The following is a 144,179-nucleotide window of genomic DNA, read 5'->3' on the forward strand; positions in this document are numbered from 1 at the left end:
GGCAACACAAACCATATACTTCAAAAGTGGAATGCGAACCACGAATGGACCCCAAACCTATGTGACCTTGTAGAGGGTCGCTGGGACTATTAGAAAATAGTGAGGGTTAGAAAAATAGCCCACCCCAAGACCCTGAAAAGTGAGTGCAAAGTGCACTAAAGTTCCCCAAAAGACAAAGAAGTCGTGATAGGGGAATTCTGCAGGAAAGACACAAGCCAGCAATGCAACAACGATGGATTTCCAGTCGAGGGTACCTGTGGAACAAGGGGACCAAGTCCAAAAGTCACAAGCAAGTCGGAGATGGGCAGATGCCCAGGAAATGCCAGCTGTGGGTGCAAAGAAGCTTCTACTGGACAGAAGAAGCTTAGGTTTCTGCAGGAACGACAAGGGCTAGAGAATTCCCCTTTGGAGGACGGATCCCACACGCCATGGAGAGTAGGGCAGAAGTGATTTCCTGCCGAAAGAACGCCAACAAGCCTTGCTAGCTGCAAATCATGCTGTTAGCGTTTTTGGATACTGATGTGGCCCAGGAGGGACCAGGATGTCGCAAATTGCGTCAGGAGACAGAGGGTACGTTGAGCAAGACAAGGAGCCCTCTCAGCAGCAGGTAGCTCCCGGAGAAGTGCCAGAAACAGGCACTACGAGGATGCATGAAACAGTGCTCACCCGAAGTTACACAAAGGAGTCCCACGTCGCCGGAGACCAACTTAGAAAGTCGTGCAATAAAAGTTAGAGTGCTGTGGACCCAGGCTTGGCTGTGCACAAAGGATTTCCGCCGGAAGTGCACAGGGGCCGGAGTAGCTGCCAAAGTCGCGGTTCCCAGCAATGCAGCCCAGCGAGGTGAGGCAAGGACTTACCTCCACCAAACTTGGACTGAAGAGTCACTGGACTGTGGGGGTCACTTGGACAGAGTCGCTGGATTCGAGGGACCTCGCTCGTCGTGCTGAGAGGAGACCCAAGGGACCGGTAATGCAGCTTTTTGGTGCCTGCGGTTGCAGGGGGAAGATTCCGTCGACCCACGGGAGATTTCTTCGGAGCTTCTGGTGCAGAGAGGAGGCAGACTACCCCCACAGCATGCACAAGCAGGAAAACAGTCGAGAAGGCGGCAGGATCAGCGTTACAGAGTTGCAGTAGTCGTCTTTGCTACTATGTTGCAGTTTTGCAGGCTTCCAGCGCGGTCAGCAGTCGATTCCTTATCAGAAGGTGAAGAGAGAGATGCAGAGGAACTCGGCTGAGCTCTTGCATTCGTTATCTAAAGTTTCCCCAGAGACAGAGACCCTAAATAGCCAGAAAAGAGGGTTTGGCTACCTAGGAGAGAGGATAGGCTAGCAACACCTGAAGGAGCCTATCACAAGGAGTCTCTGACGTCACCTGGTGGCACTGGCCACTCAGAGCAGTCCAGTGTGCCAGCAGCACCTCTGTTTCCAAGATGGCAGAGGTCTGGAGCACACTGGAGGAGCTCTGGACACCTCCCAGGGGAGGTGCAGGTCAGGGGAGTGGTCACTCCCCTTTCCTTTGTCCAGTTTCACGCCAGAGCAGGGCTAAGGGGTCCCCTGAACCGGTGTAGACTGGCTTATGCAGAATTGGGCACCTCTGTGCCCAACAAAGCATTTCCAGAGGCTGGGGGAGGCTACTCCTCCCCTGCCTTCACACCATTTTCCAAAGGGAGAGGGTGTAACACCCTCTCTCAGAGGAAGTCCTTTGTTCTGCCATCCTGGGCCAGGCCTGGCTGGACCCCAGGAGGGCAGATGCCTGTCTGAGGGGTTGGCAGCAGCAGCAGCAGTGAAACCCCAGGAAGGGCAGTTTGGCAGTACCAGGGTCTGTGCTACAGACCACTGGGATCATGGGATTGTGCCAACTATGCCAGGAAGGCATAGAGGGGGCAATTCCATGATCATAGACATGTTACATGGCCATATTCGGAGTTACCATGGTGAAGCTACACATAGGTAGAATATAGGTGAAAACCAGAGTATTGGGGTTCCAGGAGATCCCTATGGGCTGCAGCATTTCTTTTGCCACCCATAGGGAGCTCTGACAATTCTTACACAGGCCTGCCACTGCAGCCTGAGTGAAATAACGTCCACGTTATTTCACAGCCATTTTACACTGCACTTAAGTAACTTATAAGTCACCTATATGTCTAACCTTTACCTGGTAAAGGTTAGGTGCAAAGTTACTTAGTGTGAGGGCACCCTGGCACTAGCCAAGGTGCCCCCACATTGTTCAGGGCCAATTCCCTGAACTTTGTAAGTGCGGGGACACCATTACACGCGTGCACTACATATAGGTCACTACCTATATGTAGCTTCACAATGGTAACTCCGAATATGGCCATGTAACATGTCTATGATCATGGAATTGCCCCCTCTATGCCATCCTGGCATAGGTGGCACAATCCCATGATCCCAGTGGTCTGTAGCACAGACCCTGGTACTGCCAAACTGCCTTTCCTGGGGTTTCACTGCAGCTGCTGCTGCTGCCAACCCCTCAGACAGGTTTCTGCCCCCCTGGGGTCAAGCCAGCTCACTACAAACCAGTCCAGCCTCCTACAGTGGGTACCAAGGGGTACTTACACCTTGCACCAGGCCCAGGTTTCCTTTATTAGTGTATAGGATGTCTAGCAGCTTAGGCTGATAGATAATGGTAGCTTAGCAGAGCAGCCTAGGCTGAACTAGGAGACGTGTGAAGCTACTACAGTACCACAAGTGTCACTTGCACAATATCATAAGAAAACACAATACACAGTTATACTAAAAATAAAGGTACTTTATTTTTATGACAATATGCCAAAGTATCTCAGTGAGTACCCTCAGTATGAGGATAGCAAATATACACAAGTTATATGTACACAATACCAAAAATATGCAGTATAGTCTTAGAAAACAGTGCAAACAATGTATAGTTACAATAGGATGCAATGGGGACACATAGGGATAGGGGCAACACAAACCATATACTCCAAAAGTGGAATGCGAACCACGAATGGACCCCAAACCTATGTGACCTTGTAGAGGGTCGCTGGGACTATTAGAAAATAGTGAGGGTTAGAAAAATAGCCCACCCCAAGACCCTGAAAAGTGAGTGCAAAGTGCACTAAAGATCCCCAAAAGACAAAGAAGTCGTGATAGGGGAATTCTGCAGGAAAGACACAAGCCAGCAATGCAACAAAGATGGATTTCCAGTCGAGGGTACCTGTGGAACAAGGGGACCAAGTCCAAAAGTCACAAGCAAGTCGGAGATGGGCAGATGCCCAGGAAATGCCAGCTGTGGGTGCAAAGAAGCTTCTACTGGACAGAAGAAGCTTAGGTTTCTGCAGGAACGACAAGGGCTAGAGACTTCCCCTTTGGAGGACGGATCCCTCACGCCATGGAGAGTAGGGCAGAAGTGTTTTCCTGCCGAAAGAACGCCAACAAGCCTTGCTAGCTGCAAATCATGCTGTTAGCATTTTTGGATACTGCTGTGGCCCAGGAGGGACCAGGATGTCGCAAATTGCGTCAGGAGACAGAGGGTACGTGGAGCAAGACAAGGAGCCCTCTCAGCAGCAGGTAGCACCCGGAGACGTGCCAGAAACAGGCACTACGAGGATGCATGAAACAGTGCTCACCCGAAGTTACACAAAGGAGTCCCACGTCGCCGGAGACCAACTTAGAAAGTCGTGCAATAAAAGTTAGAGTGCTGTGGACCCAGGCTTGGCTGGGCACAAAGGATTTCCGCCGGAAGTGCACAGAGGCCGGAGTAGCTGCAAAAGTCTTGGTACTCAGCAATGCAGTCTGGCGTGGGGAGGCAAGGACTTACCTCCACCAAACTTGGACTGAAGAGTCACTGGACTGTGGGAGTCACTTGGACAGAGTTGCTGGATTCAAGGGACCTCGCTCGTCATGCTGAGAGGAGACCCAAGGGACCGGTAATGCAGTTCTTTGGTGCCTGCGGTTGCAGGGGGAAGATTCCGTCGACCCACGGGAGATTTCTTCGGAGCTTCTAGTGCAGAGAGGAGGCAGACTACCCCCACAGCATGCACCACCAGGAAAACAGTCGAGAAGGCGGCAGGATCAGAGTTACAGAGTTGCAGTAGTCGTCTTAGCTACTTTGTTGCAGTTTTGCAGGCTTCCAGCGCGGTCAGCAGTCGATTCCTTGGCAGAAGGTGAAGAGAGAGATGCAGAGGAACTCTGATGAGCTCATGCATTCGTTATCTAAAGTTTCCCCAGAGACAGAGACCCTAAATAGCCAGAAAAGAGGGTTTGGCTACTTAGGAGAGAGGATAGGTTAGCAACACCTGAAGGAGCCTATCAGAAGGAGTCTCTGACGTCACCTGGTGGCACTGGCCACTCAGAGCAGTCCAGTGTGCCAGCAGCACCTCTGTTTCCAAGATGGCAGAGGTCTGGAGCACACTGGAGGAGCTCTGGACACCTCCCAGGGGAGGTGCAGGTCAGGGGAGTGGTCACTCCCATTTCCTTTGTCCAGTTTCGCGCCAGAGCAGGGCTAAGGGGTCCCTGAACCGGTGTAGACTGGCTTATGCAGAATTGGGCACATCTGTGCCCAAGAAAGCATTTCCAGAGCCTGGGGGAGGCTACTCCTCCCCTGCCTTCACACCATTTTCCAAAGGGAGAGGGTGTAACACCCTCTCTCAGAGGAAGTCCTTTGTTCTGCCATCATGGGACAATCCTGGCTTGACCCCAGGGGGGCAGAAGCCTGTCTGAGGGGTTGGCAGCAGCAGCAGCTGCAGTGAAACCCCAGAAAAGGCAGTTTGGCAGTTCCAGGGTCTGTGCTACAGACCACTGGGATCATCAAATTGTGCCAACAATGCCAGGATGGCATAGAGGGGGCAATTCCATGATCTTAGACATGTTACATGGCCATATTCGGAGTTACCATTGTGAAGTTACATATAGGTATTGACCTATATGTAGTGCACGCGTGTAATGGTGTCCCCGCACTCACAAAGTTCAGGGAATTGGCTCTGAACAATGTGGGGGCACCTTGGCTAGTGCCAGGGTGCCCTCACACTAAGTAACTTTGCACCTAACCTTTACCAGGTAAAGGTTAGACATATAGGTGACTTATAAGTTACTTAAGTGCAGTGTAAAATGGCTGTGAAATAACGTGGACGTTATTTCACTCAGGCTGCAGTGGCAGGCCTGTGTAAGAATTGTCAGAGCTCCCTATGGGTGGCAAAAGAAATGCTGCAGCCCATAGGGATCTCATCGAACCCCAATACCCTGGGTACCTCAGTACCATATACTAGGGAATTATAAGGGTGTTCCAGTAAGCCAATGTAAATTGGTAAATTGGTCACTAGCCTGTTAGTGACAATTTAGAAAGAAATGAGAGAGCATAACCACTGAGGTTCTGATTAGCAGAGCCTCAGTGAGACAGTTAGGCACCACACAGGGAACACATACATATTGGCCACAAACTTATGAGCACTGGGGTCCTGACTAGCAGTGTCCCAGTGACACATAACAAACAGACTGAAAACATAGGGTTTTCACTATGAGCACTGGGCCCTGGCTAGCAGGATCCCAGTGAGACAGTGAAAACACCCTGACATACACTCACAAACAGGCCAAAAGTGGGGGTAACAAGGCTAGAAAGAGGCTACTTTCTCACAGCCACTACAGGGGAAAATCCAAACTATTTTAGATTGGGTTCCCCCTACTACTCAGACTCAGGTGAGAGCCTTTTTAGGCCTCACTGGGTACTATAGGAAGTTCATAAAGAACTATGGCTCCATTGCAGCCCCTCTTAATGACCTCACTTCAAAGAAAATGCCTAAGAAGGTATTATGGACAGCAAACTGTCAGAAAGCTTTTAAGGAGCTGAAGCAGGCCATGTGCTCTGCACCTGTCCTGAAAAGCCCTTGTTACTCTAAAAAATTCTATGTCCAAACTGATGCATCTGAATTAGGAGTAGGGGCAGTCCTATCACAACTTAATTCTGAGGGCCAGGATCAACCTGTGGATTTTATTAGTAGGAGGTTGACCCCTAGAGAAAAGCGTTGGTCTGCCATAGAGAGGGAGGCCTTTGCTGTGGTCTGGGCACTGAAGAAGTTGAGGCCATACCTGTTTGGCACTCACTTCATTGTTCAAACAGACCACAAACCTCTACTTTGGCTAAAACAAATGAAATGTGAAAATCCTAAATTGTTGAGGTGGTCCATATCCCTACAGGGAATGGAATATACAGTGGAACATAGACCTGGGAGTACCCACTCCAATGCAGATGGACTCTCCAGATATTTCCTCTTAGACAATGAAGACCCATCAGGTAATGACTAGTCTTATTGTCCTTCGTTTGGGGGGGGGGGGGGAGTTGTGTAGGAAAGTACCATCTTGCCTGGCATGTTACCCCCATTTTTCACTGTATATATGTTGTTTTAGTTGTATGTGTCACTGGGACCCTGCCAGCCAGGGCCCCAGTGCTCATAAGTGTGCCTGAATGTGTTACCTGTGTTATGACTAACTGTGTCACTGAGGCTCTGCTATCCAGAACCTCAGTGGTTATGCTCTCTCATTTCTTTCCAAATTGTCACTAACAGGCTAGTGACCAATTTCACCAATTCACATTGGCATACTGGAACACCCTTATAATTCCCTAGTATATGGTACTGAGGTACCCAGGGTATTGGGGTTCCAGGAGATCCCTATGGGCTGCAGCATTTCTTTTGCCACCCATAGGGAGCTCTGACAATTCTTACACAGGCCTGCCACTGCAGCCTGAGTGAAATAACGTCCACGTTATTTCACAGCCATTTACCACTGCACTTAAGTAACTTATAAGTCACCTATATGTCTAACCTTTACCTGGTAAAGTTTAGGTGCAAAGTTACTTAGTGTGTGGGCACCCTGGCACTAGCCAAGGTGTCCCCACATTGTTCAGGGCAAATTCCCCGGACTTTGTGAGTGCGGGGACACCATTACACGCGTGCACTACACATAGGTCACTACCTATGTGTAGCTTTACAATGATAACTCCGAATATGGCCATGTAACATGTCTATGATCATGGAATTGCCCCCTCTATGCCATCCTGGCATAGTTGGCACAATCCCATGATCCCACGGGTCTGTAGCACAGACCCTGGTACTGCCAAACTGCCTTTTCAGGGGTTTCACTGCAGCTGCTGCTGCTGTCAATCCCTCAGACAGGTTTCTGCCCTCTTGGGGTCCAGCCAGGCTTGGCCCAGGATGGCAGAACAAAGGACTTCCTCATAGTGAAGGTGTTACACCCTCTCCCTTTGGAAAAAGGTGTTAAGGCAGGGGAGGAGTAGCCTCCCCCAGCCTCTGGAAATGCTTTCATGGGCACAGATGGTGCCCATTTCTGCATAAGCCAGTCTACACCGGTTCAGGGACCCCTCAGCCCTGCTCTGGCGCAAAACTGGACAAAGGAAAGGGGAGTGACAACTCCCCTGACCTGCACCTCCCCTGGGAGGTGCCCAGAGCTCCTCCAATGTGCTCCAGACCTCTGCCATCTTGGAAACAGAGGTGCTGCTGGCACACTGGACTGCTCTGAGTGGCCAGGGCCAGCAGGTGACGTCAGAGACTCCTTCTGATATGCTCCTTCAGGTGTTGCTAGCCTATCCTCTCTCCTAAGTAGCCAAACCCTATTTTCTGGCTATTTAGGGTCTCTGCTTTGGGGAATTCCTAAGATAATGAATGCAAGAGCTCATCAGAGTTCCTCTGCATCTCTCTCTTCACCTTCTGCCAAGGAATCGACTGCTGACCACGCTGGAAGCCTGCAAAACTGCAACAAAGTAGCAAAGACGACTACTGCAACTCTGTAACGCTGATCCTGCTGCCTTCTCGACTGTTTTCCTGGTGGTGCATGCTGTGGGGGTAGTCTGCCTCCTCTCTGCACTAGAAGCTCCGAAGAAATCTCCTGTGGGTCGACGGAATCTTCCCCCTGCTACCGCAGGCATCAAAGAACTGCATCACCGGTCCCCTGGGTCTCCTCTCAGCACGACGAGCGAGGTCCCTTGAATCCAGCAACTCTGTCCAAGTGACTACCACAGTCCAGTGACTCTTCAGTCCAAGTTTGGTGGAGGTAAGTCCTTGCCTCCCCATGCCAGACTGCATAGCTGGGAACCGAGTCTTTTGCAGATACTCCGGACTCTGTGCACTTCCGGCGGAAATCCTTTTTGCACAGCCAAACCTGGGTCCACGGCACACTAAACCTGCATTGCACGACTTTCTAAGTTGTCCTCCTGCGGCGGGGGACTCCTTTGTGCAACTTCGGGTGAGCACCGTTTCACTCCTCTTTGTAGTGCCTGTTCTGGCACTTCTGCGGGTGCTGCCTGCTTCTGAGAGGGCTCCTTGTCTTGCTGGGCACCCCCTCTGTCCCCTGACACAATTGGCGACATCCTTGTCCCTCCTGGGCCACAGCAGCATCCAAAAATCCTAACTGCACAATTTACAACTAGCAAGGCTTTTTGGCAGTCTTTCGGCAGGAAAACACTTCTGCACGACTCTTCATGATGTGGGACATTCATCCTCCAAAGGGGATGTTTCTAGCCCTTGTCGTTCCTGCAGAATCCCCAGCTTCTACTGCCTAGTAGCATCTTCTTTGCACCCACAACTGGCATTTCCTGGGCATCTGCCCATCTCCGACTTGCTTGTGACTTTTGGACTTGGTCCCCTTGTTCCACAGGTACCCTCGTTTGGAAATCCATTGTGGTTGCATTGCTGGTTTGTGTCTTTCATACAGAATTCCCATATCACGACTTCTATGTCCTTTGGGGAACTTTAGTGCACTTTGCACTCACTTTTCAGGGTCTTGGGGTGGGCTATTTTTCTAACCCTCACTGTTTTCTTACAGTCCCAGCGACCCTCTACAAGGTCACATAGGTTTGGGGTCCATTCGTGGTTCGCTTTCCACTTTTGGAGTATGTGGTTTGTGTTGCCCCTATCCCAATGTGTCACTATTGCATCCTATTGTAACTATACATTGTTTGCACTGTTTTCTAAGACTATACTGCATATTTTTGGTATTGTGTACATATATCTTGTGTATATTTGCTATTCTCATACTGAGGGTACTCACTGAACTACTTTGGCATATTGTCATAAAAATAAAGTACCTTTATTTTTAGTATATCTGTGTATTGTGTTTTCTTATGATATTGTGCAAGTGACACTAGTGGTACTGTAGGAGCTTCACTCGTCTCCTAGTTCAGCCTAAGCTGCTCTGCTAAGCTACCATTATCTATCAGCCCAAGCTGCTAGACACCCTATACACTAATAAGGGATACCTGGGCCTGGTGCAAGGTGTAAGTACCCGTGGGTACTCACTACAAGCCAGTCCAGCCTCCTACACCTTCGCAGGGAGAATTTGGAGTTCCGGATCCATGGTGTCGTCGTTCCTCGTGGGGTGTGTAGAGGTGAGCATTTTCCCTTTGAAATGGCTGTTTCCACCGTGTTTTTATCCGCGGTGAATCCGCCCCAGAAAAGGTGGCGGATTGGTAGGTTGTGATACTGTGGGCGGTACATTGTCTTCCGCCTGTCTGTTGGCGGTGACCGCCAAGCTGTTTGTCTGTACCGCCGTGGCGGTCGGAGTGTTAAAGTGGCTGTCTTTGTTGGCGGTTTCCGCCACGGTCATAATTCCAATTTTTTTCCCACCGGCCTGTTTGCAGTCTTACCGCCACTTTAACACCGTCCTCAAGGGTTGTAATGAACCCCTTAGTGTTTCCTTACACACCCAGCGACCCTGTACAAACTACACTAGGCCTTGGGTCCCTAAGTGGTACACATTCCACTTTCTTAGTATATGGTTTGTGTTGCCCCTAGGCCTATTGCATTCTATTGTATTCTACAGTGTCTGCACTACTTTTCTAACTGTTTACTTACCTGATTTTGGTTTGTGTGTATATTTTTAGTATTTTACTTACCTCCTAAGGGAGTATATCCTCTGAGATATTTCTGAGACATTGTCACTAAAATAAACTACCTTTATTTTTAGTAACTCTGAGTATTGTGATTCTTATGATATAGTGCTAAATGATATAAGTGATATAGTAGGAGCTTTGCATGTCTCCTAGTTCAGCCTAAGCTTCTCTGCTATAGCTAACTCTATCAGCCTAAGCTGCTAGAACACTATTGTAGGAAAGGACCATCTTGCCTGGCATGTTACCCCCATTTTTCAATGTATATATGTTGTTTTAGTTGTATGTGGCACTGGGACCCTGGTATCCAGGGCCCCAGTGCTCATAAGTGTGCCTGACTGTGTTACCTGTGTAGTGACTGTAGGAAAGTACCATCTTGCCTGGCATGTTACCCCCATTTTTCACTGTATATATGTTGTTTTAGTTGTATGTGTCACTGGGACCCTGGTAACCCAGGGCCCCAGTGCTCATAAGTGTGCCTGAATGTGTTACCTGTGTAGTGACTAACTGTCTCACTGAGGCTCTGCTAATCAGAACCTCAGTGGTTATGCTCTCTCATTTCTTTCCAAATTGTCACTGACAGGCTAGTGACCATTTTTACCAATTTACATTGGCTTACTGGAACACCCTTATAATTCCCTAGTATATGGTACTGAGGTACCCAGGGTATTGGGGTTCCAGGAGATCCCTATGGGCTGCAGCATTTCTTTTGCCACCCATAGGGAGCTCTGACAATTCTTACACAGGCCTGCCACTGCAGCCTGAGTGAAATAACGTCCACGTTATTTCACAGCCATTTTACACTGCACTTAAGTAACTTATAAGTCACCTATATGTCTAACCTTTACCTGGTAAAGGTTAGGTGCAAAGTTACTTAGTGTGAGGGCACCCTGGCACTAGCCAAGGTGCCCCCACATTGTTCAGAGCCAATTCACTGAACTTTGTGAGTGCGGGGACACCATTACACGCGTGCACTACATATAGGTCACTACCTATATGTAGCTTCACCATGGTAACTCCGAATATGGCCATGTAACATGTCTATGATCATGGAATTGCCCCCTCTATGCCATCCTGGCATTGTTGGTACAATTCCATGATCCCAGTGGTTTGTAGCACAGACCCTGGTACTGCCAGACTGCCCTTCCTGGGGTTTCTCTGCAGCTGCTGCTGCCAACCCCTCAGACAGGCAGCTGCCCTCCTGGGGTCCAGCCAGGCCTGGCCCAGGATGGCAGAACAAAGAACTTCCTCTGAGAGAGGGTGTGACACCCTCTCCCTTTGGAAAATGGTGTGAAGGCAGGGGAGGAGTAGCCTCCCCCAGCCTCTGGAAATGCTTTGTTGGGCACAGATGTGCCCAATTCTGCATAAGCCAGTCTACACCGGTTCAGGGACCCCTTAGCCCCTGCTCTGGCGCGAAACTGGACAAAGGAAAGGGGAGTGACCGCTCCCCTGACCTGCACCTCCCTTGGGAGGTGTCCAGAGCTCCTCCAGTGTGCTCCAGACCTCTGCCATCTTGGAAACAGAGGTGCTGCAGGCACACTGGACTGCTCTGAGTGGCCAGTGCCACCAGGTGACGTCAGAGACTCCTTGTGATAGGCTCCTTCAGGTGTTAGTAGCCTTTCCTCTCTCCTAGGTAGCCAAACCCTCTTTTCTGGCTATTTAGGGTCTCTGTCTCTGGGGAAACTTTAGATAACGAATGCATGAGCTCAGCCGAGTTCCTCTGCATCTCTCTCTTCACCTTCTGATAAGGAAACGACCGCTGACCGCGCTGGAAGCCTGCAAACCTGCAACATAGTAGCAAAGACGACTACTGCAACTCTGTAACGCTGATCCTGCCACCTTCTCGACTGTTTTCCTGGTGGTGCATGCTGTGGGGGTAGCCTGCCTCCTCTCTGCACCAGAAGCTCCGAAGAAATCTCCCGTGGGTCGACGGAATCTTCCCCCTGCAACCGCAGGCACCAAAAAGCTGCATTACCGGTCCCTTGGGTCTCCTCTCAGCATGACGAGCGAGGTCCCTCGAATCCAGCGACGCTGTCCAAGTGACCCCCACAGTCCAGTGACTCTTCAGCCCAAGTTTGGTGGAGGTAAGTCCTTGCCTCACCTCGCTGGGCTGCATTGCTGGGAACCGCGACTTTGCAGCTACTCCGGCCCCTGTGCACTTCCGGCGGAAATCCTTCATGCACAGCCAAGCCTGGGTCCACGGCACTCTAACCTGCATTGCACGACTTTCTAAGTTGGTCTCCGGCGACGTGGGACTCCTTTGTGCAACTTTGGCGAGCACTGTTTCACGCATCCTCGTAGTGCCTGTTTTTGGCACTTCTCTGGGAGCTACCTGCTTTAGTGAGGGATCTTTGTCTTGCTCTACGTCCCCTCTCTCTTCAGTTCCAATTTGCGACCTCCTGGTCCCTCCTGGGCCCCAGCAGCATCCAAAAATGCCAAACGCACGATTTGCGTGTAGCAAGGCTTGTTGGCATCCTTCCGGCGGGAAAACACTTCTGCACGACTCTCCAAGGCAAGAGGGATCCGTCCACCAAAGGGGAAGTCTCTAGCCCTTTTCGTTCCTGCAGAAACCTCAGCTTCTTCTGTCCAGTCGAAGCTTCTTTGCACCCGCAGCTGGCATTTCCTGGGCATCTGCCCATCTCCGACTTGCTTGTGACTTTTGGACTTGGTCCCCTTGTTCCACAGGTACCCTAGATTGGAAATCCACAGTTGTTGCATTGCTGGTTTGTGTCTTTCCTGCATTATTCCTCTAACACGACTACTTTGTCCTTAGGGGAACTTTGGTGCACTTTGCACTCACTTTTCAGGGTCTTGGGGAGGGTTATTTTTCTAACTCTCACTATTTTCTAATAGTCCCAGCGACCCTCTACAAGGTCACATAGGTTTGGGGTCCATTCGTGGTTCGCATTCCACTTTTGGAGTATATGGTTTGTGTTGCCCCTATCCCTATGTTTCCCCATTGCATCCTATTGTAACTATACATTGTTTGCACTGTTTTCTAAGACTATACTGCATATTTTTGCTATTGTGTATATATATCTTGTGTATATTTCCTATCCTCTCACTGAGGGTACACTCTAAGATACTTTGGCATATTGTCATAAAAATAAAGTACATTTATTTTTAGTATAACTGTGTATTGTGTTTTCTTATGATATTGTGCATATGACACTAAGTGGTACTGTAGTACCTTCACACGTCTCCTAGTTCAGCCTAAGCTGCTCTGCTAAGCTACCATTATCTATCAGCCTAAGCTGCTAGACACCCTATACACTAATAAGGGATAACTGGGCCTGGTGCAAGGTGTAAGTACCCCTTGGTACTCACTACAAGCCAGTCCAGCCTCCTACATTGGTTGTGCAGTGGTGGGATAAGTGCTTGAGACTACTTACCACTCTTGTTATTGTACTTTTCATAAGAGAAAAATATACAAAACAAGGTCAGTGTATATACACATAGCCAAAAAGTTTTGCATTTCCTCTTTTCACTCTTTTCTAAGTGCTGAAAAGTACTTCTAAACTTTCAAAAAGTTCTTAAAAGTTTAAAAAAAGTTTTTTCTGTCTTTCCAAAAAGTTCTGAAAACTTTTTTCTCTTTTCCTATCACTTTAACTCTCTCTAAAAATGTCTGGCACAGGAAAAATTGTTGAACTGTCCAAACTTGCATATGATCACCTTAGCTGGAAAGGAGCAAGGAGTCTCTGCATAGAGAGAGGTTTGAGTGTAGGGAAGAATCCTTCCTTAGAACTGTTAATTAATATGCTTAGAGTACAGGATAAGGCCATAAGTGCCCAATCTGTAGATAAAGTAGCTAATGGTTCTCAATCTGATCCAGGGACTCCCCCAGGAAAAGGTTCAGGAAAGAAACTTCTCAGCCTGCCCATTACTAGACAGTCTAGCATAGTTGGTACAGAGGTTGAATCACACCATACTAATGGTGTGCTCTCACATTATACTGGTAGCCAAGCTGTTAGGGTGCCCTCTGTAAGGGACAGGTCTCCTTCTGTTCATTCCCATCATACCTCTGTATCTAGAAATGTCCCTCCCACCCACCCTGATGACAGATTGTTAGAAAGGGAGCTCAATAGATTGAGAGTGGAACAAACCAGACTGAAGCTCAAGAAGCAACAGCTGGATTTGGATAGACAGTCTTTAGAAGTAGAGAGGGAAAGACAGAAGTTGGGTTTAGATACCCATGGTGGCAGCAGCAGTATTCCCCATAGTCATCCTGCAAAAGAGCATGATTCCAGGAATCTGCACAAGATAGTTCCCCCTTATAAGGAGGGGGATGACATTAACAAGTGGTTTGCTGCACTTGAGAGGGCCTGTGCTGTACAGGATGTCCCTCAAAAGCAGTGGGCTGCTATCCTATGGCTATCATTTAGTGGAAAAGGTAGGGATAGGCTCCTTACAGTGAAAGAAAATGATGCCAATAATTTCCAAGTTCTTAAGAATGCACTCCTGGATGGTTATGGCTTAACCACTGAACAGTACAGGATAAAGTTCAGAGAGACCAAAAAGGAGTCTTCACAAGACTGGGTTGATTTCATTGACCAGGCAGTGAAGGCCTTGGAGGGGTGGTTACATGGCAGTAAAGTTACTGATTATGACAGCCTGTATAACTTGATCCTGAGAGAGCATATTCTTAATAATTGTGTGTCTGATTTGTTGCACCAGTACTTGGTGGACTCTGATCTGACCTCTCCCCAAGAATTGGGAAAGAAGGCAGACAAATGGGTCAGAACAAGAGTGAACAGAAAAGTTCATACAGGGGGTGACAAAGATGGCAACAAAAAGAAGGATGGTAAGTCTTCTGACAAGGGTGGGGACAAATCTAAAAATGAGTCTTCATCAGGCCCACAAAAACACTCTGGTGGGGGTGGTGGGTCCAAATCCTCCTTTAATCAGAACAAGGAAAAGAAACCATGGTGCTATTTATGTAAAATAAAAGGCCATTGGACAACAGATCCCAGTTGTCCAAAGAAAGGCACCACAGCTCCTACCACTACAACCCCTACTGCTACACCTAGTGTCCCTACTAATAGCAGTGGTGGTGGGAGCAAACCTTCTAATAGCCAATCCAAGGGAGTAGCTGGGCTCACTTTTGGTAATTTAGTTGGGGTTGGTCTGATTAGGGAGACCACAGAGGCTACTTTAGTCTCTGAAGGGGCTATTGATTTAGCCACTTTGGTTGCTTGCCCCCATAACTTGGAGAAGTACAAGCAACTAACCCTAATAAATGGTGTTGAGGTCCAGGCCTACAGGGACACAGGTGCCAGTGTCACAATGGTGATTGAGAAACTGGTGCACCCTGAACAACACATACTTGGACACCAGTACCAAGTAACCGATGCTCACGACATAACACAAAGCCACCCCATGGCTGTTGTAAATCTCAACTGGGGGGGGGGTAACTGGTCCAAAGAAAGTTGTGGTAGCTTCAGATTTACCTGTAGACTGTCTATTAGGGAATGATTTGGAGACATCAGCTTGGTCAGATGTGGAGTTGGAGGCCCATGCAGCAATGCTGGGCATCCCAGGGCATATTTTTGCTTTGACAAGGGCTCAGGCCAAAAAGCAAAAAGGACAGGGAAGCTTGGATCCTGGAACAATGGACCAAGTGCTCCCTAAAGCTAGGGCTAGTAGAAGCAAACCACTTCCTACTATCCCTCCCTCTACAGTGGATTCTAATTCTGAGGAAGAAGAATTCCCTCCCTGTGCAGAACCTACACCAGAGGAGCTGGAAGCAGACACTGCTGAGCTTTTGGGTGAAGGGGGGCCTGCCAGGGAGGAGCTGAGTGTGGCACAGCAAACCTGTCCCACATTAGAGGGTCTCAGACAGCAAGCTGTCAAACAGGCTAATGGGGATGTCAGTGACTCTCACAGAGTTTACTGGGAGGACAACCTCTTGTACACTGAGCATAGGGATCCTAAACCTGGAGCTGCCAGGAGATTAGTGATTCCTCAGGAGTACAGAAAGTTCCTCCTAACACTGGCACATGACATTCCCTTAGCTGGGCACCTGGGTCAAATGAAAACTTGGGACAGATTGGTACCATTGTTTCATTGGCCTAGGATGTCTGAGGACACAAAGGAATTTTGTAAGTCCTGTGAAACCTGTCAAGCCAGTGGCAAGACAGGTGGCACTCCAAAGGCACCCCTTATCCCACTGCCTGTGGTTGGGGTTCCCTTTGAAAGGGTAGGGGTTGACATAGTTGGCCCCCTTGACCCTCCTACTGCTTCAGGCAATAGGTTTATCTTGGTGGTAGTGGACCATGCCACAAGATATCCTGAAGCTATTCCTTTAAGGACCACTACAGCACCTGCAGTGGCAAAGGCCCTCCTGGGAATATTTTCCAGGGTGGGCTTCCCAAAGGAAGTAGTATCAGACAGGGGAAGCAATTTCATGTCTGCATACTTAAAGGCCATGTGGAAGGAGTGTGGTGTAACTTACAAGTTCACAACACCCTATCATCCACAAACAAATGGACTGGTGGAGAGATTTAATAAAACTCTCAAAGGCATGATTATGGGTCTCCCTGAAAAACTCCGCAGGAGATGGGATATCCTTCTACCATGCCTCCTTTTTGCCTACAGGGAGGTACCCCAGAAAGGAGTGGGCTTCAGCCCCTTTGAACTTCTTTTTGGACACCCTGTTAGGGGTCCACTCACACTTGTAAAGGAGGGTTGGGAACAACCTTTAAAAGCTCCTAAGCAGGATATTGTGGACTATGTACTTGGCCTCAGATCAAGGATGGCTGAGTACATGAAAAAGGCCAGTAAAAACCTTCAGGCCAGCCAAGAGCTCCAGAAGCAATGGCATGATCAGAAGGCTGTTTTGGTTCAGTACCAACCAGGGCAGAAAGTGTGGGTCTTGGAGCCTGTGGCCCCAAGAGCACTCCAAGATAAATGGAGTGGACCCCACACAATTGTTGAAAAGAAGGGTGAAGTCACCTACTTGGTTGACTTAGGCACTGCCAGGAGTCCCCTTAGGGTGCTCCATGTCAACCGCCTGAAACCCTACTATGACAGGGCTGATCTCACCCTGCTCATGGCAACAGATGAGGGACAGGAAGAAAACAGTGATCCTCTACCTGATCTCTTCTCTTCCACAGAACAAGATGCTCTTGTGGAAGGTGTAGTTTTGGCTGATTGTCTTACTGCTGAGCAGAAAGATAATTGCATAAATCTGCTAGGACAATTATCACAACTCTTCTCCATTGTGCCAGGCACCACTTCTTGGTGTGAGCACACTATAGATACTGGAGACAGTTTACCTGTCAAAAGTAAGATCTATAGGCAGCCTGACCATGTCAGGGACTGCATAAAGCAAGAAGTTCAGAAAATGTTGGAACTAGGAGTAGTTGAGCACTCTGACAGTCCATGGGCTTCTCCTGTGGTACTGGTACCAAAACCCAATTCTAAAGATGGAAAGAAGGAAATGAGGTTTTGTGTAGACTATAGAGGTCTCAACTTGGTAACCAAAACTGATGCTCACCCTATACCCAGGGCAGATGAGCTCATAGATACACTGGCATCTGCCAAGTATCTAAGCACTTTTGATTTGACTGCAGGGTATTGGCAGATCAAATTGTCAGAAGATGCTAAACCTAAGACTGCATTTTCTACCATTGGAGGACATTACCAGTTTACTGTAATGCCTTTTGGTTTGAAAAATGCACCTGCCACTTTTCAGAGGTTGGTGAACACAGTCCTGCAAGGGCTGGAAGCTTTCAGTGCAGCATATTTGGACGATATAGCTGTCTTTAGCTCCAGCTGGGATGATCACCTGGTCCACCTTTGGAAAGTTTTAGAGGCCCTGCAAAAGGCAGGCCTCACTATCAAGGCTTCCAAGTGCCAGATAGGGCAGGGTAAGGTGGTTTATCTGGGACACCTTGTTGGTGGGGAACAGATTGCACCACTTCAGGGGAAAATCCAAACTATTATTGATTGGGTTCCCCCTACCACTCAGACTCAGGTGAGAGCCTTTCTAGGCCTCACTGGGTATTACAGGAGGTTCATTAAGAACTATGGCTCCATTGCAGCCCCTCTTAATGACCTCACATCCAAGAAAATGCCTAAAAAGGTATTATGGACAGCAAGCTGTCAGAAAGCTTTTGAGGAGCTGAAGCAGGCCATGTGCTCTGCACCTGTCCTGAAAAGCCCTTGTTACTCTAAAAAATTCTATGTCCAAACTGATGCATCTGAATTAGGAGTAGGGGCAGTCCTATCACAACTTAATTCTGAGGGCCAGGATCAACCTGTTGCTTTTATTAGTAGGAGGTTGACCCCTAGAGAAAAGCGTTGGTCTGCCATTGAGAGGGAGGCCTTTGCTGTGGTCTGGGCTCTGAAGAAGTTGAGGCCATACCTGTTTGGCACTCACTTCATTGTTCAGACAGACCACAAACCTCTACTTTGGCTAAAACAAATGAAAGGTGAAAATCCTAAATTGTTGAGGTGGTCCATATCCCTACATGGAATGGACTATACAGTGGAACATAGACCTGGGAGTAGCCACTCCAATGCAGATGGACTCTCCAGATATTTCCACTTAGACAATGAAGACTCATCAGGTAATGGCTAGTCTTATTGTCCTTCGTTTGGGGGGGGGGGTTGTGTAGGAAAGTACCATCTTGCCTGGCATGTTACCCCCATTTTTCACTGTATATATGTTGTTTTAGTTGTATGTGTCACTGGGACCCTGGTAACCCAGGGCCCCAGTGCTCATAAGTGTGCCTGAATGTGTTACCCGTGTAGTGACTAACTGTCTCACTGAGGCTCTGCTAATCAGAACCTCAGTGGTTATGCTCTCTCATTTCTTTCCAAATTGTCACTGACAGGCTAGTGACCATTTTTACCAATTTACATTGGCTTACTGGAACACCCTTATAATTCCCTAGTATATGGTACTGAGGTACCCAGGGTATTGGGGTTCCAGGAGATCCCTATGGGCTGCAGCATTTCTTTTGCCACCCATAGGGAGCTCTGACAATTCTTACACAGGCCTGCCACTGCAGCCTGAGTGAAATAACGTCCACGTTATTTCACAGCCATTTTACACTGCACTTAAGTAACTTATAAGTCACCTATATGTCTAACCTTTACCTGGTAAAGGTTAGGTGCAAAGTTACTTAGTGTGAGGGCACCCTGGCACTAGCCAAGGTGCCCCCACATTGTTCAGAGCCAATTCACTGAACTTTGTGAGTGCGGGGACACCATTACACGCGTGCACTACATATAGGTCACTACCTATATGTAGCTTCACCATGGTAACTCCGAATATGGCCATGTAACATGTCTATGATCATGGAATTGCCCCCTCTATGCCATCCTGGCATTGTTGGTACAATTCCATGATCCCAGTGGTCTGTAGCACAGACCCTGGTACTGCCAGACTGCCCTTCCTGGGGTTTCTCTGCAGCTGCGGCTGCTGCCAACCCCTCAGACAGGCAGCTGCCCTCCTGGGGTCCAGCCAGGCCTGGCCCAGGATGGCAGAACAAAGAACTTCCTCTGAGAGAGGGTGTGACACCCTCTCCCTTTGGAAAATGGTGTGAAGGCAGGGGAGGAGTAGCCTCCCCCAGCCTCTGGAAATGCTTTGTTGGGCACAGATGTGCCCAATTCTGCATAAGCCAGTCTACACCGGTTCAGGGACCCCTTAGCCCCTGCTCTGGCGCAAAACTGGACAAAGGAAAGAGGAGTGACCACTCCCCTGACCTGCACCTCCCCTGGGAGGTGTCCAGAGCTCCTCCAGTGTGCTCCAGACCTCTGCCATCTTGGAAACAGAGGTGCTGCTGGCACACTGGACTGCTCTGAGTGGCCAGTGCCACCAGGTGACGTCAGAGACTCCTTGTGATAGGCTCCTTCAGGTGTTAGTAGCCTTTCCTCTCTCCTAGGTAGCCAAACCCTCTTTTCTGGCTATTTAGGGTCTCTGTCTCTGGGGAAACTTTAGATAACGAATGCATGAGCTCAGCCGAGTTCCTCTGCATCTCTCTCTTCACCTTCTGATAAGGAAACGACCGCTGACCGCGCTGGAAGCCTGCAAACCTGCAACATAGTAGCAAAGACGACTACTGCAACTCTGTAACGCTGATCCTGCCGCCTTCTCGACTGTTTTCCTGCTTGTGCATGCTGTGGGGGTAGCCTGCCTCCTCTCTGCACCAGAAGCTCCGAAGAAATCTCCCGTGGGTCGACTGAATCTTCCCCCTGCAACCGCAGGCACCAAAAAGCTGCATTACCGGTCCCTTGGGTCTCCTCTCAGCACGACGAGCGAGGTCCCTCGAATCCAGCGACGCTGTCCAATTGACCCCCACAGTCCAGTGACTCTTCAGCCCAAGTTTGGTGGAGGTAAGTCCTTGCCTCACCTCGCTGGGCTGCATTGCTGGGAACCGCGACTTTGCAGCTACTCCGGCCCCTGTGCACTTCCGGCGGAAATCCTTTGTGCACAGCCAAGTCTGGGTCCACGGCACTCTAACCTGCATTGCACGACTTTCTAAGTTGGTCTCCGGCGACGTGGGACTCCTTTGTGCAACTTTGGCGAGCACTGTTTCACGCATCCTCGTAGTGCCTGTTTCTGGCACTTCTCTGGGAGCTACCTGCTTCAGTGAGGGCTCTTTGTCTTGCCCTACGTCCCCTCTCTCTTCAGGTCCAATTTGCGACCTCCTGGTTCCTCCTGGGCCCCAGCAGCGTCCAAAAACGCCAAACGCACGATTTGCAACTAGCAAGGCTTGTTGGCGTCCTTCCGGCGGGAAAACACTTCTGCTCGACTCTCCAAGGCGAGCTGGATTTGTCCACCAAAGGGGAAGTCTCTAGCCCTTTTCGTTCCTGCAGAAACCTCAGCTTCTTCTGTCCAGTCGAAGCTTCTTTGCACCCGCAGCTGGCATTTCCTGGGCATCTGCCCATCTCCGACTTGCTTGTGACTTTTGGACTTGGTCCCCTTGTTCCACAGGTACCCTAGATTGGAAATCCACAGTTTTTGCTTTGCTGGTTTGTGTCTTTCCTGCATTATTCCTCTAACACGACTACTTTGTCCTTAGGGGAACTTTGATGCACTTTGCACTCACTTTTCAGGGTCTTGGGGAGGGTTATTTTTCTAACTCTCACTATTTTCTAATAGTCCCAGCGACCCTCTACAAGGTCACATAGGTTTGGGGTCCATTCGTGGTTCGCATTCCACTTTTGGAGTATATGGTTTGTGTTGCCCCTATCCCTATGTTTCCCCATTGCATCCTATTGTAACTATACATTGTTTGCACTGTTTTCTAAGACTATACTGCATATTTTTGCTATTGTGTACATATATCTTGTGTATATTTCCTATCCTCTCACTGAGGGTACACTCTAAGATACTTTGGCATATTGTCATAAAAATAAAGTACCTTTATTTTTAGTATAACTGTGTATTGTGTTTTCTTATGATATTGTGCATATGACACTAAGTGGTACTGTAGTAGCTTCACACGTCTCCTAGTTCAGCCTAAGCTGCTCTGCTAAGCTACCATTATCTATCAGCCTAAGCTGCTAGACACCCTATACACTAATAAGGGATAACTGGGCCTGGTGCAAGGTGTAAGTACCCCTTGGTACTCACTACAAGCCAGTCCAGCCTCCTACAGTGACTAACTGTCTCACTGAGGCTCTGCTAATCAGAACCTCAGTGGTTATGCTCTCTCATTTCTTTCAAATTGTCACTAACAGGCTAGTGACCAATTTTACCAATTTACATTGGCTACTGGAACACCCTTATAATTCCCTAGTATATGGTACTGAGGTACCCAGGGTATTGGGGTTCCAGGAGTTCCCTATTGTAGGAAAGTACCATCTTGCCTGGCATGTTACCCCCATTTTTCACTGTATATATGTTGTTTTAGTTGTATGTGTCACTGGGACCCTGTTCTCCAGGGCCCCAGTGCTCATAAGTGTGCCTGAATGTGTTACCTGTGTAGTGACTAACTGTCTCACTGAGGCTCTGCTAACCAGAACCTCAGTGGTTATGCTCTCTCATTTCTTTCTAAATTGTCACTAACAGGCTAGTGACCAATTTTACCAATTTACATTGGCTTTCTGGAACACCCTTATAATTCCCTAGTATATGGTACTGAGGTACCCAGGGTATTGGGGTTCCAGGAGATCCCTATGGGCTGCAGCATTTCTTTTGCCACCCATAGGGAGCTCTGACAATTCTTACACAGGCCTGCCACTGCAGCCTGAGTGAAATAACGTCCACGTTATTTCACAGCCATTTTACACTGCACTTAAGTAACTTATAAGTCACCTATATGTCTAACCTTTACCTAGTAAAGGATAGGTGCAAATTTACTAAGTGTGAGGGCACCCTGGCACTAGCCAAGGTGCCCCCACATTGTTCAGAGCCAATTCCCTGAACTTTGTGAGTGCGGGGACACCATTACACGTGTGCACTACATATAGGTCACTACCTATATGTAGCTTCACAATGGTAACTCCGAATATGGCCATGTTTCATGTCTAAGATCATGGAATGGCCCCCTCTATGCCATCCTGGCATTATTGGGACAATTCCATGATCCCAGTGGTCTGTAGCACAGACCCTGGTACTGCCAAACTGCCTTTCCTGGGGTTTCACTGCAGCTGCTGCTGCTGCTGCCAACCCCTCAGACAGGTTTCTGCCCCCCTGGGGTCAAGCCAGGGTTGTCCCAGGATGGCAGAACAAAGGACTTCCTCTGAGAGAGGGTGTTACACCCTCTCCCTTTGGAAAATGGTGTGAAGGCAGGGGAGGGGTAGCCTCCCCCAGCCTCTGGAAATGCTTTCTTGGGCACAGATGTGCCCAATTCTGCATGAGCCAGTCTACACCGGTTCAGGGACCCCTTAGCCCCTGCTCTGGCGCGAAACTGGACAAAGGAAAGGGGAGTGACCACTCCCCTGACCTGCACCTCCCCTGGGAGGTGTCCAGAGCTCCTCCAGTGTGCTCCAGACCTCTGCCATCTTGGAAACAGAGGTGCTGCTGGCACACTGGACTGCTCTGAGTGGCCAGTGCCACCAGGTGACGTCAGAGACTCCTTCTGATAGGCTCCTTCAGGTGTTAGTAGCCTATCCTATCTCCTAAGTAGCCAAACCATCTTTTCTGGCTATTTAGGGTCTCTGTCTCTGGGGAAACTTTAGATAACGAATGCAAGAGCTCATCCGAGTTCCTCTGCATCTCTCTCTTCACCTTCTGATAAGGAATCGACTGCTGACCGCGCTGGAAGCCTGCAAACCTGCAACATAGTAGCAAAGACGACTACTGCAACTCTGTAACACTGATCCTGCCGCCTTCTCGACTGTTTTCCTGCTTGTGCATGCTGTGGGGGTAGCCTGCCTCCTCTCTGCACCAGAAGCTCCAAAGAAATCTCCCGTGGGTCGACGGAATCTTCCCTCTGCAACCGCAGGCACCAAAAAGCTGCATTACTGGTCCCTTGGGTCTCCTCTCAGCACGACGAGCGAGGTCCCTTGAATCCAGAATCTCTGTCCAAGTGACCCCCACAGTCCAGTGACTCTTCAGTCCAAGTTTGGTGGAGGTAAGTCTTTGCCTCCCCACTCCAGACTGCATTGTTGGTAACCGCGACTTTTGCAACTTCTCCGGCCCCTGTGCACTTCCGGTGGAAATCCTTTGTGCACAGCCAAGCCTGGGTCCACGGCACTCTAACCTGCATTGCACGACTTTCAAAGTTGGTCTCCGGCGACGTGGGACTCCTTTGTGCAACTTCGGCGAGCACCGTTTCACGCATCCTCGTAGTGCCTGTTTCTGGCACTTCTCCGGGTGCTACCTGCTTCAGAGAGGGCTCTTTGTCTTGCTCGACGTCCCCTCTCTCTGCTGGTCTAATTTGCGACATTCTGGTCCCTCCTGAGCCTCAGCAGCGTCCAAAAACGCTAACCGCAGGATTTGCAGCTAGCATGGCTTGTTGGCGTCCTTTTTGCGGGAAAACACTTCTGTACGACTTGCCAAGGCGATCGAAATCCGGCCACCAAAGGGGAAGTCTCTAGACCTTTTTGTTCCTGCAGAAACTGCAGCTTCTTCTGTCCAGTCGAAGCTTCTTTGCACCCGCAGCTGGCATTTCCTGGGCATCTGCCCATCTCCGACTTGCTTGTGACTTTTGGACTTGGTCCCCTTGTTCCACAGGTACCCTAGATTGGAAATCCACAGTTGTTGCATTTTTGGTTTGTGTCTTTCCTGCATTATTCCTCTATCACGACTTCTTTGTCTTTTGGGGAACTTTAGTGCACTTTGCACTCACTTTTCAGGGTCTTGGGGAGGGCTAATTTTCTAACTCTCACTATTTTCTAATAGTCCCAGCGACCCTCTACAAGGTCACATAGGTTTGGGGTCCATTCGTGGTTCGCATTCCACTTTTGGAGTATATGGTTTGTGTTGCCCCTATCCCTATGTGTCTCCATTGCATCCTATTGTAACTATACATTGTTTGCACTGTTTTCTAAGACTATACTGCATATTTTTAGTACTGTGTACATATAACTTGTGTATATTTGCTATCCTCACTCTGAGGGTACACTCTGAGATACTGTGACATATTGTCATAAAAATAAAGTACCTTTATTTTTAGTATAACTGTGTATTGTGTTTTCTTATGGTATTGTGCAAGGGACATTTGTGGTACTGTAGTAGCTTCACACGTCTCCTAGTTCAGCCTAAGCTGCTCTGCTAAGCTACCATTATCTATCAGCCTAAGCTGCTAGACACCCTATACACTAATAAGGGATAACTGGGCCTGGTGCAAGGTGTAAGTACCCCTTGGTACTCACTACAAGCCAGTCCAGCCTCCTACATTGGTTGTGCAGCGGTGGGATAAGTGCTTTGAGACTACTTACCACTCTTGTCATTGTACTTTTCATAAGAGAAAAATATACAAAACAAGTTCAGTTTGTGTACACATAGCTAAAAAGTTTTGCATTTCCTCTTTTCACTGTTTTCTAAGTGCTGAAAAGTACTTCTAAACTTTCAAAAAGTTCTTAAAAGTTTAAAAAGTTTTTTTCTGTCTTTCTCAAAAGTTCTGAAAACTTTTTTCTCTTTTTCTATCAATTTATCTCTCTCTAAAAATGTCTGGCACAGGCCAAACTACTGATCTGTCCAAACTTGCATATGATCACCTTAGCTGGAAAGGAGCAAGGAGTCTCTGCATAGAGAGAGGTTTGAGTGTAGGGAAGAATCCTTCCTTAGAACTGTTAATTAACATGCTTAGAGAACAGGATAAGGCCATAAGTGCCCCATCTGTTGAAAAAGTAGCTAATGGTTCTCAATCTGATCCAGGGACTCCCCCAGGAAAAGGTTCAGGAAAGAAACTTCTTAGCCTTCCCATTACTAGACAATCTAGCATAGATGGTAATGATGATGAGCCACACCATATAAATAGTGTTGTCTCACATCATAGCAAAAGCATTTATTCTCACCATACTGGTAGTAATGTTTCTGTAAACCAAGCTGTTAGGGTGGCTTCTGTAAGGGACAGGTCTCCTTCTGTTCATTCCCATCATAGCTCTGTTTCTAGAAATGTCCCTCCCACCAACCCTGATGACAGAATGTTAGAGAGGGAACTCAATAAATTGAGGGTGGAACAAACCAGACTGAAGCTTAAAAAGCAACAGCTGGATTTGGATAGACAGTCTTTTGAATTAGAGAAGGAAAGACAGAAGTTGGGTTTAGATACCCATGGTGGCAGCAGCAGTATTCCCCATAGTCATCCTGCAAAAGAGCATGATTCCAGGAATCTGCACAAGATAGTTCCCCCTTATAAGGAGGGGGATGACATTAACAAGTGGTTTGCTGCACTTGAGAGGGCCTGTGTTGTACAGGATGTCCCTCAAAGGCAGTGGGCTGCTATCCTATGGCTATCATTTAGTGGAAAAGGTAGGGATAGGCTCCTTACTGTGAAAGAAAATGATGCTAATAATTTCCAAGTTCTTAAGAATGCACTCCTGGATGGTTATGGCTTAACCACTGAACAGTACAGGATAAAGTTCAGAGAGACCAAAAAGGAGTTCTCACAAGACTGGGTTGATTTCATTGACCATTCAGTGAAGGCCTTGGAGGGGTGGTTACATGGCAGTAAAGTTACTGATTATGACAGCCTGTATAACTTAATCCTGAGAGAGCATATTCTTAATAATTGTGTGTCTGATTTGTTGCACCAGTACTTGGTGGACTCTGATCTGACCTCTCCCCAAGAATTGGGAAAGAAGGCAGACAAATGGGTCAGAACAAGAGTGAACAGAAAAGTTCATACAGGGGGTGACAAAGATGGCAACAAAAAGAAGGATGGTAAGTCTTCTGACAAGGGTGGGGACAAATCTAAAAATGAGTCTTCATCAGGCCCACAAAAACACTCTGGTGGGGGTGGTGGGTCCAAATCCTCCTTTAATCAGAACAAGGAAAATAAACCATGGTGCTATTTATGTAAAATAAAAGGCCATTGGACAACAGATCCCAGTTGTCCAAAGAAAGGCACCACTGCTCCTACCACTACAACCCCTACTGCTACACCTAGTGTCCCTACTAATAACAGTGGTGGTGGGAGCAAACCTACTAATAGCCAATCCAAGGGAGTAGCTGGGCTCACTTTTGGTAACTTAGTTGGGGTTGGTCTGATTAGGGAGACCACAGAGGCTACTTTAGTCTCTGAAGGGGCTATTGATTTAGCCACTTTGGTTGCTTGCCCCCATAACTTGGAGAAGTACAAGCAACTAACCCTAATAAATGGTGTTGAGGTCCAGGCCTACAGGGACACAGGTGCCAGTGTGACTATGGTCATAGAGAAACTGGTCCACCCTGAACAACACCTACTTGGTCACCAGTACCAAGTAACCGATGCTCACAACAACACACTTAGCCACCCCATGGCTGTTGTTAATCTCAACTGGGGGGGGGTTACTGGTCCAAAGAAAGTTGTGGTAGCTTCAGATTTACCTGTAGACTGTCTATTAGGGAATGATTTGGAGACATCAGCTTGGTCAGATGTGGAGTTGGAGGCCCATGCAGCAATGCTGGGCATCCCAGGGCATATTTTTGCTTTGACAAGGGCTCAGGCCAAAAAGCAAAAAGGACAGGGAAGCTTGGATCCTGGAACAATGGACCAAGTGCTCCCTAAAGCTAGGGCTAGTAGAAGCAAAACACTTCCTACTATCCCTCCCTCTACAGTGGATTCTACTTCTGAGGAAGAAGAATTCCCTCCCTGTGCAGAACCTACACCAGAGGAGCTGGAAGCAGACACTGCTGAGCTTTTGGGTGAAGGGGGGCCTGCCAGAGAGGAGCTGAGTGTGGCACAGCAAACCTGTCCCACATTAGAGGGTCTCAGACAGCAAGCTGTCAAACAGGCTAATGGGGATGTCAGTGACTCTCACAGAGTTTACTGGGAGGACAACCTTTTGTACACTGAGCATAGGGATCCTAAACCTGGAGCTGCCAGGAGATTAGTGATTCCTCAGGAGAACAGAAAGTTCCTCCTAACACTGGCACATGACATTCCCTTAGCTGGGCACCTAGGACAAATGAAAACTTGGGACAGGCTTGTTCCCCTGTTTCATTGGCCTAGGATGTCTGAGGACACAAAGGAATTTTGTAAGTCCTGTGAAACCTGTCAAGCCAGTGGCAAGACAGGTGGCACCCCAAAGCACCCCTTATTCCACTGCCTGTGGTTGGGGTTCCCTTTGAAAGGGTAGGGGTTGACATAGTTGCCCCCCTTGACCCTCCTACTGCTTCAGGCAATAGATTTATCTTGGTGGTAGTGGACCATGCCACAAGATATCCTGAAGCTATTCCTTTAAGGACCACTACAGCTCCTGCAGTGGCGAAGGCCCTCCTGGGAATATTTTCCAGGGTGGGCTTCCCAAAGGAAGTAGTATCAGACAGGGGAAGCAGTTTCATGTCTGCATACTTAAAGGCCATGTGGAAGGAGTGTGGTGTAACGTACAAGTTCACAACACCCTATCATCCACAAACAAATAGACTGGTGGAGAGATTTAATAAAACTCTCAAAGGCATGATTATGGGTCTCCCTGAAAAACTCCGCAGGAGATGGGATATCCTTCTACCATGCCTCCTTTTTGCCTACAGGGAGGTACCCCAGAAAGGAGTGGGCTTCAGCCCCTTTGAACTTCTTTTTGGACACCCTGTTATGGGTCCACTCACACTTGTAAAGGAGGGTTGGGAACAACCTTTAAAAGCTCCTAAGCAGGATATTGTGGATTATGTACTTGGCCTCAGATCAAGGATGGCTGAGTACATGAAAAAGGCCAGTAAAAACCTTCAGGCCAGCCAAGAGCTCCAGAAGCAATGGCATGATCAGAAGGCTGTTTTGGTTCAGTACCAACCAGGGCAGAAAGTGTGGGTCTTGAAGCCTGTGGCCCCAAGAGCACTCCAAGATAAATGGAGTGGTCCCCACACAATTGTTGAAAAGAAGGGAGAAGTCACCAATTTAGTTGACTTAGGCACTGCCAGGAGTCCCCTTAGGGTGCTCCATGTCAACCGCCTGAAACCCTACTATGACAGGGCTGATCTCACCCTGCTCATGGCAACTGATGAGGGACAGGAAGAAGACAGTGATCCTCTACCTGATCTCTTCTCTTCCACAGAACAAGATGCTCTTGTGGAAGGTGTAGTTTTGGCTGATTGTCTTACTGCTGAGCAGAAAGATAATTGCATAAATCTCCTAGATCAATTCTCTGAACTCTTCTCTACTGTGCCAGGTACCACTTCTTGGTGTGAGCACACTATAGATACTGGAGACAGTTTACCTGTCAAAAGTAAGATCTATAGGCAGCCTGACCATGTCAGGGACTGCATAAAGCAAGAGGTCCAGAAAATGTTAGAACTAGGAGTGGTTGAGCACTCTGACAGTCCATGGGCTTCTCCTGTGGTACTGGTACCAAAACCCCATTCCAAAGATGGAAAGAAGGAAATGCGGTTTTGTGTAGACTATAGAGGTCTCAACTTGGTAACCAAAACTGATGCTCACCCTATACCCAGGGCAGATGAGCTCATAGATACACTGGCATCTGCCAAGTATCTAAGCACTTTTGATTTGACTGCAGGGTATTGGCAGATCAAATTGTCAGAAGATGCTAAATCTAAGACTGCATTTTCTACCATTGGAGGACATTACCAGTTTACTGTAATGCCTTTTGGTTTGAAAAATGCACCTGCCACTTTTCAGAGGTTGGTGAACACAGTCCTGCAAGGGCTGGAAGCTTTCAGTGCAGCATATTTGGACGATATAGCTGTCTTTAGCTCCAGCTGGGATGATCACCTGGTCCACCTATGGAAAGTTTTGGAGGCTCTGCAAAAGGCAGGCCTCACTATCAAGGCTTCAAAGTGCCAGATAGGGCAGGGTAAGGTGGTTTATCTGGGACACCTTGTTGGTGGGGAACAGATTGCACCACTTCAGGGGAAAATCCAAACTATTATTGATTGGGTTCCCCCTACCACTCAGACTCAGGTGAGAGCCTTCCTAGGCCTCACTGGGTATTACAGGAGGTTCATTAAGAACTATGGCTCCATTGCAGCCCCTCTTAATTACCTCACATCCAAGAAAATGCCTAAAAAGGTATTATGGACAGCAAACTGTCAGAAAGCTTTTGAGGAGCTGAAGCAGGCCATGTGCTCTGCACCTGTCCTGAAAAGCCCTTGTTACTCTACAAAATTCTATGTCCAAACTGATGCATCTGAATTAGGAGTAGGGGCAGTCCTATCACAACTTAATTCTGAGGGCCAGGATCAACCTGTTGCTTTTATTAGTAGAAGGTTGACCCCTAGAGAAAAGCGTTGGTCTGCCATTGAGAGGGAGGCCTTTGCTGTGGTCTGGGCTCTGAAGAAGTTGAGGCCATACCTGTTTGGCACTCACTTCATTGTTCAGACAGACCACAAACCTCTACTTTGGCTAAAACAAATGAAAGGTGAAAATCCTAAATTGTTGAGGTGGTCCATATCCCTACAGGAAATGGACTATACAGTGGAACATAGACCCGGGAGTAGCCACTCCAATGCAGATGGACTCTCCAGATATTTCCACTTAGACAATGAAGACTCATCAGGTCATGGCTAGTCTTATTGTCCTTCGTTTGGGGGGGGGTTGTGTAGGAAAGTACCATCTTGCCTGGCATGTTACCCCCATTTTTCACTGTATATATGTTGTTTTAGTTGTATGTGTCACTGGGACCCTGGTAACCCAGGGCCCCAGTGCTCATAAGTGTGCCTGAATGTGTTACCTGTGTAGTGACTAACTGTCTCATTGAGGCTCTGCTAATCAGAACCTCAGTGGTTATGCTCTCTCATTTCTTTCCAAATTGTCACTAACAGGCTAGTGACCATTTTTACCAATTTACATTGGCTTACTGGAACACCCTTATAATTCCCTAGTATATGGTACTGAGGTACCCAGGGTATTGGGGTTCCAGGAGATCCCTATGGGCTGCAGCATTTCTTTTGCCACCCATAGGGAGCTCTGACAATTCTTACACAGGCCTGCCACTGCAGCCTGAGTGAAATAACGTCCACGTTATTTCACAGCCATTTTACACTGCACTTAAGTAACTTATAAGTCACCTATATGTCTAACCTTTACCTGGTAAAGGTTAGGTGCAAAGTTACTTAGTGTGAGGGCACCCTGGCACTAGCCAAGGTGCCCCCACATTGTTCAGAGCCAATTCCCTGAACTTTGTGAGTGCGGGGACACCATTACACGCGTGCACTACATATAGGTACCTACCTATATGTAGCTTCACAATGGTAACTCCGAATATGGCCATGTAACATGTCTATGATCATGGAATTGCCCCCTCTATGCCATCCTGACATAGTTGGCACAATCCCATGATCCCAGTGGTCTGTAGCACAGACCCTGGTACTGCCAAACTGCCCTTCCTGGGGTTTCACTGCAGCTGCTGCTGCTGCCAACCCCTCAGACAGGCAGCTGCCCTCCTGGGGTCCAGCCAGGCCTGGCCCAGGATGGCAGAACAAAGAACTTCCTCTGAGAGAGGGTGTGACACCCTCTCCCTTTGGAAAATGGTGTGAAGGCAGGGGAGGAGTAGCCTCCCCCAGCCTCTGGAAATGCTTTGTTGGGCACAGAGGTGCCCAATTCTGCATAAGCCAGTCTACACCGGTTCAGGGACCCCTTAGCCCCTGCTCTGGCGCGAAACTGGACAAAGGAAAGGGGAGTGACCACTCCCCTGACCTGCACCTCCCCTGGGATGTGTCCAGAGCTCCTCCAGTGTGCTCCAGACCTCTGCCATCTTGGAAACAGAGGTGCTGCTGGCACACTGGACTGCTCTGAGTGGCCAGTGCCACCAGGTGACGTCAGAGACTCCTGCTGATAGGCTCCTTCAGGTGTTAGTAGCCTATCCTCTCTCCTAGGTAGCCAAACCCTCTTTTCTGGCTATTTAGGGTCTCTGTCTCTGGGGAAACTTTAGATAACGAATGCATGAGCTCAGCCGAGTTCCTCTGCATCTCTCTCTTCACCTTCTGATAAGGAATCGACTGCTGACCGCGCTGGAAGCCTGCAAACCTGCAACATAGTAGCAAAGACGACTACTGCAACTCTGTAACGCTGATCCTGCCGCCTTCTCGACTGTTTTCCTGCTTGTGCAGGCTGTGGGGGTAGTCTGCCTCCTCTCTGCACCAGAAGCTCCGAAGAAATCTCCCGTGGGTCGACGGAATCTTCCCCCTGCAACCGCAGGCAACAAAAAGCTGCATTACCAGTCCCTTGGGTCTCCTCTCAGCATGACGAGCGAGGTCCCTCGAATCCAGCAACTCTGTCCAAGTGACCCACACAGTCCAGTGACTCTTCAGTCCAAGTTTGGTGGAGGTAAGTCCTTGCCTCACCTCGCTGGGCTGCATTGCTGGGAACCACGACTTTGCAGCTACTCCGGCCCCTGTGCACTTCCGGCGGAAATCCTTTGTGCACAGCCAAGCCTGGGTCCACGGCACTCTAACCTGCATTGCACGACTTTCTAAGTTGGTCTCCGGCGACGTGGGACTCCTTTGTGCAACTTCGGCGAGCACCATTTCACGCATCCTCGTAGTGCCTGTTTCTGGCACTTCTCTGGGAGCTACCTGCTTCAGTGAGGGCTCTTTGTTTTGCTCGACGTCCCCTCTCTCTTCAGGTCTAATTTGCTATCTCCTGATTCCTCCTGGGCCCCAGCAGCGTTCAAAAACGCCAAACGCACAATTTGCGACTAGCAAGGCTTGTTGGCATCCTTTCGGCAGGAAAACACTTCTGCACGACTCTCCTAGGCGAGTGGGATCTGTCCACCTAAGGGGAAGTCTCTAGCCCTTTTCGTTCCTGCAGAAACCTCAGCTTCTTCTGTCCAGTAGAAGCTTCTTTGCACCCGCAGCTGGCATTTCCTGGGCATCTGCCCATCTCCGACTTGCTTGTGACTTTTGGACTTGGTCCCCTTGTTCCACAGGTACCCTAGATTGGAAATCCACAGTTGTTGCATTGCTGGTTTGTGTCTTTCCTGCATTATTCCTCTAACACGACTTCTTTGTCCTTAGGGGAACTTTAGTGCACTTTGCACTCACTTTTCAGGGTCTTGGGGAGGGTTATTTTTCTAACTCTCACTATTTTCTAATAGTCCCAGCGACCCTCTACAAGGTCACATAGGTTTGGGGTCCATTCGTGGTTCGCATTCCACTTTTGGAGTATATGGTTTGTGTTGCCCCTATCCCTATGTTTCCCCATTGCATCCTATTGTAACTATACATTGTTTGCACTGTTTTCCAAGACTATACTGCATATTTTTGCTATTGTGTATATATATCTTGTGTATATTTCCTATCCTCTCACTGAGGGTACACTCTAAGATACTTTGGCATATTGTCATAAAAAATAAAGTACCTTTATTTTTAGTATAACTGTGTATTGTGTTTTCTTATGATATTGTGCATATGACACTAAGTGGTACTGTAGTAGCTTCACACGTCTCCTAGTTCAGCCTAAGCTGCTCTGCTAAGCTACCATTATCTATCAGCCTAAGCTGCTAGACACCCTATACACTAATAAGGGATAACTGGGCCTGGTGCAAGGTGCAAGTACCCCTTGGTACTCACTACAAGCCAGTCCAGCCTCCTACAGACGGTTATGGCTTAACCACTGAACAATACAGGATAAAGTTCAGAGAGACCAAAAAGGAGTCTTCACAAGACTGGGTTGATTTCATTGACCATTCAGTGAAGGCCTTGGAGGGGTGGTTAAATGGCAGTAAGGTTACTGACTTTGAAAGCCTGTATAACTTGATCCTGAGAGAGCATATTCTTAATAATTGTGTGTCTGATTTGTTGCACCAGTACTTGGTGGACTCTGATCTGACCTCTCCCCAAGAATTGGGAAAGAAGGCAGACAAATGGGTCAGAACAAGAGTGAACAGAAAAGTTCATACAGGGGGTGACAAAGATGGCAACAAAAAGAAGGATGGTAAGTCTTCAGACAAGGGTGGGGACAAATCTAAAAATGAGTCTTCATCAGGCCCACAAAAACACTCTGGTGGGGGTGGTGGGTCCAAATCCTCCTTTAATCAGAACAAGGAAAATAAACCATGGTGCTATTTTTGTAAAGTAAAAGGCCATTGGGCAACAGATTCCAGTTGTCCAAAGAAAAGCACCAAGCCTCCTACCACTACAACCCCTACTGCTACACCTAGTGTCCCTACTAATAGCAGTGGTGGTGGGAGCAAACCTACTAATAGCCAATCCAAGGGAGTAGCTGGGCTCACTTTTGGTAATTTAGTTGGGGTTGGCCTTGTTAGGGAGGCCACAGAGGCTGTGTTAGTCTCTGAGGGGGCTATTGATTTAGCCACCTTAGCTGCTTGTCCCCTTAATATGGATAAGTACAGGCAGCTACCCCTAATAAATGGTGTTGAGGTTCAGGCCTACAGGGACACTGGTGCCAGTGTGACTATGGTCATTGAGAAACTGGTCCACCCTGAACAACACCTACTTGGGTCAGCCTACGGCTGACCCAAGCGACCTGAAAAACTTCCGCCCCATCTCTCTTCTACCTTTCCCAGCCAAGGTAATAGAAAAGACCGTCAACAAACAGCTGACCACCTTCCTGGAAGACAACAACCTGCTCGACCCTTCACAAACCGGATTCCGAACCAACCACAGCACGGAAACCGCCCTCATCTCAGTCACAGACGACATCAGAACCCTGATGGACAACGGTGAAACAGTCGCCCTCATTCTCCTCGACCTCTCGGCTGCCTTTGACACCGTCTGTCACCGCACCCTAATCACCCGCCTACGCTCCACCGGGATCCAAGGCCAGGCCCTGGACTGGATCGCCTCCTTCCTCGCTAACCGCTCCCAAAGAGTTTACCTCCCTCCGTTTCGCTCAGAACCCACCAAGATCATCTGCGGCGTACCTCAAGGCTCATCGCTCAGCCCGACACTCTTCAATGTCTACATGAGCCCCCTCGCCGACATCGTACGCAAGCACGACATCATCATCACCTCCTACGCCGACGACACCCAACTTGTACTCTCCCTCACCAAGGACCCCGCCAGCGCCAAGACCAACCTACAAGAGGGTATGAAGGACGTCGCAGATTGGATGAGGCTCAGCCGCCTAAAGCTGAACTCTGAAAAAACGGAAGTCCTCATCCTCGGCAACACCCCGTCCGCCTGGGACGACTCCTGGTGGCCCACGGCCCTCGGCACCGCACCGACCCCCGCAGACCACGCCCGCAACCTCGGCTTCATCTTGGACCCTCTTCTCACCATGACCAAGCAAGTCAACGCCGTGTCCTCCGCCTGCTTCCTCACTCTCCGCATGCTCCGTAAGATCTTCCGCTGGATCCCCGCCGACACCAGAAAAACCGTGACCCACGCCCTCGTCACGAGCCGCCTGGACTACGGCAACACCCTCTACGCCGGGACCACAGCCAAACTCCAAAACCGCCTGCAACGCATCCAAAACGCCTTGGCCCGCCTCATCCTCGACGTACCCCGCAACAGCCACATCTCCGCACACCTGAGACACCTGCATTGGCTCCCAGTCAGCAAAAGGATCACCTTCCGTCTTCTCACCCACGCACACAAAGCCCTCCACAACAAGGGACCGGAATACCTCAACAGACGCCTCAGCTTCTACGTCCCCACCCGCCCCCTCCGCTCCGCTGGCCTCGCACTTGCTTCCGTCCCTCGCACCCGCCGCTCCACGGCGGGTGGGAGATCTTTCTCCTTCCTGGCGGCCAAGACCTGGAACTCCCTCCCCACCAGCCTCAGGACCACCCAGGACCACTCCGCTTTCCGGAGACTCCTAAAGACTTGGCTGTTCGAGCAGCGATAACCCCCCCTTACCCCCCTAGCGCCTTGAGACCCGCACGGGTGAGTAGCGCGCTTTATAAATGTTAATGATTTGATTTGATTTGATTTGACTTGGTAACCAGTACCAAGTAACCGATGCTCACAACAACATACTTAGCCACCCCATGGCTGTTGTTAATCTCAACTGGGGGGGGGGTTACTGGTCCAAAGAAAGTTGTGGTAGCCTCAGATTTACCTGTAGACTGTCTACTAGGAAATGATTTGGAGACATCAGCTTGGTCAGATGTGGAGTTGGAGGCCCATGCAGCAATGCTGGGCATTCCAGGGCATATTTTTGCTTTGACAAGGGCTCAGTCCAAGAAGCAAAAAGGACAGGGAAGCTTGGATCCTGGAACAATGGACCAAGTGCTCCCTAAAGCTAGGGCTAGTAGAAGCAAACCACTTCCTACTATCCCTCCCTCTACAGTGGATTCTAATTCTGAGGAAGAAGAATTCCCTCCCTGTGCAGAACCTACACCAGAGGAGCTTCAAGCAGACACTGCTGAACTTTTGGGTGAAGGGGGGCCTGCCAGAGAGGAGCTGAGTGTGGCACAGCAAACCTGTCCCACATTAGAGGGTCTGAGACAGCAAGCTGTCAAACAGGCTAATGGGGATGTCAGTGGCTCTCACAGAGTTTACTGGGAGGACAACCTCTTGTACACTGAGCATAGGGATCCTAAACCTGGAGCTGCCAGGAGATTAGTGATTCCTCAGGAGTACAGAAAGTTCCTCCTAACACTGGCACATGACATTCCCCTAGCTGGGCACCTAGGACAAATGAAAACTTGGGACAGGCTTGTTCCTTTGTTTCATTGGCCTAGGATGTCTGAGGACACAAAAGATTTTTGTAAGCCCTGGGAAACCTGTCAAGCCAGTGGCAAGACAGGTGGCACTCCAAAGGCACCCCTTATTCCACTGCCTGTGGTTGGGGTTCCCTTTCAAAGGGTAGGGGTTGACATAGTTGGCCCCCTTGACCCTCCTACTGCTTCAGGCAATAGATTCATCTTGGTGGTAGTGGACTCTGCCACAAGATATCCTGAAGCTATTCCATTAAGGACCACTACAGCTCCTGCAGTGGCAAAGGCCCTCCTGGTAATATTTTCCAGGGTGGGCTTCCCAAAGGAAGTAGTATCAGACAGGGGAAGCAATTTCATGTCTGCATACTTAAAGGCCATGTGGAAGGAGTGTGGGGTAACGTACAAGTTCACCTCACCCTATCATCCACAAACAAATGGACTGGTTGAGAGATTTAACAAAACTCTCAAAGGCATGATTATGGGTCTCCCTGAAAAACTCCGCAGGAGATGGGATATCCTTCTACCATGCCTCCTTTTTGCCTACAGGAAGGTACCCCAGAAAGGAGAGGGCTTTAGCCCCTTTGAACTTCTTTTTGGACACCCTGTTAGGGGTCCACTAACACTTGTAAAGGAGGGTTGGGAACAACGTTTAAAAGCTCCTAAACAGGATATTGTGGATTATGTACTTGGCCTCAGATCAAGGATGGCTGAGTATATGAAAAAGGCCAGTAAGAACCTTCAGGCCAGCCAAGAGCTCCAGAAGCAATGGCATGATCAGAAGGCTGTTTTGGTTCAGTACCAACCAGGGCAGAAAGTGTGGGTCTTGGAGCCTGTGGCCCCAAGAGCACTCCAAGACAAATGGAGTGGACCCCACACAATTGTTGAGAAAAAGGGTGAAGTCACCTACTTAGTTGACTTAGGCACTGCCAGGAGTCCCCTTAGGGTGCTCCATGTCAATCGCCTGAAACCCTACTATGACAGGGCGGATCTCACCCTGCTCATGGCAACTGATGAGGGACAGGAAGAAGAGAGTGACCCTCTCCCTGATTTCTTCTCTTCCACAGAACAAGATGCTCTAGTGGAAGGTGTCGTTTTAGCAGATTGTCTTACTGCTGAGCAGAAAGACCACTGCATAAATCTCCTGGGTCAGTTTTCTGAACTCTTCTCTACTGTGCCAGGTACCACTTCTTGGTGTGAGCACACTGTAGATACTGGAGACAGCTTGCCTGTCAAAAGTAAGATCTATAGGCAGCCTGACCATGTCAGAGACTGCATAAAGCAAGAGGTGCAGAAAATGTTAGAACTACGAGTGGAGGAGCACTCTGAAAGTCCATGGGCTTCTCCTGTGGTACTTGTACCAAAACCTCATTCCAAAGATGGAAAGAAGGAAATGCGGTTTTGTGTAGACTACAGAGGTCTCAACCAGGTAACCAAAACTGATGCTCACCCTATACCGAGGGCAGATGAGCTCATAGATACCCTGGCATCTGCCAAGTATCTAAGCACTTTTGACTTGACTGCAGGGTATTGGCAGATCAAATTGTCAGAAGAGGCTAAACCTAAGACTGCATTTTCCACCATTTGAGGACATTACCAGTTTACTGTAATGCCTTTTGGTTTGTAAAATGCATCTGCCACTTTTCAGAGGTTGGTGAATACAGTCCTACAAGAGCTGAAGGCTTTCAGTGCAGCATATTTGGACGATATAGCTGTCTTTAGCTCCAGCTGGGATGATCACCTGGTCCACCTATGGAAAGTTTTGGAGGCCCTGCAAAAGGCAGGCCTCACTATCAAGGCTTCAAAGTGCCAGATAGGGCAGGGTAAGGTGGTTTATCTGGGACACCTTGTTGGTGGGGAACAGATTGCACCACTACAGGGGAAAATCCAAACAATTATTGATTGGGTTCCCCCTACCACACAGACTCAGGTGAGAGCCTTCCTAGGCCTCACTGGGTATTACAGGAGGTTCATTAAGAACTATGGCTCCATTGCAGCCCCTCTTAATGACCTCACTTCCAAGAAGATGCCTAAAAAGGTATTATGGACAGCAAACTGTCAGAAAGCTTTTGAGGAGCTGAAGCAGGCCATGTGCTCTGCACCTGTCCTGAAAAGCCCTTGTTACTCTAAAAAATTCTATGTCCAAACTGATGCATCTGAATTAGGAGTAGGGGCAGTCCTATCACAACTTAATTCTGAGGGCCAGGATCAACCTGTTGCTTTTATTAGTAGGAGGTTGACCCCTAGAGAAAAGCGTTGGTCTGCCATTGAGAGGGAGGCCTTTGCTGTGGTCTGAGCACTGAAGAAGTTGAGGCAATACCTGTTTGGCACTCACTTCATTGTTCAGACAGACCACAAACCTCTACTTTGGCTAAAACAAATGAAAGGTGAAAATCCTAAATTGTTGAGGTGGTCCATATCCCTACAGGGAATGGACTATACAATGGAACATAGACCTGGGAGTAGCCACTCCAATGCAGATGGACTCTCCAGATATTTCCACTTAGACAATGAAGACTCATCAGGTCATGGCTAGTCTTATTGTCCTTCGTTTGGGGGGGGGGGTTGTGTAGGAAAGTACCATCTTGCATGGCATGTTACCCCCCATTTTTCACTGTATATATGTTGTTTAGTTGTATGTGTCACTGGGACCCTGTTCTCCAGGGCCCCAGTGCTCATAAGTGTGCCTGAATGTGTTACCTGTGTAGTGACTAACTGTCTCACTGAGGCTCTGCTTACCAGAACCTCAGTGGTTATGCTCTCTCATTTCTTTCTAAATTGTCACTAACAGGCTAGTGACCAATTTTACCAATTTACATTGGCTTTCTGGAACACCCTTATAATTCCCTAGTATATGGTACTGAGGTACCCAGGGTATTGGGGTTCCAGGAGATCCCTATGGGCTGCAGCATTTCTTTTGCCACCCATAGGGAGCTCTGACAATTCTTACACAGGCCTGCCACTGCAGCCTGAGTGAAATAACGTCCACGTTATTTCACAGCCATTTTACACTGCACTTAAGTAATTTATAAGTCACCTATATGTCTAACCTTTACCTAGTAAAGGTTAGGTGCAAAGTTACTAAGTGTGAGGGCACCCTGGCACTAGCCAAGGTGCCCCCACATTGTTCAGAGCCAATTCCCTGAACTTTGTGAGTGCGGGGACACCATTACACGCGTGCACTACATATAGGTCACTACCTATATGTAGCTTCACAATGGTAACTCCGAATATGGCCATGTAACATGTCTAAGATCATGGAATGGCCCCCTCTATGCCATCCTGGCATTATTGGGACAATTCCATGATCCCAGTGGTCTGTAGCACAGACCCTGGTACTGCCAAACTGCCTTTCCTGGGGTTTCACTGCAGCTGCTGCTGCTGCCAACCCCTCAGACAGGTTTCTGCCCCCCTGGGGTCAAGCCAGGCTTGTCCCAGGATGGCAGAACAAAGGACTTCCTCTGAGAGAGGGTGTTACACCCTCTCCCTTTGGAAAATGGTGTGAAGGCAGGGGAGGGGTAGCCTCCCCCAGCCTCTGGAAATGCTTTCTTGGGCACAGATGTGCCCAATTCTGCATAAGCCAGTCTAAACCGGTTCAGGGACCCCTTAGCCCCTGCTCTGGCGCGAAACTGGACAAAGGAAAGGGGAGTGACCACTCCCCTGACCTGCACCTCCCCTGGGAGGTGTCCAGAGCTCCTCCAGTGTGCTTCAGACCTCTGCCATCTTGGAAACAGAGGTGCTGCTGGCACACTGGACTGCTCTGAGTGGCCAGTGCCACCAGGTGACGTCAGAGACTCCTTCTGATAGTCTCCTTCAGGTGTTAGTAGCCTATCCTCTCTCCTAAGTAGCCAAACCCTCTTTTCTGGCTATTTAGGGTCTCTGTCTCTGGGGAAACTTTAGATAACGAATGCAAGAGCTCATCCGAGTTCCTCTGCATCTCTCTCTTCACCTTCTGATAAGGAATCGACTGCTGACCGCGCTGGAAGCCTGCAAACCTGCAACATAGTAGCAAAGACAACTACTGCAACTCTGTAACGCTGATCCTGCCGCCTTCTCGACTGTTTTCCTGCTTGTGCATGCTGTGGGGGTAGCCTGCCTCCTCTCTGCACCAGAAGCTCTGAAGAAATCTCCTGTGGGTCGACGGAATCTTCCCCCTGCAACCGCAGGCACCAAAAAGCTGCATTACCGGTCCCTTGGGTCTCCTCTCAGCACGACGAGCGAGGTCCCTTGAATCCAGCAACTCTGTCCAAGTGACTGCCACAGTCCAGTGACTCTTCAGTCCAAGTTTGGTGGAGGTAAGTCCTTGCCTCCCTCTGCAGACTGCATTGTTGGTAACCGCGACTTTTGCAACTTCTCCGGCTCCTGTGCACTTCCGGCGGAAATCCTTTGTGCACAGCCAAGCCTGGGTCCACAGCACTCTAACCTGCATTGCACGACTTTCTAAGTTGGTCTCCGGCGACGTGGGACTCCTTGTGCAACTTCGGCGAGCACCATTTCACGCATCATTGTAGTGCCTGTTTCTGGCACTTCTCCGGGTGCTACCTGCTTCAGAGAGGGCTCTTTGTCTTGCTCGACGTCTCGTCTCTTTCCTGGTCCAATTTGAGACCTCCTGGTCCCTCCTGGGCCTCAGCAGCGTCCAATAACGCTAACTGCACAATTTGCAGCTAGCAAGGCTTGTTGGCGTTCTTTCGGCGGCAGAACACTTCTGCACGACTCTCTAAGGCGAGACGGATCCGTCCACCAAAGGGGAAGTCTCTAGCCCTTTTCATTCCTGCAGAAACCGCAGCTTCTTCTGTCCAGTCGAAGCTTCTTCGCACCCGCAGCTGGCATTTCCTGGGCATCTGCCCATCTCCGACTTGCTTGTGACTTTTGTACTTGGTCCCCTTGTTCCACAGGTACCCTAGATTGGAAATCCACAGTTGTTGCATTGTTGGTTTGTGTCTTTCCTGCATTATTCCTCTATCACGACTTCTTTGTCTTTTGGGGAACTTTAGTGCACTTTGCACTCACTTTTCTCTGTCTTGGGGAGGGCTAATTTTCTAACTCTCACTATTTTCTAATAGTCCCAGCGACCCTCTACAAGGTCACATAGGTTTGGGGTCCATTCGTGGTTCGCATTCCACTTTTGGAGTATATGGTTTGTGTTGCCCCTATCCCTATGTGTCTCCATTGCATCCTATTGTAACTATACATTGTTTGCACTGTTTTCTAAGACTATACTTCATATTTTTAGTACTGTGTACATATAACTTGTGTATATTTGCTATCCTCACTCTGAGGGTACACTCTGAGATACTGTGACATATTGTCATAAAAATAAAGTACCTTTATTTTTAGTATAACTGTGTATTGTGTTTTCTTATGGTATTGTGCAAGTGACATTTGTGGTACTGTAGTAGCTTCACACGTCTCCTAGTTCAGCCTAAGCTGCTCTGATAAGCTACCATTATCTATCAGCCTAAGCTGCTAGACACCCTATACACTAATAAGGGATAACTGGGCCTGGTGCAAGGTGTAAGTACCCCTTGGTACTCACTACAAGCCAGTCCAGCCTCCTACACCTAGGGGCTGCAGCATTTATTTTGCCACTCATAGAGAGCTCTGACAATTCTTAAACAGGCCTGCCACTGCAGCCTGAGTGAAATAACGTCCACGTTATTTCACAGCCATTTTTCACTGCACTTAAGTAACTTATAAGTCACCTATATGTCTAACCTTTACCTGGTAAAGGTTAGGTGCAAAGTTACTTAGTGTGAGGGCACCCTGGCACTAGCCAAGGTGCCCCCACATTGTTCAGGGCCAATTCCCCGGACTTTGTGAGTGCGGGGACACCATTACACGCGTGCACTACATATAGGTCACTACCTATATGTAGCTTCACAATAGTAACTCCGAATATGGCCATGTAACATGTTTATGATCATGGAATTGCCCCCTCTATGCCATGCTGGCATAGTTGGCACAATCCCATGATCCCAGTGGTCTGTAGCACAGACGGAGGCTGGACTGGCTTGTAGTGAGTACCAAGGGGTACTTGCACCTTGCACCAGGCCCAGTTATCCCTTATTAGTGTATAGGGTGTCTAGCAGCTTAGGCTGATAGATAATGGTAGCTTAGCAGAGCAGCTTAGGCTGAACTAGGAGACGTGTGAAGCTACTACAGTATCACTTAGTGTCATATGCACAATATCATAAGAAAACACAATACACAGTTATACTAAAAATAAAGGTACTTTATTTTTATGACAATATGCCAAAGTATCTTAGAGTGTACCCTCAGTGAGAGGATAGGAAATATACACAAGATATATATACACAATAGCAAAAAATTTGCAGTATAGTCTTAGAAAACAGTGCAAACAATGTATAGTTACAATAGGATGCAATGGGGAAACAAAGGGATAGGGGCAACACAAACCATATACTCCAAAAGTGGAATGCGAACCACGAATGGACCCCAAACCTATGTGAGCTTGTAGAGGGTCGCTGGGACTATTAGAAAATAGTGAGAGTTAGAAAAATGACCCTCCCCAAGACCCTGAAAAGTGAGTGCAAAGTGCACTAAAGTTCCCCTAAGGACAAAGTAGTCGTGTTAGAGGAATAATGCAGGAAAGACACAAACCAGCAATGCAACAACTGTGGATTTCCAATCTGGGGTACCTGTGGAACAAGGGGACCAAGTCCAAAAGTCACAAGCAAGTCGGAGATGGGCAGATGCCCAGGAAATGCCAGCTGCGGGTGCAAAGAAGCTTCGACTGGACAGAAGAAGCTGAGGTTTCTGCAGGAACGAAAAGGGCTAGAGACTTCCTCTTTGGTGGACCGATCTCTCTCGCCTTGTAAAGTCGTGCAGAAGTATTTTCCCGCCGGAAGGACGCCAACAAGCCTTGCTACACGCAAATCATGCGTTTGGCGTTTTTGGACGCTGCTGGGGCCCAGGAGGGACCAGGAGGTCGCAAATTGGAACTGCAGAGAGAGGGGACGTCGTGCAAGACAATGAGCCCTCACTGAAGCAGGTAGCACCCGGAGAAGTGCAGAAACAGGCACTACGAGGATGCGTGAAACGGTGCTTGCCGAAGTTGCACAAAGGAGTCCCACGTCGCCGGAGACCAACTTAGAAAGTCGTGCAATGCAGGTTAGAGTGCCGTGGACCCAGGCTTGGCTGTGCACAAAGGATTTCCGCCGGAAGTGCACAGGGGCCGGAGTAGCTTGCAAAGTCGCGGTTCCCAGCAATGCAGCCCAGCGAGGTGAGGCAAGGACTTACCTCCACCAAACTTGGGCTGAAGAGTCACTGGACTGTGGGGGTCACTTGGACAGCGTCGCTGGATTCGAGGGACCTCGCTCGTCGTGCTGAGAGGAGACCCAAGGGACCGGTAATGCAGCTTTTTGGTGCCTGCGGTTGCAGGGGGAAGATTCCGTCGACCCATGGGAGATTTCTTCGGAGCTTCTGGTGCAGAGAGGAGGCAGGCTACCCCCACAGCATGCACAAGCAGGAAAACAGTCGAGAAGGCGGCAGGATCAGCGTTACAGAGTTGCAGTAGTAGTCTTTGCTACTATGTTGCAGGTTTGCAGGCTTCCAGCGCGGTCAGCGGTCGTTTCCTTATCAGAAGGTGAAGAGAGAGATGCAGAGGAACTCGGCTGAGCTCATGCATTCGTTATCTAAAGTTTCCCCAGAGACAGAGACCCTAAATAGCCAGAAAAGAGGGTTTGGCTACCTAGGAGAGAGGATAGGCTACTAACACCTGAAGGAGCCTATCAGCAGGAGTCTCTGACGTCACCTGGTGGCACTGGCCACTCAGAGCAGTCCAGTGTGCCAGCAGCACCTCTGTTTCCAAGATGGCAGAGGTCTGGAGCACACTGGAGGAGCTCTGGACACCTCCCAGGGGAGGTGCAGGTCAGGGGAGTGGTCACTCCCCTTTCCTTTGTCCAGTTTTGCGCCAGAGCAGGGGCTAAGGGGTCCCTGAACCGGTGTAGACTGGCTTATGCAGAATTGGGCACATCTGTGCCCAACAAAGCATTTCCAGAGGCTGGGGGAGGCTACTCCTCCCCTGCCTTCACACCATTTTCCAAAGGGAGAGGGTGTCACACCCTCTCTCAGAGGAAGTTCTTTGTTCTGCCATCCTGGGCCAGGCCTGGCTGGACCCCAGGAGGGCAGCTGCCTGTCTGAGGGGTTGGCAGCAGCAGCAGCTGCAGTGAAACCCCAGGAAGGGCAGTTTGGCAGTACCAGGGTCTGTGCTACAGACCACTGGGATCATGGGATTGTGCCAACTATGCCAGGATGGTATAGAGGGGGCAATTCCATGATCATAGACATGTTACATGGCCATATTCGGAGTTACCATGGTGAAGCTACATATAGGTAGTGACCTATATGTAGTGCACGCGTGTAATGGTGTCCCCGCACTCACAAAGTTCAGGGAATTGGCTCTGAACAATGTGGGGGCACCTTGGCTAGTGCCAGGGTGCCCTCACACTAAGTAACTTTGCACCTAACCTTTACCAGGTAAAGGTTAGACATATAGGTGACTTATAAGTTACTTAAGTGCAGTGTAAAATGGCTGTGAAATAACGTGGACGTTATTTCACTCAGGCTGCAGTGGCAGGCCTGTGTAAGAATTGTCAGAGCTCCCTATGGGTGGCAAAAGAAATGCTGCAGCCCATAGGGATCTCCTGGAACCCCAATACCCTGGGTACCTCAGTACCATATACTAGGGAATTATAAGGGTGTTCCAGTAAGCCAATGTAAATTGGTAAAATTGGTCACTAGCCTGTTAGTGACAATTTGAAAGTAATGAGAGAGCATAACCACTGAGGTTCTGGTTAGCAGAGCCTCAGTGAGACAGTTAGGCACCACACAGGGAACATATACATGCACACCTATGAGCACTGGGGCCCTGTGTGACAGGGTCCCAGTGACACATACATATAGGCCACAAACCTATGAGCACTGGGGTCCTGACCAGCAGGATCCCAGTGACACATAACAAACATACTGAAAACATAGTGTTTTCACTATGAGCACTGAGGCCTGGCTATCAGGATCTCAGTGAGACAGTGAAAACAGTGACAAACACCCTGACATACACTCACAAACAGGCCAAAAGTGGGGGTAACAAGGCTAGAAAGAGGCTACCTTCTCACACAACCCCCCCCCAAACGAAGGACAATAAGGCTAACCTTGGCCAGTTGAGACTTTATTGTCTAAGTGGTGAGAAGTAGAGAGTAGCTCTGCAATAGACTGGTTACTCCCTTCATCATCCACTATATGGTTACTTCCCTGTGGGGATGTAAACCACCCTGTTTGAAGTTTTTTAGCTAAGCAACAATGTGAAGATGTATTTTCAGAGTTTCTATCAGTAAGTTTTAGTTTAGAGCAGTGGGAATTGTCCACTGAACCTATTTGTAGTGATGGAAATGCCAGACAGGGATGCTGTCTCAGAAAAGCCAGAGCTGGGCAAAAACGTTGTCCATTTGGCTGGAAGAGAGAACAGGGATGCTGTTTCTCTTGAGTTGGAGCAGGGCAGGGATGCTGTCCTATGAGCTCCACACTAGGGCAGGGATGCTGTCCTAAGTGTTGTGAGGCAGTGCAGGGTTTCTGCACTAAAGTTTCTCTGGGAGGGTTGGAGGGATGCTCCATGTTAACCAAAATGGTGCTCTTTTTGTCACCAATGTTAGTTATCCCACAGAGAGGTACTTCTACCTCAGGGAGTCCAGCTTTGCCAGCTGATGATTCCCTTGGAACAGGTGCCACCCCAGGAGAGGTTTCTCCCACCACAGGAATGGTATCCTGAATGGTAGGGTGGTTAGGGGATACTGTGATACCCTTTTTACCTGTTGATGGAGAGGGATCCTGAGTTTTCAGGCCTTCTCTCCTTTGCTTTTTCATTTCAGTAGAAATGAGAGGGAACAATTTCTCAGGGATGCCCAGCATGGCTGCATGGGCATAAAACTCTACATCAGCCCAACCTGAGGCCTCTAGGTCATTACCTAAGAGACAATCTACAGGCAAGCTAGGTGATACCACCACATGCTTAGGGCCAGTAACTCCACCCCAACTAAACTGAATTATTGCTAAGGGAAGAAACTTAGTGGAGTTATGGACATCAATAATCTTATACTGTTGTCCAATGATGTGTTGATCAGGGTGCACTAGGTTTTCAGTCACCAAAGTGAAACTGGCACCTGTGTCCCTGTAGGCCAAGGCCTCAACACCATTTATTGAAACTGTCTGCCTGTACTTATCCATTGTAAGGGGACAAGCAGCCAGTGTGGCAAGGCCAGTGCCACTAGGTGTGACAGAAACTGTCTTGGGACTGATTACATCAGTTTCCACTATGGACCCATAAGTGAACCCAACTACACCCTTTGCTTGACTGTTGCCAGCAGTCCCACCACTAGTACCACTACTGCTAGGGGCACTAGAGCTTGATGTATTAGTGGTCGTAGGCTCAGGGGTTTACCTGGACAGGACTTATCCCCTGGCCTATGGCCTCTGTTTTTACACACAAAGCACCAAGGCTTTTTAATGTGTGCAGGTTGGGAAGAAGAGGAAGAATTTGTTTTATCCCCACCCTCTGAAGAGTGTTTAAGATTTGAAGTGGGATCTTTGGTTTTACCCTTATCCCCATGCTTATCTTGAGATTTTTCACCATCTTTCTTCTTATTGCCATCTTTGTCACCCCCTGTATGAACTTTTCTGTTCACCCTTGTTCTGACCCATTTGTCTGCCTTCTTTCCCAATTCTTGGGGAGAGGTCAGATCAGAGTCTACCAGGTACTGGTGCAACAAATCAGACACACAATTATTAAGTATATGCTCTCTCAGGATTGTGTTATACAGGCTTTCATAATCAGTAACTTTACTGCCATGTAACCACCCCTCCAAGGCCTTCACTGGATGGTCAATGAAATCAACCCAGTCTTGTGAAGACTCCTTTTTGGTCTCTCTGAACTTTATCCTGTACTGTTCAGTGGTTAAGCCATAACCATCCAGGAGTGCATTCTTAAGAACTGTAAAATTATTGGCATCACTTTCTTTCACAGTAAGGAGTCTATCCCTACCCTTTCCACTAAATGATAGCCATAGGATAGCAGCCCACTGCCTTTGAGGGACATCCTGTACAACACAGGCCCTCTCAAGTGCAGCAAACCACTTGTTAATGTCATCCCCCTCCTTATAAGGGGGGACTATCTTGTGCAGATTCCTGGAATCATGCTCTTTTGCAGGATGACTATGGGGAATACTGCTGCTGCCACCATGGGTATCTAAACCCAACTTCTGTCTTTTCTTCTCTAATTCAAAAGACTGTCTATCCAAATCCAGCTGTTGCTTTTTAAGCTTCAGTCTGGTTTGTTCCACCCTCAACTTATTGAGTTCCCTCTCTAACATTCTGTCATCAGGGTTGGTAGGAGGGACATTTCTAGAAACAGAGCTATGATGGGAATGAACAGAAGGAGACCTGTCCCTTACAGGAGCCACCCTAACAGCTTGGTTTACAGAAACATTACTACCAGTATGGTGAGAATATATGCTTTTGCTATGATGTGAGACAACACTATTTCTATGGTGTGGCTCATCATCATTACCATCTATGCTAGACTGTCTAGTAATGGGCAGGCTAGGAAGTTTCTTTCCTGAATCTTTTCCTGGGGGAGTCCCTGAATCAGATTGAGAACTATTAGGTACTTTTTCAACAGATGGGGCACCTATGGCCTTATCCTGTTCTCTAAGCATGTTAAGTAACAGTTCCAAGGAAGGATTCTTCCCTACACTCAAACCTCTCTCTATACAGAGACTCCTTGCTCTTTTCCAGCTAAGGTTGTCATATGCAAGTTTGGACAGATCAACACTTTGGCCTGTGCCAGACATTTTTTAGAGAGAGTTAAAGTGATAGAAAAAGAGAAAAAAGTTTTCAGAACTTTTTGGAAAGACAGAAAAAAACTTTTTAAACTTTTAAGAACTTTTTTTTGAAAGTTTAGGAGTACTTTTCAGCACTTAGAAAAGAGTGAAAAGAGGAAATGCAAAACTTTTTGGCTATGTGTATATACACTGACCTTGTTTTGTATATTTATCTCTTATGAAAAGTACAATGACAAGAGTGGTAAGTAGTCTCAAGCACTTATCCCACCACTGCACAACCAATGTAGGAGGCTGGACTGGCTTGTAGTGAGTACCAAGGGGTACTTGCACCTTGCACCAGGCCCAGTTATCCCTTATTAGTGTATAGGGTGTCTAGCAGCTTAGGCTGATAGATAATGGTAGCTTAGCAGTGCAGCTTAGGCTGAACTAGGAGACGTGTGAAGCTACTACAGTACCACTTAGTGTCATATGCACAATATCATAAGAAAACACAATACACAGTTATACTAAAAATAAAGGTACTTTATTTTTATGACAATATGCCAAAGTATCTTAGAGTGTACCCTCAGTGAGAGGATAGGAAATATACACAAGATATATATACACAATAGCAAAAAATATGCAGTATAGTCTTAGAAAACAGTGCAAACAATGTATAGTTACAATAGGATGCAATGGGGAAACATAGGGATAGGGGCAACACAAACCATATACTCCAAAAGTGGAATGCGAACCACGAATGGACCCCAAACCTATGTGAGCTTGTAGAGGGTCGCTGGGACTATTAGAAAATAGTGAGAGTTAGAAAAATGACCCTCTCCAAGACCCTGAAAAGTGAGTGCAAAGTGCACTAAAGTTCCCCTAAGGACAAAGTAGTTGTGTTAGAGGAATAATGCAGGAAAGACACAAACCAGCAATGCAACAACTGTGGATTTCCAATCTGGGGTACCTGTGGAACAAGGGGACCAAGTCCAAAAGTCACAAGCAAGTCGGAGATGGGCAGATGCCCAGGAAATGCCAGCTGCGGGTGCAAAGAAGCTTCGACTGGACAGAAGAAGCTGAGGTTTCTGCAGGAACGAAAAGGGCTAGAGACTTCCCCTTTGGTGGACAGATCCCTCTCGCCTAGGAGAGTCGTGCAGAAGTGTTTTCCCGTCGGAAGAACGCCAACAAGCCTTGCTACACGCAAATCGTGCGTTTGACGTTTTTGGACGCTGCTGTGGCCCAGGAGGGATCAGGAGGTCGCAATTTGGACCTGCAGAGAGAGGGGACGTCGAGCAAGACAAAGAGCCCTCACTGAAGCAGGTAGCACCCAGACAAGTGCCAGAAACAGGCAGTACGAGAATGCGTGAAACGGTGCTCACCGAAGTTGCACAAAGGAGTCCCACGTCGCCGGAGACCAACTTAGAAAGTCGTGCAATGCAGGTTAGAGTGCCGTGGACCCAGGCTTGGCTGTGCACGAAGGATTTCCGCCGGAAGTGCACAGGGGCCGGAGTAGCTTGCAAAGTCGCGGTTCCCAGCAATGCAGCCCAGCGAGGTGAGGCAAGGACTTACCTCCACCAAACTTGGGCTGAAGAGTCACTGGACTGCGGGGGTCACTTGGACAGCATCGCTGGATTCGAGGGACCTCGCTCGTCGTGCTGAGAGGAGACCCAAGGGACCAGTAATGCAGCTTTTTGGTGCCTGCGGTTGCAGGGGGAAGATTCCGTCGACCCACGGGAGATTTCTTCGGAGCTTCTGGTGCAGAGAGGAGGCAGGCTACCCCCACAGCATGCACAAGCAGGAAAACAGTCGAGAAGGCGGCAGGATCAGCGTTACAGAGTTGCAGTAGTCGTCTTTGCTACTATGTTGCAGGTTTGCAGGCTTCCAGTGCGGTCAGCGGTCGTTTCCTTATCAGAAGGTGAAGAGAGAGATGCAGAGGAACTCGGCTGAGCTCATGCATTCGTTATCTAAAGTTTCCCCAGAGACAGAGACCCTAAATAGCCAGAAAAGAGGGTTTGGCTACCTAGGAGAGAGGATAGGCTACTAACACCTGAAGGAGCCTATCAGCAGGAGTCTCTGACGTCACCTGGTGGCACTGGCCACTCAGAGCAGTCCAGTGTGCCAGCAGCACCTCTGTTTCCAAGATGGCAGAGGTCTGGAGCACACTGGAGGAGCTCTGGACACCTCCCAGGGGAGGTGCAGGTCAGGGGAGTGGTCACTCCCCTTTCCTTTGTCCAGTTTCGCGCCAGAGCAGGGGCTAAGGGGTCCCTGAACCGGTGTAGACTGGCTTATGCAGAATTGGGCACATCTGTGCCCAACAAAGCATTTCCAGAGGCTGGGGGAGGCTACTCCTCCCCTGCCTTCACACCATTTTCCAAAGGGAGAGGGTGTCACACCCTCTCTCAGAGGAAGTTCTTTGTTCTGCCATCCTGGGCCAGGCCTGGCTGGACCCCAGGAGGGCAGCTGCCTGTCTGAGGGGTTGGCAGCAGCAGCAGCTGCAGTGAAACCCCAGGAAGGGCAGTTTGGCAGTACCAGGGTCTGTGCTACAGACCACTGGGATCATGGGATTGTGCCAACTATGCCAGGATGGTATAGAGGGGGCAATTCCATGATCATAGACATGTTACATGGCCATATTCGGAGTTACCATGGTGAAGCTACATATAGGTAGTGACCTATATGTAGTGCACGCGTGTAATGGTGTCCCCGCACTCACAAAGTTCAGGGAATTGGCTCTGAACAATGTGGGGGCACCTTGGCTAGTGCCAGGGTGCCCTCACACTAAGTAACTTTGCACCTAACCTTTACCAGGTAAAGGTTAGACATATAGGTGACTTATAAGTTACTTAAGTGCAGTGTAAAATGGCTGTGAAATAACGTGGACGTTATTTCACTCAGGCTGCAGTGGCAGGCCTGTGTAAGAATTGTCAGAGCTCCCTATGGGTGGCAAAAGAAATGCTGCAGCCCATAGGGATCTCCTGGAACCCCAATACCCTGGGTACCTCAGTACCATATACTAGGGAATTATAAGGGTGTTCCAGTAAGCCAATGTAAATTGGTAAAATTGGTCACTAGCCTGTTAGTGACAATTTGAAAGTAATGAGAGAGCATAACCACTGAGGTTCTGGTTAGCAGAGCCTCAGTGAGACAGTTAGGCACCACACAGGGAACATATACATGCACACCTATGAGCACTGGGGCCCTGTGTGACAGGGTCCCAGTGACACATACATATAGGCCACAAACCTATGAGCACTGGGGTCCTGACCAGCAGGATCCCAGTGACACATAACAAACATACTGAAAACATAGTGTTTTCACTATGAGCACTGAGGCCTGGCTATCAGGATCTCAGTGAGACAGTGAAAACAGTGACAAACACCCTGACATACACTCACAAACAGGCCAAAAGTGGGGGTAACAAGGCTAGAAAGAGGCTACCTTCTCACACCCTGGTACTGCCAAACTGCCTTTCCTGGGGTTTCACTGCAGCTGCTGCTGCTGCCAACCCCTCAGACAGGTTTCTGCCCCCCTGGGGTCAAGCCAGGCTTGTCCCAGGATGGCAGAACAAAGGACTTCCTCTGAGAGAGGGTGTTACACCCTCTCCCTTTGGAAAATGGTGTGAAGGCAGGAGAGGAGTAGCCTCCCCCAGCCTCTGGAAATGCTTTGTTTGGCACAGATGTGCCCAATTCTGCATAAGCCAGTCTACACCGGTTCAGGGACCCCTTAGCCCTGCTCTGGCGCGAAACTGGACAAAGGAAAGGAGAGTGACAACTCCCCTGGCCTGCACCTCCCCTGGGAGGTGTCCAGAGCTCCTCCAGTGTGCTCCAGACCTCTGCCATCTTGGAAACAGAGGTGCTGCTGGCACACTGGACTGCTCTGAGTGGCCAGTGCCACCAGGTGACGTCAGAGACTCCTGATAGGCTCCTTCAGGTGTTGCTAGCCTATCCTCTCTCCTAGGTAGCCAAACCCTCTTTTCTGGCTATTTAGGGTCTCTGTCTCTGGGGAAACTTTAGATAACGAATGCAAGAGCTCATCAGAGTTCCTCTGCATCTCTCTCTTCACCTTCTGCCAAGGAATCGACTGCTGACCGCGCTGGAAGCCTGCAAAACTGCAACATAGTAGCAAAGACGAATACTGCAACTCTGTAACGCTGATCCTGCCGCCTTCTCGACTGTTTTCCTGGTGGTGCATGCTGTGGGGGTAGTCTGCCTCCTCTCTGCACTAGAAGCTGCGAAGAAATCTCCTGTGGGTCGACGGAATCTTCCCCCTGCAACCGCAGGCACCAAAAAGCTGCATTACCGGTCCCTTGGTTCTCCTCTCAGCACGACGAGCGAGGTCCCTTGAATCCAGCAACTCTGTCCAAGTGACTCCCACAGTCCAGTGACTCTTCAGTCCAAGTTTGGTGGAGGTAAGTCCTTGCCTCCCCATGCCAGACTGCATTGTTTCTAACAGCGACTTTTGCAACTTCTCCGGCCCCTGTGCACTTCCGGCGGAAATCCTTTGTGCACAGCCAAGCCTGGGTCCACGGCACTCTAACCTGCATTGCACGACTTTCTAAGTTGGTCTTCGGCGACGTGGGACTCCTTTGTGTAACTTCGGGTGAGCACCATTTCACGCATCCTCGTAGTGCCTGTTTCTGGCACTTCTCCGGGTGCTACCTGCTGCTGAGAGGGCTCCTTGTCTTGCTTGACGTCCCGTCTACCTCCTGGTCCAATTTGCTATCTCCTTGTCCCTCCTGGGCCACAGCAGCGTCCAAAAACGCTAACCGCACGATTTGCAGCTAGCAAGGCTTGTTGGCATTCTTTCGGCGGAAAAACACTTTTGCCCGACTCTCCACGGCGAGTGGGATCCGTCCACCAAAGGGGAAGTCTCTAGCCCTTTTCGTTCCTGCAGAAACCTCAGCTTCTTCTGTCCAGTAGAAGCTTCTTTGCACCCACAGCTGGCATTTCCTGGGCATCTGCCCATCTCCGACTTGCTTGTGACTTTTGGACTTGGTCCCCTTGTTCCACAGGTACCCTAGATTGGAAATCCAAAGTTGTTGCATTGTTGGTTTGTGTCTTTCCTGCATTATTCCTCTATCACGACTTCTTTGGGGAAACTTTAGTGCACTTTGCACTCACTTTTCAGGGTCTTGGGGTGGGATATTTTTCTAACCCTCACTATTTTCTAATAGTCCCAGCGACCCTCTACAAGGTCACATAGGTTTGGGGTCCATTTGTGGTTCGCATTCCACTTTTGGAGTATATGGTTTGTGTTGCCCCTATCCCTATGTGTCCCCATTACATCCTATTGTAACTATACATTTTTTGCACTGTTTTCTAAGACTATACTGCATATTTTTAGTACTGTGTACATATAACTTGTGTATATTTGCTATCCTCACTCTGAGGGTACACTCTGAGATACTTTGGCATATTGTCATAAAAATAAAGTACCTTTATTTTTAGTATAACTGTGTATTGTGTTTTCTTATGATATTGTGCAAGTGACACTTGTGGTACTGTAGTAGCTTCACACGTCTCCTAGTTCAGCCTTAGCTGCTCTGCTAAGCTACCATTATCTATCAGCCTAAGCTGCTAGACACCCTATACACTAATAAGGGATACCTGGGCCTGGTGCAAGGTATAAGTACCCCTTGGTACTCACTACAAGCCAGTCCAGCCTCCTAAAACTACTAATCTACTAATAAGGGATAACTGGACCTGGCATCCGGTCTAAGTACCATCAGGTACCTACTATAAGCCAGGCCAGCCTCCTACATTGATGGTGCAGCGGTGGGATAAGTACTTGTAACTGCTTTACCACTTTGCCATTGGTGCTTTTCATAAGAAAAACATATACCAAATACTAACAAATATACACAGTTAACCTAAACAGTTTAACTTTCTTTCTACAAACTTCCTAAAAGGTTTCTGAAAAGGTTTCTCTTTTCTCTAAAAGTTTCTAAACTTTTTTTTCTCTGTCCTAAACCCTTTCTAACAATCATGTCTGCAGCAGAACTTACTCCCACAGTTGTCCAGGCAACCTATGATAGTTTAAACTTTAAATGTTTGAGGGGTCTTTGCATGGAAAGAGGTTTAAGCATTGGTAAGAACCCTACCAAAGATCTTCTTAGCTTTCTCCTAGAAAGTGACCAGAATCAGTCTTGCCCATCCCAGGATCAGGAGGTACAGGAGGGGGGTACCCAGAAAGACTCAGAAGAGTCTCCTGAGGATGCTGGGGAGGGTTCATCCAAAGACCTGCCAGCTAACAGGCCTCCTAGTGACACTGGTAGTGGGAGGGGGTCACATACTAGTAGGGCACCTTTCACTCCAAAAGGCCAGGTTACTAGATTCCAGCCAGTTAGAGACAGGTCCACTTCTGCCAATTTCTACATCTCCTCTGTGTCTCAGAATTCCCAAGACTCCCACCCTGAGGATAACACTATGGAAAGGGAACTAAGAAAGCTGAGGTTGGAAGTGGCCAGACTGAAGCTAATACAGCAACAGTTGGCCTTAGACAGGGAATCTCTAGATGTAGAGAGGGAAAGGCAGAGGTTGGGGTTAGTTCCTCATGGTGGCAGCAGCAGTGTCTTTGATAGTAATCCTTTAAGAGAACAAGATTCCTGAAACCTGCATAAGATAGTCCACCCTTACAAGGAGGGGGATAACATTAACAAGTGATTTGCTGCACTTGAGAGGGCTTGTATGGTACAGTTGGTCCCTCAAAGGGAGTGAGCTGCTATCTTGTGGCTATCTTTAACTGGTCAGGGTAGGGATAGGCTCCTTACTCTCAGAGAAAGTGATGCTAATAATTACAAAGTTTTGAAGGATGCACTCTTGGATGGATTTTGCTTAACCACTGAACAATACAGGATAAAGTTCAGAGATACCAGAAAAAAGTCCTCTCAAGACTGGACAGACTTTGTAGACTGTGCAGTAAAGGCCTTGGAGGGTTGGCTACATAGCAGTGAGGTGATTGACTGTGAAAGCCTGTGTAATCTAATCCTGAGAGAGCATATTTTGAACAATTGTGTGTCTCATTTGTTGCACCTGTACTTGGTAGACTCAGATCTGACCTCTCCCCAAGAATTGGGAAAGAAAGCAGACAAATGGGTCAGAACAAGAGTGAACCGAAAAGTTCATACAGGGGGTGACAAGGATGGCAAGAAGAAGGATGGTAAGTCTTCTGACAAGGGCGGGGACAAAGATAAAAAACATTCTGAGTCTTCATCAGGCCCACAAAATTCCTCTGGGGGTGGTGGGTCCAAATCCTCTTCCCACAATCAAAAGAAGCCATGGTGTTATTTATGTAAAAGTAAAGGCCATTGGGAAAGTGATTTCACCTGCCCAAAGAAAAACACCAACGTTCTCACTACAACAGCCCCAACTGCAACCTCTAGTGCCCCTAGTAATAGCAGTGGTGGTGGGAAGTCTACTACAAATAGCCAATCAAAGGGTGTAGCTGGGCTCACCATTGGTAATGTAGTTGGGGTTGGTTTTGTTAGGGAGACCACAGAGGCTACTTTAGTATCTGATGGTGAAATTGATTTTGCCACCTTGGTTGCTTGTCCCCTTAATATGGGTAAGTGTAGGAAAGTACCATCTTGCCTGGCATGTTACCCCCATTTTTCACTGTATATATGTTGTTTTAGTTGGATGTGTCACTGGGACCCTGGTAACCCAGGGCCCCAGTGCTCATAAGTGTGCCTGAATGTGTTACCTGTGTAGTGACTAACTGTCTCACTGAGGCTCTGCTAATCAGAACCTCAGTGGTTATGCTCTCTCATTTCTTTCCAAATTGTCACTGACAGGCTAGTGACCATTTTTACCAATTTACATTGGCTTACTGGAACACCCTTATAATTCCCTAGTATATGGTACTGAGGTACCCAGGGTATTGGGGTTCCAGGAGATCCCTATGGGCTGCAGCATTTATTTTGCCACCCATAGGGAGCTCTGACAATTCTTACACAGGCCTGCCACTGCATCCTGAGTGAAATAACGTCCACGTTATTTCACAGCCATTTTACACTGCACTTAAGTAACTTATAAGTCACCTATATGTCTAACCTTTACCTGGTAAAGGTTAGGTGCAAAGCTACTTAGTGTGAGGGCACCCTGGCACTAGCCAAGGTGCCCCCACATTGTTCAGAGCCAATTCCCTGAACTTTGTGAGTGCGGGGACACCATTACACGCGTGGACTACATATAGGTCACTACCTATATGTAGCTTCACAATGGTAACTCCGAATATGGCCATGTAACATGTCTATGATCATGGAATTGCCCCCTCTATGCCATCCTGGCATTGTTGGTACAATTCCATGATCCCAGTGGTCTGTAGCACAGACCCTGGTACTGCCAAACTGCCCTTCCTGGGGTTTCACTGCAGCTGCTGCTGCTGCCAACCCCTCAGACAGGCATCTGCCCTCCTGGGGTCCAGCCAGGCCTGGCCCAGGATGGCAGAACAAAGAACTTCCTCTGAGAGAGGGTGTGACACCCTCTCCCTTTGGAAAATGGTGTGAAGGCAGGGGAGGAGTAGCCTCCCCCAGCCTCTGGAAATGCTTTGTTGGGCACAGATGTGCCCAATTCGGCATAAGCCAGTCTACACTGGTTCAGGGACCCCTTAGCCCCTGCTCTGGCGCGAAACTGGACAAAGGAAAGGGGAGTGACCACTCCCCTGACCTGCACCTCCCCTGGGAGGTGTCCAGAGCTCCTCCAGTGTGCTCCAGACCTCTGCCATCTTGGAAACAGAGGTGCTGCTGGCACACTGGACTGCTCTGAGTGGCCAGTGCCACCAGGTGACGTCAGAGACTCCTTGTGATAGGCTCCTTCAGGTGTTGCTAGCCTATCCTCTCTCCTAGGTAGCCAAACCCTCTTTTCTGGCTATTTAGGGTCTCTGTCTCTGGGGAAACTTTAGATAACGAATGCATGAGCTCAGCCGAGTTCCTCTGCATCTCTCTCTTCACCTTCTGATAAGGAATCGACTGCTGACCGCGCTGGAAGCCTGCAAACCTGCAACATAGTAGCAAAGACGACTACTGCAACTCTGTAATGCTGATCCTGCCGCCTTCTCGACTGTTTTCCTGCTTGTGCATGCTGTGGGGGTAGTCTGCCTCCTCTCTGCACCAGAAGCTCCGAAGAAATCTCCAGTGGGTCGACGGAATCTTCCCCCTGCAACCGCAGGCACCAAAAAGCTGCATTACCGGTCCCTTGGGTCTCCTCTCAGCACGACGAGCGACGTCCCTCGAATCCAGGGACTCTGTCCAAGTGACCCCCACAGTCCAGTGACTCTTCAGTCCAAGTTTGGTGGAGGTAAGTCCTTGCCTCACCTCGCTGGGCTGCATTGCTGGGAACCGCGACTATTGCGGTTACTCCGGCCCCTGTGCACTTCCGGCGGAAATCCTTTGTGCACAGCCAAGCCTGGGTCCACGGCACTCTAACCTGCATTGCACGACTTTCTAAGTTGGTCTCCGGCGACGTGGGACTCCTTTGTGCAACTTCGGCGAGCACCGTTTCACACATCCTCGTAGTGCCTGTTTCTGGCACTTCTCCGGGAGCTACTTGCTTCAGAGAGGGCTCCTTGTCTTGCTCGAGGTCCCCTCTCTTTGCTGGTCCAATTTGCGACCTAATGGTCCCTCCTGGGCCTCAGCAGCGTCCAAAAACGCTAACAGCACGATTTGCAGCTAGCAAGGCGTGTTGGCGTTCTTTTGGCAGGAAAACACTTCTGCACGACTCTCCACGGCGAGAGAGATCCGTCCACCAAAGGGGAAGTCTCTAGCCCTTTTCGTTCCTGCAGAAACCTCAGCTTCTTCTGTTCAGTAGAAGCTTCTTTGCACCCGCAGCTGGCATTTCCTGGGCATCTGCCCATCTCCGACTTGCTTGTGACTTTTGGACTTGGTCCCCTTGTTCCACAGGTACCCTAGATTGGAAATCCACAGTTGTTGCATTGCTGGTTTGTGTCTTTCCTGCATTATTCCTCTAACACGACTTCTTTGTCCTTAGGGGAACTTTAGTGCACTTTGCACTCACTTTTCAGGGTCTTGGGGAGGGTTATTTTTCTAACTCTCACTATTTTCTAATAGTCCCAGCGACCCTCTACAAGGTCACATAGGTTTGGGGTCCATTCGTGGTTCGCATTCCACTTTTGGAGTATATGGTTTGTGTTGCCCCTATCCCTATGTTTCCCCATTGCATCCTATTGTAACTATACATTGTTTGCACTGTTTTCTAAGACTATACTGCATATTTTTGCTATTGTGTATATATATCTTGTGTATATTTCCTATCCTCTCACTGAGGGTACACTCTAAGATACTTTGGCATATTGTCATAAAAATAAAGTACCTTTATTTTTAGTATAACTGTGTATTGTGTTTTCTTATGATATTGTGCAAGTGACACTTGTGGTACTGTAGTAGCTTTACACGTCTCCTAGTTCAGCCTAAGCAGCTCTGCTAAGCTACCATTATCTATCAGCCTAAGCTGCTAGACACCCTATACACTAATAAGGGATAACTGGGCCTGGTGCAAGGTGCAAGTACCCCTTGGTACTCACTACAAGCCAGTCCAGCCTCCTACATTGGTTGTGCAGCGGTGGGATAAGTGCTTTGAGACTACTTACCACTCTTGTCATTGTACTTTTCATAAGAGAAAAATATACAAAACAAGGTCAGTGTATATACACATAGCCAAAAAGTTTTGCATTTCCTCTTTTCACTCTTTTCTAAGTGCTGAAAAGTACTTCTAACCTTCAAAAAAGTTCTAAAAAGTTTTAAAAGTTTTTTTCTCTGTCTTTCTAAAAGCTCTGACAAACTTTTTATCTTTTACTATCACTTTAACTCTCTCTAAAAAATGTCTGGCACAGGCCAAAATGTTGATCTGTCCAAACTTGCATATGATCACCTTAGCTGGAAAGGAGCAAGGAATCTCTGCATAGAGAGAGGTTTGAGTGTAGGGAAGAATCCTTCCTTAGAACTGTTAATTAACATGCTTAGAGTACAGGATAAGGCCATAAGTGCCCAATCTGTTGAAAAAGTAGCTAATGGTTCTCAATCTGATCCAGGGACTCCCCCAGGAAAAGATTCAGGAAAGAAACTTCCTAGCCTGCCCATTACTAGACAGTCTAGCATAGTTGGTAATGATGATGAGCCACACCATATAAATAGTGTTGTCTCACATCATAGCAAAAGCATTTATTCTCACCATACTGGTAGTGATGTTTCTGTTAGCCAAGCTGTTAGGGTGGCTTCTGTAAGGGACAGGTCTCCTTCTGTCCATTCTCACCATACTTCTGTTTCAAGGCATGTCCCTCCCACCCACCCTGATGACAGATTGTTAGAAAGGGAGCTCAATAGATTGAGAGTGGAACAAACCAGACTGAAGCTCAAGAAGCAACAGCTGGATTTGGATAGACAGACTTTAGAAGTAGAGAAGGAGAGACAGAAACTGGGTTTAGAAACCCATGGTGGCAGCAGCAGTATTCCCCATAGTCATCCTGCAAAAGAGCATGATTCCAGGAATCTGCATAAGATAGTTCCCCCTTATAATGAGGGGGATGACATTAACAAGTGGCTTGCTGCACTTGAGAGGGCCTGTGTTGTACAGGATGTCCCTCAAAGGCAGTGGGCTGCTATCCTATGGCTATCATTTAGTGGAAAAGGTAGGGATAGGCTCCTTACTGTGAAAGAAAATGATGCTAATAATTTTCAAGTTCTTAAGAATGCACTCCTGGATGGTTATGGCTTAACCACTGAACAGTACAGGATAAAGTTCAGAGACACCAAAAAGGAGTCTTCACAAGACTGGGTTGATTTCATTGACCATTCAGTGAAGGCCTTGGAGGGGTGGTTACATGGCAGTAAAGTTACTGATTATGACAGCCTGTATAACTTGATCCTGAGAGAGCATATTCTTAATAATTGTGTGTCTGATTTGTTGCACCAGTACTTGGTGGACTCTGATCTGACCTCTCCCCAAGAATTGGGAAAGAAGGCAGACAAATGGGTCAGAACAAGAGTGAACAGAAAAGTTCATAAAGGGGGTGACAAAGATGGCAACAAAAAGAAGGATGGTAAGTCTTCTGACAAGGGTGGGGACAAATCTAAAAATGAGTCTTCATCAGGCCCACAAAAACACTCTGGTGGGGGTGGTGGGCCCAAATCCTCTTTTAATCAGAACAAGGAAAATAAACCATGGTGCTATTTATGTAAAATAAAAGGCCATTGGACAACAGATCCCAGTTGTCCAAAGAAAGGCACCAAGCCTCCTACCACCACAACCCCTACTGCTACACCTAGTGTCCCTACTAATAGCAGTGGTGGTGGGAGCAAACCTACTAATAGCCAATCCAAGGGAGTAGCTGGGCTCACTATTGGTAACTTAGTTGGGGTTGGCCTTGTTAGGGAGGCCACTGAGGCTGTGTTAGTCTCTGAGGGGGCTATTGATTTAGCCACCTTAGTTGCTTGTCCCCTTAATATGGATAAGTACAAGCAGCTACCCCTAATAAATGGTGTTGAGGTTCAGGCCTACAGGGACACTGGTGCCAGTGTGACTATGGTCATAGAGAAACTGGTCCACCCTGAACAACACCTACTTGGTCACCAGTACCAAGTAACCGATGCTCACAACAACACACTTAGCCACCCCATGGCTGTTGTTAATCTCAACTGGGGGGGGGTTACTGGTCCAAAGAAAGTTGTGGTAGCTTCAGATTTACCTGTAGACTGTCTATTAGGGAATGATTTGGAGACATCAGCTTGGTCAGATGTGGAGTTGGAGGCCCATGCAGAAATGCTGGGCATCCCAGGGCATATTTTTGCTTTGACAAGGGCTCAGGCCAAAAAGCAAAAAGGACAGGGAAGCTTGGATCCTGGAACAATGGACCAAGTGCTCCCTAAAGCTAGGGCTAGTAGAAGCAAACCACTTCCTACTATCCCTCCCTCTACAGTGGATTCAACTTCTGAGGAAGAAGAATTCCCTCCCTGTGCAGAACCTACACCAGAGGAGCTGGAAGCAGACACTGCTGAGCTTTTGGGTGAAGGGGGGCCTGCCAGAGAGGAGCTGAGTGTGGCACAGCAAACCTGTCCCACATTAGAGGGTCTCAGACAGCAAGCTGTCAAACAGGCTAATGGGGATGTCAGTGACTCTCACAGAGTCTACTGGGAGGACAACCTCTTGTACACTGAGCATAGGGATCCTAAACCTGGAGCTGCCAGGAGATTAGTGATTCCTCAGGAGTACAGAAAGTTCCTCCTAACCCTGGCACATGACATTCCCCTAGCTGGACACCTGGGTCAAATGAAAACTTGGGACAGATTGGTTCCATTGTTTCATTGGCCTAGGATGTCTGAGGACACAAAGGCATTTTGTAAGTCCTGTGAAACCTGTCAAGCCAGTGGCAAGACAGGTGGCACCCCAAAGGCACCCCTTATTCCACTGCCTGTGGTTGGGGTTCCCTTTGAAAGGGTAGGGGTTGACATAGTTGGCCCCCTTGACCCTCCTACTGCTTCAGGCAATAGATTTATCTTGGTGGTAGTGGACCATGCCACAAGATATCCTGAAGCTATTCCTTTAAGGACCACTACAGCACCTGCAGTGGCAAAGGCCCTCCTGGGAATATTTTCCAGGGTGGGCTTCCCAAAGGAAGTAGTATCAGACAGGGGAAGCAATTTCATGTCTGCATACTTAAAGGCCATGTGGAAGGAGTGTGGTGTAACGTACAAGTTCACAACACCCTATCATCCACAAACAAATGGACTGGTGGAGAGATTTAATAAAACTCTCAAAGGCATGATTATGGGTCTCCCTGAAAAACTCCGCAGGAGATGGGATATCCTTCTACCATGCCTCCTTTTTGCCTACAGGGAGGTACCCCAGAAAGGAGTGGGCTTCAGCCCCTTTGAACTTCTTTTTGGACACCCTGTTAGGGGTCCACTCACACTTGTAAAGGAGGGTTGGGAACAACCTTTAAAAGCTCCTAAGCAGGATATTGTGGATTATGTACTTGGCCTCAGATCAAGGATGGCTGAGTACATGAAAAAGGCCAGTAAAAACCTTCAGGCCAGCCAAGAGCTCCAGAAGCAATGGCATGATCAGAAGGCTGTTTTGGTTCAGTACCAACCAGGGCAGAAAGTGTGGGTCTTGGAGCCTGTGGCCCCAAGAGCACTCAAAGATAAATGGAGTGGTCCCCACACAATTGTTGAAAAGAAGGGAGAAGTCACCTATTTAGTTGACTTAGGCACTGCCAGGAGTCCCCTTACGGTGCTCCATGTCAACCGCCTGAAACCCTACTATGACAGGGCTGATCTCACCCTGCTCATGGCAACTGATGAGGGACAGGAAGAAGACAGTGATCCTCTACCTGATCTCTTCTCTTCCACAGAACAAGATGCTCTTGTGGAAGGTGTAGTTTTGGCTGATTGTCTTACTGCTGAGCAGAAAGATAATTGCATAAATCTCCTAGATCAATTCTCTGAACTCTTCTCTACTGTGCCAGGTACCACTTCTTGGTGTGAGCACACTATAGATACTGGAGACAGTTTACCTGTCAAAAGTAAGATCTATAGGCAGCCTGACCATGTCAGGGACTGCATAAAGCAAGAGGTCCAGAAAATGTTAGAACTAGGAGTGGTTGAGCACTCTGACAGTCCATGGGCTTCTCCTGTGGTACTGGTACCAAAACCCCATTCCAAAGATGGAAAGAAGGAAATGCGGTTTTGTGTAGACTATAGAGGTCTCAACTTGGTAACCAAAACTGATGCTCACCCTATACCCAGGGCAGATGAGCTCATAGATACACTGGCATCTGCCAAGTATCTAAGCACTTTTGACTTGACTGCAGGGTATTGGCAGATCAAATTGTCAGAAGATGCTAAACCTAAGACTGCATTTTCAACCATTGGAGGACATTACCAGTTTACTGTAATGCCTTTTGGTTTGAAAAATGCACCTGCCACTTTTCAGAGGTTGGTGAACACAGTCCTGCAAGGGCTGGAAGCTTTCAGTGCAGCATATTTGGACGATATAGCTGTCTTTAGCCCCAGCTGGGATGATCACCTGGTCCACCTATGGAAAGTTTTGGAGGCCCTGCAAAAGGCAGGCCTCACTATCAAGGCTTCAAAGTGCCAGATAGGGCAGGGTAAGGTGGTTTATCTGGGACACCTTGTTGGTGGGGAACAGATTGCACCACTTCAGGGGAAAATCCAAACTATTATTGATTGGGTTCCCCCTACCACTCAGACTCAGGTGAGAGCCTTCCTAGGCCTCACTGGGTATTACAGGAGGTTCATTAAGAACTATGGCTCCATTGCAGCCCCTCTTAATGACCTCACATCCAAGAAAATGCCTAAGAAGGTATTATGGACAGCAAACTGTCAGAAAGCTTTTGAGGAGCTGAAGCAGGCCATGTGCTCTGCACCTGTCCTGAAAAGCCCTTGTTACTCTAAAAAATTCTATGTCCAAACTGATGCATCTGAATTAGGAGTAGGGGCAGTCCTATCACAACTTAATTCTGAGGGCCAGGATCAACCTGTTGCTTTTATTAGTAGGAGGTTGACCCCTAGAGAAAAGCGTTGGTCTGCCATTGAGAGGGAGGCCTTTGCTGTGGTCTGGGCTCTGAAGAAGTTGAGGCCATACCTGTTTGGCACTCACGTCATTGTTCAGACAGACCACAAACCTCTACTTTGGCTAAAACAAATGAAAGGTGAAAATCCTAAATTGTTGAGGTGGTCCATTTCCCTACAGGGAATGGACTATACAGTGGAACATAGACCTGGGAGTAGCCACTCCAATGCAGATGGACTCTCCAGATATTTCCACTTAGACAATGAAGACTCATCAGGTCATGGCTAGTCTTATTGTCCTTCGTTAGGGGGGGGTTGCGTAGGAAAGAACCATCTTGCCTGGCATGTTACCCCCATTTTTCACTGTATATATGTTGTTTTAGTTGTATGTGTCACTGGGACCCTGGTAACCCAGGGCCCCAGTGCTCATAAGTGTGCCTGAATGTGTTACCTGTGTAGTGACTAACTGTCTCACTGAGGCTCTGCTAATCACAACCTCAGTGGTTATGCTCTCTCATTTCTTTCCAAATTGTCACTGACAGGCTAGTGACCATTTTTACCAATTTACATTGGCTTACTGGAACACCCTTATAATTCCCTAGTACATGGTACTGAGGTACCCAGGGTATTGGGGTTCCAGGAGATCCCTATGGGCTGCAGCATTTCTTTTGCCACCCATAGGGAGCTCTGACAATTCTTACACAGGCCTGCCACTGCAGCCTGAGTGAAATAACGTCCACGTTATTTCACAGCCATTTTACACTGCACTTAAGTAACTTATAAGTCACCTATATGTCTAACCTTCACTTGGTAAAGGTTAGGTGCAAAGTTACTTAGTGTGAGGGCACCCTGGCACTAGCCAAGGTGCCCCCACATTGTTCAGAGCCAATTCCCTGAACTTTGTGAGTGCGGGGACACCATTACACGCGTGCACTACATATAGGTCACTACCTATATGTAGCTTCACAATGGTAACTCCGAATATGGCCATGTAACATGTCTATGATCATGGAATTGCCCCCTCTATGCCATCCTGGCATTGTTGGTACACTTCCATGATCCCAGTGGTCTGTAGCACAGACCCTGGTACTGCCAAACTGCCCTTCCTGGGGTTTCACTGCAGCTGCTGCTCCTGCCAACCCCTCAGACAGGCATCTGCCCTCCTGGGGTCCAGCCAGGCCTGGCCCAGGATGGCAGAACAAAGAACTTCCTCTGAGAGAGGGTGTGACACCCTCTCCCTTTGGAAAATGGTGTGAAGGCAGGGGAGGAGTAGCCTCCCCCAGCCTCTGGAAATGCTTTGTTGGGCACAGATGTGCCCAATTCTGCATAAGCCAGTCTACACCAGTTCAGGGACCCCTTAGCCCCTGCTCTGGCGCGAAACTGGACAAAGGAAAGGGGAGTGACCACTCCCCTGACCTGCACCTCCCCTGGGAGGTGTCCAGAGCTCCTCCAGTGTGCTCCAGACCTCTGCCATCTTGGAAACAGAGGTGCTGCTGGCACACTGGACTGCTCTGAGTGGTCAGTGCCACCAGGTGACGTCAGAGACTCCTTGTGATAGGCTCCTTCAGGTGTTGCTAGCCTATCCTCTCTCCTAGGTAGCCAAACCCTCTTTTCTGGCTATTTAGGGTCTCTGTCTCTGGGGAAACTTTAGATAACGAATGCATGAGCTCAGCCGAGTTCCTCTGCATCTCTCTCTTCACCTTCTGATAAGGAATCGACTGCTGACCGCGCTGGAAGCCTGCAAAACTGCAACATAGTAGCAAAGACGACTACTGCAACTCTGTAACGCTGATCCTGCCGCCTTCTCAACTGTTTTCCTGCTTGTGCATGCTGTGGGGGTAGTCTGCCTCCTCTCTGCACCAGAAGCTCCGAAGAAATCTCCCGTGGGTCGACGGAATCTTCCCCCTGCAACCGCAGGCACCAAAAAGCTGCATTACCGGTCCCTTGGGTCTCCTCTCAGCACGACGAGCGAGGTCCCTCGAATCCAGCGACTCTGTCCAAGTGACCCCCACAGTCCAGTGACTCTTTAGTCCAAGTTTGGTGGAGGTAAGACCTTGCCTCACCTCGCTGGGCTGCATTGCTGGGAACTGCGACTTTTGCAGCTACTCCGGTCCCTGTGCATTTCCAGCGGAAATCCTTTGTGCACAGCCAAGCCTGGGTCCACGGCACTCTAACCTGCATTGCACGACTTTCTAAGTTGGTCTCCGGCGACGTGGGACTCCTTTGTGCAACTTCGGCGAGCACCATTTCACGCATCCTCGTAGTGCCTGTTTCTGGCACTTCTTCGGGTGCTACTTGCTTCAGAGAGGGCTCCTTGTCTTGCTCGACGTCCCCTCTCTCTGGTGGTCCAATTTGCGACCTCCTGGTCCCTCCTGGGCCTCAGCAGCGTCCAAAAACGCTAACTGCACGATTTGCAGCTAGCAAGGCTTGTTGGCATTCTTTCGGCGGGAAAACACTTTTGCACGACTCTCCACGGCAAGAGGGATCCTTCCACCAAAGGGGAAGTCTCTAGCCCTTTTCGTTCCTGCAGAAACCTCAGCTTCTTCTGTCCAGTAGAAGCTTCTTTGCACCCGCAGCTGGCATTTCCTGGGCATCTGCCCATCTCCGACTTGCTTGTGACTTTTGAACTTGGTCCCCTTGTTCCACAGGTACCCTAGATTGGAAATCCACAGTTGTTGCATTGCTGGTTTGTGTCTTTCCTGCATTATTCCTCTAACACGACTTCTTTGTCCTTAGGGGAACTTTAGTGCACTTTGCACTCACTTTTCAGGGTCTTGGGGAGGGTTATTTTTCTAACTCTCACTATTTTCTAATAGTCCCAGCGACCCTCTACAAGGTCACATAGGTTTGGGGTCCATTCGTGGTTCGCATTCCACTTTTGGAGTATATGGTTTGTGTTGCCCCTATCCCTATGTTTCCCCATTGCATCCTATTGTAACTATACATTGTTTGCACTGTTTTCTAAGACTATACTGCATATTTTTGCTATTGTGTATATATATCTTGTGTATATTTCCTATCCTCTCACTGAGGGTACACTCTAAGATACTTTGGCATATTGTCATAAAAATAAAGTACCTTTTTTTTAGTATAACTGTGTATTGTGTTTTCTTATGATATTGTGCAAGTGACACTTGTGGTACTGTAGTAGCTTCACACGTCTCCTAGTTCAGCCTAAGCTGCTCTGCTAAGCTACCATTATCTATCAGCCTAAGCTGCTAGACACCCTATACACTAATAAGGGATAACTGGGCCTGGTGCAAGGTGCAAGTACCCCTTGGTACTCACTACAAGCCAGTCCAGCCTCCTACAGTAAGTACAAGCAACTTCTCCTAATAAATGGTGTTGAGGTTGAGGCCTACAGGGATACCGGAGCCAGTGTCACTATGGTGATTGAGAAACTGGTTCACCCTGATCAACACCTACTTGGTCAACAGAACCAAGTGACTGATGCTCATAACAATACTCTTAGCCACCCCATGGCTGTTGTGAATCTCAACTGGGGGGGGGGTTACTGGTCCAAAACAAAGTTGTGGTAGCCACTGATTTACCTGTAGATTGCTTACTAGGCAATGATTTGGAGACATCAGCTTGGGCGGAAGTGGAGTTGGAGGCTCATACAGCAATGCTGGGCATTTTTGGGCATATCTTTGCTTTGACAAGGGCTCAGGCCAAGAAGCAAAGAGGACAGGGAAGCTTGGATCCTGGAACAATGGACCAAGTGCTCCCAAAAGCTAGGGGTAGAAAGGTTAAATCCTTGCCTACTATCCCTCCCACTCCAGAAGATTCCCCTTTTGAGGAAGAGGAATCCTCTTCCTGTGCAGATCCTACAACAGATGAGCTGGCAGCAGACACTGCTGAGCTTTTGGGTGCAGGGGGGCGTGCTAGGGAAGAGCTGAGTGTGGCACAGCAGACCTGTCCCACACTGGAGGGTTTGAGACAGCAAGCTGTCAATCAGCAGAATGGGGATGTCAGTGATAGCCATAAGGTTTATTTGGAAGACAACCTCCGTTATACTGAGTCAAGGGACCCTGAACCTGGAGCTGCCAGGAGAATGTTCATCCCTTTGCAGTATAGGGAGTTTCTTCTGACCTTGGCACATGCCATTCTTTTGGCTGGTCATTTAGGCCAGGGCAAAACTTGGGACAGACTTGTTCCATTGTTTCACTGGCCTCATATGACAGAGGACACTAAAGGGTTTTGTCGCTCTTGTGTGACCTGCCAAGCCAGTGGCAAGACTGCTGGCACTCCTATGGCCCGTTAATTCCACTCTCAAGTGTTTGGGGTGCCCTTTGAAAGGGTAGGGGTTGACATAGGTGGCCCCCTTGACCCTCCAAACAGCTTCAGGCAATAGGTTTATCCTTGTGGTAGTTGACCATGAAACTAGGTATCATGAAGCAATTCCCTTAAAGACCACCACAGCTCCTGCAGTGGCAAAGGCCCTCCTGGGAATTTTTTCCAGAGTGGGTTTCCCTAAGGACGTGGTGTCAGACAGAGGTAGTAACTTCATGTCTGCATACCTCAAAGCTATGTGGAAGGAGTGCGGTGTAACTTATAAGTTCAATACACCTTATTGTCCACAGACAAATGGTCTGGTTGAGAGGTTTAATAAAACTCTCAAAGGTATGATTATGGGACTCCCTGAAAAACTCAGAAGGAGATGGGATGTCCTGTTGCCGTGCCTCCTTTTTGCTTACAGGGAAAAGGAGTGGGCTTTAGCCCCTTTGAACTCCTCTTTGGGCACCCTGTAAGAAGTCCCCTTGCACTTGTGAAGGAGGGTTTGGAACAACCTTTAAAAGCTCCAAATCAAGTGTAGTTAAGTACCATCATGCCTGGCATGTTACCCCCATATTTCACTGTATCTATGTTGTTTTAGTCTATGTGTCACTGGGACCATGCCAGGCAGGGCCCCAGTGCTCATAAGTATGTGCCCTGTATGTGTTCCATGTCTGATGACTAACTGTCTCTCTGAAGCTCTGCTAACCAGAGCCTCAGTGGTTATGCTCACAAAGTCCAGGGTATTTGCCCTGAACAATGTGGGGGAACCTTGGCTAGTGCCAGGGTGCCCACACACTAAGTAACTTTGCACCCAACCTTCACCAAGTGAAGGTTAGACATACAGGTGACTTATAAGTTACTTAAGTGCAGTGGTAAATGGCTGTGAAATAACGTGGACGTTATTTCACTCAGGCTGCAAGGGCAGGCCTGTGTAAGAATTGTCAGAGCTCCCTATGGGTGGCAAAAGAAATGCTGCAGCCCATAGGGATCTCCTGGAATCCCAATACCCTGGGTACCTCAGTACCATATACTAGGGAATTATAAGGGTGTTCCAGTATGCCAATGTGAATTGGTGAAATTGGTCACTAGCCTGTTAGTGACAATTTGTAAAGCAGAGAGAGCATAACCACTGAGGTTCTGGTTAGCAGAGCCTCAGTGAGACAGTTAGGCATCACTCAGGGAACACATACATATAGGCCACAAACTTATGAGCACAGGGGTCCTGGCTAGCAGGATCCCTGTGAGACATAACACCCACACTTACAACATAGGGGTTTCACTATGAACACTGGGCCCTGGCTTGCAGGATCCCAGTGAGACAGTAAAAACACCCTGACATACTCACACACAACCAAAAGTGGGGGGTAACAAGGCTAGAAAGAGGCTACTTTCTCACCCCCCCAAAACGAAGGACAATAAGGCTAACCTTGGCCAGTTGAGTCTTTATTGTCTAAGTGGTGATAAGTGGAGAGCAGCTCTGCAATAGACTAGTTACTCTCTTTATCATCCACTATATGGTTACGTGCCTGTGGGGATGTAAACCACCCTGTTTGACGTTTTGTAGCTAACCAACAATGTGAAGATATATTTTCAGAGTTTCTATCAGTAAGTTTTAGTTTTGAGCAGTGGGAATTGTCCACTGGACCTATTTCTAGTGATGAGAATGCCAGACAGGGATGCTGTCTCAGTAAAGCCATAGCTGGGCAAAAACTTTGTCCATATGGCTGGAAGAGAGAACAGGGATGCTGTTTCTCTTGAGCTGGAGCAGGGCAGGAATGTTGTCCTATGAGCTCCACACTAGGGCAGGGCTGCTGTCCTAAGTGTTGTGAGGCAATGCAGGGTTTCTGCACTAAAGTTTCTCTGGGAGGGTTGGAGGGATGCTCCATGTTAACTAAAATGGTGCGCTTTTTCTCACCAATATTAGTTATCCCACAGTGAGGTACTTCTACCTCAGGGAGTACAGCTATGCAAGCTGATGATTCCCTTGGTACAGGTGGCACCCCAGGAGAGGTTTCTCCCATCACAGGAATGGTATCCTGAATGGCAGGGTGGTTAGGGGATACTGTGATACCCTTTTTACCTGTGGTTGGAGAGGGAACCTGAGTTTTCAGGCTTTTTTCTCTCCTTTGCTTTTTCATTTCATTAGAAATGAGAGGGAACAATTCCTCAGGGATACTCAGCATGGCTGCATGGGTATAAAACTCTACCTCAGCCCAACCTGTCACCAGTCACCTATATTTCTAACCTTTACCTGGTAAAGGTTGGGTGCTAAGTTACTTAGTGTGTGGGCACCCTGGCACTAGCCAAGGTGCCCCCACATCGTTCAGGGCAAATTCCCTGGACTTTGTGAGTGCGGGGACACCATTACACACGTGCACTATACATAGGTCACTACCTATGTGTAGCTTCACAATGGTAACTCCGAATATGGCCATGTAACATGTCTAAGATCATGGAATTGCCCCCTCTATGCCATCCTGGCATTGTTGGCACAATCCCATGATCCCACGGGTCTGTAGCACAGACCCTGGTACTGCTATCCCCACCTGCATTGGAGTGGGTACTCCCAGGTCTATGTTCCACTGTATAGTCCATCCCCTGTAGAGATATGGACCACCTCAATAATTTAGGGTTTTCACCTTTCATTTGTTTTAGCCAAAGTAGAGGTTTGTGGTCTGTCTGAACAATGAAGTGAGTGCCAAACAGGTATGGCCTCAACTTCTTCAGTGCCCAGACCACAGCAAAGGCCTCCCTCTCTATGGCAGACCAACGCTTTTCTCTAGGGGTCAACCTCCTACTAATAAAAGCAACAGGTTGATCCTGGCCCTCAGAATTAAGTTGTGATAGGACTGCCCCTACTCCTAATTCAGATGCATCAGTTTGGACATAGAATTTTTTAGAGTAACAAGGGCTTTTCAGGACAGGTGCAGAGCACATGGCCTGCTTCAGCTCCTCAAAAGTTTTCTGACAGTTTGCTGTCCATAATACCTTTTTAGGCATTTTCTTGGAGGTGAGGTCATTAAGAGGGGCTGCAATGGAGCCATAGTTCTTTATGAACCTCCTGTAATACCCAGTGAGGCCTAAAAAGGCTCTCACTTGAGTCTGAGTAGCAGGGGGAATCCAATCTAAAATAGTTTGGATTATCCACTGCAGTGGTGTAATCTGTTCTCCACCAACCAGGTGTCCCAGATAAACCACCTTCCCCTGCCCTATCTGGCACTTTGAAGCCTTGATAGTGAGGCCTGCCTTTTGCAGGGCCTCCAAAACCTTCCATAGGTGGACCAGGTGTTCATCCCAACTGGAGCTAAAGACAGCTATATCGTCCAGATATGCTGCACCAAAAGCCTCCAGCCCTTGCAGGACTGTATTCACCAACCTCTGAAAAGTGGCAGGTGCATTTTATAATCCAAAAGGCATTACTGTGAATTGGTAATGGCCTCCAATGGTTGAAAATGCAGTTTTTGCTTTTGCATCTTCTGATAATTTGATCTGCCAATACCCTGCAGTCAAGTCAAAAGTGCTTAGATACTTGGCAGATGCCAGTGTATCTATGAGCTCATCTGCCCTGGGTATAGGGTGAGCATCAGTTTTGGTTACCTGGTTGAGACCTCTGTAGTCAACACAAAACCGCATTTCCTTCTTTCTATCCTTGGAATGAGGTTTTGGTACAAGTACCACAGAAGAGGCCCATGGACTTTCAGAGTGCTCAACCACTCCCAGTTCTAACATTTTCTGCACCTCTTGCTTTATGCAGTCTCTGACATGTTCAGGCTGCCTATAGATCTTACTTTTGACAGGCAAGCTGTCTCCAGTATCTATAGTGTGCTCACACCAAGAAGTGGTACCTGGCACAGTAGAGAAGAGTTCAGAAAACTGACCCAGGAGATTTATGCAGTGGTCTTTCTGCTCAGCAGTAAGACAATCTGCCAGTACAACACCTTCCACTAGAGCATCTTGATCTATGGAAGAGAAGAGATCAGGGAGAGGATCACTGTCTTCTTCCTGTCCCTCATCAGTTGCCATGAGCAGGGTGAGATCAGCCCTGTCATAGTAGGGTTTCAGGCGATTGACATGGAGCACCCTAAGGGGACTCCTGGCAGTGCCTAAGTCAACTAAGTAGGTGACTTCACCCTTTTTCTCAACAATTGTGTGGGGTCCACTCCATTTATCTTGGAGTGCTCTTGGAGCCACAGGCTCCAAGACCCACACTTTCTGCCCTGGTTGGTACTGAACCAAAACAGCCTTCTGATCATGCCATTGCTTTTGGAGCTCTTGGCTGGCCTGAAGGTTTTTACTGGCCTTTTTCATGTACTCAGCCATCCTTGATCTGAGGCCAAGTACATAGTCCACTATGTCTTGCTTTGGAGCTTTTAAAGGTTGTTCCCAACCCTCCTTAACAAGTGTTAGAGGACCTCTTACAGGGTGACCAAATAGGAGTTCAAAGGGGCTGAAGCCCACTCCTTTCTGGGGTACCTCCCTGTAGGCAAAAAGGAGGCATGGTAAAAGGATATCCCATCTCCTGCGGAGTTTTTCAGGGAGTCCCATAATCATGCCTTTGAGAGTTTTGTTAAATCTCTCCACCAGTCCATTTGTTTGTGGATGATAGGGTGTGGTGAACTTGTATGTAACACCACACTCCTTCCGCATGGCCTTTAAGTAAGCAGACATGAAATTGCTTCCCCTGTCTGATACTACCTCTTTTGGGAAGCCCGCCCTGGAAAAGATTCCCAGGAGGGCCTTTGCCACTGCAGGAGCTGTAGTGGTTCTTAGAGGAATTGCTTCAGGGTATCTCGTGGCATGGTCCACTACCACCAAGATAAACCTATTGCCTGAAGCAGTAGGAGGGTCAAAGGGGCCAACTATGTCAACCCCTACCCTTTCAAAGGGAACCCCAACCACAGGCAGTGGAATAAGGGGTGCCTTTGGAGTGCCACCTGTCTTGCCACTGGCTTGACAGGTTTCACAGGACTTACAAAATTCCTTTGTGTCCTCAGACATTCTAGGCCAATGAAACAAGGGAACAAGCCTGTCCCAAGTTTTCATTTGCCCCAAATGTCTAGCAAAGTGAATGTCGTGAGCAAGAGTTAGGAGGAACTTTCTGTACTCCTGAGGAATCACCAATCTCCTGGCAGCTCCAGGTTTTGGATCCCTTGCTTCAGTGTACAAGAGGTTGTCCTCCCAGTAAACTCTGTGAGAGTCACTGACATCCCCATTTGCTTGTTTGACAGATTGCTGTCTTAGACCCTCTAGTATTGGACAGGTCTGCTGTGCCACACTCAGCTCCTTCCTGGCAGGCCCCCCTTCACCCAAAATCTCAACAGTGTCTGCTTCCAGCTCCTCTGGTGTAGGTACTGCACAGGGTGGAAATTCTTTTTCCTCAGAATTAGAATCCACTGTAGAGGGAGGGATAGTAGGTAGTGCTTTATTTCTACTAGCCCTAGCTTTAGAGAGCCCTTGGTCCATTGTTCCAGGATCCAAGTCACCCTGTCCTTTTTGCTTTTTGGCCTGAGCCCTGGTGTAGGAGGCTGGACTGGCTTGTAATGAGTACCAAGGGGTACTTGCACCTTGCACCAGGCCCAGTTATCCCTTATTAGTGTATAGGGTGTCTAGCAGCATAGGCTGATAGATAATGGTAGCTTAGCAGAGCAGCTTAGGCTGAACTAGGAGACGAGTGAAGCTCCTACAGTACCACTAGTGTCACTTGCACAATATCATAAGAAAACACAATACACAGATATACTAAGAATAAAGGTACTTTATTTTTATGACAATATGCCAAAGTATCTCAGAGTGTAACCTCAGTATGAGGATAGCAAATATACACAAGATATAAGTACACAATACCAAAAATATGCAGTAAAGTCTTAGAAAACAGTGCAAACAATGTATAGTTACAATAGGATGCAATGGGGACACATAGGGATAGGGGCAAAACAAACCATATACTCCAAAAGTGGAATGCGAACCACGAATGGACCCCAAACCTATGTTACCTTGTAGAGGGTCGCTGGGACTATTAGAAAATAGTGAGGGTTAGAAAAATAGCCCACCAAAAGACCCTGAAAAGTGAGTGCAAAGTGCACTAAAGTTCCCCAAAGGACATAGAAGTCGTGATAGGGGAATTCTGCAGGAAAGACACAAACCAGCAATGCAACAACGATGGATTTCCAGTCGAGGGTACCTGTGGAACAAGGGGACCAAGTCCAAAAGTCACAAGCAAGTCGGAGATGGGCAGATGCCCAGGAAATGCCAGCTGTGGGTGCAAAGAAGCTTCTACTGGACAGAAGAAGCTTAGGTTTCTGCAGGAACGACAAGGGCTAGGGACTTCCCCTTTGGAGGACTTATCCATCACGCCGTGGACAGTTGTGCACAAGTGTTTTCCTGCCGAAAGACTGCCAACAAGCCTTGCTAGCTGCAAATCGTGCAGTTAGAGTTTTTGGATGCTGCTGTGGCCCAGGAGGGACCAGGATGTCGCAAATTGCGTCAGGAGACCGAGGGGACATCGAGCAAGACAAAGAGACCTATCAGCAGCAGGCAGCACCCAGAGAAGTGCCAGAAACAGGCAATACAAGGATGCGTGAAACAGTGCTCACCCAAAGTTACACAAAGGAGTCCCACTTCGCCGGAGACCCACTTAGAAAGTTGTGCAATGCAGGTTAGAGTGCCGTGGAACTAGGCTTGGCTGTGCACAAAGGATTTCCGCCGGAAGTGCACAGGGGCCGGAGTAGCTGCAAAAGTCGCGGTTCCCAGCAATGCAGTCTGGCGTGGGGAGGCAAGGACTTACCTCCACCAAACTTGGACTGAAGAGTCACTGGACTGTGGGAGTCACTTGGACAGAGTTGCTGGATTCAAGGGACCTCGCTCGTCGTGCTGAGAGGAGAACCAGAGGACCAGTGATGCAGTTCTTTGGTGCCTGCGGTTGCAGGGGGAAGATTCCGTCGACCCACTGGAGATTTCTTTGGAGCTTCTAGTGCAGAGAGGAGGCAGACTACCCCCCACAGCATGCACCACCAAAAAAACAGTGGAGAAGGCGGCAGGATCAGCGTTACAAGGTCGCAGTAGTTGTCTTTGCTACTTTGTTGCAGTTTTGCAGGCTTCCAGCGCGGTCAGCAGTCGATTCCTTGGCAGAAGGTGAAGAGAGAGATGCAGAGGAACTCTGATGAGCTCTTGCATTCGTTATCTAAGGAATTCCCAAAAGCAGAGACCCTAAATAGCCAGAAAAGAGGGTTTGGCTACTTAGGAGAGAGGATAGGCTAGCAACACCTGAAGGAGCCTATCAGAAGGAGTCTCTGACGTCACCTGCTGGCCCTGGCCACTCAGAGCAGTCCAGTGGGCCAGCAGCACCTCTGTTTCCAAGATGGCAGAGGTCTGGAGCACACTGGAGGAGCTCTGGGCACCTCCCAGGGGATGTGCAGGTCAGGGGAGTGGTCACTCCCCTTTCCTTTGTCCAGTTTCGCGCCAGAGCAGGGCTGGGGGATCCCTGAACCGGTGTAGACTGGCTTATGCAGACATGGTCACCATCTGTGCCCATCAAAGCATTTCCAGAGGTTGGGAGAGGCTACTCCTCCCAAGCCCTAACACCTTTTTCCAAAGGGAGAGGGTGTAACACCCTCTCTCTGAGGAAGTCCTTTGTTCTGCCTTCGTGGGCCAAGCCTGGCTGGACCCCAGGAGGACAGAAACCTGTCTGAGCGGTTGGCAGCAGCAGCAGCTGCAGTGAAACCCCGGGAAAGGCAGTTTGGCAGTACCCGGGTCTGTGCTAGAGACCCGTGGGATCATGGGATTGTGCCAACAATGCCAGGATGGCATTGAGGGGGCAATTCCATGATCTTAGACATGTTACATGGCCATATTCGGAGTTACCATTGTGAAGCTATACATAAGTAGTGACCTATGTATAGTGCACGCGTGTAATGGTGTCCCCGCACTCACAAAGTCCGGGGAATTTGCCCTGAACCATGTGGGGGCACCTTTGCTAGTGCCAGGGTGCCCACAACCAGGTAAAGGTTAGACATATAGGTGACTTATAAGTTACTTAAGTGCAGTGGTAAATGGCTGTGAAATAACGTGGATGTTATTTCACTCAGGCTGCAATGGCAGGCCTGTGTAAGAATTGTCAGAGCTCCCTATGTTTGGCAAAAGAAATGCTGCAGCCCATAGGGATCTCCTGGAACCCCAATACCCTGGGTACCTCAGTACCATATACTAGGGAATTATAAGGGTGTTTCAGTATGCCAATGTAAATTGGTAAAATTGGTCACTAGCCTGTTAGTGACAATTTGGAAAGAAATAAGAGAGCATAACCACTGAGGTTCTGGATACCAGAGCCTTAGTGAGACAGTTAGTCATAACACAGGTAACACATACAGGGCACACTTATGAGCACTGGGGCCCTGGCTGGCAGGGTCCCAGTGACACATACAACTAAAACAACATATATACAGTGAAATATGGGGGTAACATGCCAGGCAAGATGGTACTTTCCTACACCTCTCCCTTTGGAAATAGTTGTTAAGGGCTGGGGAGGAGAAGCCTCCCCCAGTCTCTTGAAATGCTTTGAAGGGCACAGATGGTGCCCTCCTTGCATAAGCCAGTTGTAGGAGGCTGAACTGGCTTGTAGTGAGTACCAAGGGGTACTTGCACCTTGCACCAGGCCCAGTTATCCCTTATTAGTGTATAGGGTGTCTAGCAGCTTAGGCTGATAGATAATGGTAGCTTAGCAGAGCAGCTTAGGCTGAACTAGGAGACGTGTGAAGCTACTACAGTACCACTTAGTGTCATATGCACAATATCATAAGAAAACACAATACACAGTTATACTAAAAATAAAGGTACTTTATTTTTATGACAATATGCCAAAGTATCTTAGAGTGTACCCTCAGAGAGAGCAGATAGGAAATATACAGAAGATATATATACACAACAGCAAAAATATGCAGTATAGTCTTAGAAAACAGTGCAAACAATGTATAGTTACAATAGGATGCAATGGGGAAACATAGGGATAGGGGCAACACAAACCATATACTCCAAAAGTGGAATGCGAACCACGAATGGACCCCAAACCTATGTGACCTTGTAGAGGGTCGCTGGGACTATTAGAAAATAGTGAGAGTTAGCAAAATAACCCTCCCCAAGACCCTGAAAAGTGAGTGCAAAGTGCACTAAAGTTCCCCTAAGGACAAAATAGTCGTGTTAGAGGGAAAATGCAAGGAAAACACAAATCAGCAATGCAGCAACAATGGATTCCTGACTGAGGGTACCTGTGGAACAAGGGGACCAAGTCCAAAAGTCACAAGCAACTCGGAGATGGGCAGATGCCCAAGAAATGCCAGCGGTTGGTGCAAAGAAGCTCTTACTAGGCTGAAGAACTGTGAATACTGCAGGAACGACAAGGGCTAGAGATTTCCCCTTTGGAGGATGGATCCCCCACGCCTTGGAGAGTCGTGCAGAAGTGTTTTTCCGCCGGATGGACGCCAACAAGCCTTGCTACACGCAAATTGTGCGTTTGGCGTTTTTGGACGCTGCTGGGGCCCAGGAGGGACAAGGAGATCGCAAATTGGACCTGCAGAGAGAGGGGACGTCGAGCAAGACAAAGAGCCCTCACTAAAGCAGGTAGCACCCGGAGAAGTGCCAGAAACAGGCACTACGAGGATGCGTGAAACGGTGCTCGCCGAAGTTGCACAAAGGAGTCCCACGTCGCCGGAGACCAACTTAGAAAGTCGTGCAATGCAGGTTAGAGTGCCGTGGACCTAGGCTTGGCTGTGCACGAAGGATTTCCGCCGGAAGTGCATAGGGGCCGGAGTAGCTTGCAAAGTTGCGGTTCCCAGCAATGCAGCCCAGCGAGGTGAGGCAAGGACTTACCTCCACCAAACTTGGGCTGAAGAGTCACTGGACTGTGGGGGTCACTGGGACGGTGTCGCTGGATTCGAGGGACCTCGCTCGTCGTGCTGAGAGGAGACCCAAGGGACCGGTAATGCAGCTTTTTGGTGCCTGCGGTTGCAGGGGGAAGATTCCGTCGACCCACGGGAGATTTCTTCGGAGCTTCTGGTGCAGAGAGGAGGCAGACTACCCCCACAGCATGCACAAGCAGGAAAACAGTCGAGAAGGCGGCAGGATCAGCGTTACAGAGTTGCAGTAGTCGTCTTTGCTACTATGTTGCAGGTTTGCAGGATTCCAGCGCGGTCAGCGGTCGATTCCTTATCAGAAGGTGAAGAGGGAGATGCAGAGGAACTCGGCTGAGCTCATGCATTCGTTATCTAAAGTTTCCCCAGAGACAGAGACCCAAAATAGCCAGAAAAGAGGGTTTGGCTACCTAGGAGAGAGGAAAGGCTACTAACACCTGAAGGAGCCTATCAGCAGGAGTCTCTGACGTCACCTGGTGGCACTGGCCACTCAGAGCAGTCCAGTGTGCCAGCAGCACCTCTGTTTCCAAGATGGCAGAGGTCTGGAGCACACTGGAGGAGCTCTGGACACCTCCCAGGGGAGGTGCAGGTCAGGGGAGTGGTCACTCCCCTTTCCTTTGTCCAGTTTCGCGCCAGAGCAGGGGCTAAGGGGTCCCTGAACCGGTGTAGACTGGCTTATGCAGAATTGGGCACATCTGTGCCCAACAAAGCATTTCCAGAGGCTGGGGGAGGCTACTCCTCCCCTGCCTTCACACCATTTTCCAAAGGGAGAGGGTGTCACACCCTCTCTCAGAGGAAGTTCTTTGTTCTGCCATCCTGGGCCAGGCCTGGCTGGACCCCAGGAGGGCAGCTGCCTGTCTAAGGGGTTGGCAGCAGCAGCAGCTGCAGTGAAACCCCAGGAAGGGCAGTCTGGCAGTACCAGGGTCTGTGCTACAGACCACTGGGATCATGGAATTGTACCAACAATGCCAGGATGGCATAGAGGGGGCAATTCCATGATCATAGACATGTTACATGGCCATATTCGGAGTTACCATGGTGAAGCTACATATAGGTAGTGACCTATATGTAGTGCACGCGTGTAATGGTGTCCCCGCACTCACATAGTTCAGTGAATTGGCTCTGAACAATGTGGGGGCACCTTGGCTAGTGCCAGGGTGCCCTCACACTAAGTAACTTTGCACCTAACCTTTACCAGGTAAAGGTTAGACATATAGGTGACTTATAAGTTACTTAAGTGCAGTGTAAAATGGCTGTGAAATAACGTGGACGTTATTTCACTCAGGCTGCAGTGGCAGGCCTGTGTAAGAATTGTCAGAGCTCCCTATGGGTGGCAAAAGAAATGCTGCAGCCCATAGGGATCTCCTGGAACCCCAATACCCTGGGTACCTCAGTACCATATACTAGGGAATTATAAGGGTGTTCCAGTAAGCCAATGTAAATTGGTAAAAATGGTCACTAGCCTGTTAGTGACAATTTGAAAGTAATGAGAGAGCATAACCACTGAGGTTCTGGTTAGCAGAGCCTCAGTGAGACAGTTAGGCACCACACAGGGAACATGTACATGCACACCTATGAGCACTGGGGCCCTGAGTGACAGGGTCCCAGTGACACATACATATAGGCCACAAACCTATGAGCACTGGGGTCCTGACCAGCAGGATCCCAGTGACACATAACAACCATACTGAAAACATAGTGTTTTCACTATGAGCACTGGGGCCTGGCTATCAGGATCCCAGTGAGACAGTGAAAACAGTGACAAACACCCTGACATACACTCACAAACAGGCCAAAAGTGGGGGTAACAAGGCTAGAAAGAGGCTACCTTCTCACACAACCCCCCCCCAAACGAAGGACAATAAGGCTAACCTTGGCCAGTTGAGACTTTATTGTCTAAGTGGTGATAAGTAGAGAGTAGCTCTGCAATAGACTGGTTACTCCCTTTATCATCCACTATATGGTTACTTCCCTGTGGGGATGTAAACCACCCTGTTTGAAGTTTTTTAGCTAAGCAACAATGTGAAGATGTATTTTCAGAGTTTCTATCAGTAAGTTTTAGTTTAGAGCAGTGGAATTGTCCACTGAACCTATTTGTAGTGATGGAAATGCCAGACAGGGATGCTGTCTCAGAAAAGCCATAGCTGGGCAAAAACTTTGTCCATCTGGCTGGAAGAGAGAACAGGGATGCTGTTTCTCTTGAGTTGGAGCAGGGCAGGGATGCTGTCCTATGAGCTCCACACTAGGGCAGGGATGCTGTCCTAAGTGTTGTGAGGTAGTGCAGGGTTTCTGCACTAAAGTTTCTCTGGGAGGGTTGGAGGGATGCTCCATGTTAACTAAAATGGTGCTGTTTTTCTCACCAATGTTAGTTATCCCACAGAGAGGTACTTCCACCTCAGGGAGTCCAGCTTTGCCAGCTGATGATTCCCTTGGAACAGGTGCCACCCCAGGAGAGGTTTCTCCCACCACAGGAATAGTATCCTGAATGGTAGGGTGGTTAGGGGATACTGTGATACCCTTTTTACCTATTGATGGAGAGGGATCCTGAGTTTTCAGGCCTTCTCTCCTTTGCTTTTTCATTTCACTTGAAATGAGAGGGAACAATTCCTCAGGGATGCCCAGCATGGCTGCATGGGCATAAAACTCTACATCAGCCCAACCTGAGGCCTCTAGGTCATTACCTAAGAGACAGTCTACAGGTAAGCTAGGTGATGCCACCACCTGCTTAGGGCCAGTAACTCCACCCCAACTAAACTGAATTATAGCTAAGGGAAGAAACTTAGTGGAGTTATGGACATCAATAATCTTATACTGTTGTCCAATGATGTGTTGATCAGGGTGCACTAGGTTTTCAGTCACCAAAGTGAAACTGGCACCTGTGTCCCTGTAGGCCAAGGCCTCAACACAATTTATTGAAACTGTCTGCCTGTACTTATCCATTGTTAGGGGACAAGCAGCCAGTGTGGCAAGGCCAATGCCACTAGGTGTGACAGAAACTGTCTTGGGACTGATTACATCAGTTTCCACTATGGACCCATAAGTGAACCCAACTACACCCTTTGCTTGACTGTTGCCAGCAGTCCCACCACTAGTACCACTACTGCTAGGGGCACTAGAGCTTGATGTATTAGTGGTGGTAGGCTCAGGGGGTTTACCTGGACAGGACTTATCCCCTGGCCTATGGCCTCTGTTTTTACACACAAAGCACCAAGGCTTTTTAATGTGTGCAGGTTGGGAAGAAGAGGAAGAATTTGTTTTATCCCCACCCTCTGAAGAGTGTTTAAGATTTGAAGTGGGATCTTTGGTTTTACCCTTATCCCCATGCTTATCTTGAGATTTTTCACCATCTTTCTTCTTATTGCCATCTTTGTCACCCCCTGTATGAACTTTTCTGTTCACCCTTGTTCTGACCCATTTGTCTGCCTTCTTTCCCAATTCTTGGGGAGAGGTCAGATCAGAGTCTACCAGGTACTGGTGCAACAAATCAGACACACAATTATTAAGTATATGCTCTCTCAGGATTGTGTTATACAGGCTTTCATAATCAGTAACTTTACTGCCATGTAACCACCCCTCAAAGGCCTTCACTGAATGGTCAATGAAATCAACCCAGTCTTGTGAAGACTCCTTTTTGGTCTCTCTGAACTTTATCCTGTACTGTTCAGTGGTTAAGCCATAACCATCCAGGAGTGCATTCTTAAGAACTTGGAAATTATTAGCATCATTTTCTTTTACAGTAAGGATCCTATCCCTACCTTTTCCAGTAAATGATAGCCATAGGATAGCAGCCCACTGCTTTTGAGGGACATCCTGTACAGCACAGGCCCTCTCAAGTGCAGCAAACCACTTGTTAATGTCGTCCCCCTCCTTATAAGGGGGAACTATCTTGTGCAGATTCCTGGAATCATGCTCTTTTTCAGGATGACTATGGGGAATACTGCTGCTGCTACCATGGGTTTCTAAACCCAACTTCTGTCTTTCCCTCTCTACTTCTAAAGACTGTCTATCCAAATCCAGCTGTTGCTTCTTGAGCTTCAGTCTGGTTTGTTCCGCTCTCAATCTATTGAGCTCCCTTTCTAACAATCTGTCATCAGGGTGGGTGGGAGGGACATTTCTAGATACAGAGGTATGATGGGAATGAACAGAAGGAGACCTGTCCCTTACAGAGGGTACCCTAACAGCTTGGCTACCAGTATAATGTGAGAGCACACCATTAGTATGGTGTGATTCAACCTCTGTACCAACTATGCTAGACTGTCTAGTAATGGGCAGGCTGAGAAGTTTCTTTCCTGAACCTTTTCCTGGGGGAGTCCCTGGATCAGATTGAGAACCATTAGCTACTTTTTCTACAGATTGGGCACTTATGGCCTTATCCTGTACTCTAAGCATATTAATTAACAGTTCTAAAGAAGGATTCTTCCCTACACTCAAACCTCTCTCTATGCGGAGACTCCTTGCTCCTTTCCAGCTAAGGTGATCATATGCAAGTTTGGACAGTTCAACATTTTTTCCTGTGCCAGACATTTTTTTAGAGAGAGTTAAAGTGATAGAAAAAGAGTTAAAAGTTTTCAGAACTTTTTGGAAAGACAGAAAAAAAACTTTTAAAACTTTTAAGAACTTTTTGAAAGTTTAGGAGTACTTTTCAGCACTTAGAAAAGAGTGAAAAGAGGAAATGCAAAACTTTTTGGCTATGTGTATATACACTGACCTTGTTTTGTATATTTTTCTCTTATGAAAAGTACAATGACAAGAGTGGTAAGTAGTCTCAAGCACTTATCCCACCGCTGCACAACCAATGTAGGAGGCTGGACTGGCTTGTAGTGAGTACCAAGGGGTACTTGCACCTTGCACCAGGCCCAGTTATCCCTTATTAGTGTATAGGGTGTCTAGCAGCTTAGGCTGATAGATAATGGTAGCTTAGCAGAGCAGCTTAGGCTGAACTAGGAGACGTGTGAAGCTACTACAGTACCACTTAGTGTCATATGCACAATATCATAAGAAAACACAATACACAGTTATACTAAAAATAAAGGTACTTTATTTTTATGACAATATGCCAAAGTATCTTAGAGTGTACCCTCAGTGAGAGGATAGGAAATATACACAAGATATATATACACAATAGCAAAAATATGCAGTATAGTCTTAGAAAACAGTGCAAACAATGTATAGTTACAATAGGATGCAATGGGGAAACATAGGGATAGGGGCAACACAAACCATATACTCCAAAAGTGGAATGTGAACCACGAATGGACCCCAAACCTATGTGACCTTGTAGAGGGTCGCTGGGACTATTAGAAAATAGTGAGAGTTAGCAAAATAACCCTCCCCAAGACCCTGAAAAGTGAGTGCAAAGTGCACTAAAGTTCCCCTAAGGACAAAATAGTCGTGTTAGAGGGAAAATGCAAGGAAAACACAAATCAGCAAAGCAGCAACGATGGATTCCTGACTGAGGGTACCTGTGGAACAAGGGGACCAAGTCCAAAAGTCACAAGCAACTCGGAGATGGGCAGATGCCCAAGAAATGCCAGCGGTTGGTGCAAAGAAGCTCTTACTAGGCTGAAGAACTATGAATACTGCAGGAACGACAAGGGCTAGAGACTTCCCCTTTGGAGGATGGATCCCGCACGCCTTGGAGAGTCGTGCAGAAGTGTTTTCCCGCCGGATGGACGCCAACAAGCCTTGCTACACGCAAATCGTGCGTTTGGCGTTTTTGGACGCTGCTGGGGCTCAGGAGAGACCAGGAGGTCGCAAATTGGACCTACAGAGAGAGGGGACGTCGAGCAAGACAAAGAGCCCTCACTGAAGCAGGTAGCTCCCGGAGAAATGCCAGAAACAGGCACTACAAGGATGCGTGAAACGGTGCTCGCCGAAGTTGCACAAAGGAGTCCCACGTCGCCGGAGACCAATTTAGAAAGTCGTGCAATGCAGGTTAGAGTGTCGTGGACCCAGGCTTGGCTGTGCACGAAGGATTTCCGCCGGAAGTGCACAGGGGCCGGAGTAGCTTGCAAAGTCGCGGTTCCCAGCAATGCAGCCCAGCGAGGTGAGGCAAGGACTTACCTCCACCAAACTTGGGCTGAAGAGTCACTGGACTGTGGGGGTCACTTGGACGGTGTCGCTGGATTCGAGGGACCTCGCTCGTCGTGCTGAGAGGAGACCCAAGGGACCGGTAATGCAGCTTTTTGGTGCCTGCGGTTGCAGGGGGAAGATTCCGTCGACCCACGGGAGATTTCTTCGGAGCTTCTGGTGCAGAGAGGAGGCAGACTACCCCCACAGCATGCACAAGCAGGAAAACAGTCGAGAAGGCGGCAGGATCAGCGTTACAGAGTTGCAGTAGTCGTCTTTGCTACTATGTTGCAGGTTTGCAGGCTTCCAGCGCGGTCAGCGGTCGATTCCTTATCAGAAGGTGAAGAGGGAGATGCAGAGGAACTCGGCTGAGCTCCTGCATTCGTTATCTAAAGTTTCCCCAGAGACAGAGACCCTAAATAGCCAGAAAAGAGGGTTTGGCTACCTAGGAGAGAGGAAAGGCTACTAACACCTGAAGGAGCCTATCAGCAGGAGTCTCTGACGTCACCTGGTGGCACTGGCCACTCAGAGCAGTCCAGTGTGCCAGCAGCACCTCTGTTTCCAAGATGGCAGAGGTCTGGAGCACACTGGAAGAGCTCTGGACACCTCCCAGGGGAGGTGCAGGTCAGGGGAGTGGTCACTCCCCTTTCCTTTGTCCAGTTTCGCGCCAGAGCAGGGGCTAAGGGGTTCCTGAACCGGTGTAGACTGGCTTATGCAGAATTGGGCACATCTGTGCCCAACAAAGCATTTCCAGAGGCTGGGGGAGGCTACTCCTCCCCTGCCTTCACACCATTTTCCAAAGGGAGAGGGTGTCACACCCTCTCTCAGAGGAAGTTCTTTGTTCTGCCATCCTGGGCCAGGCCTGGCTGGACCCCAGGAGGGTAGCTGCCTGTCTGAGGGGTTGGCAGCAGCAGCAGCTGCAGTGAAACCCCAGGAAGGGCAGTCTGACAGTACCAGGGTCTGTGCTACAGACCACTGGGATCATGGAATTGTACCAACAATGCCAGGATGGCATAGAGGGAGCAATTCCATGATCATAGACATGTTACATGGCCATATTCGGAGTTACCATGGTGAAGCTACATATAGGTAGTGACCTATATGTAGTGCACGCGTGTAATGGTGTCCCCGCACTCACAAAGTTCAGGGAATTGGCTCTGAACAATGTGGGGGCACCTTGGCTAGTGCCAGGGTGCCCTCACACTAAGTAACATTGCACCTAACCTTTACCAGGTAAAGGTTAGACATATAGGTGACTTATAAGTTACTTAAGTGCAGTGTAAAATGGCTGTGAAATAACGTGGACGTTATTTCACTCAGGCTGCAGTGGCAGGCCTGTGTAAGAATTGTCAGAGCTCCCTATGGGTGGCAAAAGAAATGCTGCAGCCCATAGGGATCTCCTGGAACCCCAATACCCTGGGTACCTCAGTACCATATACTAGGGAATTATAAGGGTGTTCCAGTAAGCCAATGTAAATTGGTAAAAATGGTCACTAGCCTGTTAGTGACAATTTTAAAGTAATGAGAGAGCATAACCACTGAGGTTCTGGTTAGCAGAGCCTCAGTGAGACAGTTAGGCACCACACAGGGAACATGTACATGCACACCTATGAGCACTGGGGCCCTGTGTGACAGGGTCCCAGTGACACATACATATAGGCCACAAACCTATGAGCACTGGGGTCCTGACCAGCAGGATCCCAGTGACACATAACAACCATACTGAAAACATAGTGTTTTCACTATGAGCACTGGGGCCTGGCTATCAGGATCCCAGTGAGACAGTGAAAACAGTGACAAACACCCTGACATACACTCACAAACAGGCCAAAAGTGGGGGTAACAAGGCTAGAAAGAGGCTACCTTCTCACACCAGTCTACACCGGTCCAGGCATCCCCCAGCCACTGCCCTGGTGCGAAACTGGACAAAGGAAAGGGGAGTGACCACTCCCCTGTCCATCACCACCTCAGGGCTGGTGCCCAGAGCTCCTTCAGTGTGTCCCAGACCTCTGCCATCTTGAATGCAGATCTGTGAGGGCACAATGGAGGCCTCTGAGTGGCCAGTGCCAGCAAGTGACGTCAGAGACCCCTCCTGATAGGTGCTTACCTGGCTAGGTGTCAATCCTTCTCTGAGGGCTATTTTGGGTCTCTCCTTTGGGTTTCTCATCAGATAACAAATGCAAGAGCTCACCAGAGTTCCTCTGCATCTCCCTCTTCGATTTCTGCCAAGGATCGACCGCTGACTGCTCCAGGACGCCTGCAAAACTGCAACAAAGTAGCAGTACTAACGAATGTCACACACTTGCCCAAAGCCCCCTAGCCCAGATGTACACAGGAACTGAACTCACATTATCAGATGGGCAATAGAATTTTCAAAATAAACACACTTTGACCAGTGCGTTTCAATGGGTGAGGCTCCATTTGGGGCTACAGAGGTAAACTAACTAAAGTTTAAAGTGAAAAATAGGAACACTTCAATTGGAACTCACTTTACTGAACTGACTTACATCGATCCCTCACAAACACACTACATATTGCCAACCGTGCATGTGTACAAGTTTGGTATGAGCCACCTTAGGACAACCTCTCATCATACACAGTTTAGGACTGAAAGTTTTAGTCACATTTTTGGTGCAGGCATAGCCAGCACTGTCAGTGGCAGCAGAAGGCCCATGGTCCCTATCCTCCCTCTGAAGGATGGGTCAAAGTTTGAGGCTCTAACCCAAATATTTCTCACCTGTCACATGCTGAGAAAAGTCCAATTGATCTACAGTTTGCCATGACCAAAGGGAAGGACGATGTTGCTACTTGGAGAGTTATTATTGGTCAAGTCTCCTGTTTCTGAGAATTAGATCAATGATTTCACCGTACGTGCAGAGCTGGCAGGAATCTCAATGTTAGATTTGTCAGCCTTAGGGTGGTCTTCTCCCAAACATTTTGCCTGTTTGCCTCACTTGTTTGTTGGCCCTAGTGCTCTGAACACTTTACCACTGCTGATCACTGCTAAAGTGCATGTGCTTCTCCCCTAAGCATGGTAAGATTAGTGTATCCACAATTAGCATATTCAATTGACTTGTAAGTCCCTTGTAATGTGGTATATGTAGGAGGCTGGACTGGCTTGTAGTGAGTACCAAGGGGTACTTGCACCTTGCACCAGGCCCAGTTATCCCTTATTAGTGTATAGGGTGTCTAGCAGCTTAGGCTGATAGATAATGGTAGCTTAGCAGAGCAGCTTAGGCTGAACTAGGAGACGTGTGAAGCTACTACAGTACCACTTAGTGTCATATGCACAATATCATAAGAAAACACAATACACAGTTATACTAAAAATAAAGGTACTTTATTTTTATGACAATATGCCAAAGTATCTTAGAGTGTACCCTCAGTGAGAGGAAAGGAAATATACACAAGATATATATACACAATAGCAAAAATATGCAGTATAGTCTTAGAAAACAGTGCAAACAATGTATAGTTACAATAGGATGCAATGGGGAAACATAGGGATAGGGGCAACACAAACCATATACTCCAGAAGTGGAATGCGAACCACGAATGGACCCCAAACCTATGTGACCTTGTAGAGGGTCGCTGGGACTATTAGAAAATAGTGAGAGTTAGAAAAATAACCCTCCCCAAGACCCTGAAAAGTGAGTGCAAAGTGCACTAAAGTTCCCCTAAGGACAAAATAGTCGTGTTAGAGGGAAAATGCAAGGAAAACACAAATCAGCAATGCAACAACGATGGATTCCTGACTGAGGGTACCTGTGGAACAAGGGGACCAAATCCAAAAGTCACAAGCAACTCGGAGATGGGCAGATGCCCAAGAAATGCCAGCGGTTGGTGCAAAGAAGCTCTTACTAGGCTGAAGAACTGTGAATACTGCAGGAACGACAAGGGCTAGAGACTTCCCCTTTTGAGGATGGATCCCCCACGCCTTGGAGAGTCGTGCAGAAGTGTTTTCCCGCCGGATGGTCGCCAACAAGCCTTGCTACACGCAAATCGTGCGTTTGACGTTTTTGGACGCTGCTGGGGCCCAGGAGGGACCAGGAGGTCGCAAATTGGACCTGCAGAGAGAGGGGACGTCGAGCAAGACAAAGAGCCCTCACTGAAGTAGGTAGCACCCGGAGAAGTGCCAGAAACAGGCACTACGAGGATGCGTGAAACGGTGCTCGCCGAAGTTGCACAAAGGAGTCCCACGTCGCCGGAGACCAACTTAGAAAGTCGTGCAATGCAGGTTAGAGTGCCGTGGACCCAGGCTTGGCTGTGCACGAAGGATTTCCGCCGGAGTAGCTTGCAAAGTTGCGGTTCCCAGCAATGCAGCCCAGCGAGGTGAGGCAAGGACTTACCTCCACCAAACTTGGGCTGAAGAGTCACTGGACTGTGGGGGTCACTTGGACGGTGTCGCTGGATTCGAGGGACCTCGCTCGTCGTGCTGAGAGGAGACCCAAGGGACCGGTAATGCAGCTTTTTGGTGCCTGCGGTTGCAGGGGGAAGATTCCGTCGACCCACGGGAGATTTCTTCGGAGCTTCTGGTGCAGAGAGGAGGCAGACTACCCCCACAGCATGCACAAGCAGGAAAACAGTCGAGAAGGCGGCAGGATCAGCGTTACAGAGTTGCAGTAGTCGTCTTTGCTACTATGTTGCAGGTTTGCAGGCTTCCAGCGCGGTCAGCGGTCGATTCCTTATCAGAATTTGAAGAGAGAGATGCAGAGGAACTCGGCTGAGCTCATGCATTCGTTATCTAAAGTTTCCCCAGAGACAGAGACCCTAAATAGCCAGAAAAGAGGGTTTGGCTACCTAGGAGAGAGGAGAGGCTACTAACACCTGAAGGAGCCTATCACAAGGAGTCTCTGATGTCACCTGGTGGCACTGGCCACTCAGAGCAGTCCAGTGTGCCAGCAGCACCTCTGTTTCCAAGATGGCAGAGGTCTGGAGCACACTGGAGGAGCTCTGGACACCTCCCAGGGGAGGTGCAGGTCAGGGGAGTGGTCACTCCCCTTTCCTTTGTCCAGTTTCGCGCCAGAGCAGGGGCTAAGGGGTCCCTGAACCGGTGTAGACTGGCTTATGCAGAATTGGGCACATCTGTGCCCAACAAAGCATTTCCAGAGGCTGGGGGAGGCTACTCCTCCCCTGCCTTCACACCATTTTCCAAAGGGAGAGGGTGTCACACCCTCTCTCAGAGGAAGTTCTTTGTTCTGCCATCCTGGGCCAGGCCTGGCTGGACCCCAGGAGGGCAGCTGCCTGTCTGAGGGGTTGGCAGCAGCAGCAGCTGCAGTGAAACCCCAGGAAGGGCAGTCTGGCAGTACCAGGGTCTGTGCTACAGACCACTGGGATCATGGAATTGTACCAACAATGGCAGGATGGCATAGAGGGGGCAATTCCATGATCATAGACATGTTACATGGCCATATTCGGAGTTACCATGGTGAAGCTACATATAGGTAGTGACCTATATGTAGTGCACGCGTGTAATGGTGTCCCCGCACTCACAAAGTTCAGTGAATTGGCTCTGAACAATGTGGGGGCACCTTGGCTAGTGCCAGGGTGCCCTCACACTAAGTAACTTTGCACCTAACCTTTACCAGGTAAAGGTTAGACATATAGGTGACTTATAAGTTACTTAAGTGCAGTGTAAAATGGCTGTGAAATAACGTGGACGTTATTTCACTCAGGCTGCAGTGGCAGGCCTGAGTAAGAATTGTCAGAGCTCCCTATGGGTGGCAAAAGAAATGCTGCAGCCCATAGGGATCTCCTGGAACCCCAATACCCTGGGTACCTCAGTACCATATACTAGGGAATTATAAGGGTGTTCCAGTAAGCCAATGTAAATTGGTAAAAATGGTCACTAGCCTGTCAGTGACAATTTGGAAAGAAATGAGAGAGCATAACCACTGAGGTTCTGGTTAGCAGAGCCTCAGTGAGACAGTTAGGCACCACACAGGGAACATATACATGCACACCTATGAGCACTGGGGCCCTGTGTGACAGGGTCCCAGTGACACATACATATAGGCCACAAACCTATGAGCACTGGGGTCCTGACCAGCAGGATCCCAGTGACACATAACAAACATACTGAAAACATAGTGTTTTCACTATGAGCCCTGAGGCCTGGCTATCAGGATCCCAGTGAGACAGTGAAAACAGTGACAAACACCCTGACATACACTCACAAACATGCCAAAAGTGGGGGTAACAAGGCTAGAAAGAGGCTACCTTCTCACACAACCCCCCCCCCAACGAAGGACAATAAGGCTAACCTTGGCCAGTTGAGACTTTATTGTCTAAGTGGTGATAAGTAGAGAGTAGCTCTGCAATAGACTGGTTACTCCCTTTATCATCCACTATATGGTTACTTCCCTGTGGGGATGTAAACCACCCTGTTTGAAGTTTTTTAGCTAAGCAACAATGTGAAGATGTATTTTCAGAGTTTCTATCAGTAAGTTTTAGTTTAGAGCAGTGGGAATTGTCCACTGAACCTATTTGTAGTGATGGAAATGCCAGACAGGGATGCTGTCTCAGAAAAGCCATAGCTGGGCAAAAACTTTGTCCATCTGGCTGGAAGAGAGAACAGGGATGCTGTTTCTCTTGAGTTGGAGCAGGGCAGGGATGCTGTCCTATGAGCTCCACACTAGGGCAGGGATGCTGTCCTAAGTGTTGTGAGGCAGTGCAGAGTTTCTGCACTAAAGTTTCTCTGGGAGGGTTGGAGGGATGCTCCATGTTAACTAAAATGGTGCTCTTTTTCTCACCAATGTTAGTTATCCCACAGAGAGGTACTTCCACCTCAGGTAGTCCAGCTTTGCCAGCTGATGATTCCCTTGGAACAGGTGCCACCCCAGGAGAGGTTTCTCCCACCACAGGAATAGTATCCTGAATGGTAGGGTGGTTAGGGGATACTGTGATACCCTTTTTACCTGTTGATGGAGAGGGATCCTGAGTTTTCAGGCCTTCTCTCCTTTGCTTTTTCATTTCACTTGAAATGAGAGGGAACAATTCCTCAGGGATGCCCAGCATGGCTGCATGGGCATAAAACTCTACATCAGCCCAACCTGAGGCCTCTAGGTCATTACCTAAGAGACAGTCTACAGGTAAGCTAGGTGATACCACCACCTGCTTAGGGCCAGTAACTCCACCCCAACTAAACTGAATTATAGCTAAGGGAAGAAACTTAGTGGAGTTATGGACATCAATAATCTTATACTGTTGTCCAATGATGTGTTGATCAGGGTGCACTAGGTTGTCAGTCACCAAAGTGAAACTGGCACCTGTGTCCCTGTAGGCCAAGGCCTCAACACCATTTATTGAAACTGTCTGCCTGTACTTATCCATTGTAAGGGGACAAGCAGCCAGTGTGGCAAGGCCAATGCCACTAGGTGTGACAGAAACTGTCTTGGGACTGATGACATCAGTTTTCACTATGGACCCATAAGTGAACCCAACTACACCCTTTGCTTGACTGTTGCCAGCAGTCCCACCACTAGTACCACTACTGCTAGGGGCACTAGAGCTTGATGTATTAGTGGTGGTAGGCTCAGGGGGTTTACCTGGACAGGACTTATCCCCTGGCCTATGGCCTCTGTTTTTACACACAAAGCACCAAGGCTTTTTAATGTGTGCAGGTTGGGAAGAAGAGGAAGAATTTGTTTTATCCCCACCCTCTGAAGAGTGTTTAAGATTTGAAGTGGGATCTTTGGTTTTACCCTTATCCCCATGCTTATCTTGAGATTTTTCACCATCTTTCTTCTTATTGCCATCTTTGTCACCCCCTGTATGAACTTTTCTGTTCACCCTTGTTCTGACCCATTTGTCTGCCTTCTTTCCCAATTCTTGGGGAGAGGTCAGATCAGAGTCTACCAGGTACTGGTGCAACAAATCAGACACACAATTATTAAGTATATGCTCTCTCAGGATTGTGTTATACAGGCTTTCATAATCAGTAACTTTACTGCCATGTAACCACCCCTCCAAGGCCTTCACTGCCTGGTCAATGAAATCAACCCAGTCTTGTGAAGACTCCTTTTTGGTCTCTCTGAACTTTATCCTGTACTGTTCAGTGGTTAAGCCATAACCATCCAGGAGTGCATTCTTAAGAACTTGGAAATTATTAGCATCATTTTCTTTTACAGTAAGGAGCCTATCCCTACCTTTTCCAGTAAATGATAGCCATAGGATAGCAGCCCACTGCTTTTGAGGGACATCCTGTACAGCACAGGCCCTCTCAAGTGCAGCAAACCACTTGTTAATGTCATCCCCCTCCTTATAAGGGGGGACTATCTTGTGCAGATTCCTGGAATCATGCTCTTTTGCAGGATGACTATGGGGAATACTGCTGCTGCCACCATGGGTTTCTAAACCCAACTTCTGTCTTTCCCTCTCTACTTCTAAAGACTGTCTATCCAAATCCAGCTGTTGCTTCTTGAGCTTCAGTCTGGTTTGTTCCACTCTCAATCTATTGAGCTCCCTTTCTAACAATCTGTCATCAGGGTGGGTGGGAGGGACATTTCTAGATACAGAGGTATGATGGGAATGAACAGAAGGAGACCTGTCCCTTACAGAGGGCACCCTAACAGCTTGGCTACCAGTATAATGTGAGAGCACACCATTAGTATGGTGTGATTCAACCTCTGTACCAACTATGCTAGACTGTCTAGTAATGGGCAGGCTGAGAAGTTTCTTTCCTGAACCTTTTCCCGGGGGAGTCCCTGGATCAGATTGAGAACCATTAGCTACTTTTTCTACAGATTGGGCACTTATGGCCTTATCCTGTACTCTAAGCATATTAATTAACAGTTCTAAAGAAGGATTCTTCCCTACACTCAAACCTCTCTCTATGCAGAGACTCCTTGCTCCTTTCCAGCTAAGGTGATCATATGCAAGTTTGGACAGTTCAACAATTTTTCCTGTGCCAGACATTTTTTTTAGAGAGAGTTAAAGTGATAGAAAAAGAGAAAAAAGTTTTCAGAACTTTTTGGAAAGACAGAAAAAACTTTTTAAACTTTTAAGAACTTTTTGAAAGTTTAGAAGTACTTTTCAGCACTTAGAAAAGAGTGAAAAGAGGAAATGCAAAACTTTTTTTGGCTATGTGTATATACACTGACCTTGTTTTGTATATTTTTCTCTTATGAAAAGTACAATGACAAGAGTGGCAAGTAGTCTCAAGCACTTATCCCACCACTGCACAACCAATGTAGGAGGCTGGACTGGCTTGTAGTGAGTACCAAGGGGTACTTGCACCTTGCACCAGGCCCAGTTATCCCTTATTAGTGTATAGGGTGTCTAGCAGCTTAGGCTGATAGATAATGGTAGCTTAGCAGAGCAGCTTAGGCTGAACTAGGAGACGTGTGAAGCTACTACAGTACCACTTAGTGTCATATGCACAATATCATAAGAAAACACAATACACAGTTATACTAAAAATAAAGGTACTTTATTTTTATGACAATATGCCAAAGTATCTTAGAGTGTACCCTCAGTGAGAGGATAGGAAATATACACAAGATATATATACACAATAGCAAAAATATGCAGTATAGTCTTAGAAAACAGTGCAAACAATGTATAGTTACAATAGGATGCAATGGGGAAACATAGGGATAGGGGCAACACAAACCATATACTCCAGAAGTGGAATGCGAACCACGAATGGACCCCAAACTTATGTGACCTTGTAGAGGGTCGCTGGGACTATTAGAAAATAGTGAGAGTTAGAAAAATAACCCTCCCCAAGACCCTGAAAAGTGAGTGCAAAGTGCACTAAAGTTCCCCTAAGGACAAAATAGTCGTGTTAGAGGGAAAATGCAAGGAAAACACAAATCAGCAATGCAACAACGATGGATTCCTGACTGAGGGTACCTGTGGAACAAGGGGACCAAGTCCAAAAGTCACAAGCAACTCGGAGATGGGCAGATGCCCAAGAAATGCCAGCGGTTGGTGCAAAGAAGCTCTTACTAGGCTGAAGAACTGTGAATACTGCAGGAACGACAAAGGCTAGAGACTTCCCCTTTGGAGGATGGATCCCGCACGCCTTGGAGAGTCGTGCAGAAGTGTTTTCCCGCCGGATGGACGCCAACAAGCCTTGCTACACGCAAATTGTGCGTTTGGCGTTTTTGGACGCTGCTGGGGCCCAGGAGGGACCAGGAGGTCGCAAATTGGACCTGCAGAGAGAGGGGACGTCGAGCAAGACAAAAAGCCCTCACTGAAGTAGGTAGCACCCGGAGAAGTGCCAGAAACAGGCACTACGATGATGCGTGAAACGGTGCTCGCCGAAGTTGCACAAAGGAGTCCCACGTCGCCGGAGACCAACTTAGAAAGTCGTGCAATGCAGGTTAGAGTGCCGTGGACCCAGGCTTGGCTGTGCACGAAGGATTTCCGCCGGAAGTGCACAGGGGCCGGAGTAGCTTGCAAAGTCGCGGTTCCCAGCAATGCAGCCCAGCGAGGTGAGGCAAGGACTTACCTCCACCAAACTTGGGCTGAAGAGTCACTGGACTGTGGGGGTCACTTGGACGGTGTCGCTGGATTCGAGGGACCTCGCTCGTCGTGCTGAGAGGAGACCCAAGGGACCGGTAATGCAGCTTTTTGGTGCCTGCGGTTGCAGGGGGAAGATTCCGTCGACCCACGGGAGATTTCTTCGGAGCTTCTGGTGCAGAGAGGAGGCCGACTACCCCCACAGCATGCACAAGCAGGAAAACAGTCGAGAAGGCGGCAGGATCAGCGTTACAGAGTTGCAGTAGTCGTCTTTGATTCTATGTTGCAGGTTTGCAGGCTTCCAGCGCGGTCAGCGGTCGATTCCTTATCAGAAGGTGAAGAGAGAGATGCAGAGGAACTCGGCTGAGCTCATGCATTCGTTATCTAAAGTTTCCCCAGAGACAGAGACCCTAAATAGCCAGAAAAGAGGGTTTGGCTACCTAGGAGAGAGGAGAGGCTACTAACACCTGAAGCAGCCTATCACAAGGAGTCTCTGACGTCACCTGGTGGCACTGGCCACTCAGAGCAGTCCAGTGTGCCAGCAGCACCTCTGTTTCCAAGATGGCAGAGGTCTGGAGCACACTGGAGGAGCTCTGGACACCTCCCAGGGGAGGTGCAGGTCAGGGGAGTGGTCACTCCCCTTTCCTTTGTCCAGTTTCGCGCCAGAGCAGGGGCTAAGGGGTCCCTGAACCGGTGTAGACTGGCTTATGCAGAATTGGGCACATCTGTGCCCAACAAAGCATTTCCAGAGGCTGGGGGAGGCTACTCCTCCCCTGCCTTCACACCATTTTCCAAAGGGAGAGGGTGTCACACCCTCTCTCAGAGGAAGTTCTTTGTTCTGCCATCCTGGGCCAGGCCTGGCTGGACCCCAGGAGGGCAGCTGCCTGTCTGAGGGGTTGGCAGCAGCAGCAGCTGCAATGAAACCCCAGGAAGGGCAGTCTGGCAGTACCAGGGTCTGTGCTACAGACCACTGGGATCATGGAATTGTACCAACAATGGCAGGATGGCATAGAGGGGGCAATTCCATGATCATAGACATGTTACATGGCCATATTCGGAGTTACCATGGTGAAGCTACATATAGGTAGTGACCTATATGTAGTGCACGCGTGTAATGGTGTCCCCGCACTCACAAAGTTCAGTGAATTGGCTCTGAACAATGTGGGGGCACCTTGGCTAGTGCCAGGGTGCCCTCACACTAAGTAACTTTGCACCTAACCTTTACCAGGTAAAGGTTAGACATATAGGTGACTTATAAGTTACTTAAGTGCAGTGTAAAATGGCTGTGAAATAACGTGGACGTTATTTCACTCAGGCTGCAGTGGCAGGCCTGTGTAAGAATTGTCAGAGCTCCCTATGGGTGGCAAAAGAAATGCTTCAGCCCATAGGGATCTCCAGGAACCCCAATACCCTGGGTACCTCAGTACCATATACTAGGGAATTATAAGGGTGTTCCAGTAAGCCAATGTAAATTGGTAAAAATGGTCACTAGCCTGTCAGTGACAATTTGGAAAGAAATGAGAGAGCATAACCACTGAGGTTCTGGTTAGCAGAGCCTCAGTGAGACAGTTAGGCACCACACAGGGAACATATACATGCACACCTATGAGCACTGGGGCCCTGTGTGACAGGGTCCCAGTGACACATACATATAGGCCACAAACCTATGAGCACTGGGGTCCTGACCAGCAGGATCCCAGTGACACATAACAAACATACTGAACACATAGGCCCTCATTCTGACCCTGGCGGTCAAAGACCGCCAGGGCGGAGGACCGCGGGAGCACCGCCGACAGGCCGGCGGTGCTCCAATGGGGATTCCGACCGCGGCGGTAAAGCCGCGGTCGGACCGGCACCACTGGCGGGCTCCCGCCAGTGTACCGCCGCCCCATTGAATCCTCCACGGCGGCGCAGCTTGCTGCACCGCCGCGGGGATTCCGACCCCCCCTACCGCCATCCAGATCCCGGCGGTCCGACCGCCGGGATCCGGATGGCGGTAGGGGGGGGTCGCAGGGCCCCTGGGGGCCCCTGCAGTGCCCATGCCACTGGCATGGGCATTGCAGGGGCCCCCGTAAGAGGGCCCCTACATTTATTTCACTGTCTGCTGCGCAGACAGTGAAATACGCGACGGGTGCAACTGCACCCGTCGCACAGCTTCCACTCCGCCGGCTCGATTCCGAGCCGGCTTCATCGTGGAAGCCTCTTTCCCGCTGGGCTGGCGGGCGGTCTGAAGGCGACCGCCCGCCAGCCCAGCGGGAAAGTCAGAATTACCGCCGCGGTCTTTCGACCGCGGAACGGTGACCTGACGGCGGGACTTTGGCGGGCGGCCTCCGCCGCCCGCCAAGGTCAGAATGAGGGCCATAGTGTTTTCACTATGAGCCCTGAGGCCTGGCTATCAGGATCCCAGTGAGACAGTGAAAACAGTGACAAACACCCTGACATACACTCACAAACAGGCCAAAAGTGGGGGTAACAAGGCTAGAAAGAGGCTACCTTCTCACAGTATACCATATACCCTAGGCCTGTAAATTAAATGCTACTAGTGGCCTGCAGCACTGATTGTGATACCCACTTAAGCAGCCCTGTAAACACGTCTCAGGCCTGATACTTCAAAGCCTGTGTGTGCAGTTTCATAGCTACTTTGACTTGCCATTTAAACCTCTTGCCAAGCCTTAAACTCCCCCTTTATTACATATGTCACCCCTAGGGTAGGCCATAGGTAGCCTGTAGGGCATGGTGCTATATATGTAAAAGTCAGGACATGTACTTTTAAGATGTGACATGACCTGGTAGTGGAAAAACTCCTAAAGTTGTTTTTCACCACTGTGGGGCCTACTCCTCTTATTGGCCAGCATTGGGAATTCCTAAATATACTTTTAAGTTGTAATTCCTGAACATAAAGGAGTAGCTACATCACTTTTAATATCATTGGAATGGTAATTATAAAATCTCTTTACTGTTAAAGTCAAATTTTAGCATTACTATTTTAAAAATGCCAATTTTAGAAAATGGGCATTTCTCTGCTCTTACTGATCTGTGTGTCTTGCAGCCTGTCTCTAATACATGTCTGGGGTAGGTAACAGCTACACTTTGTGCAATCCCACTTGGCAGCACAAACACAGGAAGGGTGTGTGTGACAAAAGACTCATCTACATTCTGATGATCCTTCCTGAGGAGGAACGGTGGAGGGAGCTGACACACTTTAATAAGAAAGTGCCTGTTCCCAAACAGAGCGCTGATTACCCCCTGCTGATAGTCTGGAGGCAGGGACGGGATGTAAGGGGGGACCTGCGCACTTTAAGGAGCTGCTTTGAAGTCACCCCCACTTCAAGGGCACATTTGGGTATAAGTACTGGGGCTCTGACCCTCCCAAACTGGTACACTACTAGACCTGGGAATAACTCTGCTGGAGTAATGACTATTTGGTAAGGATTGCCACTGACCTGACTTGTCAGTGAAATATTGTGAGAAAGTAGCCTCTTTCTAGCCTTGTTACCCCCACTTTTGGCCTGTTTGTGAGTGTATGTCAGGGTGTTTTCACTGTCTCACTGGGACCCTGCTAGCCAGGGCCCAGTGCTCATAGTGAAAACCATATGTTTTCAGTATGTTTGTTATGTGTCACTGGGACCCTGCTAGTCAGGAGCCCAGTGCTCATAAGTTTGTGGCCTATATGTATGTGTTCCCTGTGTTATGCCTAACTGTCTCACTGACGCTCTGCTAACCAGAACCTCAGCGGTTATGCTCTCTCATTTCTTTCAAATTGTCACTAACAGGCTAGTGACCAATTTTACCAATTCACATTGGCTCACTGGAACACCCTTATAATTCCCTAGTATATGGTACTGAGGTACCCAGGGTATTGGGGTTCCAGGAGATCCCTATGGGCTGCAGCATTTCTTTTGCCACCCATAGGGAAGCTCTGACAATTCTTACACAGGCCTGCCACTGCAGCCTGAGTGAAATAACGTCCACGTTATTTCACAGCCATTTACCACTGCACTTAAGTAACTTTTAAGTCACCTATATGTCTAACCTTTACCTGGTAAAGGTTAGGTGCAAAGTTACTTAGTGTGAGGGCACCCAGGCACTAGCCAAGGTGCCCCCACATTGTTCAGGGCAAATTCCCCGGACTTTGTGAGTGCGGGGACACCATTACACGCGTGCACTACACATAGGTCACTACCTATGTGTAGATTCACAATGGTAACTCCGAATATGGCCATGTAACATGTCTATGATCATGGAATTGCCCCCTCTGTGCCATCCTGGCATAGTTGGCACACTCCCATGATCCCAGTGGTCTGTAGCACAGACCCTGGTACTGCCAAACTGCCTTTTCAGGGGTTTCACTGCAGCTGCTGCTGCTGCCAACCCCTCAGACAGGTTTCTGCCCTCCTGGGGTCCAGCCAGGCCTGGCACAGGATGGCAGAACAAAGGACTTCCTCTGAGAGAGGGTGTTACACCCTCTCCCTTTGGAAAATGGTGTGAAGGCAGGGGAGGAGTAGCCTCCCCCAGCCTCTGGAAATGCTTTCATGGGTACAGATGGTGCCCATTTCTGCATAAGCCAGTCTACACTGGTTCAGGGACCCCTCAGCCCTGCTCTGGCGCGAAACTGGACAAAGGAAAGGGGAGTGACCACTCCCCTGAACTGCACCTCCCCTGGGAGGTACCCAGAGCTCATCCAGTGTGCTCCAGACCTCTGCCATCTTGGAAACAGAGGTGCTGCTGGCACACTGGACTGCTCTGAATGGCCAGTGCCACCAGGTGACGTCAGAGACTCCTTCTGATAGGCTCCTTCAGGTGTTGCTAGCCTATCCTCTCTCCTAAGTAGCCAAACCCTCTTTTCTGGCTATTTAGGGTCTCTGTCTCTGGGGATTCCTTAGATAACGAATGCATGAGCTCATCAGAGTTCCTCTGCATCTCTCTCTTCACCTTCTGCCAAGGAATCGACTGCTGACCGCGCTGAAAGCCTGCAAAACTGCAACAAAGTAGCAAAGACGACTACTGCAACTCTGTAACGCTGATCCTGCCGCCTTCTCGACTGTTTTCCTGGTGGTGCATGCTGTGGGGGTAGTCTGCCTCCTCTCTGCACTAGAAGCTCCGAAGAAATCTCCGGTGGGTCGATGGAATCTTCCCCCTGCAACCGCAGGCACCAAAGAACTGCATCACCGGTACCCTGGGTCTCCTCTCAGCACGACGAGCGAGGTCCCTTGAATCCAGCAACTGTGCCCAAGTGACTCCCACAGTCCAGTGACTCTTCAGTCCAAGTTTGGTGGAGGTAAGTCCTTGCCTCCACACGCCAGACTGCATTGCTGGGAACCGCGACTTTTGCAGCTACTCCGTCCTCTGTGCACTTCCGGCGGAAATCCTTTGTGCACAGCCAAGCCTGGGTCTACGGCACTATAACCTGCATTGCACGACTTTCTAAGTTGGTCTCCGGCGACGTGGGACTCCTTTGTGCAACTTCTGGTGAGCACCGTTTCACTCTTCTTCGTATTGCCTGTTCCAGCACTTCTGTGGGTGCTGCCTTCTTCTGAGAGGGCTCCTCGTCTTGCTCAACACCTCCTCTGTCCCCAGACGCAATTGGCGACATCCTGGTCCCTCCTGGGCCACAGCAGCATCCAAAAACGCTAACCGCATGACTTGCAGCTAGCAAGGCTTGTTGGCGGTCTTTCGGTGGTAAAACACTTCTGCACGACTCTTCACGGCGTGGGGGATCCACCCTCCAAAGGGGAAGTCTCTAGACCTTGTCGTTCCTGCAGAATCCTCAGCTTCTACTGTCCAGTAGCAGCTTCTTTGCACCCACAGCTGGCATTTTCTGGGCATCTGCCCATCTCCGACTTGCTTGTGACTTTTGGACTTGGTCCCCTTGTTCCACAGGTACCCTCAACTGGAAATCCATTGCTGTTGCATTGCTGGTTTGTGTCTTTCCTGCAGAATTCCCCTATCACGACTTCTTTGTCCTTTGGGGAACTTTAGTTCACTTTACACTCACTTTTCAGGGTCTTGGGGTGGGCTATTTTTCTAACCCTCACTATTTTCTAATAGTCCCAGCGACCCTCTACAAGGTCACATAGGTTTGGGGTCCATTCGTGGTTCGCATTCCACTTTTGGAGTATATGGTTTGTGTTGCCCCTATCCCTATGTGTCCCCATTGCATCCTATTGTAACTATACATTGTTTGCACTGTTTTCTAAGACTATACTTCATATTTGTGGTATTGTGTACATATATCCTGTGTATATTTGCTATCCTCATACTGAGGGTACACTCTGAGATACTTTGGCATATTGTCATAAAAATAAAGCACCTTCATTTGTAGTATATCTGTGTATTGTGTTTTCTTATGATATTGTGCAAGTGACACTAGTGGTACTGTAGGAGCTTCACTCGTCTCCTAGTTCAGCCTAAGCTGCTCTGCTAAGCTACCATTATCTATCAGCCTATGCTGCTAGACACCCTATACACTAATAAGGGATAACTGGGCCTGGTGCAAGGTGCAAGTACCCCTTGGTACTCACTACAAGCCAGTCCAGCCTCCTACATTAGTTGTGCAGCGGTGGGATAAGTGCTTTGAGACTACTTACCACTCTTGTCATTGTACTTTTCATAAGAGAAAAATATACAAAACAAGTTCAGTGTGTGTACACATAGCTAAAAAGTTTAGCATTTCCTCTTTTCACTCTTTTCTAAGTGCTGAAAAGTACTTCTAAACTTGCTAAAAAGTTCTAAAAAGTTTAAAACGTTTTTTTTCTTTCTTTCTAAAAGTTCTGAAAAACTTTTTCTTCACTTTTTCTATCACTTAAACTCTTTCTAAAATGTCTGGCACAAGCCAAAATGTTGATCTGTCCAAACTTGCATATGACCACCTTAGCTGGAAAGGAGCAAGGAGTCTCTGTGTAGAAAGAGGTTTGAGTGTAGGGAAGAATCCTTCCTTGGAATTGTTACTTAACATGCTTAGAGAACAGGATAAGGCCAAAAGGGCCCCCATATGTTGAAAAAGTTGCTAATGGTTCCCAATCTGATCCAGGGACTCCCCTAGGAAAAGATTTCCACAGGAAAGAAACTTCATAGCCTGCCCATTACTAGACAGTCAAGCATAGTTGGTACTGATGTGGAGTCACACCATACAGATGGTGGTGTCTCACATCATAGCAAGAGAATTCCTTCACACCACAGTAGAAGTGATGTTTCTGTTAACCAAGCTGTTAGGGTGCCTTCTGTAAGGGACAGGTCTCCTTCTGTCCATTCTCACCACACTTCTGTTTCAAGGCATGTCCCTCCCACCCACCCTGATGACAGAATGTTAGAAAGAGAGCTCAATAGATTGAGAGTGGAACAAACCAGACTAAAGCTCAAGAAGCAACAGCTGGATTTGGATAGACAGACCATAGAAGTAGAGAAGGAGAGACAGAAACTGGGTTTTGAAACCCATTGGTGGCAGCAGCAGTATTCCCCATAGTCATCCTGCAAAAGAGCATGATTCCAGGAATCTGCACAAGATAGTTCCCCCTTATAAGGAGGGGGATGACATTAACAAGTGGTTTGCTGCACTTGAGAGGGCCTGTGCTGTACAGGATGCCCCTCAAAGGCAGTGGGCTGCTATCCTATGGCTATCATTTAGTGGAAAAGGTAGGGATAGGCTCCTTACTGTGAAAGAAAATGAAGCCAGTGATTCAAAGTTCTTAAGAATGCACTCCTGGATGGTTATGGCTTAACCACTGAACAATACAGGATAAAGTTCAGAGAGACCAAAAAGGAGTCTTCACAAGACTGGGTTGATTTCATTGACTATTCAGTGAAGGCCTTGGAGGGGTGGTTACATGGCAGTAAAGTTACTGATTATGACAGCCTGCATAACATGATACTGAGACAGCATATTCTTAATAATTGTGTGTCTGATTTGTTGCACCAGTACTTGGTGGACTCTGATCTGACCTCTCCCCAAGAATTGGGAAAGAAGGCAGACAAATGGGTCAGAACAAGGGTGAACAGAAAAGTTCATACAGGAGGTGACAAAGAGAACAATAAGAAGAAAGATGGTGAAAAATCTCAAGATAAGCATGGGGGACAAGGGTAAAACCAAAGATCCCACTTCAAATCTTGAACACTCTTCAGGGGGTGGGGATAAAACAAATTCTTCCTCTTCTCTCAAACTACACAATTTAAAAAGCCTTGGTGCTTTGTGTGTAAAAATAGAGGCCAGGGGATAAGTCCTGTCCAGGTAAACCCCCTGAGCCTACCACCCACTAATACATCAAGCTCTAGTGCCCTTAGCAGTAGTGGTACTAGTGGTGGGACTGGCTGGCAACAGTCAAGTTAAGGTTGTAGTTGGGTTCACTTATGGGTCCATAGTAGAAACTGGGGTAGTCAGTCCCAAGACAGTTTCTGTCACACCTAGTGGCATTGGCCTTGCCACACTGGCTGCTTGTCCCCTTAGAAAGGATAAGTACAGGCAGACAGTTTCAATAAATGGTGTTGAGGCCTTGGCCTACAGGGACACAGGTGCCAGTATCACTTTGGTGACTGAAAACCTAGTGCACCCTGATCAACACATCATTGGACAACAGTATAAGATTATTGATGTCCACAACTCCACTAAGTTTCTTTCCCTTAGCTATAATTCAGTTTAGTTGGGGTGGAGTTACTGGCCTTAAGCAGGTGGTGGTATCACCTAGCTTACCTGTAGACTGTCTCTTAGGTAATGACCTAGAGGCCTCAGGTTGGGCTGATGTAGAGTTTTATGCCCATGCAGCCATGCTGGGCATCCCTGAGGAATTGTTCCCTCTCAATTCTACTGAAATGAAAAAGCAAAGGAGAGAAGGCCTGAAAACTCAGGATCCCTCTCCATCAACAGGTAAAAAGGGTATCACAGTATCCCCTAACCACCCTACCAATCAGGATACCGTTCCTGTAGTGGGAGAAACCTCTCCTGGGGTGGCACCTGTTCCAAGGGAATCATCAGCTGGCAAAGCTGGACTCCCTGAGGTAGAAGTACCTCTCTGTTGTATAACTAACATTGGTGAGAAAAAGAGCACCATTTTAGTTAACATGGAGTATCCCTCCAACCCTCCCAGAGAAACTTTAGTGCAGAAACCCTGCACTGCCTCACAACACTTAGGACAGCATCCCTGCCCTAGTGTGGAGCTCATAGGACAGCATCCCTGTCCTGCTCCACTCAAGAGAAACAGCATCCCTGTTCTCTCTTCCAGCCATATGGACAAAGTTTTTGCCCAGCTATGGCTTTTCTGAGACAACATCCCTGTCTGGCATTTCCATCACTACAAATAGGTTCAGTGGACAATTCCCACTGCTCTAAACTAAAACTTACTGATAGAAACTCTGAAAATACATCTTCACATTGTTGCTTAGCTACAAAACTTCATACAGGGTGGTTTACATCCCCACAGTGAAGTAAACCATGTAGTGGATGATAAAGGGAGTAACCAGTCTATTGCAGAGCTACTCTCTACTTATCACCACTTAGACAATAAAGTCTCAACTGGCCAAGGTTAGCCTTATTGTTCTTCGTTTGGGGGGGGGGGGGTTGTGTGAGAAAGTAGCCTCTTTCTAGCCTTGTTACCCTCACTTTTGGCCTGTTTGTGAGTGTATGTCAGGGTGTTTTCACTGTCTCACTGGGACCCTGCTAGCCCAGGGCCAGTGCTCATATTGAAAACCATATGTTTTCAGTATGTTTGTTATGTGTCACTGGGACCCTGCTAGTCAGGACTCCAGTGCTCATAAGTTTGTGGCCTATATGTATGTGTTCCCTGTGTGATGCCTAACTGTCTCACTGAGGCTCTGCTAACCAGAACCTCAGTGGTTATGCTCTCTCATTTCTTTCAAATTGTCACTAACAGGCTAGTGACCAATTTTACCAATTCACATTGGCTCACTGGAACACCCTTATAATTCCCTAGTGTAGGAGGCTGGACTGGCTTGTAGTGAGTACCAAGGGGTACTTGCACCTTGCACCAGGCCCAGTTATCCCTTATTAGTGTATAGGGTGTCTAGCAGCTTAGGCTGATAGATAATGGTAGCTTAGCAGAGCAGCTTAGGCTGAACTAGGAGACGTGTGAAGCTACTACAGTACCACTTAGTGTCATATGCACAATATCATAAGAAAACACAATACACAGTTATACTAAAAATAAAGGTACTTTATTTTTATGACAATATGCCAAAGTATCTTAGAGTGTACCCTCAGTGAGAGGATAGGAAATATACACAAGATATATATACACAATAGCAAAAATATGCAGTATAGTCCTTAGAAAACAGTGCAAACAATGTATAGTTACAATAGGATGCAATGGGGAAACATAGGGATAGGGGCAACACAAACCATATACTCCAGAAGTGGAATGCGAACCACGAATGGACCCCAAACCTATGTGACCTTGTAGAGGGTCGCTGGGACTATTAGAAAATAGTGAGAGTTAGAAAAATAACCCCTCCCAAGGACCCTGAAAAGTGAGTGCAAAGTGCACTAAAGTTCCCCTAAGGACAAAATTAGTCGTGTTAGAGGGAAAATGCAAGGAAAACACAAATCAGCAATGCAACAACGATGGATTCCTGACTGTGGGTACCTGTGGAACAAGGGACCAAGTCCAAAAGTCACAAGCAACTCGGAGATGGGCAGATGCCCAAGAAATGCCAGCGGTTGGTGCAAAGAAGCTCTTACTAGGCTGAAGAACTGTGAATACTGCAAGAACGACAAGGGCTAGAGACTTCCCCTTTGGAGGATGAATCCCCCACACCTTGGAGATCCGTGCAAAGGTGTTTTCCCCCCGCCGGATGGATGCCAACAAGCCTTGCTACCAACGCAAAATCGTGCGTTTGGCGTTTTTGGACGCTGCTGGGGCCCAGGAGGGACCAGGAGGTCGCAAAGTAGACCTGCAGAGAGAGGGGACGTCGAGCAAGACAAAGAGCCCTCACTGCAGCAGGTAGCACCCGGAGAAGTGCCAGAAACAGGCACTACGAGGATGCGTGAAACGGTGCTCACCGAAGTTGCACAAAGGAGTCCCACGTCGCCGGAGACCAACTTAGAAAGTCGTGCAATGCAGGTTAGAGTGGCGTGGACCCAGGCTTGGCTGTGCACGAAGGATTTCCGCCGGAAGTGCACAGGGGCCGGAGTAGCTTGCAAAGTCGCGGTTCCCAGCAATGCAGCCCAGCGAGGTGAGGCAAGGACTTACCTCCACCAAACTTGGGCTGAAGAGTCACTGGACTGTGGGGGTCACTTGGACGGTGTCGCTGGATTCGAGGGACCTCGGTACTCGTCGTGCTGAGAGGAGACCCAAGGGACCGGTAATGCAGCTTTTTGGTGCCTGCGGTTGCAGGGGGAAGATTCCGTCGGACCCACGGGAGATTTCTTCGGAGCTTCTGGTGCAGAGAGGAGGCAGACTACCCCCACAGCATGCACAAGCAGGAAAACAGTCGAGAAGGCGGCAGGGATCAGCGTTACAGAGTTGCAGTAGTCGTCTTTGCTACTATGTTGCAGGTTTGCAGGCTTCCAGCGCGGTCAGCGGTCGATTCCTTATCAGAAGGTGAAGAGAGAGATGCAGAGGAACTCGGCTGAGCTCATGCATTCGTTATCTAAAGTTTCCCCAGAGACAGAGACCCTAAATAGCCAGATGTAGGAGGCTGGACTAGCTTGTAGTGAGTACCAAGGGGTACTTGCACCTTGCACCAGGCCCAGTTATCCCTTATTAGTGTATAGGGTGTCTAGCAGCTTAGGCTGATAGATAATGGTAGCTTAGCAAAGCAGCTCAGGCTGAACTAGGAGACGTGTGAAGCTACTACAGTACCACTTAGTGTCATATGCACAATATCATAAGAAAACACAATACACAGTTATACTAAAAATAAAGGTACTTTATTTTATGACAATATGCCAAAATATCTTAGAGTGTACCCTCAGTGAGAGGATAGGAAATATACACAAGATATATATACACAATAGCAAAAAATATGCAGTATAGTCCTTAGAAAACAGTGCAAACAATGTATAGTTACAATAGGATGCAATGGGGAAACATAGGGATAGGGGCAACACAAACCATATACTCCAAAAGTGGAATGTGAACCACGAATGGACCCCAAACCTATGTGACCTTGTAGAGGGTCGCTGGGACTATCAGAAAATAGTGAGAGTTAGAAAAATAACCCTCCCCAAGACCCTGAAAAAGTGAGTGCAAAGTGCACCAAAGTTCCCTTAAGGACAAAATAGTCGTGTTAGAGGGAGAATGCAAGGAAAACACAAATCAGCAATGCAACAACGATGGATTCCTGTCTGAGGGTACCTGTGGAACAAGGGGACCAAGTCCAAAAGTCACAAGCAGCTCGTAGCTGGGCAGATGCCCAAGAAATGCCAGCGGTTGGTGCAAAGAAGCTCTTACTAGGCTGAAGAACTGTGAATGCTGCAGGAACGACAAGGGCTAGAGACTTCTCCTTTGGAGGATGGATCCCGCACGCCTTGGAGAGTCGTGCAGAAGTGTTTTCCCGCCGGATGGACGCCAACAAGCCTTGCTACACGCAAATCGTGCGTTTGGCGTTTTTGGACGCTGCTGGGGCCCAGGAGGGACCAGAAGGTCGCAAATTGGACCTGCAGAGAGAGGGGACGTCGAGCAAGACAAAGAGCCCTCACTGAAGCAGGTAGCCCCCGGAGAAGTGCCAGAAACAGGCACTACGAGGATGCGTGAAACGGTGCTCGCCGAAGTTGCACAAAGGAGTCCCACGTCGCCGGAGACCAACTTAGAAAGTCGTGCAATGCAGGTTAGAGTGCCGTGGACCCAGGCTTGGCTGTGCACACAGGATTTCCGCCGGAAGTGCACAGGGGCCGGAGAAGCTTGCAAAGTCGCGGTTCCCAGCAATGCAGCCCAGCGAGGTGAGGCAAGGACTTACCTCCACCAAACTTGGGCTGAAGAGTCACTGGACTGTGGGGGGTCACTTGGACGGTGTCGCTGGATTTGAGGGACCTCGCTCGTTGTGCTGAGAGGAGACCCAAGGGACCGGTAATGCAGCTTTTTGGTGCCTGCGGTTGCAGGGGGAACATTCCCGTCGACCCACGGGAGATTTCTTCGGAGCTTCTGGTGCAGAGAGGAGGCAGACTACCCCCACAGCATGCACAAGCAGGAAAACAGTCGAGAAGGCGGCAGGATCAGCGTTACAGAGTTGCAGTAGTCGTCTTTGCTACTATGTTGCAGGTTTGCAGGCTTCCAGCGCGGTCAGCGGTCGATTCCTTATCAGAAGGTGAAGAGGGAGATGCAGAGGAACTCGGCTGAGCTCATGCATTCGTTATCTAAAGTTTCCCCAGAGACAGAGACCCTAAATAGCCAGAAAAGAGGGTTTGGCTACCTAGGAGAGAGGAAAGGCTACTAACACCTGAAGGAGCCTATCACAAGGAGTCTCTGACGTCACCTGGTGGCACTGGCCACTCAGAGCAGTCCAGTGTGCCAGCAGCACCTCTGTTTCCAAGATGGCAGAGGTCTGGAGCACACTGGAGGAGCTCTGGACACCTCCCAGGGGAGGTGCAGGTCAGGGGAGTGGTCACTCCCCTTTCCTTTGTCCAGTTTCGCGCCAGAGCAGGGGCTAAGGGGTCCCTGAACCGGTGTAGACTGGCTTATGCAGAATTGGGCACATCTGTGCCCATCAAAGCATTTCCAGAGGCTGGGGGAGGCTACTCCTCCCCTGCCTTCACACCATTTTCCAAAGGGAGAGGGTGTCACACCCTCTCTCAGAGGAAGTTCTTTGTTCTGCCATCCTGGGCCAGGCCTGGCTGGACCCCAGGAGGGCAGCTGCCTGTCTGAGGGGTTGGCAGCAGCAGCAGCTGCAGAGAAACCCCAGGAAGGGCAGTCTGGCAGTACCAGGGTCTGTGCTACAGACCACTGGGATCATGGAATTGTACCAACAATGCCAGGATGGCATAGAGGGGGCAATTCCATGATCATAGACATGTTACATGGCCATATTCGGAGTTACCATGGTGAAACTACATATAGGTAGTGACCTATATGTAGTGCACACGTGTAATGGTGTCCCCGCACTCACAAAGTTCAGTGAATTGGCTCTGAACAATGTGGGGGCACCTTGGCTAGTGCCAGGGTGCCCTCACACTAAGTAACTTTGCACCTAACCTTTACCAGGTAAAGGTTAGACATATAGGTGACTTATAAGTTACTTAAGTGCAGTGTAAAATGGCTGTGAAATAACGTGGACGTTATTTCACTCAGGCTGCAGTGGCAGGCCTGTGTAAGAATTGTCAGAGCTCCCTATGGGTGGCAAAAGAAATGCTGCAGCCCATAGGGATCTCCTGGAACCCCAATACCCTGGGTACCTCAGTACCATATACTAGGGAATTATAAGGGTGTTCCAGTAAGCCAATGTAAATTGGTAAAAATGGTCACTAGCCTGTTAGTGACAATTTAAAAGTAATGAGAGAGCATAACCACTGAGGTTCTGGTTAGCAGAGCCTCAGTGAGACAGTTAGGCACCACACAGGGAACATATACATGCACACCTATGAGCACTGGGGCCCTGTGTGACAGGGTCCCAGTGACACATACATAAAGGCCACAAACCTATGAGCACTGGGGTCCTGACTAGCAGGATCCCAGTGACACATAACAACCATACTGAAAACATGGTGTTTTCACTATGAGCACTGAGGCCTAGCTATCAGGATCCCAGTGAGACAGTGAAAACAGTGACAAACACCCTGACATACACTCACAAACAGGCCAACAGTGGGGGTAACAAGGCTAGAAAGAGGCTACCTTCTCACACAACCCCCCCCCAAACGAAGGACAATAAGGCTAACCTTGGCCAGTTGAGATTTTATTGTCTAAGTGGTGATAAGTAGAGAGTAGCTCTGCAATAGACTGGTTACTCCCTTTATCATCCACTATATGGTTATTTCCCTGTGGGGATGTAAACCACCCTGTTTGAAGTTTTTTAGCTAAGCAACAATGTGAAGATATATTTTCAGAGTTTCTATCAGTAAGTTTTAGTTTAGAACAGTGGGAATTGTCCACTGAACCTATTTGTAGTGATGGAAATGCCAGACAGGGATGCTGTCTCAGAAAAGCCATAGCTGGGCAAAAACTTTGTCCATATGGCTGGAAGAGAGAACAGGGATGCTGTTTCTCTTGGGTTGGAGCAGGGCAGGGATGCTGTCCTATCAGCTCCACACTAGGGCAGGGATGCTGTCCTAAGTGTTGTGAGGCAGTGCAGAGTTTCTGCACTAAAGTTTCTCTGCGAGGGTTGGAGGGATGCTCCATGTTAACTAAATTGGTGCTCTTTTTCTCACCAATGTTAGTTATCCCACAGAGAGGTACTTCCACCTCAGGGAGTCCAGCTTTGCCAGCTGATGATTCCCTTGGAACAGGTGCCACCCCAGGAGAGGTTTCTCCCACCACAGGAATAGTATCCTGAATGGTAGGGTGGTTAGGGGATACTGTGATACCCTTTTTACCTGTTGATGGAGAGGGATCCTGAGTTTTCAGGCCTTCTCTCCTTTGCTTTTTCATTTCACTTGAAATGAGAGGGAACAATTCCTCAGGGATGCCCAGCATGGATGCATGGGCATAAAACTCTACATCAGCCCAACCTGAGGCCTCTAGGTCATTACCTAAGAGACAGTCTACAGGCAAGCTAGGTGATACCACCACCTGCTTAGGGCCAGTAACTCCACCCCAACTAAACTGAATTATAGCTAAGGGAAGAAACTTGGTGGAGTTATGGACATCAATAATCTTATACTGTTGTCCAATGATGTGTTGTTCAGGAGGCACTAGGTTTTCAGTCACCAAAGTGAAACTGGCACCTGTGTCCCTGTAGGCCAAGGCCTCAACACCATTTATTGAAACTGTCTGCCTGTACTTATCCATTGTAGGGGGACAAGCAGCCAGTGTGGCAAGGCCAATGCCACTAGGTGTGACAGAAACTGTCTTGGGACTGATTACATCAGTTTCCACTATGGACCCATAAGTGAACCCAACTACACCCTTTGCTTGACTGTTGCCAGCAGTCCCACCACTAGTACCACTACTGCTAGGGGCACTAGAGCTTGATGTATTAGTGGTGGTAGGCTCAGGGGGTTTACCTGGACAGGACTTATCCCCTGGCCTATGGCCTCTGTTTTTACACACAAAGCACCAAGGCTTTTTAATGTGTGCAGGTTGGGAAGAAGAGGAAGAATTTGTTTTATCCCCACCCTCTGAAGAGTGTTTAAGATTTGAAGTGGGATCTTTGGTTTTACCCTTATCCCCATGCTTATCTTGAGATTTTTCACCATCTTTCTTCTTATTGCCATCTTTGTCACCCCCTGTATGAACTTTTCTGTTCACCCTTGTTCTGACCCATTTGTCTGCCTTCTTTCCCAATTCTTGGGGAGAGGTCAGATCAGAGTCTACCAGGTACTGGTGCAACAAATCAGACACACAATTATTAAGTATATGCTCTCTCAGGATTGTGTTATACAGGCTTTCATAATCAGTAACTTTACTGCCATGTAACCACCCCTCCAAGGCCTTCACTGCCTGGTCAATGAAATCAACCCAGTCTTGTGAAGACTCCTTTTTGGTCTCTCTGAACTTTATCCTGTACTGTTCAGTGGTTAAGCCATAACCATCCAGGAGTGCATTCTTAAGAACTGTAAAATTATTAGCATCATTTTCTTTTACAGTAAGGAGCCTATCCCTACCTTTTCCAGTAAATGATAGCCATAGGATAGCAGCCCACTGCTTTTGAGGGACATCCTGTACAGCACAGGCCCTCTCAAGTGCAGCAAACCACTTGTTAATGTCATCCCCCTCCTTATAAGGGGGAACTATCTTGTGCAGATTCCTGGAATCATGCTCTTTTGCAGGATGACTATGGGGAATACTGCTGCTGCCACCATGGGTATCTAAACCCATCTTCTGTCTTTCCTTCTCTATTTCTAAAGACTGTCTATCCAAATCCAGCTGTTGCTTCTTGAGCTTCAGTCTGGTTTGCTCCACTCTCAATCTATTGAGCTCCCTTTCTAACAATCTGTCATCAGGGTGGGTGGGAGGGACATTTCTAGATACAGAGGTATGATGGGAATGAACAGAAGGAGACCTGTCCCTTACAAGGGGCACCCTAACAGCTTGGCTACCAGCATAATGTGAGATTCAACCTCTGTACCAACTATGCTAGACTGTCTAGTAATGGGCAGGCTGAGAAGTTTCTTTCCTGAACCTTTTCCTGGGGGAGTCCCTGGATCAGATTGAGAACCATTAGCTACTTTTTCTACAGATTGGGCACTTATGGCCTTATCCTGTACTCTAAGCATATTAATTAACAGTTCTAAGGAAGGATTCTTCCCTACACTCAAACCTCTCTCTATGCAGAGACTCCTTGCTCCTTTCCAGCTAAGGTGATCATATGCAAGTTTGGACAGTTCAACTTTTTGGCCTGTGCCAGACATTTTTAGAGAGAGTTAAAGTGATAGACAAAGAGAAAAAAGTTTTCAGAACTTTTTGGAAAGACAGAAAAAAACTTTTTAAACTTTTAAGAACTTTTTGAAAGTTTAGAAGTACTTTTCAGCACTTAGAAAAGAGTGAAAAGAGGAAATGCAAAACTTTTTGGCTATGTGTATATACACTGACCTTGTTTTGTATATTTTTCTCTTATGAAAAGTACAATGACAAGAGTGGTAAGTAGTCTCAAGCACTTATCCCACCGCTGCACAACCAATGTAGGAGGCTGGACTGGCTTGTAGTGAGTACCAAGGGGTACTTGCACCTTGCACCAGGCCCAGTTATCCCTTATTAGTGTATAGGGTGTCTAGCAGCTTAGGCTGATAGATAATGGTAGCTTAGCAAAGCAGCTCAGGCTGAACTAGGAGACGTGTGAAGCTACTACAGTACCACTTAGTGTCATATGCACAATATCATAAGAAAACACAAAACACAGTTATACTAAAAATAAAGGTACTTTATTTTTATGACAATATGCCAAAATATCTTAGAGTGTACCCTCAGTGAGAGGATAGGAAATATACACAAGATATATATACACAATAGCAAAAATATGCAGTATAGTCTTAGAAAACAGTGCAAACAATGTATAGTTACAATAGGATGCAATGGGGAAACATAGGGATAGGGGCAACACAAACCATATACTCCAAAAGTGGAATGTGAACCACGAATGGACCCCAAACCTATGTGACCTTGTAGAGGGTCGCTGGGACTATTAGAAAATAGTGAGAGTTAGAAAAATAACCCTCCCCAAGACCCTGAAAAGTGAGTGCAAAGTGCACCAAAGTTCCCCTAAGGACAAAATAGTCGTGTTAGAGGGAGAATGCAAGGAAAACACAAATCAGCAATGCAACAACGATGGATTCCTGTCTGAGGGTACCTGTGGAACAAGGGGACCAAGTCCAAAAGTCACAAGCAGCTCGTAGCTGGGCAGATGCCCAAGAAATGCCAGCGGTTGGTGCAAAGAAGCTCTTACTAGGCTGAAGAACTGTGAATACTGCAGGAACGACAAGAGCTAGAGACTTCCCCTTTGGAGGATGGATCCCGCACGCCTTGGAAAGTCGTGCAGAAGTGTTTTCCCACCGGATGGACGCCAACAAGCCTTGCTACACGCAAATCGTGCGTTTGGCGTTTTTGGACGCTGCTGGGGCCCAGGAGGGACCAGAAGGTCGCAAATTGGACCTGCAGAGAGAGGGGACGTCGAGCAAGACAAAGAGCCCTCACTGAAGCAGGTAGCACCCGGAGAAGTGCCAGAAACAGGCACTACGAGGATGCGTGAAACGGTGCTCGCCGAAGTTGCACAAAGGAGTCCCACGTCGCCGGAGACCAACTTAGAAAGTCGTGCAATGCAGGTTAGAGTGCCGTGGACCCAGGCTTGGCTGTGCACACAGGATTTCCGCCGGAAGTGCACAGGGGCCGGAGAAGCTTGCAAAGTCGCGGTTCCCAGCAATGCAGCCCAGCGAGGTGAGGCAAGGACTTACCTCCACCAAACTTGGGCTGAAGAGTCACTGGACTGTGGGGGTCACTTGGACGGTGTCGCTGGATTCGAGGGACCTCGCTCGTCGTGCTGAGAGGAGACCCAAGGGACCGGTAATGCAGCTTTTTGGTGCCTGCGGTTGCAGGGGGAAGATTCCGTCGACCCACGGGAGATTTCTTCGGAGCTTCTGGTGCAGAGAGGAGGCAGACTACCCCCACAGCATGCACAAGCAGGAAAACAGTCGAGAAGGCGGCAGGATCAGTGTTACAGAGTTGCAGTAGTCGTCTTTGCTACTATGTTGCAGGTTTGCAGGCTTCCAGCGCGGTCAGCGGTCGATTCCTTATCAGAAGGTGAAGAGGGAGATGCAGAGGAACTCGGCTGAGCTCATGCATTCGTTATCTAAAGTTTCCCCAGAGACAGAGACCCTAAATAGCCAGAAAAGAGGGTTTGGCTACCTAGGAGAGAGGAAAGGCTACTAACACCTGAAGGAGCCTATCACAAGGAGTCTCTGACGTCACCTGGTGGCACTGGCCACTCAGAGCAGTCCAGTGTGCCAGCAGCACCTCTGTTTCCAAGATGGCAGAGGTCTGGAGCACACTGGAGGAGCTCTGGACACCTCCCAGGGGAGGTGCAGGTCAGGGGAGTGGTCACTCCCCTTTCCTTTGTCCAGTTTCGCGCCAGAGCAGGGGCTAAGGGGTCCCTGAACCGGTGTAGACTGGCTTATGCAGAATTGGGCACATCTGTGCCCATCAAAGCATTTCCAGAGGCTGGGGGAGGCTACTCCTCCCCTGCCTTCACACCATTTTCCAAAGGGAGAGGGTGTCACACCCTCTCTCAGAGGAAGTTCTTTGTTCTGCCATCCTGGGCCAGGCCTGGCTGGACCCCAGGAGGGCAGCTGCCTGTCTGAGGGGTTGGCAGCAGCAGCAGCTGCAGAGAAACCCCAGGAAGGGCAGTCTGGCAGTACCAGGGTCTGTGCTACAGACCACTGGGATCATGGAATTGTACCAACAATGCCAGGATGGCATAGAGGGGGCAATTCCATGATCATAGACATGTTACATGGCCATATTCGGAGTTACCATGGTGAAGCTACATATAGGTAGTGACCTATATGTAGTGCACGCGTGTAATGGTGTCCCCGCACTCACAAAGTTCAGTGAATTGGCTCTGAACAATGTGGGGGCACCTTGGCTAGTGCCACGGTGCCCTCACACTAAGTAACTTTGCACCTAACCTTTACCAGGTAAAGGTTAGACATATAGGTGACTTATAAGTTACTTAAGTGCAGTGTAAAATGGCTGTGAAATAACGTGGACGTTATTTCACTCAGGCTGCAGTGGCAGGCCTGTGTAAGAATTGTCAGAGCTCCCTATGGGTGGCAAAAGAAATGCTGCAGCCCATAGGGATCTCCTGGAACCCCAATACCCTGGGTACGTCAGTACCATATACTAGGGAATTATAAGGGTGTTCCAGTAAGCCAATGTAAATTGGTAAAAATGGTCACTAGCCTGTCAGTGACAATTTGGAAAGAAATGAGAGAGCATAACCACTGAGGTTCTGATTAGCAGAGCCTCAGTGAGACAGTTAGTCACTACACAGGTAACACATTCAGGCACACTTATGAGCACTGGGGCCCTGGGTTACCAGGGTCCCAGTGACACATACAACTAAAACAACATATATACAGTGAAAAATGGGGGTAACATGCCAGGCAAGATGGTACTTTCCTACACAACCCCCCCCCCCAAACGAAGGACAATAAGACTAGCCATTACCTGATGAGTCTTCATTGTCTAAGTGGAAATATCTGGAGAGTCCATCTGCATTGGAGTGGCTACTCCCAGGTCTATGTTCCACTGTATAGTCCATTCCCTGTAGGGATATGGACCACCTCAACAATTTAGGATTTTCACCTTTCATTTGTTTTAGCCAAAGTAGAGGTTTGTGGTCTGTCTGAACAATGAAGTGAGTGCCAAACAGGTATGGCCTCAACTTCTTCAGAGCCCAGACCACAGCAAAGGCCTCCCTCTCAATGGCAGACCAACGCTTTTCTCTAGGGGTCAACCTTCTACTAATAAAAGCAACAGGTTGATCCTGGCCCTCAGAATTAAGTTGTGATAGGACTGCCCCTACTCCTAATTCAGATGCATCAGTTTGGACATAGAATTTTTTAGAGTAACAAGGGCTTTTCAGGACAGGTGCAGAGCACATGGCCTGCTTCAGCTCCTCAAAAGCTTTCTGACAGTTTGCTGTCCATAATACCTTTTAAGGCATTTTCTTGGATGTGAGGTCATTAAGAGGGGCTGCAATGGAGCCATAGTTCTTAATGAACCTCCTGTAATACCCAGTGAGGCCTAGGAAGGCTCTCACCTGAGTCTGAGTGGTAGGGGGAACCCAATCAATAATAGTTTGGATTTTACCCTGAAGTGGTGCAATCTGTTCCCCACCAACAAGGTGTCCCAGATAAACCACCTTACCCTGCCCTATCTGGCACTTTGAAGCCTTGATAGTGAGGCCTGCTTTTTGCAGGGCCTCCAAAACTTTCCAAAGGTGGACCAGGTGATCATCCCAGCTGGAGCTAAAGACAGCTATATCATCCAAATATGCTGCACTGAAAGCTTCCAGCCCTTGCAGGACTGTGTTCACCAACCTCTGAAAAGTGGCAGGTGCATTTTTCAAACCAAAAGGCATTACAGTAAACTGGTAATGTCCTCCAATGGTAGAAAATGCAGTCTTAGGTTTAGCATCTTCTGACAATTTGATCTGCCAATACCCTGCAGTCAAATCAAAAGTGCTTAGATACTTGGCAGATGCCAGTGTATCTATGAGCTCATCTGCCCTGGGTATAGGGTGAGCATCAGTTTTGGTTACCAAGTTGAGACCTCTATAGTCTACACAAAACCGCATTTCCTTCTTTCCATCTTTAGAATTGGGTTTTGGTACCAGTACCACAGGAGAAGCCCATGGACTGTCACAGTGCTCAACCACTCCTAGTTCCAACATTTTCTGAACTTCTTGCTTTATGCAGTCCCTGACATGGTCAGGCTGCCTATAGATCTTACTTTTGACAGGTAAACTGTCTCCAGTATCTATAGTGTGCTCACACCAAGAAGTGGTGCCTGGCACAATGGAGAAGAGTTCTGAAAATTGTCCTAGGAGATTTATGCAATTATCTTTCTGCTCAGCAGTAAGACAATCAGCCAAAACTACACCTTCCACAAGAGCATCTTGTTCTGTGGAAGAGAAGAGATCAGGTAGAGGATCACTGTCTTCTTCCTGTCCCTCATCTGTTGCCATGAGCAGGGTGAGATCAGCCCTGTCATAGTAGGGTTTCAGGCGGTTGACATGGAGCACCCTCAGGGGACTCCTGGCAGTGCCTAAGTCAACCAAGTAGGTGACTTCACCCTTCTTTTCAACAATTGTGTGGGGTCCACTCCATTTATCTTGGAGTGCTCTTGGGGCCACAGGCTCCAAGACCCACACTTTCTGCCCTGGTTGGTACTGAACCAAAAAAGCCTTCTGATCATGCCATTGCTTCTGGAGCTCTTGGCTGGCCTGAAGGTTTTTACTGGCCTTTTTCATGTACTCAGCCATCCTTGATCTGAGGCCAAGTACATAATCCACAATATCCTGCTTAGGAGCTTTTAAAGGTTGTTCCCAACCCTCCTTTACAAGTGTGAGTGGACCCCTAACAGGGTGTCCAAAAAGAAGTTCAAAGGGGCTGAAGCCCACTCCTTTCTGGGGTACCTCCCTGTAGGCAAAAAGGAGGCATGGTAGAAGGATATCCCATCTCCTGCGGAGTTTTTCAGGGAGTCCCATAATCATGCCTTTGAGAGTTTTATTAAATCTCTCCACCAGTCCATTTGTTTGTGGATGATAGCGTGTCGTGAACTTGTAAGTTACACCACACTCCTTCCACATGGCCTTTAAGTATGCAGACATGAAATTGCTTCCTCTGTCTGATACTACTTCCTTTGGGAAGCCCACCCTGGAAAATGTTCCCAGGAGGGCCTTTGCCACTGCAGGAGCTGTAGTGGTCCTTAAAGGAATAGCTTCAGGATATCTTGTGGCATGGTCCACTACCACTAAGATAAATCTATTGCCTGAAGCAGAAGGAGGGTCAAGGGGGCCAACTATGTCAACCCCTACCCTTTCAAAGGGAACCCCAACCACAGGCAGTGGAATAAGGGGTGCCTTTGGAGTGCCACCTGTCTTGCCACTGGCTTGACAGGTTTCACAGGACTTACAAAATTCCTTTGTGTCCTCAGACATCCTATGTCAATGAAACAAAGGTACCAATCTGTCCCAAGTTTTCATTTGACCCAGGTGCCCAGCTAATGGAATGTCATGTGCCAGTGTTAGGAGGAACTTTCTGTACTCCTGAGGAATCACTAATCTCCTGGCAGCTCCAGGTTTAGGATCCCTATGCTCAGTGTACAAGAGGTTGTCCTCCCAGTAAACTCTGTGAGAGTCACTGACATCCCCATTAGCCTGTTTGACAGCTTGCTGTCTGAGACCCTCTAATGTGGGACAGGTTTGCTGTGCCACACTCAGCTCCTCCCTGGCAGGCCCCCCTTCACCCAAAAGCTCAGCAGTGTCTGCTTCCAGCTCCTCTGGTGTAGGTTCTGCACAGGGAGGGAATTCTTCTTCCTCAGAAGTTGAATCCACTGTAGAGGGAGGGATAGTAGGAAGTGGTTTGCTTCTACTAGCCCTAGCTTTAGGGAGCACTTGGTCCATTGTTCCAGGATCCAAGCTTCCCTGTCCGTTTTGCTTTTTGGCCTGAGCCCTTGTCAAAGCAAAAATATGCCCTGGAATGCCCAGCATTGCTGCATGGGCCTCCAACTCCACATCTGACCAAGCTGATGTCTCCAAATCATTCCCTAATAGACAGTCTACAGGTAAATCTGAAGCTACCACAACTTTCTTTGGACCAGTTACCCCCCCCCCAGTTGAGATTTACAACAGCCATGGGGTGGCTTTGTGTTATGTTGTGAGCATCGGTTACTTGGTACTGGTGTCCAAGTATGTGTTGTTCAGGGTGCACCAGTTTCTCAATCACCATTGTGACACTGGCACCTGTGTCCCTGTAGGCCTGGACCTCAACACCATTTATTAGGGTTAGTTGCTTGTACTTCTCCAAGTTATGGGGGCAAGCAACCAAAGTGGCTAAATCAATAGCCCCTTCAGAGACTAAAGTAGCCTCTGTGGTCTCCCTAATCAGACCAACCCCAACTAAATTACCAAAAGTGAGCCCAGCTACTCCCTTGGATTGGCTATTAGTAGGTTTGCTCCCACCACCACTGCTATTAGTAGGGACACTAGGTGTAGCAGTAGGGGTTGTAATGGTAGGAGCTGTGGTGCCTTTCTTTGGACAACTGGGATCTGTTGTCCAATGGCCTTTTATCTTACATAAATAGCACCATGGTTTCTTTTCCTTGTTCTGATTAAAGGAGGATTTGGACCCACCACCCCCACCAGAGTGTTTTTGTGGGCCTGATGAAGACTCATTTTTAGATTTGTCCCCACCCTTGTCAGAAGACTTACCATCCTTCTTTTTGTTGCCATCTTTGTCACCCCCTGTATGAACTTTTCTGTTCACTCTTGTTCTGACCCATTTGTCTGCCTTCTTTCCCAATTCTTGGGGAGAGGTCAGATCAGAGTCCACCAAGTACTGGTGCAACAAATCAGACACACAATTATTAAGAATATGCTCTCTCAGGATTAAGTTATACAGGCTGTCATAATCAGTAACTTTACTGCCATGTAACCACCCCTCAAAGGCCTTCACTGCCTGGTCAATGAAATCAACCCAGTCTTGTGAAGACTCCTTTTTGGTCTCTCTGAACTTTATCCTGTACTGTTCAGTGGTTAAGCCATAACCATCCAGGAGTGCATTCTTAAGAACTTGGAAATTATTAGCATCATTTTCTTTTACAGTAAGGAGCCTATCCCTACCTTTTCCAGTAAATGATAGCCATAGGATAGCAGCCCACTGCTTTTGAGGGACATCCTGTACAGCACAGGCCCTCTCAAGTGCAGCAAACCACTTGTTAATGTCATCCCCCTCCTTATAAGGGGGAACTATCTTGTGCAGATTCCTGGAATCATGCTCTTTTGCAGGATGACTATGGGGAATACTGCTGCTGCCACCATGGGTTTCTAAACCCAACTTCTGTTTTCCCTCTCTACTTCTAAAGACTGTCTATCCAAATCCAGCTGTTGCTTCTTGAGCTTCAGTCTGGTTTGTTCCACTCTCAATCTATTGAGCTCCCTTTCTAACAATCTGTCATCAGGGTGGGTGGGAGGGACATTTCTAGATACAGAGGTATGATGGGAATGAACAGAAGGAGACCTGTCCCTTACAGAGGGCACCCTAACAGCTTGGCTACCAGTATAATGTGAGAGCACACCATTAGTATGGTGTGATTCAACCTCTGTACCAACTATGCTAGACTGTCTAGTAATGGGCAGGCTGAGAAGTTTCTTTCCTGAACCTTTTCCTGGGGGAGTCCCTGGATCAGATTGAGAACCATTAGCTACTTTTTCTACAGATTGGGCACTTATGGCCTTATCCTGTACTCTAAGCATATTAATTAACAGTTCTAAGGAAGGATTCTTCCCTACACTCAAACCTCTCTCTATGCAGAGACTCCTTGCTCCTTTCCAGCTAAGGTGATCATATGCAAGTTTGGACAGTTCAACATTTTTTCCTGTGCCAGACATTTTTTAGAGAGAGTTAAAGTGATAGAAAAAGAGAAAAAAAAAATTCAGAACTTTTTGGAAAGACAGAAAAAACTTTTTAAACTTTTAAGAACTTTTTGAAAGTTTTAGAAGTACTTTTCAGCACTTAGAAAAGAGTGAAAAGAGGAAATGCAAAACTTTTTGGCTATGTGTATATACACTGACCTTGTTTTGTATATTTTTCTCTTATGAAAAGTACAATGACAAGAGTGGTAAGTAGTCTCAAGCACTTATCCCACCACTGCACAACCAATGTAGGAGGCTGGACTGGCTTGTAGTGAGTACCAAGGGGTACTTGCACCTTGCACCGGGCCCAGTTATCCCTTATTAGTGTATAGGGTGTCTAGCAGCTTAGGCTGATAGATAATGGTAGCTTAGCAGAGCAGCTTAGGCTGAACTAGGAGACGTGTGAAGCTACTACAGTACCACTTAGTGTCATATGCACAATATCATAAGAAAACACAATACACAGTTATACTAAAAATAAAGGTACTTTATTTTTATGACAATATGCCAAAGTATCTTAGAGTGTACCCTCAGTGAGAGGATAGGAAATGTACACAAGATATATATACACAATAGCAAAAATATGCAGTATAGTCTTAGAAAACAGTGCAAACAATGTATAGTTACAATAGGATGCAATGGGGAAACATAGGGATAGGGGCAACACAAACCATATACTCCAGAAGTGGAATGCGAACCACGAATGGACCCCAAACCTATGTGACCTTGTAGAGGGTCGCTGGGACTATTAGAAAATAGTGAGAGTTAGAAAAATAACCCCCCCCAAGACCCTGAAAAGTGAGTGCAAAGTGCACTAAAGTTCCCCTAAGGACAAAATAGTCGTGTTAGAGGGAAAATGCAAGGAAAACACAAATCAGCAATGCAACAACGATGGATTCCTGACTGAGGGTACCTGTGGAACAAGGGGACCAAGTCCAAAAGTCACAAGCAACTCGGAGATGGGCAGATGCCCAAGAAATGCCAGCGGTTGGTGCAAAGAAGCTCTTACTAGGCTGAAGAACTGTGAATACTGCCGGAACGACAAGGGCTAGAGACTTCCCCTTTGGAGGATGGATCCCCCACGCCTTGGAGAGTCGTGCAGAAGTGTTTTCCCGCCGGATGGACGCCAACAAGCCTTGCTACACGCAAATCGTGCGTTTGGCGTTTTTGGACACTGCTGGGGCCCAGGAGGGACCAGGAGGTCGCAAAGTGGACCTGCAGAGAGAGGGGACGTCGAGCAAGACAAAGAGCCCTCACTGAAGCAGGTAGCACCCGGAGAAGTGCCAGAAACAGGCACTACAAGGATGCGTGAAATGGTGCTCGACGAAGTTGCACAAAGGAGTCCCACGTCGCCGGAGACCAACTTAGAAAGTCGTGCAATGCAGGTTAGAGTGCCGTAGACCCAGGCTTGGCTGTGCACGAAGGATTTCCGCCGGAAGTGCACAGGGGCCGGAGTAGCTTGCAAAGTCGCGGTTCCCAGTAATGCAGCCCAGCGAGGTGAGGCAAGGACTTACCTCCACCAAACTTGGGCTGAAGAGTCACTGGACTGTTGGGGTCACTTGGACGGTGTCGCTGGATTCAAGGGACCTCGCTCGTCGTGCTGAGAGGAGACCCAAGGGACCGGTAATGCAGATTTTTGGTGCCTGCGGTTGCAGGGGGAAGATTCCGTCGACCCACGGGAGATTTCTTCGGAGCTTCTGGTGCAGAGAGGAGGCAGACTACCCCCACAGCATGCACAAGCAGGAAAACAGTCGAGAAGGCGGCAGGATCAGCGTTACAGAGTTGCAGTAGTCGTCTTTGCTACTATGTTGCAGGTTTGCAGGCTTCCAGCGCGGTCAGCGGTCGATTCCTTATCAGAAGGTGAAGAGAGAGATGCAGAGGAACTCGGCTGAGCTCATGCATTCGTTATCTAAAGTTTCCCCAGAGACAGAGACCCTAAATAGCCAGAAAAGAGGGTTTGGCTACCTAGGAGAGAGGAAAGGCTACTAACACCTGAAGGAGCCTATCACAAGGAGTCTCTGACGTCACCTGGTGGCACTGGCCACTCAGAGCAGTCCAGTGTGCCAGCAGCACCTCTGTTTCCAAGATGGCAGAGGTCTGGAGCACACTGGAGGAGCTCTGGACACCTCCCAGGGGAGGTGCTGGTCAGGGGAGTGGTCACTCCCCTTTCCTTTGTCCAGTTTCGCGCCAGAGCAGGGGCTAAGGGGTCCATGAACCGGTGTAGACTGGCTTATGCAGAATTGGGCACATCTGTGCCCAACAAAGCATGTCCAGAGGCTGGGGGAGGCTACTCCTCCCCTGCCTTCACACCATTTTCCAAAGGGAGAGGGTGTCACACCCTCTCTCAGAGGAAGTTCTTTGTTCTGCCATCCTGGGCCAGGCCTGGCTGGACCCCAGGAGGGCAGCTGCCTGTCTGAGGGGTTGACAGCAGCAGCAGCTACAGAGAAACCCCAGGAAGGGCAGTCTGGCAGTACCAGGGTATGTGCTACAGACCACTGGGATCATGGAATTGTACCAACAATGCCAGGATGGCATAGAGGGGGCAATTCCATGATCATAGACATGTTACATGGCCATATTCGGAGTTACCATGGTGAAGCTACATATAGGTAGTGACCTATATGTAGTGCACGCGTGTAATGGTGTCCCCGCACTCACAAAGTTCAGTGAATTGGCTCTGAACAATGTGGGGGCACCTTGGCTAGTGCCACGGTGCCCTCACACTAAGTAACTTTGCACCTAACCTTTACCAGGTAAAGGTTAGACATATAGGTGACTTATAAGTTACTTAAGTGCAGTGTAAAATGGCTGTGAAATAACGTGGACGTTATTTCACTCAGGCTGCAGTGGCAGGCCTGTGTAAGAATTGTCAGAGCTCCCTATGGGTGGCAAAAGAAATGCTGCAGCCCATAGGGATCTCCTGGAACCCCAATACCCTGGGTACCTCAGTACCATATACTAGGGAATTATAAGGGTGTTCCAGTAAGCCAATGTAAATTGGTAAAAATGGTCACTAGCCTGTCAGTGACAATTTGGAAAGAAATGAGAGAGCATAACCACTGAGGTTCTGATTAGCAGAGCCTCAGTGAGACAGTTAGTCACTACACAGGTAACACATTCAGGCACACTTATGAGCACTGGGGCCCTGGGTTACCAGGGTCCCAGTGACACATACAACTAAAACAACATATATACAGTGAAAAATGGGGGTAACATGCCAGGCAAGATGGTACTTTCCTACACCTAGTATATGGTACTGAGGTACCCAGGGTATTGGGGTTCCAGGAGATCCCAATGGGCTGCAGCATTTCTTTTGCCACCCATAGGGAAGCTCTGACAATTCTTACACAGGCCTGCCACTGCAGCCTGAGTGAAATAACGACCACGTTATTTCACAGCCATTTACCACTGCACTTAAGTAACTTATAAGTCACCTGTATGTCTAACCTTTACCTGGTAAAGGTTAGGTGCAATGTTACTTAGTGTGAGGGCACCCTGGCACTAGCCAAGGTGCCCCCACATTGTTCAGGGCAAATTCCCCGGACTTTGTGAGTGCGGGGACACCATTACACGCGTGCACTACACATAGGTCACTACCTATGTGTAGCTTCACAATGGTAACTCCGAATATGGCCATGTAACATGTCTATGATCATGGAATTGCCCCCTCTATGCCATCCTGGCATAGTTGTCACACTCCCATGATCCCAGTGGTCTGTAGCACAGACCCTGGTACTGCCAAACTGCCTTTTCAGGGGTTTCACTGCAGCTGCTGCTGCTGCCAACCCCTCAGACAGGTTTCTGCCCTCCTGGGGTCCAGCCAGGCCTGGCCCAGGATGGCAGAACAAAGGACTTCCTCTGAGAGAGGGTGTTACACCCTCTCCCTTTGGAAAATGGTGTGAAGGCAGGGGAGGAGTAGCCTCCCCCAGCCTCTGGAAATGCTTTCATGGGCACATTTGGTGCCCATTTCCGCATAAGCCAGTCTACACAGGTTCAGGGACCCCTTAGCCCTGCTCTGGCGCGAAACTGGACAAAGGAAAGGGGAGTTACCACTCCCCTGACCTGCACCTCCCCTGGGAGGTGTCCAGAGCTCCTCCAGTGTGCTCCAGACCTCTGCCTTCTTGGAAACAGAGGTGCTGCTGGCACACTGGACTGCTCTGAGTGGCCAGTGCCACCAGGTGACGTCAGAGACTCCTTCTGATAGGCTCCTTCAGGTGTTGCTAGCCTATCCTCTCTCCTAAGTAGTCAAACCGTCTTTTCTGGCTATTTAGGGTCTCTGTCTCTGGGGATTCCTTTGATAACGAATGCATGAGCTCATCAGAGTTCCTCTGCATCTCTCTCTTCACCTTCTGCCAAGGAATCGACTGCTGACCGCGCTGGAAGCCTGCAAAACTGCAACAAAGTAGCAAAGACGACTACTGCAACTCTGTAACGCTGATCCTGCCACCTTCTCGACTGTTTTCCTGGTGGTGCATGCTGTGGGGGTAGTCTGCCTCCTCTCTGCACTAGAAGCTCCGAAGAAATCTCCCATGGGTCAACGGAATCTTCCCCCTGCAACCGCAGGCACCAAAGAACTGCATCACCTGTCCCTTGGGTCTCCTCTCAGCACAACGAGCGAGGTCCCTTGAATACAGCAACTGTATCCAAGTGACTCCCACAGTCCAGTGACTCTTCAGTCCAAGTTTGGTGGAGGTAAGTCCTTGCCTCCCCACGCCAGACTGCATTGCTGGGAACCTCGACTTTTGCAGCTACTTCGGCCTCTGTGCACTTCCGGCGGAAATCCTTTGTGCACAGCCAAGCCTGGGTCCACGGCACTCTAACCTGCATTGCACGACTTTCTAAGTTGGTCTCCGGTGACGTGGGACTCCTTTGTGCAACTTCGGGTGAGCACCGTTTCACTCTTCTTTGTAGTGCCTGTTCTGGCACTTCTGCGGGTGCTGCCTGCTTCTGAGAGGGCTCCTTGTCTTGCTCGATGTCCCCTCTGTCCCCAGACGCAATTGGCGACATCCTGGTCTCTCCTGGGCCACAGCAGCATCCAAAAACTCTAGCCGCACGACTTGCAGCTAGCAAGGCTTGTTGGCGGTCTTTCGGCGGTAAAACACTTCTGTACAACTCTCCACGGCGTGGGGGATCCATCCTCCAAAGGGGAAGTCTCTAGCCCTTGTCGTTCTTGCAGAATCCTCAGCTTCTACTGTCCAGTAGCAGTTTCTTTGCACCCACAGCTGGCATTTCCTGGGCATCTGCCCATCTCCGACTTGCTTGTGACTTTTGGACTTGGTCCCCTTGTTCCACAGGTACCCTCGACTGGAAATCCATTGTTGTTGCATTGCTGGTTTGTGTCTTTCCTTCAGAATTCCCCTATCACGACTTCTTTGTCCTTTGGGGAACTTTAGTACACTTTGCACTCACTTTTCAGGGTCTTGGGGTGGGCTATTTTTCTAACCCTCACTATTTTCTAATAGTCCCAGCGACCCTCTACAAGGTCACATAGGTTTGGGGTCCATTCGTGGTTCGCATTCCACTTTTGGAGTATATGGTTTGTGTTGCCCCTATCCCTATGTGTCTCCATTGCATCCTATTGTAACTATACCTTGTTTGCACTGTTTTCTAAGACTATACTGCATATTTTTGGTATTATGTACATATATCTTGTGTATATTTGCTATCCTCATACTGAGGGTACACTCTGAGATACTTTGGCATATTGTCATAAAAATAAAGCACCTTTATTTTTAGTATATATGTGTATTGTGTTTTCTTACGATATTGTGCAAGTGACACTAGTGGTACTGTGGGAGCTTCACTTGTCTCCTAGTTCAGCCTAAGCTGCTCTGCTAAGCTACCATTATCTATCAGCCTATGCTGTTAGACACCCTATACACTAATAAGGGATAACTGGGCCTGGTGCAAGGTGCAAGTACCCCTTGGTACTCACTACAAGCCAGTCCAGCCTCCTACAAATATATTTTCTGCTTTGCTGAGCTGCCCTGCTGCCTGCTGATCTCGGACCTGCTGAGGACAAGGACTGGGCCCATCTCACTTGAACCCAGAGTGGCTTGAAGGGCTTGCCCCATGTTCTCCTGCAGTGTCAGGGACATCAAAGACTGTCTCCAACTCTTCTGGCGCTGCTGGACTCTGCCATCTGTGAGCCTTACCCTTACCTGAGGTGCCCCTTTCAGTCCTGGGCCTGAAATGATGCATCTCATTCATCTCAACAGAGCTCGATGCCGATGCAGGACCCAACTACGAGGTTGGACGATGATGCATCTACCCAACTCCGTGGATTGGAACCAAAGCATCGAGTCTTCGAAGCCAATGCTTGCTCCATCCAAGGTACTTTCTCAGTGGACCGTGCATGGGTTCTGTAGCTGGGCCTGCCCTCCATCGCGGTAGGCCTGAGCTTTGGATTTGCATTGGTTTCCCATGACCTCAAGTAACCTTTTGACTGCTAGTGACTTCTAAGCACTATTTTAGTTTATTCTCATAAAAATTAATATCTTGCCTTCTTCTGATTGGATTTCTGTCATACCCAAGGAGTGCAGAAGTGGATGGTGCTGCGTAACTAATTATAATAGAGGAATCTCCATCACATCAGAATGAGTGGGTTTCAGGTCAGCTTGACCTCATGTAGTTGACTTGATTCTGTTGGCATCAGCCTTACTTGAATTCTTCTGGTTGCAGCATATAAATGTTCCTTCAAGAGCATTTACATTTCTTATTATTCTGTCTCCTGCAGCTAAATGTCAGGGAACTGACTGAGCCACCACCAAACACGTTGATCAGAAACTAGTATAAATGTTTAACACATTGGATTTTGTAATCCCTGAATAAACAGCAGTCCTTAATTGTTTTATAATCGGCTACATGTGATGCACCAAGTTGTCAATTATAAAGAAAACTCGTCAGGATTCGGATATCAAAGTTATTACAGTCGAGCTCCGATGTCACAATACCTGCTGCCAGAGTTAGCAGCCAGGGTCAAAAGCAGGTCAGTCCATGGTGCTTTATAAAGCAGGTGTTTAAAGCAACAAACAAAACTTTGCCTTTTTCTGCTTTATTTTGATGTGTTACAATTTAAAGCAGGTAGAATATGTTTATTTTTTGCAATCCTTAGATGTAGAAAAGCCAAAATCTTTCTGCTAGTTTGTACACATTCCGAGCTACTGCAGCTTTTCGTTAAGTGACTTGTATTGAACTGTTTATAAAGTCTGTTTGCTACCAGGTTTTTATTGTGTTTAATTTTGCACTAGGAGTTTTATTTGTATTCTTCATGTTTGAAAACATGCTCGCTATTTCATATGAAACGACTACACACCAAGGTTTTAAGTGGTTTGTGGGGAAGGTGATTGTGTGACCACGTATTACATGGGATAAAGTACCCCCGGCATACGTGATAAGTATGTTGCAAGTCACCTCGGAGTCCCATGACCTTATGAAGGAACTCAGCCTTCGACTTCATTCCTCTCTATGGTTACGGAACTCTTCAGTGAGTTGCAATAAACTTCTAGTGTATGGCAGGGGTACTTTATCCCATTTATAATTTGTGGCGGACAGTCCTTGTCTGAACACTTTCACTCCAGAACCAGGGCCTGGAATCGTCAGAGCATTTAAGAATATCACTGGGGATGCATGGTGAGGTCAGTCTGCAGCACAGATGTCATAAACTGTGGTACTTTAAATGGACAGGTACTCACAGGCACTGAGTACCTACACTTCTTGCACTTGAAAGGGAGAGTACACGCGTCTGTGTTTTTTTTATTTCAAAATCTCCTTTTAGGGGACCTTCGATGTCTCTAGTTCGTATCATGCTTCTTACCAACAGATTTCAATTCATCTTTTGCCAAAAGAGCCTTCATGTGAACCCCCTGGGGAAGTGTCGGCTCTGCGCGCGCAATCTCACCCTCCTAACGGGAACCGGCGCCTGCGGGGAGCTTTAAAGGTCCAGCCGGGAAGAGGGCGGAGCGAAGACGAGCTCAGAGAGAATGCAACACAGGACACCATGTGGGTCGGAATATTGAACCTGGAGCTTGTTGGGTTACAATATAGTGACGAGGATATAAAGATAACTGCACCTAACTACACTTATACGGAACTTGGTCTCATATATATATGTGTATATATCATATATATATATATGTGTGTGTGTTCAAGGTATGCAGCTATGGAGTTAAGGATGGTAAATCGTTGCCTCCCCATGTACAATTTCTTCTTCGATATTTTATCCCTCCTAATTGAGTCATGATATTGTGAATAGTCAACACTGTAGCCTCGATATTCCCTCCCACAATCTCTATTAGAAATCTAGGGGACAGGTCTCAGCTCAGAAGTACTTACAATGAACAGATTCCATCACCGACAACATCTGTGAAGTCCTGTGTATTGGGAATAGTTAATGCATGCAGCGGCAGGATTCCTGCAATCGTGACATCTCCCTTCTTGTCGGCGACACGGTGGTTGGCGCGGTTCAGGACACAGCTCGGGGCGCCCTTTGAAACGCCCCAGGAAACGCACTGAGCGGCTGTCACCAGTAGAAGACACCGCAGCCAGGACATCACTAGTGCACGGAGCGGGGGCCCGGCTGCCCGGAAGCTCGCAGTTTAGGCAGAGAGGGGGTGTCTGGGGGGCTGCACTCAGCAGGAGGTCGAGCCTGACCAGTGTCCTCCGATCTGTCACTGTGAAAATACAGACACAGACTTGTAAATCCAGGCGAAGGCGGCGGCACTGAGACACTTGTACATTTCTGTCCCTCCAAAACCCCGTTCCCAGATTCAGAAGCCAAGAAATACGAGAGGAAGAGAAGGAATGCAATTCAGGCTTCATTTGGAACCAGGGTGTAGCCTCTACTATGAGAACTATCCATTCATATACATCTTTGTTCTTCACCGGGTCTTCTGTCCTTGTGAAGACACGTCTGCCCTCGGGTGACCCTGGTCCCCCCGGGGGTGTCACTATTAGCGTGGTTGTGTTCTTGAGGCCACTCAGAGATCAGAAGGAGCCAGAAACCTCGGACAGACGTGAGGTCCAGCGTTGGCAGCAAGTTTCTTCCACAAACAATCAACAGCCTTGTCTACAACACTGCACACTGAGACATCACCAGCACAGCTACCAGCCTTGCCCACTCTCTGTGCTACAGAGTGCAGCACACAGGCAATGTTTGAAAAGCTTGGACAAAAATATGTTATCTTAATATACTCTGCCCCAAGTAGCATTCCTTTCTGGTAGAGAGCCCTGTCTAACATCAGTAGAGCTGTCCTTGCATCACCAACACGGTAACACAAAAAATACTCCTGAAAGAAAACAAATAGCGACGCTTTGCATTGCTTTATGTCACTTTGTGACTTCACACTGCTGCAAATCCTTAATCAACCTGCTCCTCCAGTGGGGACCCAGCACTGCACCTGTCTCCCCCCTGCTCTGCAGTGAAACTGGGGCATGGGATGATTTTTTATCAGCGCTGCCCACGCACGAGGGGTCTATGCATTTGTTGCCCGTCTTCAATGCATACATTAACTCAACAATTCGAATGCCAAAACAGACGTTGACACATTGTACACACAGCATGTGTGCTGTACGGTGCAGCGCACCTGGAATGTGTGTGATGTTGGTAGAAATAAAAACATTTCTCCTTTAAGCATGATCTTTTTTACTCAAGGTCCTGTCTTGCTATCTCAGTAGATCAGGCTTTTGTCAAAAGCTTTAAGTGCTGGTGCTGAACCCCCAAATTTCACCCCAGTAAATCCCCCTTGATGCTTAGTGGTGCATAGCAGTGCAAAACACTATGGGCCTGGTTTACTAAGCCCTTGCATTGCATTGCATCACACTTATGCAAGGGCGTAAGTCAACTTTACTATGCCTTTAAGTTATGTGCCTATACCTATGCAAAGTGGCTCTGTGTGCCATAGTAAATCTGGAGTAACACGAAGCAACACAAGTCACTGCCTTGGGTTACTCTGCATTAGGAAGGCGTTTCATGGGTGGAGCGTGGGTGTTCGCACACATTCACCTACGGAATTTGGTGCATCCCCAGATTTATGAACACTAATAAACCTGAGAACGTGTCAAAATGGCCTACCCAGGGGAGGTGTAACAAGGAGAAATAATCAGTATTTCTCTCATTACATCCTCTTTCTATGTGTGCTGCATTCTGCATCAAACTTAGAAAGAGGAAAACGCCTATAGGATTGTTTTTGTGCAGGAAGGTGTCCCTTATGGAACACAACAGCGATCCTGCTGTAAAGCAGGCACGCTTGATCCATGGCACAATGATGCCTTGGTTGACACGGGCGGCACCCGTGCACGGAGAGTAGGAATGCTCCATGTCTCAGTACATATGCGGCATTACTGCCCTCTCCGTGTCACACAGCGCTATGCAGCAAGTTGTCTTGAAGGTTGCATGACATTTTAGTAAATCTGGCCCTGTTTGAGCTGAAAAAGGGGACAGTAAATACCTTTACAAGACTTTGCACTGCTCTGTGTGACTTTGCTCCTTCACTTTGACAGGGGCAGACTCTTTGAGACTAATCCTTTATCCGTTGTACACAATTATGACCTCTACAATGAATGGATACACAAGCATCAGAATGTAGATATGAGGAGTGACCAAATACAACATTGATGCGCATCACGTCCTTTCATTAGGATTTCACATTGATTTGCACATGAAATGTCCTGTTAGTTTCTTGTTGTCAGCGTGGGAGACTCTCACCGCGTGTCCCCTTATGTCAGTTTCCTAACTTTTTCACAGTTCTTTGCGCTCTTCCAGTTTTATTTCCTCTTCTCTGGTACAATGTGGCCCACGCGCCTCAGCGGAGAAGGAGTCAGTGAAAAGGGGAGGACGGGTGATGAAGACACCCCAAACGAGCGCGCCCTGAAGGATGCTCCGACGGAAGACGAGCAAACACTGTTCATCTATATATACTTTTAATCTGCACGAACCGCGGGTGTCACTCGAGAGGTTAATAGGTCGTGCATTAGATGGGGTGGAACCACCACTCTTAATGTCCCCTTACAGATGCAGGGTGCACCCTGAGTTAATTCACTGAATGACACATTTACTTACAATATTCTATGTTGGAAAGAGGAACAATTTCAGCTCACGCGCCGGGTTCCAGAGAAGCATTTTAATGAAGTGAATTTAATGGACGCTCCCGGGGAGCCCCGACAGACAAGCAGCGCAGTGTCTGAGGTGAGTGAGTCAAGCACTTGAGGTTTAGGGTCTGAACAGGAGTCGAAGGCACTGTTCACCCGACTTTGAATTTCCACTAATTGGGAGGACGGTCGTGGATCTGATGATCAGCTGAATTCTATTAAAAGTAATTCTGAGACCAAAAACCATACGTGTAAATGACAAACATTGTGAGGGACCTGAGAGAGGAGAGAGAGGATGTTGGAAGAGGGTCAGTAACACCAGTGGCATAACAAAGGCCCCTGCAGCCCTGCGAGGGGACCTACGAGCTCCAGGGGGGTTCCCTCAGCACAGCATCAGGCCTCAGTTAGTCGGGAGGGGCTCCTCCATGTTCTTTACAGGGACCCACTCCGGTTTCACCAGAGAATTCAGTATCCGAGGACGGGTCAAAGGCTGCGTAACAAGTTGTTTGTCGTCACCATATGTGGTAATACCAGTGAGTGGATTGAAGCAGATGCCACGCTTAGTAGCAATGTAAGGACCCTGTTTACTTCCCAAGGTTGTAATTTCACAGGTTTTTCATTAATTCGTGGGGTCCTGGGCAGGAGGGGGAGTTGAGGGCATTACAGAGTGTCAAGGGGTCACCCCCAGGATGGGCCTTGTGGACCAAGGACTCTCTCAGGAAGAAGGAGAAGACTATATTGTTTGAGGACACACAATGCAGAAACTGGAGACAGGGAGGGCGCTGTCCCAGTTCAAGGAAGACTGAACCATTAAGCAGAAGGAAAGAGGCAATAGAAAATATACAAATAATCAGGGATCAGTGAACCCCTCTGGACCCTGGTGCCACTGCACTTGCTGCACCAGTGGAAGCTCTACATCTTCTACATAGCAGAAGCAAATAGGCTCTAGCCAATATAAAAATAATTAGGGATCAGTGAACCACTCTGTACCCTGGTTCCACTACACCTGCTGCACCACTGGAAGCTATGCATCTTCTACATAGCAGAAGCAAAGAGGCTATCGAAAACATAAGAATAAGCAGGGATCAGTGAACCCCCCTGGACCCCGGTGCCCACTGCACCACCTGCACCAACGTAAGCTATACATCTTCTACGCAGCAGAAGCAAAGATGCTCCCGGAGGAGAGCATGAAGCTCATAAGACTGATAAAAAGAGGAGACTAGGAGACGAGGGGGGGCTCTATACACTTATTTTTATTAAACTCACCATGAAAGAAACTCACCTCCTCTTTTGCTATTTTGCTCTCCTGCAGAAGAAACACAGTGGGACTTTGAGCCTTAGGGGAATGGGCATGACTGCACCAGCCACTCTTAGATCCCCTTCTTATAAAGAATGTTGTATCCGTATGATGAAACATTGCATTATAATAACACACCTGGGTTACTCTTATATTTAGACATGATCCCCAGATGTCTTGTTACTGGCCCTACATTTGTTTTCCAGCAACAGCAGAAACAGTTCATTCAATTTGAAATGTCTGTAGAGAAAATTGTAAACTTATGTATATTATAGACCTTAAATCTCATTTGTTTTCCTGAGACATGCCATCAAAACAACACAATTTATTATGGTTGTGATCTTGTATACAGTTTATTGCAAATAGCGAGGAAAAATAAATAATCTTTATTAACTGTGACATATTCAATTGCAGAATTCTAAATTAGTAGCTTTTTTTCTGTGTTCCCTTAACCTGGTCCTAAACTTTGCTAAATACATCACAAAATCTCACAAAGATATGGGAACAGCTGAGCCTCTCTCCCTGTACTACCCGTAGGGTGTGAGGAGTTTGTAGGATGGGCCAAATGTGCCCCTCCATAGCCTTCTGGAACAGAGCACTTGTCTGCAAGTAAATGTGGGACACCTCTGCAGCAGGTCTGCCCTCACAGGTAGCATCACAGGTGTTCTGGGTAAGATTTACAAATGCCTCAATGATCCAGGACGGAAGCCTTACCTAACTTTCTGTGTCTTAAAATGACTCCACGCACAAACGTGTGTACACTTCCATGTTGTCAAGAGTACATTTAAAGTGAGAATGAAGAGTGTGCAATAAGTGTGTGACCACAAACGTGTAACCACAACAAAAAAAGGAAGGCAATGAAAATCAACTACTATCATCCAAGCCATTTATAATAAACCCCACTGAAGCCCCAATCTCATGGATCCCAACAATGTGAATGGTAAGGTTGGTAGCACAAGTGTGCATTACTCAAAACAGACTTGCACAACTGAAAATCACTCAACAGAAATGTACTTATGCATTGCAACGGAGTGATGACTTAACCTCTTCAGTGCGTGCGTCGACCTCTGGCTGACGCACGCACACCCTCTCTGGTGTGGGTCACGATCAGTGGCAGAGGGGAGGGAGGGGTTTTAAAAGTCCTCCAGTGTGTCGCACTGGAGGATTTGTTTAAATTAAAAAATCCCTCAGGAGACATTGAAGAGCTTGACGTCACAGTTTGTTTTCCCCAGTGGAGCAGGAAGCAGCACGTAAGGCCGCTTTCTGCTCCAATGGGGAAAACGTGCCTGAAAGGTCCTCCCTAGCCTTCAGGAAGGCCTCGTTTGAAAGGGGAGATTCTCCCCTTTCAAACAAGGCCTTACTGAAATGGTTTCCTGGCTATGTACCGCAGCCGCGCTGCGATCCACGGCCTGGAAACCTGACTAGACACCAGGGATTACACTTGGTGGGGGGCGGGGGATCGGACCCCTCTGAGAATGAGCCGCCCTCCCTCCAGGGGCATATTTATAAAAAAAAAAAAACACATTGGTTTACCCCTGGGGGGCGTTCTTGCCCCCCCTGCATGAAAACCATACAGTTATTGAAAATATATATAAAAAGATATACATATAGAGTTATATAGTTATATATATATATATATATATATATATATATATATATATATATATATATTTATATATATATACATACATACAGGGAGATCACTTTTGTCAATGTGTGTCTGTGGTTTCCCTGGGGGCTGCGATCAGCCCCCAAGGAAACCACACCTACATATAAAAGTGATATATAGATATTTATATATATATATATCTTCGCCACCAGTTGTCTTGTAGTTGTCTTGTAGTTCACGTCTTCAAAGCATTGCACAAACTCCAACCAAAATGTTTCAATTGTAGCTTTCAGGCAGCAATAAAAAAAGTATAGCTAACTCTTGTGATTATGTTTCTGCTAGAGAAGGATCAGACTTTTGACTAGTGGCAGTTTTCATGCCATAAAGTACTGCAGAAGGTTTATTTGCCTGCTGCAAAGACCAAATCTGAATTTTATGTGAATAGCTGGGTGGATTAGTAAAGCAAGCCATTACCTACGCTATAATACAAATGAAATGCATGTGCAAGGGGGGCTATGGAGAGATGAAGGGCACTTTTGCGTGGTGGAGTGGGAGAATCTGAGGAGGAGGTCATAGGAGGGGGAGCACCAATAATGATTGTCGGACTGGGTGCCACAGGCGCTAAAGACTGTGACGATGGGTGTGTCACTGTGAGAAGGTAGCCTCTTTCTAGCCTTGTTACCCCCACTTTTGGCCTGTTTGTGAGTGTATGTCAGGATGTTTGTCACTGTTTTCACTGTCTCACTGGGATCCTGATGGCTAAGCCCCAGTGCTCATGGTGAAAACACTATGTTTTCAGTATGTTTGTTATGTGTCACTGGGACCCTGCTGGTCAGGACCCCAGTGCTCATAAGGTTGTGGCCTATATGTATGTGTCACTGGGACCCTGTCACACAGGGCCCCAGTGCTCATAGGTGTGCATGTATGTGTTCCCTGTGTGGTGCCTAACTGTCTCACTGAGGCTCTGCTAACCAGAACCTCAGTGGTTATGCTCTCTCATTTATTTAAAATTGTCACTAACAGGCTAGTGACCAATTTTACCAATTTACATTGGCTTACTGGAACACCCTTATAATTCCCTAGTATATGGTACTGAGGTACCCAGGGTATTGGGGTTCCAGGAGATCCCTATGGGCTGCAGCATTTCTTTTGCCACCCATAGGGAGCTCTGACAATTCTTACACAGGCCTGCCACTGCAGCCTGAGTGAAATAACGTCCACGTTATTTCACAGCCATTTTACACTGCACTTAAGTAACTTATAAGTCACCTATATGTCTAACCTTTACCTGGTAAAGGTTAGGTGCAAAGTTACTTAGTGTGTGGGCACCCTGGCACTAGCCAAGGTGCCCCCACATTGTTCAGAGCCAATTCACTGAACTTTGTGAGTGCGGGGACACCATTACACGCGTGCACTACATATAGGTCACTACCTATATGTAGCTTCACCATGGTAACTCCGAATATGGCCATGTAACATGTCTATGATCATGGAATTGCCCCCTCTATGCCATCCTGGCATAGTTGGCACAATCCCATGATCCCAGTGGTCTGTAGCACAGACCCTGGTACTGCCAAACTGCCCTTCCTGGGGTTTCACTGCAGCTGCTGCTGCCAACCCCTCAGACAGGCATCTGCCCTCCTGGGGTCCAGCCAGGCCTGGCCCAGGATGGCAGAACAAAGAACTTCCTCTGAGAGAGGGTGTGACACCCTCTCCCTTTGGAAAATGGTGTGAAGGCAGGGGAGGAGTAGCCTCCCCCAGCCTCTGGAAATGCTTTCTTGGGAACAGATGTGCCCAATTCTGCATAAGCCAGTCTACACCGGTTCAGGGACCCCTTAGCCCCTGCTCTGGTGCGAAACTGGACAAAGGAAAGGGGAGTGACCACTCCCCTGACCTGCACCTCCCCTGGGAGGTGTCCAGAGCTCCTCCAGTGTGCTCCAGACCTCTGCCATCTTGGAAACAGAGGTGCTGCTGGCACACTGGACTGCTCTGAGTGGCCAGTGCCACCAGGTGACGTCAGAGACTCCTGCTGATAGGCTCCTTCAGGTGTTAGTAGCCTATCCTCTCTCCTAGGTAGCCAAACCCTCTTTTCTGGCTATTTAGGGTCTCTGTCTCTGGGGAAACTTCAGATAACGAATGCATGAGCTCAGCTGAGTTCCTCTGCATCTCTCTCTTCACCTTCTGATAAGGAAACGACCGCTGACCGCGCTGGAAGCCTGCAAACCTGCAACATAGTAGCAAAGACGACTACTGCAACTCTGTAACGCTGATCCTGCCGCCTTCTCGACTGTTTTCCTGCTTGTGCATGCTGTGGGGGTAGCCTGCCTCCTCTCTGCACCAGAAGCTCCGAAGAAATCTCCCGTGGGTCGACGGAATCTTCCCCCTGCAACCGCAGGCACCAAAAAGCTGCATTACCGGTCCCTTGGGTCTCCTCTCAGCACGACGAGCGAGGTCCCTCGAATCCAGCGACTCTGTCCAAGTGACCCCCACAGTCCAGTGACTCTTCAGCCCAAGTTTGGTGGAGGTAAGTCCTTGCCTCACCTCGCTGGGCGTCATTGCTGGGAACCGCGACTTTGCAGCTACTCCGGCCCCTGTGCACTTCTGGCGTAAATCCTTTGTGCACAGCCAAGCCTGGGTCCACGGCACTCTAACCTGCATTGCACGACTTTCTAAGTTGGTCTCCGGCGACGTGGGACCCCTTTGTGCAACTTCGGCGAGCACCGTTTCACACATCCTCGTAGTGCCTGTTTCTGGCACTTCTCCGGGTGCTACCTGCTTCAGTGAGGGATGTTTGTCTTGCTCGACGTCCCCTCTCTCTTCAGGTCCAATTTGCGACCTCCTGGTCCCTCCTGGGCCCCAGCAGCGTCCAAAAACGCCAAACGCACGATTTGCGTGTAGCAAGGCTTGTTGGAGTCCTTCCGGCGGGAAAACACTTCTGCACGACTCTACAAGGCGAGAGAGATCCGTCGACCAAAGGGGAAGTCTCTAGCCCTTTTCGTTCCTGCAGAAACCTCAGCTTCTTCTGTCCAGTCGAAGCTTCTTTGCACCCGCAGCTGGCATTTCCTGGGCATCTGCCCATCTCCGACTTGCTTGTGACTTTTGGACTTGGTCCCCTTGTTCCACAGGTACCCTAGATTGGAAATCCACAGTTGTTGCATTGCTGGTTTCTGTCTTTCCTGCATTATTCCTCTAACACGACTACTTTGTCCTTAGGGGAACTTTAGTGCACTTTGCACTCACTTTTCAGGGTCTTGGGGAGGGTTATTTTGCTAACTCTCACTATTTTCTAATAGTCCCAGCGACCCTCTACAAGGTCACATAGGTTTGGGGTCCATTCGTGGTTCGCATTCCACTTTTGGAGTATATGGTTTGTGTTGCCCCTATCCCTATGTTTCCCCATTGCATCCTATTGTAACTATACATTGTTTGCACTGTTTTCTAAGACTATACTGCATATTTTTGCTATTGTGTATATATATCTTGTGTATATTTCCTATCCTCTCACTGAGGGTACACTCTAAGATACTTTGGCATATTGTCATAAAAATAAAGTACCTTTATTTTTAGTATAACTGTGTATTGTGTTTTCTTATGATATTGTGCATATGACACTAGGTGGTACTGTGGTAGCTTCACACGTCTCCTAGTTCAGCCTAAGCTGCTCTGCTAAGCTACCATTATCTATCAGCCTAAGCTGCTAGACACCCTATACACTAATAAGGGATAACTGGGCCTGGTGCAAGGTGCAAGTACCCCTTGGTACTCACTACAAGCCAGTCCAGCCTCGTACATTGGTTGTGCAGTGGTGGGATAAGTGCTTGAGACTACTTACCACTCTTGTCATTGTACTTTTCATAAGAGAAAAATATACAAAACAAGGTCAGTGTATATACACATAGCCAAAAAGTTTTGCATTTCCTCTTTTCACTCTTTTCTAAAGTGCTGAAAAGTACTTCTAAACTTTCAAAAAGTTCTTAAAAGTTTAAAAAGTTTTTTTCTGTCTTTCCAAAAAGTTCTGAAAACTTTTTTCTCTCTTTCTATCACTTTAACTCTCTCTAAAAAATGTCTGGCACAGGCCAAAGTGTTGATCTGTCCAAACTTGCATATGACAACCTTAGCTGGAAAAGAGCAAGGAGTCTCTGTATAGAGAGAGGTTTGAGTGTAGGGAAGAATCCTGCCTTGGAACTGTTAATTAACATGCTTAGAGAACAGGATAAGGCCATAGGTGCCCCATCTGTTGAAAAAGTACCTAATAGTTCCCAATCTGATTCAGGGACTCCCCCAGGAAAAGATTCAGGAAAGAAACTTCCTAGCCTGCCCATTACTAGACAATCTAGCATAGATGGTAATGATGATGAGCCACACCAAATGAATAGTGTTGTCTCACATCATAGCAAAAGCATTTATACTCACCATACTGGTAGTAATGTTTCTGTAAACCAAGCTGTTAGGGTGGCTTCTGTAAGGGACAGGTCTCCTTCTGTTCATTCCCATCATAGCTCTGTTTCTAGAAATGTCCCTCCCACCAACCCTGATGACAGAATGTTAGAGAGGGAACTCAATAAGTTGAGGGTGGAACAAACCAGACTGAAGCTTAAAAAGCAACAGCTGGATTTGGATAGACAGTCTTTTGAATTAGAGAAGGAAAGACAGAAGTTGGGTTTAGATACCCATGGTGGCAGCAGCAGTATTCCCCATAGTCATCCTGCAAAAGAGCATGATTCCAGGAATCTGCACAAGATAGTTCCCCCTTATAAGGAGGGGGATGACATTAACAAGTGGTTTGCTGCACTTGAGAGGGCCTGTGTTGTACAGGATGTCCCTCAAAGGCAGTGGGCTGCTATCCTATGGCTATCATTTAGTGGAAAAGGTAGGGATAGGCTCCTTACTGTGAAAGAAAATGATGCTAATAATTTCCAAGTTCTTAAGAATGCACTCCTGGATGGTTATGGCTTAACCACTGAACAGTACAGGATATAGTTCAGAGAGACCAAAAAGGAGTCTTCACAAGACTGGGTTGATTTCATTGACCATTCAGTGAAGGCCTTGGAGGGGTGGTTACATGGCAGTAAAGTTACTGATTATGATAGCCTGTATAACACAATCCTGAGAGAGCATATACTTAATAATTGTGTGTCTGATTTGTTGCACCAGTACCTGGTAGACTCTGATCTGACCTCTCCCCAAGAATTGGGAAAGAAGGCAGACAAATGGGTCAGAACAAGGGTGAACAGAAAAGTTCATACAGGGGATGACAAAGATGGCAATAAGAAGAAAGATGGTGAAAAATCTCAAGATAAGCATGGGGATAAGGGTAAAACCAAAGATCCCACTTCAAATCTTAAACACTCTTCAGAGGGTGGGGATAAAACAAATTCTTCCTCTTCTTCCCAACCTGCACACATTAAAAAGCCTTGGTGCTTTGTGTGTAAAAATAGAGGCCATAGGCCAGGGGATAAGTCCTGTCCAGGTAAACCCCCTGAGCCTACCACCACTAATACATCAAGCTCTAGTGCCCCTAGCAGTAGTGGTACTAGTGGTGGGACTGCTGGCAACAGTCAAGCAAAGGGTGTAGTTGGGTTCACTTATGGGTCCATAGTGGAAACTGATGTCATCAGTCCCAAGACAGTTTCTGTCACACCTAGTGGCATTGGCCTTGCCACACTGGCTGCTTGTCCCCTTACAATGGATAAGTACAGGCAGACAGTTTCAATAAATGGTGTTGAGGCCTTGGCCTACAGGGACACAGGTGCCAGTTTCACTTTGGTGACTGAAAACCTAGTGCCTCCTGAACAACACATCATTGGACAACAGTATAAGATTATTGATGTCCATAACTCCACTAAGTTTCTTCCCTTAGCTATAATTCAGTTTAGTTGGGGTGGAGTTACTGGCCCTAAGCAGGTGGTGGTATCACCTAGCTTACCTGTAGACTGTCTCTTAGGTAATGACCTAGAGGCCTCAGGTTGGGCGGATGTAGAGTTTTATGCCCATGCAGCCATGCTGGGCATCCCTGAGGAATTGTTCCCTCTCATTTCTACTGAAATGAAAAAGCAAAGGAGAGAAGGCCTGAAAACTCAGGATCCCTCTCCATCAACAGGTAAAAAGGGTATCACAGTATCCCCTAACCACCCTACCATTCAGGATACTATTCCTGTGGTGGGAGAAACCTCTCCTGGGGTGGCACCTGTTCCAAGGGAATCATCAGCTGCCAAAGCTGGACTCCCTGAGGTGGAAGTACCTCTCTGTTGGATAACTAACATTGGTGAGAAAAACAGCACCATTTTAGTTAACATGGAGCATCCCTCCAACCCTCCCAGAGAAACTTTAGTGCAGAAACCCTGCACTACCTCACAACACTTAGGACAGCATCCCTGCCCTAGTGTGGAGCTCATAGGACAGCATCCCTGCCCTGCTCCAACTCAAGAGAAACAGCATCCCTGTTCTCTCTTCCAGCCAGATGGACAAAGTTTTTGCCCAGCTATGGCTTTTCTGAGACAGCATCCCTGTCTGGCATTTCCATCACTACAAATAGGTTCAGTGGACATTTCCCACTGCTCTAAACTAAAACTTACTGATAGAAACTCTGAAAATACATCTTCACATTGTTGCTTAGCTAAAAAACTTCAAACAGGGTGGTTTACATCCCCACAGGGAAGTAACCATATAGTGGATGATAAAGGGAGTAACCAGTCTATTGCAGAGCTACTCTCTACTTATCACCACTTAGACAATAAAGTCTCAACTGGCCAAGGTTAGCCTTATTGTCCTTCGTTTGGGGGGGGGGGGGTTGTGTGAGAAGGTAGCCTCTTTCTAGCCTTGTTACCCCCACTTTTGGCCTGTTTGTGAGTGTATGTCAGGATGTTTGTCACTGTTTTCACTGTCTCACTGGGATCCTGATGGCTAGGCCCCAGTGCTCATGGTGAAAACACTATGGGCCTGATTCTAACTTTGGAGGACGGTGTTAAACCGTCCCAAAAGTGGCGGATATACCACCTACCGTATTACGAGTTCCATAGGATATAATGGACTCGTAATACGGTAGGTGGTATATCCGCCACTTTTGGGACGGTTTAACACCGTCCTCCAAAGTTAGAATCAGGCCCTATGTTTTCAGTATGTTTGTTATGTGTCACTGGGACCCTGCTGGTCAGGACCCCAGTGCTCATAAGGTTGTGGCCTATATGTATGTGTCACTGGGACCCTGTCACACAGGGCCCCAGTGCTCATAGGTGTGCATGTATGTGTTCCCTGTGTGGTGCCTAACTGTCTCACTGAGGCTCTGCTAACCAGAACCTCAGTGGTTATGCTCTCTCATTTATTTAAAATTGTCACTAACAGGCTAGTGACCAATTTTACCAATTTACATTGGCTTACTGGAACACCCTTATAATTCCCTAGTATATGGTACTGAGGTACCCAGGGTATTGGGGTTCCAGGAGATCCATATGGGCTGCAGCATTTCTTTTGCCACCCATAGGGAGCTCTGACAATTCTTAAACAGGCCTGCCACTGCAGCCTGAGTGAAATAACGTCCACGTTATTTCACAGCCATTTTACACTGCACTTAAGTAACTTATAAGTCACCTATATGTCTAACCTTTACCTGGTAAAGGTTAGGTGCAAAGTTACTTAGTGTGTGGGCACCCTGGCACTAGCCAAGGTGCCCCCACATTGTTCAGAGCCAATTCACTGAACTTTGTGAGTGCGGGGACACCATTACACGCGTGCACTACATATAGGTCACTACCTATATGTAGCTTCACCATGGTAACTCCGAATATGGCCATGTAACATGTCTATGATCATGGAATTGCCCCCTCTATGCCATCCTGGCATAGTTGGCACAATCCCATGATCCCAGTGGTCTGTAGCACAGACCCTGGTACTGCCAAACTGCCCTTCCTGGGGTTTCACTGCAGCTGCTGCTGCCAACCCCTCAGACAGGCATCTGCCCTCCTGGGGTCCAGCCAGGCCTGGCCCAGGATGGCAGAACAAAGAACTTCCTCTGAGAGAGGGTGTGACACCCTCTCCCTTTGGAAAATGGTGTGAAGGCAGGGGAGGAGTAGCCTCCCCCAGCCTCTGGAAATGCTTTCTTGGGCACAGATGTGCCCAATTCTGCATAAGCCAGTCTACACCGGTTCAGGGACCCCTTAGCCCCTGCTCTGGTGCGAAACTGGACAAAGGAAAGGGGAGTGACCACTCCCCTGACCTGCACCTCCCCTGGGAGGAGTCCAGAGCTCCTCCAGTGTGCTCCAGACCTCTGCCATCTTGGAAACAGAGGTGCTGCTGGCACTCTGGACTGCTCTGAGTGGCCAGTGCCACCAGGTGACGTCAGAGACTCCTGCTGATAGGCTCCTTCAGGTGTTAGTAGCCTATCCTCTCTCCTAGGTAGCCAAACCCTCTTTTCTGGCTATTTAGGGTCTCTGTCTCTGGGGAAACTTCAGATAACGAATGCATGAGCTCAGCCGAGTTCCTCTGCATCTCTCTCTTCACCTTCTGATAAGGAAACGACCGCTGACCGCGCTGGAAGCCTGCAAACCTGCAACATAGTAGCAAAGACGACTACTGCAACTCTGTAACGCTGATCCTGCCGCCTTCTCGACTGTTTTCCTGCTTGTGCATGCTGTGGGGGTAGCCTGCCTCCTCTCTGCACCAGAAGCTCCGAAGAAATCTCCCGTGGGTCGACGGAATCTTCCCCCTGCAACCGCAGGCACCAAAAAGCTGCATTACCGGTCCCTTGGGTCTCCTCTCAGCACGACGAGCGAGGTCCCTCGAATCCAGCGACTCTGTCCAAGTGACCCCCACAGTCCAGTGACTCTTCAGCCCAAGTTTGGTGGAGGTAAGTCCTTGCCTCACCTCGCTGGGCTGCATTGCTGGGAACCGCGACTTTGCAGCTACTCCGGCCCCTGTGCACTTCCGGCGGAAATCCTTTGTGCACAGCCATGCCTGGGTCCACGGCACTCTAACCTGCATTGCACGACTTTCTAAGTTGGTCTCCGGCGACGTGGGACCCCTTTGTGCAACTTCGGTGAGCACCGTTTCACGCATCCTTGTAGTGCCTGTTTCTGGCACTTCTCTGGGTGCTACCTGCTTCAATGAGGGCTCTTTCTCTTGATCGACGTCCCCTCTCTCTTCAGGTCCAATTTGCGACCTCCTGGTCCCTCCTGGGCCCCAGAAGCGTCCAAAAACGCCAAATGCACGATTTGCATGTAGCAAGGCTTGTTGGCGTCCTTCCGGCGGAAAAACACTTTTGCACGACTCTCCAAGGCGAGAGGGATCTTTCCACCAAAGGGGAAGTCTCTAGCCCTTTTTGTTCCTGCAGAAACCTCAGCTTCTTCTGTCCAGTCAAAGCTTCTTTGCACCCGCAGCTGGCATTTCCTGGGCATCTGCCCATCTCCGACTTGCTTGTGACTTTTGGACTTGGTCCCCTTGTTCCACAGGTACCCTAGATTGGAAATCCACAGTTGTTGCATTGCTGGTTTGTGTCTTTCCTGCATTATTCCTCTAACACGACTACTTTGTCCTTAGGGGAACTTTAGTGCACTTTGCACTCACTTTTCAGGGTCTTGGGGAGGGTTATTTTGCTAACTCTCACTATTTTCTAATAGTCCCAGCGACCCTCTACAAGGTCACATAGGTTTGGGGTCCATTCGTGGTTCGCATTCCACTTTTGGAGTATATGGTTTGTGTTGCCCCTATCCCTATGTTTCCCCATTGCATCCTATTGTAACTATACATTGTTTGCACTGTTTTCTAAGACTATACTGCATATTTTTGCTATTGTGTATATATATCTTGTGTATATTTCCTATCCTCTCACTGAGGGTACACTCTAAGATACTTTGGCATATTGTCATAAAAATAAAGTACCTTTATTTTTAGTATAACTGTGTATTGTGTTTTCTTATGATATTGTGCATATGACACTAAGTGGTACTGTAGTAGCTTCACACGTCTCCTAGTTCAGCCTAAGCTGCTCTGCTAAGCTACCATTATCTATCAGCCTAAGCTGCTAGACACCCTATACACTAATAAGGGATAACTGGGCCTGGTGCAAGGTGCAAGTACCCCTTGGTACTCACTACAAGCCAGTCCAGCCTCCTACAGTCACAAGGTAAGGTAATAGTGTTTTTTTTAGTGTCTTGAGAGAACGTGTTGATTGAGGGAAGAAACAAAGGTAAGGTGGCTGACCTTTACTGTTGAACGGATCACACACACACCCACCAGCAATTTTGTGACTGTCTACGTAGGCTAGTGTTTTAGACTGCAGCAGATATGGCGTCTCGTTGGATGACTGCTGCTCAAGTCCTAACTCGGGATATGGAGGACAGCTCTGACATAGGATCAGAGGCTGAGACATCAGATA

The sequence above is a fragment of the Pleurodeles waltl genome, unplaced genomic scaffold (assembly GCF_031143425.1).
Source record: "Pleurodeles waltl isolate 20211129_DDA unplaced genomic scaffold, aPleWal1.hap1.20221129 scaffold_65, whole genome shotgun sequence".
NCBI classification, from domain to species: domain Eukaryota; kingdom Metazoa; phylum Chordata; class Amphibia; order Caudata; family Salamandridae; genus Pleurodeles; species Pleurodeles waltl.